This window comes from Rattus norvegicus, chromosome 4, assembly GCF_021556685.1.
Source record: "Rattus norvegicus strain SHRSP/BbbUtx chromosome 4, alternate assembly SHRSP_T2T, whole genome shotgun sequence".
Classification (NCBI taxonomy): domain Eukaryota; kingdom Metazoa; phylum Chordata; class Mammalia; order Rodentia; family Muridae; genus Rattus; species Rattus norvegicus.
In genome coordinates this window covers 18,137,088-18,256,623 of record NC_141537.1, presented here as the reverse complement: position 1 = coordinate 18,256,623, position 119,536 = coordinate 18,137,088, and the positions used below count along the sequence as shown (strand labels likewise).

General features: G+C 37.1%; 1 protein-coding gene and 1 long non-coding RNA gene across 21 annotated transcripts; one reads left to right on the top strand and one right to left on the bottom strand.

Moving 5' to 3' along the window:
* Positions 1–1,090: 1,090 nt before the first annotated feature.
* Cd36l1 (CD36 molecule like 1) lies at positions 1,091–96,570 on the bottom strand. 20 transcript variants are annotated; one of them, XM_087658572.1, is made up of 18 exons: positions 95,142–95,349; positions 94,064–94,171; positions 92,705–92,866; positions 44,930–44,983; positions 38,107–38,200; positions 37,425–37,636; positions 28,698–28,858; positions 22,404–22,551; positions 21,798–21,977; positions 20,239–20,330; positions 15,609–15,655; positions 9,620–9,689; positions 8,379–8,566; positions 7,070–7,188; positions 6,031–6,104; positions 5,470–5,524; positions 4,372–4,536; positions 1,091–2,034 (listed from the first exon to the last, which is right to left on the bottom strand). In XM_087658572.1, exons 6-17 carry the CDS (start codon positions 37,542–37,544, stop codon positions 4,372–4,374), a joined length of 1,419 nt encoding a protein of 472 aa, XP_087514698.1. In that variant the 5' UTR covers positions 37,545–37,636; positions 38,107–38,200; positions 44,930–44,983; positions 92,705–92,866; positions 94,064–94,171; positions 95,142–95,349; the 3' UTR covers positions 1,091–2,034.
* LOC147994702 (uncharacterized) lies at positions 68,118–73,766 on the top strand. Its single transcript, XR_015686329.1, has 3 exons — positions 68,118–68,589; positions 68,883–69,010; positions 70,948–73,766. It is a non-coding gene; the product is annotated as an uncharacterized LOC147994702 (long non-coding RNA).
* Positions 96,571–119,536: the final 22,966 nt, after the last annotated feature.

Below are 119,536 nucleotides of genomic sequence, written 5' to 3'. Positions count from 1 at the left end.
AGGTCAACCTGAGGTTTTTAACAGGATTTAAAAATAAATCTGAAAACTTACACATAGATGCTATGTGATTACTTTTAAAGATCTTTAAATTTTACCATTTATTTATTGAATTTGTTTCTTTGGGAGTGCTGCATGCCTTTAATCCCACCACTCAATGCAAACCTCTCATCCCAGCAATCAGGAGGCAGAGACAGGCAAATCTAGACCAGCCTGATCCACAGACCTAGAAAGCAAGTTCCAGGACCACCAGGGCAACCCTGAGAAACTCTTTCTCAAAAGCCAAAACAAAAAACCAAAACCAAAAACAGAAACAGAAACAAAAGCAAAAACAGAAAAAAAAGCAAAAACAGAAACAAAAAGCAGGGAAAAAGAAAAAGAAAAAAGAAAGGGAGAGAAAGAAAAAGTTTCTTTTAAATTTGAGGTTTACCATGACACCGTTTCCCACTCTCCTTTCTCTCCTACAACCTTCTCACACACTCCTCTGTCCCTCTTAAATTCCATGTGCATATGCGTGCCTGAGTGTATAAACATACAAGTGTCACATGCACGCAGAAGGCTGCAGAGGAGAGGCAGGCATTATAGCAACTAAACAGGAGTTATATGAGGCTGTGAGCAGACATATAGGAGCTGAGAACCAAACTCAGGTCTGCTGTAGAAACCTCAAGCACTTCTAACTATTGACCCAGCAGTTCTGCCCCAAACTGTCATGCTGTTTTTGATAAGTTTTATATCTAGACAAGAGAGTTCCTTTTCCTTTCTTTTTCTATGTATACAACACAAATGCTTGCTTTCATTTTGTCTTCTATACTAGAATCTACTAGGACTAATATTCTTTGAAATAGGTTACTCTGCTAAAGGAAGCAAAGCAATTATCACTGTGTCCTGGAAAGATGTTAGCCTTCACTCTTATGTTCTTGCTATAAAATTAAAGCCAAACCTCCATTTCCAATTGGATTAAGACAGAGAAGTCAGGTTAAATGATTCAGAATGATGTAAGACTTCAGATAAAATACTTCCACAAATAATAATAATAATAATAATAATAATAATAATAAAACATATTTTGATACAACAGTAACTGGACAAAACGTTTGAATTTAAGAACATCTTTAATGTTAGAAACCAGTTATTTCTGGGTGATTATAAAAGCAGAATATATTACCACAAATACATATTTAAAGCCAATTCTAGCTTTTGTAAGATTCTATATCATAATCCATTTATTATAAATTACATCTTTTAACACTATAACAGCTCTCTGAAGTTACATTAGTTGTGGCTGAGCAGAAAGAGAAAAACCTACTCAGTTTTCAAAAGAGCTAGGCAGCCTGGAACTTGACAACATACTTAAAATAAAGAGCTAAAATGTGCTAAAAATAGTTCATTTCATGGCGAGGAACAGAACATATAAGCTCTGTGTAAGAAAGTAAAAAGAAAAAAATATCTGTGATACCTGGCCTTGTTGTTGCCAAGGACACCAGAGAGGGAGAGGCTTAAACAATATATTAGCAATGGTTCATATGTGAATTGTTCATTTTTCATCCTTAAATCTTTAAAATGATGTAATAAATGACATATCATGTGCTGACAGTCACAAGGAACATTTGCTATAAATGAAAGGGTCACCCCAGACATGATAACAGTTTACTTCGATGAGGAACAAAGCGTTTCTTAGAATATATACATTCTTGAAATTTGCCAACAGGAAAAAAAAATCAGTAAATCAGAACCAAAAAAGATAATTAGTTCTGCAGAAATTGAAGTCCACTCAGTTGCAGATGATGGACTTAACAAAATACAAGATTTTATTAAAAATATAGGCTTAGTGACATATTAATCTTTTCGAAATATGCTGTGGCTTATTGCAATATATAAATAAATATATATCTGCAATAAGAGAGAGAGCGCGCACACCACCGTTTCTTCAACTACAGATAGGTGTGTTTTATAAAAACAAGCATGTCTTAAGTCTTCGTTTTGGAGATTGGTTTTACCAAAAATGTAGCTAGTGCATAATGTAGGCTCATCCACTACCTGTAAACAGAAGAGACATTACCAATCAGAGAGCAGTGAGATAATAAACAGGCATAATAGCCTTATATCACATATATCACACCTTACATATCATATTGTATCGAGATATGATAGTTTCAGTTATGCACCACAGTATCTCATGCTAAAGAGAGAAGTCATCTTTCAGTTTCATTATAAGGGAGATACATGTTCCTCCTCAAGAAGGACACATAGAAAGCTACATCCTTACTCCCAAGAGCTAAGCATATTGAAAGCAGGGAGGGTAGTCAATTAAATTGGCTACTGAGGACCCTCATACAATCAAGACTGCTTTCCATGAAGGGATATACATGGACAGCTTTCAACTGAGCTTACTTTAGTCTCCCCATCAGAAGTCACTTTCTCCCTAGCGTGCTACCTAATTCCATTTTGTACATCCAACCCCCCTTAAGATAGTGCACACGTTTTCTCAGAGACATAAATTTTAACACATTACAAAAAGATTGTTTCAGCAAACCTGAGTCTCATAATTGTAAGTCTAGTAGAGTTAATTTATTGCCAAGGAAGAATCTGTTTTTTGAAAGCATGGTCTTTAAGAGGTGATATTTCTGTCTTTAAAACAGTGGAATGCATGAATTAAATAGACACAGTGATGTAGCACTAAGAGCTTTTAATTCTGTTATCAATTAGTACTATATAAACCTAAGAAACCTTATATTCAAGGATCATTAAACAATGATGAAGTTATTCATCTAACTAAATAAAACAATAACTTATATAGGCACGCCTTTGTATTTGAGCAGGGATTTGATACCTTTCCAATGGATATTCTGTTTAATCTATGATATTGATATGTGTACACATGTGTTCCATTATAACACTGATGGGCTAATGAGAAATATTAAAGTATTTTAACTTTGGAGGGGACATTTTTCTCATATATTATTGAAAATAAATGTCTTTCATACAACAGATTGAGAAGTTCTCATTCTATATGCATGGGTATTTTGCCTCCATGTCTCTCTGTCCATCGTCATGTATGTGTCAATGACCATGGAGGCCAACACGTGGTACTGGAGTTAGCAGCTACCTGCTGGGAAAGGGTCATTTGGAAGAGCAATGGTGCTCATAACCAACTGCCATGTCTCTGACTCTTATTTTATGCATTACATTGTTCATATGTCTTGTTAACATTTTAAACACATGGCGCTCAAAAGAATTTTAGAGTGAAACAAATGATCCAGGACAAAACATTGAGTTGCTTCTTCCACACCATAAAGATGCTCAACTCCCATAGAATAAATACTGTTAGCTAACTTCCACATTACTTTAGAAAACATTGACATGGTTATCTTAGACTTCAACATGGACAATGTGACATTTGTTCTAATTTTATAGAATGTCTCCAGGGAATCCATACTATTTACTCCAGGTTACTGGAGAGTTATATAGCGGTGATGTGATAATTCATGTAAAATATTTAGCATTATCAGTATGTGTTTAATATCAGTTATTGGGATTAAAATCAAAATTTCTGCAAGACACAGATTATGGTTAATTTTTGGCTTAAGTAGAATACAATTTCAAACCAAGCATTTTCTCCTCATCAATTTTTCTAACAGGATTGGAGATTTATATTTCAAAGTTTATTTCCACTTAGGCTAGGGGAAGAATGCTAAGCTTCCCTTTCTGTTCATATAGAGAAACATGGATATTGATATCTAGCCACAGTGGGCATTACTATGTAAAACACCCTGTACAATTTAGCCAAGACTCTTACGTATTATCCACAATTCCATACTTTCTCTCTAAACTGAGTGACTCAGTCAATTAATTATACTATTATCTTGTAATTTTTTATTCTAATTCTCAGACAATGACTTTTAATTCATCATCAGCATGTCGTGCTATTAAGCTCTACTTGGGAATAAGAAAGGCTAGCATCTACAAGCATCCACCCAGGGTTTATGGTATTAATTTCTTTTGCCTCTGTTAATCGAAATCTATACATTGCTACATCTACATCTTGCTCTTATAAATTTCTATCTACTAAAATTTTTATAATTATAATTTTTATAAGGTTTAATTTTAATAATTTTTAAAATAAAAGAAATTAGCAAGTCTAAGTTGGGACAAAAATTATACTTGTACTCATTTCCCTGTGGTAATGATTTCAATCATCATTTGCTTCTTAATTTACTTTACAACAATAACATCAAAAATAGGGATATATTAAGGCGTTATAGCTGGCTAAACACGTGCAGAAATGTATAATATTTGTGCTTTCATGTATAATCCCTTCTTGATGAGATGAAAACATACTTTGATGAGATGATACATACTTTGATGTGCACTTACTTATTTTCCATTCTTAGATCTGCAAGCACAGTATGAAATCATAAAAGCAACAAACATCACTACTCCAACACCAAGTAAGACCATCTCAACCAGGCCCAGGAGCTTTATTTTCCCGGTCACTTGGTTTCTGAACATTTCTGCTTTCTCATCGCCGATGGTCCCAGTCTGCAACCAAGATAACCATTAATGTTATTTTGCTAAATTAATAAAACAAAATAACTTTATGCCATTCTCTCCTTTCAACATTCGCATAGGTGTCATCTACCTGTGTCAGTAAGGCAGCAAAATTCACTTCCTGTCCTAAGTTGACCTACTGCACATGCTGATGTGCGAAGTCACTCCCTTCCCACTTTGATCAGGCTGCCTAGAGCTCGGCAGTGCATGTGCATCCATTTGATCTTTCAGATTCTTTGAACTATTTCACAACTTTCCAATTGTTTCCCAGTGTCAGGGAGAAAGGGCAAAGGTCAAAGGCTGTACTTCCTTTGAAGGTTTATGCATTGCATTTTCTAATTCTGTGACTAATGAATTTAGTAGCTTACAGCAAGACAGTTTACCAGGCGATAGGATTATGAGTCTAGTCTAACCTGCCCTGATTAGGAATAATTGGTTTTTATTGTCACGGTTACACTCAATGAGTCATGAATTCTGCGCTATTACATATGTGTATGTTTCTTGCATACAAGTAAACATGTAAAAATATATGTCTGTCTGAAAAAGAAACCATAAAATTTTACAAACAGTTCTATGTAATTTAGCTTTCTTTCTAATAGATATATCAAAGTGTACAAGCATATGTACAGGCAGTGTAATTACATTATATTAGAGTACATATATATTATCTGTACTATACCTCCTTTTATTTATCTTTTATTTTTATTTTTAATGATTATTCCACTTTGCATCTTAAATGATACTCCCCCTTCCTGGTTACCCATCCACCAACCCCTCCTCCTATACTATTCTTCCCCCTCCCCTTTGCCTGTATGAGAGCGCTTGCCCACACACCCACACTCTCCCACCAACTGCTGCAGCATCATTTTAAGTAACAAAATCATTTTATGTAAAAATTATTTTAATGAATAATGAAGCACTAACCTCATTTAGCCACAGTATAGGTACAATGTAAGGTCTCTTCAGATTCTTCAGTGCTCTATAATATATATCGAAAATAATTGTGAGTATGCTTATACATAACTAAAACACACTTATATTAAATAAGCTATCGGAAATCAATTATTCGTGTATATCACTTAAATTCTCTGATTTTGTTCTAGTCAATGAATCAATTTTAATGGAGATGTCTCTCATAGTCTCAATTCACATATCTAATGTAGATTTCTAATTACATTTTATGGGATCACAGGTACATATTTTAGTCTACAAACGTACATGACGTAGAAGTTACAGTAATAGTAATTGGATATATGGTACAAAAGAAGTGCCCTCAACAGTGTCCAACTGTTAAAATATACTATGACAATAACCATCAGATCTGAATCTCCTTCAAGTAAAATATGTCTCAGATATTTAACAATTCCATAGTAGCATAAAGATGAAAAACCATAAAACATTCTTTCCATTTTTCTTCATTTACTCACAATCTTATAAGAAAGTGCTACTAATGCGTTAATAAAAAACATTGTTAGGGAAACTCACTCTATTTTTCTAGCTGGCTTGACCAGTATGTTGACCTGCAGTCGTTTTGCAAACTGTAGAGTGAATCCAGTTATCTGAAAAGAAGAAATTTAAATAACTATAAACTTCTAAAACATTCCTTTAGAATAGTCATATTTTGCCTTTTCTATTATTCAAAGAGAGTAATTTTGTATTTAAAAATGAAAGAATTCTTAATGCTGAAAAATTAGAGTATTTAAATGAATAATGTACGTAAGTGGTCATGTTCTACCTGCATTTATACTCACAATTGTATCTATATACATAATGTATGCATGTATATGTACATAAATATGGTGAGAGAATTTGTCTTAGCTAACTATAGTTTCCTTTAGATTGTGAAATAAACACAATTTTGTTCAGAAAGAAAGAACATTAGTAAAACAATACAAAAAGGCCAACGCAGTTCATGTAGTTGCTGAACTATATGTCCAAATATTTATTTCTTCAGAGCCCACATATCAGTAAAGAACAGTATTACAGACATCTGTTATTTAAGGAGAAGTGTAAGTCCATAGCTCGCAGATGCTGAGGGTCAGTTCCAGAGCATGGTTGCTTAGCAAGCATTAGACTATTCAGTACATCCATAGTCTCCTTTCAAAGGTTCAAAAAGATAATTATCAAGGTAATTTAAATGCTAATAGTAGTACTAGAGCAACTGTTATATGTTATTCTTGTTATATATTTTGTCTGAAACTTACATATAATCACAATGTGCTTTAATCTCCAATAGCAATGATTCCTTACAAAAGCAAATCCAGTTACATTAATAATAATAATAATAATAATAATAATAGACAATTACACTAACTTTTATTATTAGAATTCCTTGGTTCCAGGAAAAGCCTTATAAAGCTCCATTTGCTGAAACCAAAAATAAATTTCATGCCATTCATACATCAGAATAGGAAGAAATGAGTTTTATTCTCCTTGACAGTTTCACTGGTCTTAAGGGTATGATCCAAAGACAATTATTTTAACTTAGAAGAATATTAATTAAGTCAGTAAGATAATGACTTACGGGTTCCACATCCAAGTATGTCCTATGCTCATCTTCGTTAGGATTCAAGCCTTCGATAGGTTCTGAGACATCAGGACTTGCATGTAGGAAATGTGGAAGAGAAATGTACACAGGCTTTCCTGAAGACAATTGGAAGTACATTACTGCACAGCTCACATATGACTTAAAACATTTGTTAGAGGATAACCTTTGGTAGATTAAAATACACTCATTTCTGGAATGGTGATAGTAAGAGCATTACATGCAGTCAGTATTCTGCAAAATAACATAAACAACTGTGACATTTTATTAAACAGTCACTTGTCTGTTTCTTCACACACTAATTTCCAAAATTCTAATGTTCACTGTTGAACCCAATTGGAACATGTTCAATCATCGAGTGGTGCTACTCGTACACTGAGCATCTCAGTAGTTTGTTCTTCTTTATCATGATTATTCCACGATGAATACAAACATGACAAGGATGACTCTGAGGTCTGTGCTTTTCCCTTCTTACTGTAGGGGCACACAAACAGCTTAGTTTATTCTCTGCTTTCTAGAGGCAGGGGCACTATGATAATGGCAGATGATTAGAAAACATTGAATACTGGGAATTTTTCCTTCTCTGTAACCATTAAAACAACATAGCATAATGCCAGTATGGTTTTCCTAATAAGCCCATTTTACAGTACTAGAACACAACAGTAGCTTCAGGAAAAAGAGCAGAAAGAAAGCATGGGAAAAACACATAAAACAAAACAGAATGTGCTACCACTAAAGATTACATCCCATGAGCATTGCTTTCTTTCTTTTTAAATGTCCCATAAAAAGAGTTATGGGTTAATATTATATTAGGTGTGAAGATACGTTATTCTCATTCATCCATTTCCTTCTCTTTCCTCTACTCTTTCATTCAACTAGCAGCCTTTCTCTAAGCTTTCTTTGCACATGAATTTCAATACTAACTCTTTCTAGCTTAAGATCTCGTCCTTTCCTACTATGGTCCCTATTGTAGTTTCAAGACCACAGAGAGAAAGAGAGAGAGAGACAGAGAGGAGAGAGCGAGAGAGAGGGGGGGGGAGGGGAGAGAGAGAAGAGAGAGGGAGAGAGAAAAAGAGAGAGAGAGAGAGAGAGGAGAGATAGATTTCACTTTATATTCTGCAGGTAAGAAAATATTTGTGATATTTATCCTTCTGAATATGGCATATTTTGTACAATACAATGTTATCTAGACCTATCTAATTTTACATGTTACACATTAAAGAATAAAATCCCCAAGCGTAAGAAATACAAGTTCACACGGACTTTGATAACGAGCACATCTACACACCTTCTTTGCACTTGCCAATGTCCAGCACACCATACGACGTACAGTTATTTGAGATTACTTTTTCAGTGCAGAAACAGTGGTTGTCTGGGTTCTGGAGTGGGGAGGCAAAGGCGTTGGCTGGAAGAACAAATCTGTATACGGGGATTCCTTTAAGGTTCACTTCAGATTCAAACACAGCATAGATGGACCTACATGGGGTTTCAAGAAAAGAGCTTCATATTAGAGAAGTAGATCCTCTTCCTGAATTCTGATCCTTTTGCTTGAATCAATTTACATTCTTGCTCTAAGTTATAAAAAGTTCACACATTCCTCATAAAATTTTAAACTCTTTTTTAATTTGAAGGGAAAACCGTTGATGCTGCTTTTACATTTTAAGGCATAACATGGTTAAAAGCATAAGTTTACAATATACATCCTTTAGTTCTTAAACATCTTTCAAGGTCAAGTCTACATGTGAACTGTCATGGGGGATAAATGTCAGAGAAGGTTTGTATGCTTAAATTCTTCCATCTAACAATATTTATGTGTCTTAATCAAGTTATACATTTGTGCTCAATTTAGACGTTTTCAGCTTTCAAAAGAGCTTAAAGAAAGAACTACTTGGGGGTGGGGAGTGGGAGAAAGAACCACTCATTTGGTGGGTTATGTGCATGGTGGGCTTGGATCAGATATCTATCATTTACCCTGTGTCTACTATGAGCAATTCTTTGTGTCAGAGCTCATTCAGGATTCTCCAGCTACTCCTATGTGACAAATCAATGTCCTCAGCAATCATTCTGGCATGTCTAATCAATAAATCTATCATCTCATCTTCATGGATAAGACTGTAGATTGAAGGTAGTTGTACTCTTGGATATATACACAACCCCACCATTTCAAAAATTTTACTGTGTGGATCTTCAACATAGCTCTGTAACAAATGTGTCATTTTCTTTGGATGTCTTCAGAAAGATAAGATCCTGTTGTTTACACTTGTTTTCTGTATCTTGAAACTTTCTCAGCAGACATGATAAATACTACTCATAAATGTCAAAGAAAATGGTTTGTACTATAGTGTCGAAATCTGTAAGCTAATTTGGAAGAATCAGTAAATATAAATTCCATTTTGTCACATTTATAATTAAGAAATCAAGAGAAATATTTGTCTAGTTTTTAAAAATAGTGGACATAATTATGCTTCGCGTTTTTTTGTTTTAAGACAGGAATGGGAAAAGTCTAATATTTACGTTCTTGAAACTTACCTGCAAATGTCAGAGGAAAAGAACCTCAGTGTTCGAGACTTCTCAACAAAAGGTGGAAAGGAGGCTGCATCTGTTAAAAATCAAGCCAGTGACAAGAGTTTTATGTGATGTGAATTCTAGAAAAAATCTGTAAATCTCTTTCTAGTATAGTCAAAAGAAATAAAACATAAACTGCATACAAATTTTAAAGTTACCTAGTAGGATAATTACTTTTAGAAAATAAATAAGAGGTATATTTAATTTACTCAAGGACATACAGGTTTTCATTTTCAACATATAATCAAAGTATCTTTCATTGCTAATGTATAACATATGAACTCTTACAGATCATTTCAATCATAACAGATATTCTAGCTATTTTTATCAATACAACACAGCCTAAAGTGACTTGAGAAGAAAACTTCCATTAAAGAGCTCCGTAGATCCTATTGGCCCATGAGCATGTATGTAACGGAGTAAGATGATTTGAATAAGAATCACCACATAGATTAAATTTAAATGCTAGCCATCAGGGAGGAAGGTATTAGGTATGGCTTGTTGGAAGAAGTGGGTCACTGGGGGCTTTCAGGATTCCAAAACCCAAGCCAGATCCAGTGTCTTTCTCTTCCTGCTGCCTCCTGCACTGTCAGCCAGCAGTCATGCGCCCCTCCAAGACAACAATGGACTAAACCTCTGAAATTGCAAGAAGCCTAACTAATAAAATTTTTTTCCATAAGACTTGCCATGGTCATGCTACCTCTTTATAGCAATAGAATATTCACTAAGACAGATCTTGGTGCAAGGGAGTGGGGTGTCACTTTGACTGCATTTTGGTCAAATGTGGACTTTGGAACTTTGGACTAGAAAAGCAGGTGAATGCTTCAAGCAGAACCGTGCCAGTAGAAACACGGAAGCTGGTGCTAAAGAGGACTTGAACTATGGGACTTGACTCAAGATATTTTAAAGGAAAAGAATATTAGTAAGTGGGCATAGAGGACATTCCTGTGATATTTTTCAAAGATTATGACTGATCACTGCCATTCTCGAATATGTATATATATATATATATATATATATATATATATATATATATATATATATACACACACACACATATATATTAAGGCTAAATTGAAGAGTTTTGGCTTAAAGGCTATGGAATGGCAAAGGAGATTTTGTCACGTGGTTTGTAGTGGTAACACTATGCAGAGCTCTTCTGAAAAGGAGTGAGGAAATGCTCAAATTCAGTTTGAGGAGAAAAAGAACGCCAGAAATTGCAATGAGTTAAGTCCAGTGATCAAGGAGACTAAGAGTTTAAGGAAAAGACTGATGCTAAATGGAATAAGGGGGAGATGACCTCAGCTACAGACTCAACCAGCTTTACTTCCAACTTGTGCAAAGCATGTACAGAAAAACTCACACAGTGAAGGAAAACATCAACTACCAAATTTGAGAAAACCTAACTGAAATAGAGGGCCAAATTCTTGTCCAGCAATCAGCAGAACATGGCAGCTTCAGTCATCTCCTGGTTCTAGCTTTAGAGTTAAAGTTATAAATCTTTTGCAAATAAACAAATTTGCTGAAGTGAAGAATATACCAGGGCTGTCCCTGCATGAAGGCCTACAAAAGCATTGCATAAATCTGTGACAGTGAAGTTTGGTTTGCCTTGCTGATGCCAAGACGTTGGAGATGCCAGACCTGGGACAAAGTCCAAGGAGAACTGCAGTGTGGTGCAGAACCGGAGAGAAGTATGTTACTAGCAACAAAGCTGATAGGAGTCAGTCTGAAGTACGCTTTGACATCAGACATGGAAATGCAAAATTTGGAGTTTTCTCATCTGTTCTCAGTCTTGCTTTGGTCCACTGTTTCCTCCTTATGCTCCCCTCCCCTTTGCAATAGTAACATATTGGTGTCCCTGTTTGGAGGAAATATGTGATCTGCTATTTTATTTTGCTTTTATAGGGACTTATAAAGAGCTGTCCCTGTCCTCACCAGCTGCAGCACTTGGGAGAATGTTCCCAGCATCTTGCCGGGGCAGCATAGTAGAGCTGGCCCTGGATGTGGGAGTTGCAGGTGAGCTGGTCCCGAGGGTATGAGCACAGGAACCTGTTCTGCCTCATATCTGCTGAGATGTGGCTCAGACTAGACTTCTCTACGCCCTCATCCTTTCACCTCTATGCCAGGTGGGAGAGCTCACGCTTTGGTCATGAGAGTGGCAGAACTGGCCATGTCAGTTACCAACTGTAATGCTTGGCACAGCAAACCCTGCACCTTGCCTAGGCAGCAGGGTAGAGCGCGCCCTATTTGTGGCAGTTGCAGATGAGTCAGCCCTGTGTTGTGAGAGTAAGAGAGATGGAGGACTAACCGGCCTTGACACCTCTCAGGCTCAAATCTAGAGTTTTGAATTAGCCCACATTGGCATCTACCCTATCAACGAACTCCTGGAGTACATGAAGGTCCTCGTCCTACAGATCAAAAATCACAGGATCTCCACGACATAGGACAACAACAGGATATCCAAAATGAGTCCTAGTGAGGTTCCAGTGTTGATAGCGTATCAGAAGTCAGAGGCTTCATACCGGGCTAATGAGTATATTTGCAACGAACTTTTGCAAGGAAAGAAAGTGTGTGGAATTCAAAGGCTACATGGCAGGATACACTGTTGCACACTACAACTTCCAAAAGTCGAGGTTGCAAGGGACGGAGTGTGTGTATGAGGGACGTGGGAGATGAGTGGGACTGAGGTACATGGTGTGAAATTTACGAAGATTCAATAAAAAGCTTAAAAGGGGCAATAAAGAGAGAGATTGACTTTAATCTCAGAAGAGACATTGAAGTTTTAACTTAAACAGCATTGAGATTAGAATAGAGTATTGGGGCTTTTATAGTTGGACTTAATATACTTTTACATTTTGTGGGTGCAAGGAGAGGAATATGGTGGCTTGAATACGAATGCCCCCGTAGCCTTATAATTGAATGTTCAGTCATCAAGGAGTGGCACTGCTTAGAGGGAATTAGTAGGTGTGGCCTTGTTGGAGGAAGAGTGTCAAGGAAGTCAGGTTTCAAAACCCCTAGGTAGGTCCGTTGTCTTACACTTCTGACCTAGTATCCATCCAGATGGAGAACCCTCAGCTACTCTATAGATCCATGTCTGCTTATGTGCTATCATGCCATGATGATAATGAACTAAACCCCAGCTACTGTAAGTAAGCTCCAATTAAATACTCTCTTTTATAAGAATTGCTGTGGTCCTGGTGTCTCTTCACAGGTATAGAACACTGTCTAACTGTCTAAGACAGAGAGTGTCTTGATTATTATTCAATGGAGGAGGGCCCAGCCCACTGTGAGTACTACTATTTTCTAGGATGATGGTCCTGGGCTATATGAGAAAGATAACTAAGCAAGATCCTAAACACGAACTTGAGAGCAAGCCAGCAAACAGCATCCACACATAAAGTTTTGAAAAATAGTTCCTGCCTTTAGCGCCTGCTCTGAGTTCCTCAGTAGCAAAATAGAAAAATAAGATACATCTTTTATTCCCCATGTAGATCTAAATCAGAGTGTTGTATCACAGCAATACAATGAAACCAGAATTGCAGGTATAATTCAAGTTCCTAAAAACCACACATGGCTGGAAACTACATAAATTACTGACAGATATATGCAATGTCTATTTACTGCTATGAAATAAAAAACCCTAGTAAAGCCACTGCTAAAGTTGTGAATGTTTCCAACCCTATTATCAGCTTGGCACTTTTCTTGGCATAAACGCTTTTAGTATCCCTAGTGTATCAGCATTGTTCTAGCATTTAATATTAATCAGACTTAATAATTTTTAATTTTTTCCTTGCTAGAATTTCTCATAAATGCTTAAAATATTTTTATACTTATGATATTTTATTGCTTATTCAAATTTCAGTATAATTTTCATGGCAGACACTGAAGAAGTGAAGTTATCACAGAGAAGATAACTCTTCACTGTTCCACTAATGAATATGTCCAAAGTGAACCACCACTGGTTGTGTTTGGGTAAAATGTTCTGGTATATCATTCAACTACATGTTCATGTGTTTTTCTCATAAAGTTTTATTTTTTAACTTTTTAAATTTTATTCTTCATTCATGCTTATATGAATAAAAAATCAAGAAAGTTATAGTGCTCTAGTTACCAATGTTTGATTCTTTCATTTCGAGGACTAGATAGTTTAAAATTTCCAGACCAGTAGGCATTTGTCTACACTTGAGCATCCAGTGATTAATCAACTAAAAGGTTATATATTGCAAACACTTAAATTATTTTTGAAACATCACTGAAGATAGAGAATAATTAAATCTGCAAATTTCCACAGTCAAGAAATATAAAATAGTTATTAGTGGAGTTACAGTTTTCTTTTGTTTACACAGTCATGTATGTGTGGAGACCAGTGAGAAACTTTCTACATAGCACTATAGGTAATGTCCATCTTTAATTTTCTCTTATTGGGACCTGAAGCTTACTGGCTGGGCAGGCCAGTGAAGGAACTCTAGGTATCCACCCATCTCAGCCTACTCAACTGTAGAATTACTACTACACTTAACTATGTTCAATGTTTCCATTCATGGTTCCTAAGACCAAAACTTGGGTTCTTATACTTTTTATCATACTATTTCCTAACCAAATTATCTCCCCATTACCCAAGAGATGCTTTTCTGAAAACAAACATTCTAAATGTGTATCATTCCTTTTAGTGGATGTGCTTCAAACCACAAGAAGATGCGATTTTAAATTATGATGGACACATGTTAGCGTCTTTGTCTCACTTTCATTTGTCCCCTCCTAGTCCCATATCGAGAGTCCCTCTCACAGGGACCATCTCCTTATTACTCATCTCTCTTTCTGTTACGATTTCCTCTGGAGTGTGCCTCTAGATCCCTGGTTTCATTACTCACATTCCAGTCCTTATCACTAATAAATTCCCAAAGCTCTGTTCTCTTCAGTTCCTGAGACCAAGAACAGAGTTCTTAAGTATGAAGCATTCATCATTCATGACTGTTTAGGGACAGCATAGTACAGGAGTGTTAGGCTTATATAACAAAGTATTGAAATATTTGACAATTTATTTGGATAAGTGACCTTGGAAAACATTATTGTCACCACTCTTTCTTTTCTACTCTGTGAGAAAGAACATAAATAAACCTGCATTTCTCAATTGTGCCTGTGGAAAGGTAGCCCCAGGCTTCCTTTCTATTTAAACATTCATCATATGCATTATATCATTTTCCTATTATGTATTCCCTCACCTACTTTGTAAATATTATGTATGTGCTTCTTACTAATTAAAGGCTTTTCTTTGATTTAGATTACTTCATGGTATCTGATTACCATTGTGTTGTACAACCATAATTCATACATGGAAGAACAGTGTGTACTTTGTTTTTCATTAAGGACAATAATAACCCTTACCTAACTATATCCTAAAGCAAAGATATTGTTTCTTCGCATTCCAAATCTAATGTAGAACACATTTTTGCATATATTCTTCCTTATAGTATATATTTAACCTTGTTTTATTTTTTCCTTTTCTCCCTCATGCTGACCAACATGTCCAAAATAGGTTGCTTCTGCTCTCCAACCTTGTTGCTTCTACCTAAGCTCTGCTTCTTACTGGGGGTGGGGTGGGTAGGTTATCCTTTGTGAAATTGTATTTATTCACGTCTTCATTGTCAGTCTACTACTGAGCAACAATTGACTAATAACTATACCTCTACATTCTGACAAATCCCTAAGCGAATTACTTTACAAAGAAGAACTGTTCTTGTAATGAAACAAGGCTTATTTTCCATGGTTAATCTGAAAAATCCTATCCCGTTTAGGACATATCCTATTCCCAACCTACCCAAAAATAGACTCTGAATTATACTGACTGGTAATCATAGCCCCTCAATCTGGATTTCTTTGGCTAGAAGAGGGGTAGATTTGTGGGATAACGTGAAGTTTTTCTCACTATGTTTATTACAACAAAGATTCTTACCTGTGCCATTAATCATGTCGCAATAACTTTCCCAATAGGACAAATTCCTTAGGAATAAAAGAAAGAAGATAAACAAATACTCTCATTTCAAGAACACCATACTCATATTACTCTTTCAACTTTGAAACACTTCTTTCTTCAACACAGTACAGAACACAGGCGTTGACACTAAAGCTTTAGTAACTATTCAACCTCACTCAATCCATATTTGTTTTATCCCCTAATCTTATCACTATGAAGGAAATACTGGGCAACAGAAGAGGACAGACCATAAACATAAGCAGCTAGATGCCAAGCTCCTTAGAAAGCACTCTGACAGACATGGTTCTGGAAGAAAATATGAGAGATGTAGATCTCCAAGCAGGAATTGGTTTCCTTGAGAGAAATCAATTATGTGGAAATTTGTTCAGTGTTCATCCTGATAGAAAAAAAGGTATTAAGGACATTCCTGACATGAGCTTCCCATCACATAGAAGTGGGAGAAAAAAGAAGAATGAGAGGGGAAAGGAGAAGAAGGAGAAGAAGGAAGAAGAAGAAGAAGAAGAAGAAGAAGAAGAAGAAGAAGAAGAAGAAGAAGAAGAAGAAGAAGAAGAAGAAGAAGAAGAAGAAAAAGAAGAAGAAGAAGAAGAAGAAGAAGAAGAAGAAGAAGAAAAAGAAGAAGAAGAAGAAGAAGAAGAAGAAGAAGAAGAAGAAGAAGAAGAAGAAGAAGAAGAAGAAGAAGAAGAAGAAGAAGAAGAAGAAGGACAACAAGAAGAAGAAGAAAGCTGAGTATCAAGGCTGTGGATTCGTAGAATTCAAAATATGTAAATATTTAATGTTTACTTTTCCTCATTGTACTTTTAACATGTTTTACATTTTTCCCAGTTTTGTAATGTTAGAAACTCAGAAACCAGTATTAAAATGGGACAGAACTTATTTACCTTTTATTATCTAAATTATGCATAATTATATATGGACCAGATTAAAAATATTAGCACTAAATCTCCATGAATATATTTTAATCATTTGAGTAAGAAATAAAAAAATTCACTAGTGCCATCTATTCCTAAAAATGTCTACTAGTATATCATATACACTTGTTGATTAATCTTTTTAAAGGAAGTGGTGCTAGTTATACTTAATGAGGATACATACATCTAAATCAACTGCATGCACAATCTGACAACCTCAAAGATTCTTTTTCTTCTGATACTTATTAGTTTTCTTCCTATTTTACTGATATCAAAAATTAGTATTCTTCCAGATAAATTGTCAGGAATGGAGATACAGGAAAGTATAGATTCATGAATCTATTGTGTTCTTTGACCTTTTCAAAGGTGACATTGTATATTATGTTAATTTACCTTGAAATACTAATTTCATTTTCTATCAGTAGGAAAAGTTGGCATGACAGTAAAATTAAAAAGGTGTACGAATTCACTTTAAACACTCACCTGCTTTGACTCATTTGGAAAAGATTATTCTTTTTTTTTTTTATGTTTTTTTTTTTTTTTTATTAACTTGAGTATTTCTTATATACATTTCAAGTGTTATTCCCTTTCCCGGTTTCCGGGCAAACATCCCCCTCCCCCCTCCCCTTCCTTATGGGTGTTCCCCTCCCAACCCTCCCACCATTGCCGCCCTCCCCCCATAGACTAGTTCACTGGGGGTTCAGTCTTAGCAGGACCCAGGGCTTCCCCTTCCACTGGTGCTCTTACTAGGATATTCATTGCTACCTATGGGGTCAGAGTCCAGGGTCAGTCCATGTATAGTCTTTAGGTAGTGGCTTAGTCCCTGGAAGCTCTGGTTGCTTGGCATTGTTGTACTTTTGGGGTCTCGAGCCCCTTCAAGCTCTTCCAGTTCTTTCTCTGATTCCTTCAATAGGGGACCTATTCTCAGTTCAGTGGTTTGCTGCTGGCATTCGCCTCTGTATTTGCTGAATTCTGGCTGTGTCTCTCAGGAGCGATCTACATCCGGCTCCTGTCGGTCTGCACTTCTTTGCTTCATCCATCTAGTCCAATTGGGTGGCTGTATATGTATGGGCCAAATGTGGGACAGGCTCTGAATGGGTGTTCCTTCAGTCTCTGTTTTAATCTTTGCCTCTCCCTTCCCTGCCAAGGGTATTCTTTTTCCTCATTTAAAGAAGGAGTGAAGCATTCACATTTTGATCATCCGTCTTGAGTTTCGTTTGTTCTAGGGATCTAGGGTAATTCAAGCATTTGGGCTAATAGCCACTTATCAATGAGTGCATACCATGTATGTCTTTCTGTGATTGGGTTAGTTCACTCAGGATGATATTTTCCAGTTCCAACCATTTGCCTACGAATTTCATAAACTCGTTGTTTTTGATAGCTGAGTAGTATTCCATTGTGTAGATGTACCACATTTTCTGTATCCATTCCTCTGTTGAAGGGCATCTGGGTTCTTTCCATTTTCTGGCTATTATAAATAAGGCTGCGATGAACATAGTAGAGCACGTGTCTCTTTTATATGTTGAGGCATCTTTTGGGTATATGCCCAAGAGAGGTATAGCTGGATCCTCAGGCAGTTCAATGTCCAATTTTCTGAGGAACCTCCAGACTGATTTCCAGAATGGTTTTACCAGTCTGCAATCCCACCAACAATGGAGGAGTGTTCCTCTTTCTCCACAACCTCGCCAGCATCTGCTGTCACCTGAGTTTTTGATCTTAGCCAATCGCACTGGTGTGAGGTGAAATCTCAGGGTTGTTTTGATTTGCATTTCCCTTATGACTAAAGATGTTGAACATTTCTTTAGGTGTTTCTCAGCCATTCGGCATTCCTCAGCTGTGAATTCTTTGTTTAGCTCTGAACCCCATTTTTTAATAGGGTTATTTGTTTCCCTGCGGTCTAACTTCTTGAGTTCTTTGTATATTTTGGATATAAGGCCTCTATCTGTTGTAGGATTGGTAAAGATCTTTTCCCAATCTGTTGGTTGCCGTTTTGTCCTAACCACAGTGTCCTTTGCCTTACAGAAGCTTTGCAGTTTTATGAGATCCCATTTGTCAATTCTTGATCTTAGAGCATAAGCCATTGGTGTTTTGTTCAGGAAATTTTTTCCAGTGCCCATGTGTTCCAGATGCTTCCCTAGTTTTTCTTCTATTAGTTTGAGTGTGTCTGGTTTGATGTGGAGGTCCTTGATCCACTTCGACTTAAGCTTTGTACAGGGTGATAAGCATGGATCGATCTGCATTCTTCTACATGTTGCCCTCCAGTTGAACCAGCACCATTTGCTGAAAATGCTATCTTTTTTCCATTGGATGGTTTTGGCTCCTTTGTCAAAAATCAAGTGACCATAGGTGTGTGGGTTCATTTCTGGGTCTTCAATTCTATTCCATTGGTCTATCTGTCTGTCTCTGTACCAATACCATGCAGTTTTTATCACTATTGCTCTGTAATACTGCTTGAGTTCAGGGATAGTGATTCCCCCTGAAGTCCTTTTATTGTTGAGGATAGCTTTAGCTATCCTGGGTTTTTTGTTATTCCAGATGAATTTGCAAATTGTTCTGTCTAACTCTTTGAAGAATTGGATTGGTATTTTGATGGGGATTGCATTGAATCTGTAGATTGCTTTTGGTAAAATGGCCATTTTTACTATATTAATCCTGCCAATCCATGAGCATGGGAGATCTTTCCATCTTCTGAGGTCTTCTTCAATTTCTTTCTTCAGTGACTTGAAGTTCTTATTGTACAGATCTTTTACTTGCTTGGTTAAAGTCACACCGAGGTACTTTATATTATTTGGGTCTATTATGAAGGGTGTCGTTTCCCTAATTTCTTTCTCGGCTTGTTTCTCTTTTGTATAGAGGAAGGCAACTGATTTATTTGAGTTAATTTTATACCCAGCCACTTTGCTGAAGTTGTTTATCAGCTTTAGTAGTTCTCTGGTGGAACTTTTGGGATCACTTAAATATACTATCATATCATCTGCAAATAGTGATATTTTGACCTCTTCTTTTCCGATCTGTATCCCTTTGATCTCCTTTTGTTGTCTGATTGCTCTGGCTAGAACTTCAAGAACTATATTGAATAAGTAGGGAGAGAGTGGGCAGCCTTGTCTAGTCCCTGATTTTAGTGGGATTGCTTCAAGGGAAAAGATTATTCTAAGGTATAATTTTTTCATATGGTCATTTTAAAACGCACAATGTTTGCCTACCTCATAGACTTTTTGATGTTTCAACTCATTATCACCTAATTGTATGGATGAACTGTAGTGTTAGACATACTGCAGAGAAAAAAATTAATGCTGCATTTCTCTAAGAGAAGCTATGAAAAAGGCAAAGTTTTCATATGTTCATGCTGCCGACTGTAAATCAGGTTGGTTATGAACAAGACAGTGCCATGAGGAGTATAATGTCTGGCAAAAAAAAGTTGCTAAGATTTCCCTTTAGCCATGTCTGTTTTATAGGCTGATGCTTGTGCCTTAACTGTAATAGTAAAGTAATACTAATAGCACATTAGAATACCCTAGTCTGCCTGCCTGTCTATCTGTCTGTCTGTCTGTCTTTCACCCTCTGTATCTATTTTATTTGCTGTCTTGCTCTGGCTCTCTCTCTCTCTCTCTCTCTCTCTCTCTCTCTCTCTCACACACACACACACACACACACACACACACACACACAGAGTTCCTTACCTTTTCCCTTTATAGGTATCAATTATGGCAACCTTGCTTATGTTATCCTTTCCATTGAAAACTTTATAAACTCCATCTACAGTGTTATTGTACTGAAAAATATGAATAAAAGATTACTCATGGATCAACATTTATTTACTCTGTCATAACACGTATGACCTTACTTTCACATTTTTCAAAAAGGGGTCAGTCATTCAGCATCATTTTTTTATCATTTGTGATATATGACACAACATGAGTTTTACATTTCGAATTTAAAGTATTTTAATGTTAAAATATAAAGGTTGACCACAAATAAGTGTTATATGCTCACCCAAAATATAAGAAAATAAGTAACAAGGCTAATAGGTACCTTTCCAGCATTGCTGTGAGTTATCCAGCTGTCATGCTCTCAGGTAAGGACACACTGAGTTAAACTTAACAAAGCTTCTGCAGATTCCTAAGTATACTCTAAATTCTGAAGTCATTAGTAGTGGTTACTAACATGAACAAGATCATACAAACACAATTAAAAACATCTCTCAGCCAAAGAAGGAGCTGCAATGATTTTGTCCAAATAATAATAGACTTTAATTCCTTCAGGCTTCTCTGTCAACGTTTAACTAATATACAACGAGTAACCTGAAACATTAGCCACAAGGAACGGAAGAACCGAAGCAGCACTGCTGTCCAGTGTCCAGTATACAACGATCAAAACAGAGACATGGGTTAGCCGTGTCGTTCTTATCATGCTGGGAATCTAAAACTTAAAGCTGAGACTAAGTAGAGCAGGAATCACCAAGCTGGACTTCTCTCTTCTTCCTCTCAGCTCTCTCTGTGAGCATCCCCTTCTCTCTTTCTCTCCCTGCCCCCACCCTACTCCTTTTATCTGAAGATGTAGACTTCCCTAGCCTCAGTCCTTGGGGTCAGTGAACTTGCCTGAGTGTAGTTTCCCAATAAACCTACATTTAATATATATATATATATATACATATATATATATGTAAAGGAATTATATATATAAATTTTATAAATATAAAAGAATTATATATACATATAAATTATATATATATATATATATATATATATATATATATATATATATATATATAAAAGAATCACTAAACTGCCATTCTGTGAAGTTCACTGGCAATTCTCACTAAGAGAAGCTTGCTGAGTATCTCAAGTGAAAATTCACAGTAACTTATTCATCAAAACTTTAATATGATTAAGGCTCTAAAAATGAGGAAAGATATGATTATTATGTCTGACTTGTATACAGACATTAACCTTGATTTTTTAGGAAAATTAAAAGTAAATACAACATGCAAATTTTACATGTGAATTTTTAATTTTCTATAAGAATAAAATTTGACTAATTTTTAAGGTAAAATTAGTCAAACATATTAAGTAATTATTCACTATGAAAACTGATAACATGAAAGATTTTGACTTTAAAAATAATGATATGTTCACAGATTAACTAGTAAAGCTAATAATATGTGAAGTTATAAATGTTTCCCATTAACATTTTATTTACATACTTAAAAATATAACAAACATTTATATTTGGTACTTACAGGATAAAACACACCAACTGTGGTACTTATAGGATATGGAACCAAACTCAAGAATGGATCTTTGTAACCCCACAAGAGTTCCTTCAAACTTCGTGTTTGGAACATAGAAGACTTGGACTTTTTGATAAGGCTGTTGAGCACACCTTGAACAAATGAGTTTGTGTAGATATGTGGTGCAGCCTACAAAAAAATATCAGATTCTGAGAAATCAGTATATATATATATATATATATATATATATATATATATATATATATATATTTCTTAATTAAATGGATTATATATAAAAATTGAGTTCAATTAAAATCAAAACAAACCTTTCAAATCTGCCACACCTTGCCTAATATAAAATATAATTTGTGGCATTTTTTCTAACCCCTTATAAGATTACTTTTTATAAGAGCTAGTTTTAAATTATACTAATTAATCAATCAATTAAGTCAATTGATTATGCTGATAGGGTCATCTCTCCAGATAATAAAATAGTACAAAACAGTTTTAGTTTTTTGAAGTAGTAAAACAACTCAAGCCAAATGATGAGGATACTTCTGAGGTTAATTGTGACATGCTCCGAAATGGTCCACATAGCATCTGCTTTTCACTTACTGCCACAGCCAGATTGAGAACTGTGAAGTTGTCATTCTCTGTTCCAACAGACAGTGAAGGCTCAAAGATGGCTCCATTGGGTTGTACAAAAGAGACAGTGCTGTCCTTGGGGTCCTGAGTTATATTTTCCTTGGCTAAATAACGAACTCTGAAACAAACAGAAGTCAACGAAATGGGGGGTGTCAAAGTCTTGCATGACAAATGTCTCAATTTATTCTACAAAATCTATTTGAACCCAGAACAAATCACAATTTACACTAAGAGAATGTCATGATAAACATTAGCTATTACCACATCTCTGGCAATTGAACCAAAGGGTATTAAACCTGGAATAGGAAGTAGACTACCATGAACTGGGTTAAAATAGACACTAGGCCTTGTGCTGGTTAAAATGAAATGGGTTGGAAACTCATTTTGGTAGCCATTCCAGGTGGTGGTTGATCTAAGTAAGGGTAAGTGTACATATGAAGGACTAATCGTAGCAAGGGTAAAATACTGAAGTGCTGAGGATGTGGTTTGAGAAATGCAAGGGTTGGGGATTTAGCTCAGCGGTAGAGCGCTTGCCTAGCGAGCGCAAGGCCCTGGGTTCGGTCCCCAGCTCTGGAAAAAAAAAAAAGAATGAGAAATGCAGGTGCTTGAGTGTTGTTTAATAAACGAGAGAAAAAAGAGTAAGTGGGAATGAAAGGCACAAATTGAGATTTCAGACATACAAGGGCTATATGATTAAGTGGCAGTCTTTATCCTGAAATAAAGAAGATCAGAGAGTATGAATATATTTTTCATATTAGAAAGACCTCTCCAAGGCTCAGGCAGAGCATGTCAAATATAGAGGGGAATGCTACCAGCAAACCACTGAACTGAGAACAGGGTCCCAGTTGGAGGAGTTAGAGAAAGGATTGAAGGAGTGGAAGGGGCTTACAACCCCAGAAGAACAACAATGCCAACCAAACAGAGCTCCCAGGGATTAAACCACTACCCAAAGACTACACATGGACAGACTCATGGTTCCAGCTGCATATGTAGCAGAGGATGGCCTTGTTGGGCACCAATGGGAGGAGAAGCTTTTGGTCCTGCCAAGACTGGACCCTCCGGTGCAGGGGAATGTTGGAGGTTGGGGGGTTGAAAAGAACATGGTTGGGGAGGGGGAATACTCTTATAGAAGAAGGGGAGGGAGATGGTATAGGGGGCTTATCTCCAGGAAACTGGGAAAGGGAATAACATTTGAAATGTAAATAAAAATATCCAATGAAAAAAAAGAAGAAGAAAGACCTCTCCAAGTGTGTAGTCTATCCAACCTACCTGTTCTTGGGTACGTTCATAAAACCACCATTAGGCAACCAATAGTCATTTCTAATTTAAAGGGATCCAGATCTAACTCCATTCATCTTATATATTGATGCCTTAGTTCTAATCTCTTGGCTTTAATGCTTGTAATAGTTTTCAAGACTGTGTTAAAAGGTGATTGTTTTGTTGAAAAACATTTTGTTAGAACAAAGTAGACAATACCATGAAATAGGATAGACCTCACAGCACACTATTCTGTTGTTAGATATCAATAATAGGAACTGAATTAGAACTATAGTTGAAAAATCATGAGCTTACAAGTTTCACAGGAACTTTTGAATTCCTATCAAATACAGATTATGAGTCCCCATAAACATAATGAATTTGGACTATGTTCAGTGTTTTCTTACTTTTTGGTATGTTTTAGCCCAGGCTTGAACTAGATAGTTCAGCTGGCTGGCCTCAAACTTGCTATGGCCCCGCCATCTCCCAAGTGCTGTAATTACAAAGGTGGGTCAGCATACCTGGTTCTCACTTCTTCATGAAGTGGCTGTATTATTTAAAAAACATGCTCATGGTATAACAAACAAGAACAGTATTTAAATAGATGTTGCAAAAAGCTTTATCATAGCTAAAACTATCCTCAACAATAAAAGGACTTCAGGGGGAATCACTATCCCTAAACTCAAGCAGTATTACAGAGCAATAGTGATAAAAACTGTATGGTATTAGTACAGAGACAGACAGATAGACCAATGGAACAGAACTGAAGACCCAGAAATGAACCCACACACCTATGGTCACTTGATTTTTGACAAAGGAGCCAAAACCAACAAATGGAAAAGAGATAGCATTTTCAGCAAATGGTGCTGGTTCAACTGGAGGTTAACATGTAGAAGATTGCAGATCGATCCATGCTTATCACCCTGTACAAAGCTTAAGTCCAAGTGGATAAAGGACCTCCACATCAAACCAGATACACTCAAACTAATAGAAGAAAAACTAGGGAAGCATCTGGAACACATGGGCACTGGAAAAAATTTCCTGACCAAAACACCAATGGCTTATGCTCTAAGATCAAGAATCAACAAATGGGATCTCATAAAACTGCAAAGCTTCTGTAAGACAAAGGACACTGTGGTTAGGACAAAACGGCAACCAACAGATTGGGAAAAGATCTTTACCAATCCTACCAAAATATACAAAGAACTCAAGAAGTTAGACTGCAGGCAGACAAATAACCCTATTAAAAATGGGGTTCAGAGCTAAACAAAGAATTCACAGCTGAGGAATGTCGAATGGCTGAGAAACACCTAAAGAAATGTTCAACATCTTTAGTCATAAGGGAAATGCAAATCAAAACAACCCTGAGATTTCACCTCACACCAGTGAGAATGGCTAAGATCAAAAACTCAAGTGACAGCAGATGCTGGCAAGGATGCGGAGAAAGAGGAACACTCCTCCATTGTTGGTGGGATTGCAGATTGGTAAAACCATTCTGGAAATCAGTCCGGAGGTTCCTCAGAAAATTGGACATTGAACTGCCTGAGGATCCAGCTATACCTCTCTTGGGCATATACCCACAAGATGCCCCAACATATAAAAAAGACACTTGCTCCACTATGTTCATCACAGCCTTATTTATAATAGCCAGAAGCTGGAAAGAACCCAGATGCCTTTCAAAAGAGGAATGGATACAGAAAATGTGGTACATCTACACAATGGAATATTACTCTGCTATCAAAACCAATGACTTTACGAAATTCGTAGGCAAATGGTCAGAACTGGATAATATCATCCTGAGTGAGGTAATCCAATCACAGAAAAACACACATGGTATGCACTCATTGATAAGTGGCTATTAGCCCAAATGCTTGAATTACCCTACATGCCTAGAACAAATGAAACTCAAGACAGATGATCAAAATGTGAATGTTTCACTCCTTCTTTAAAAGGGGAACAAGAATACCTTTGACAGGGAATAGAGAGGCAAAGATTAAAACACACAGAAGGAAAACCCATTCAGAGCCTGCCCCACAGGTGGCCCATACATATACAGCCACCCAATTACACAAGATGGATGAAGCAAAGAAGGGCAGGCCGACAGGAGCCGGATGTAGATCGCTCCTGAGAGACACAGCCAGAATACAGCAAATACAGAGGCGAATGCCAGCAGCAAACCACTGAACTGAGAATAGGACCCCCGTGGAAGGAATCAAAGAAAGAACTGGAAGAGCTTGAAGGGGCTCGAGACCCCTTATGAACAACAATGCCAAGCAACTAGAGCTTCCAGGGACTAAGCCAATACCTAAAGACTATACATGGACTGACCCTGGACTCTGACCTCATAGGTAGCAATGAATATTCTAGTAAGATCACCAGTGGAAGGGGAAGCCCTTGGTCCTGCTAAGACTGAACCCCCAGTGAACGTGATTGTTGGGGGGAGGGCGGCAATTGGGGGAGGATAGGAAGGGGAACACCCATAAGGAAGGGGAGGGGGAGGGATTAGGGGGATGTTTTCCCGGAAACCGGGAAAGGGAATAACACTCGAAATGTATATAAGAAATACTCAAGTTAATAAAAAAAAATCTGAAAAAAAATAAAAAGCTTTATCATTTATTCTCCGTTGAGTAAGATACTTAAGCAACCTAACACTGAAACAACCCAAGGCACTAAATTCCTAATAATGTCGTTCTCATAAAATATCTACTTAACATTCAGGTATCATCAGTATCGATTCAAGTAAGGCTACAGCAATTTCAGAGACTTCAATGCAGGGATGACTAAGTGAAACAAAAGCTAAATAATTCTGATGCATTTTTTTTCCTAACTGGCACTTACAACATCAAACCAGTAGATGGCACTCAGTAAGAGAAAACAAAAGCAGTAAAGCATGCCTCATCTTAGGAAAGTTATTTTGAAAGAGCATAATCGCTCAATTTTTTTTATTGGATATTTTCTTTATCCACATTTCAAATGTTCTCCCCTTTCCAGGTTTCCCCTCTGGAAACTCCCTAGCCCTTCCTCCCTCCCCCTGCTTCTATGACCTTGTTCATCCACCTACTCCTCACCCACCCACCCACACACTCACTCACTCACTCCCTTTCACCTCCCAGCCCTGACATTCTCCAACAGTAGGGCGTCTAGCTTTGGAAGGGCCAAGGACCTCTCCTCCCACTGATGCCCAACAAGGTCATTTTCTGCTACATCTGCAGCTGGAGCCATGGGGCCTGCCATGTGTACTCTTTGTTTGGTGGCTTAGTCCCTGGGAGCTCTAGGGTGTCTGGGTGGTTGGTATTGTTGTTCAAATTTTAAAATAAAAAAATGGATGTCTTTGGATATATTTGTTAACAATGTCAAGAGAAATAGCCTTCTGCACATGCTTACATGATGCCTTCATTACTATTCTTGCCAAAGAAAACATAAAATTTAAAAGGTAAAATATCTAGAAGGAATTATAGTATCAGAATTATTATAGATTGAGATATAATTATGATATTAGACCATGCAATTTTATGCTTCGATCAGATCTTATAATGACAATTAATGCCTCATCTATATCATTTTAACAGTCATTGGCCAAACCAACCGGTGCTTCTGTTTTAGGGGACATATTTTCCAACATCTTCAATTTAAAATGGATTCAAGTATCATCAAAGGCATGTATATCATACTCTCACCTAACACACAGAATACCTCAATATAGTAACCTTTTTTTGAGATTTCTTAAATCTGATTCTTCTTCCTTTGTTTGAGGCAACTAGGCCAGCTAAAGAAATTCCAGTTTGATGAACTCTTGAGACTAGAAGTATACTTCATCAAGGATAGTTTGAAGTTGCCATACAAGAAGAGCTTGCTGTAAATCCTATTCCTTCCCAGCTTTCTCTGTTGCCTTAAGAAGCAAAACACACACACACACACACACACACACACACACACACACACACACACACACACACATATATATATATAATCTATCCTTTTATAGTTCTGTACAGAAATAGGTTATGTTATAGGCATAAATCCTATAGTAGAATAGTTTGTTTCAAGTGCCTTTGACTACTCTAAAAGTGGAAAAGAAGAGGGTTTATAATTTAAATATAAAAAAGTATATGTAGAAATATGACTACTAGCTCCTATCTATCTCTATATGAATGTTGACAACATTTGGTGGTATCATTTTGTGCCCCCCTCCTCTTCTTCTTCTTCCTCGTCCTCTTCCTTACTTCCTCCTCCTCCTTCTCCTTCTCCTCCTCATTCTCCTTCTCCTTCTGCTTCTTCCACTTTCTTTTTCTTCCAACAAAAGGTGCTGAATTAGTATTTCCCCTAGATGCACTTATTTCAATTTTTATTTATAACTTTATTAAATAAACTATTAAAATACTTGAAAGTATAAGAGCGTGAAACATTGTAAGCTTTAAATTGCTATTTAAATCTCAATGCATATCTGACTTCGACACTTAGCAGGGGCTGCAGCTATGCACAATCATTTCATTTCTGTGGTTCTCAACACTGAACTCATATCTGATTTCCACAAAGGAGTTTGAAATAACCAGGTAGAGTCTGTTCCATCCACTTGTTGTAGCAGTTGACGGGTGTTACGGTTGTTTCTGACCTAGAGGCCACACCAGGATAATCACAGAAGTAAGATACCTGTTTCCTTCTAAGATGTTCATCATGTATTCATAAATCTCTCAGTATGCCAACTGGACATTGGAACATGACTCAAGTGTCAAACAACCATCCATAAAGTTTTTAGTAGGGGAGCTACTTAGTAGCTTTAAACTTGCAATAAATTCTACAGCTCTTTTTGATATAATATATGGTAACATTTGGGTAGCATATATTGATAGAACCTAAATCTGTAGACTAGGATCCTTTACTTGTAGGGAAAACATTTTGATGTAAATTTTGTTGGCAAGACTAAGTACACTTCAATGCCATGGAATCCTTAGGAGGAAGAGTTCTCAGAAACAGAGTGAGACCACTACTCCTGAAGAGTCCACTCACCTGTATGTGTAAGGACCTCTCTGTTTAACCTTGATCTTGCTGCTATTCTTTGCCACTTCCTCTGGGTTTTGCACGTCAAAGATCCAAAACTGTCTGTACACAGTGGTGCCCGTTTTCACCCAGTTTTTGAAAGCAATGGTTCCTTCTTCAAGGACAACTTCCTGCAAAAAGGAAACAAATTTGGTTTGTTTCTTGTAGTCAACATGGAAACTTCTAGGACCTTGTTATGTTTAGTCAGAATAAAAGGAGCACCTTGTGAGAACTTGTGTAACTTTGTCACACACTTGAAGCAGGAATGCTGTCCACAGAAAGGGTGCTCTCTTGTTAATGTTTATGAAAAGGATCAGTGTGTAAAGGATGGAGTCATCCTTGTTGCTTTTAAAGTAACCTTTCAAGTGAACCTGTGGCAATATTCCCTTAGTCAACAAAACAGTAAGTTAAGCTACTTCTAAATGTTATCAAACCAAAGATTTTTGCCAGGTGTAATCTTCTAACTCTGAGAATCTGTGTTGGTGAGGCAAAAGATACAAACTGAGAGACAACTTGAGTGCTATTTGTAGCTTTCAACAACGACGACGACAACAGCAACAACGATGACGACAACAGCAGCAACAGCAACAACAATAACAACAACAACAACAACAACAACTACAACAACAACAACAACAAAATCCCTTTCTTTCAAAATTGGGCAATTCAAGATATTATAGGTAGTCTTTATTAAATAAAGATCATAAACCTTTGAGGAAGAATTACATAAATATGGATATTTCCTCTTTGGGATCCTGTTCTATAGAACCACTGGGAACAATGTTTGAGGATTGCAGGATTGTGTTTTTACACATAATACAACTCCTTAATCGGTCATTGCATCACTAGTTTTCAAAGAGCAAAATTAAGAAGGGAAGCGTGGTATGGTGTGTGTGTGTGTGTGTGTGTGTGTGTGTGTGTGTGTGTGTGCATGTACGCGTGTGTGCATGATACACATTAGAAACCATGTATACCAGCAGTGCTGAAAATATGAAACAAGAAAATATACAGCCTCATGACTGGAATGCCTTTTTTTAAGAAACTGCCTCCTGTTTAGGAGCTTTGGGACCAAGTGGAAAGCCACTAAACCCATTAGGGTTCATTGTCTGCAAAGTAAGAGAGTTACCATAGATGCTTGCCCAGCTTCTTTCTAGTGCTTTTACTCTCTGAACAGGAACTCTGTGTAGTCATAGTAGCTACTGCAAACAAAGAGAGCTTATAGCTTCTAATTAAGTAATTTGGGAAGAATGCCCATGTTCAAGAGTGTTTAAGGAGAAGAGGAAGAAACGTATTTCATAGAAAATTAGCCTAAGGGAGTCCATGAACACAAGAACAACCTAACCTACTTTCCTCACCTGGAAATATTAATTCACTGAATGAGTCAGGAAAGGATAGGGAGATATGACATGCTTTTTGAAGTTGAGTCTCCTTGAAAGCACATGACTGGAATAAATTGCAACTTGGCAAATACTAGCACAGTCTTAGGGAAATTTGCACTATTGGGCCTTATACCAGTCGTCTTTTGGTTCATGCTGTTACTGGTTTCCCTCACATATGCATACCCTGATCACCTGTTTAGTTGGTAGGTGTTAATTGAGTTTCCTCTCTTCGTGAAATGATACTGCTTAAAGCTGGGCATGATGGGATTAGAAAAAGCAAGGCAGAAGGTTAGGATGTCTTTGGAAATGCTTTAGCACTGTAACCCATGCACACAGGAACAAGAGCTGATCATGTGAGGTTCAGATAGCTATTGCTTTTCTATGATAATTTCCTGTAAAAAAGATATGTAGCCAAAATGCTTATTTCCACACTAGCCCAGTATCAGAGCAAAGTTACAGAACTGACTGTACCCAGCTTTATTTAGATAGTGTTTGTGAATATTAAAGCTGAAATCTGTATTGACTTATGTCACAAGACTATGGATCTACAGGTCATAAAATCTTTAAGGCCCAACTTAATAGTTATTGTTACTCAAAAAGCAAAATTATGTCAGTTCTTAGTGAAAATCAGTCAATATACTCTTAGGAGATCAGAAATGACTTCTGACCACACTTATCATTTTGTTCTTTGAACAGAGAAGCTAGTAGACGTTTAGGGTGGGGCACCTATCACTGAAAGACTGAGGTGTGCACTCTAACTTTGACAGTTGTGTGGGTGAGTACTCTTTTAGTACTCTTTTATAATGGCAAAACCTCTTTCATATAACAGTCAATTTTAATGTACTAATTAAAGCTCCCTTCTATTTTCTTCTATTGGAATAAGTGGCACAAACAATTATAAAATTTACCTCATTCACCAAAGACCACGTGAAAACTGAGAGTTTGGTTTAGCACATTCAGTCTATATTGAAACTAGATACTATATTAGAAACTAAATATTATAGATTTGCGTGAGTCTGTGCAGATTATTTAACTTAGTTATATTTTAGTTTCCTTATTGTGTAAAGATAAGACATATTGAGCCATATGAATTTAGCACATTTAAAGGTAAAATATATTCATGGCATTTTAAAAGGGTTTGTTATAACCTCATGAATTATAGCAAATAAAAATGGAATTTGAACAGTGGGAACATAGCAAATAATCAGCAAATGTTTGCTATTGGTATTTTAGAAATAGACTGTACATGTTAGAGGGGAAACTATAACTCATTTCTTCTCATATTGTTCAAAGTCTTAGTTCAAGTATTATCTGTCTGACTAACTAACTACTAACTAACTAACTAACTAACTAACTAACTAACTAAAACACACACACACAGAGTAACTCACACTATTACATGGTACTTTTTCTGTTAATCAATTTATAATTTCATCTTGTCTGCATTAAACTCTTTCTTAAAAGGTAGACTTTTGTCTCCCTCATCATACATCTGATCTATGCAGTACCAGTTCTAAGTAGAACAGTATACTCAGAAGGACAATGACTTTGGTGGGAGTGGCCAACCTTTTCCAGGTTAGATGTGAGGCTCCACTGCACAGGAGGGAATTCTCTCCTGGGACAGTAAATCTAGTCAAATGCCTATCGATGTGGAGGTTGCAGACCCTAACATCTGTGGCTGTTTTGCTAAGTGGACTTGTGCTCTTCCAACTGTGTTCTTAATATTTCACTTCCACGCTCACGGACAAGCACTGTGGAGATGCTTGCCTTTGCAGTGGATGGCGGTTACTGTAGAGACTTTAACTGAGAAAGCACTGAGAATAAGTGAATGTTTCTTGTTGGCTCAGCCTTGAACTAGGCATCTAAAAGGCCCCCTTTAAATCTCAGAGAACATCTCAAAGAAGGGCTAGAAGAAACGTAGCTGCTTGAGGAAGGCAAGGAATGTGGTGGCATGGTATGACTGGTATGGATGCTTTGCTCACAAACTCATCAAAGTTGTTCAGACCTGAATATGATGTGCAGAAAGTTGGACACAGCAGCTTCCATTAGGGATAAGAGGCAGGGTCACTGAATCCCACCTGTAAACAACACTAATTAAACTCTTCTATCCTGTCACCAATAAAGAAATCAGGTAGATGTAGTACTTGAAGAGAAAAGATGTCACCGAGAGATGATAAAGAGGATCATGAGGCGTGAATATGATCGAAATATATTCTATGCATATTGGAAAATATCACAGGGAAACTCTTTGGTATGCACAACTAATATAAACTTATAAAAGTTCTTACATTTGTGGGTTATATCTGAGAAGTGAAAGAGAATTCATATTATTGGTTACAGTTATGTTAAAAAGAACAAATGGCTTTATTACTAGGTTTAAACCCATTAAATTAGGCTATAATTATTTAAAATATGTATTAAAACATATTGAATTCTATTGGAGCATTGAAATTTAACATTTCAGAGATTCAAAAATTATCCTTTCAGGATTTATATTAGAACTTAATATGGAGGACTGTCATTCAGGTTGAGACGCGAACTATATGACAATAACCTGGCAAAGAAAAAGAAACGTACATGTGCTGAAAGCTGTTTCTAAAGCATGGATTGTGAGCCAAAATGGTGTGTGCTTGCGTGTGGTGTCCTGAGGTCTATCTCAAATATCATTCTTTGGGTTACCTCAACTCCACAGTCCTTTCTGAGGAAAAACTCCCCATCGAGTCAGAGCTCAGTTTAGGCTGTGGGTCAGAACTCCCCAGGAACCCATTTGCCTCTGTTTCTCCATTACTGAGATTTCAAATACGAGCTACCATGGCAGTCCTTAATGTGGGTTCTGGGGATAGAGCTCAGTTCTTCCCATCCCTGTCACGAGTATGGACTAACTGGGTCCTCTCCACAACTTCTAACCATTGTTTCTTTAACATTTATCAGCCAAGAAAAATTTCATTTGATCTTCCCTTAATACCTGTTTTCCTCCTAAATTACACTCTTTTTTCCCCACCTTCTTCATAAAAACCTAAACAAAAACAAAAAACTCTTCTCTCCCTTTCCTGTTTCTCTTTGCCTCCGGCACAAAGTCTTGTAGTACATATTCCTGTTCTTTTCTCTGGACATTCAACCCCTAGAAGGCAGTGGCTTGTCTAGGTTTATCTTTAATTTCCCAGCAGTGATTAAATCTATCTGAACTCTGATCTTTGAGTACAGAGTTATACTTGTGTCAAGCCACTTGCCAAATATCTATGCTTTCACTTCTTTGAATATATATTTCCATCAACAAGCCAACTGGACATCTTATGATAAAGTCCTGTGACTTTCTCCCTTCCCTGATTTAATTCCTTTATCTAAAATTCTAATGCATCCATACTTCAATAGCTTTTGCTGAAGCTTTGCCATTTCAGGCCTTTTGTGATATAGTAGACCTATAGACAATGACATTTCTAGTCCATAAAAACCATCTTTAACTCTCTTCTACAAAGATTTGTGTGAGAAATGCTTATTCTTCTATAGCTTTTGTGTCTTCATTTCATGACCACAGCCATTAAAGGGTCATACTATTCAAGGTTATATTATCTAACCTGTTATATTTACTATTGATTAATTAAGAAAAAATGATATCTTGACATTATAAAATTGATGAAATATTTCACATTTATGACAATTAGATGGACTTTTTTACATGGGAAAGTCTTAATTATACCACCGGTCTATTGATGGTACTGCTCTCTTAATGCATGTTTCCTTTCATCTTACTGAAAATAATACAGCAACAGTGTTTATCACACCACCAATTCATTATTCTTCATAGTGTTTAAAGCTTCTCAAATCCAAGTACACTCTGTACACCCCTGTTGTTTATTCTAATTTCTCTGTTAAGTTTTCTAACTTTTAATACTTTACAATACACTTTGATCATGTTTTCCTCTCCCCCAACACCAAGTCCTCTAAGATCTTACCCTTATATTCACCACCAAGTCCACCCAATTTCTTTCATTCATTCATTCATTCATTTTCTCTCTCTCAAATGAAAATCAAACACAGAAACATTAACAAAGCAAATTAGACATATAAACCAAAAAAACTAAACCAAGTCATAACAAACAAAAGGTGCGCAATAAAACATGGAGTCCATTTTGTGTAGACCAACTACTTCTTGGTCCTGATATGACCTTTCCTGTTGTGTCTATAAATCACTAAAAGTGATACTGCATTGAAGAAACCTGATTTTTCCCCAGCACATATTGATTGTATAGATTCTTGGTTAGGGGGTGGCAATTTGTGTCCTCTTCTCTTCTCTTTGTTGGCTTTTTGCCGCGTTTGAACTCGTGTAGGTCTTCTGCTTACTATCACAGTCTCTGAGAGTTCATATATACGACTGAAAACACTGCTTCCATGGAGCCAACCACATGACTTCTACAATCTTTTTATCTTTCCTCCATGTTGCTCTGTAGCCTGTCCCTCTTTATTGCATGTAGTTGTAGCCCAAAGCTTTTCTCTGACCATTAATTAATCTTATGGGCTTTTCAAATTATAAGCTTCTTCAAAATCAAAATTTCAGTGCCTTCCTGAATATTCATGACTACTCTCATTTTTTCTTCCTATGTAACATTTAATTTTTCATAATATACAAAATTTAATTCTATGCTCTCAAAGTTTTGTCCATTTTTTCCATAGGACACAAATTTTCTTAGATATTTCTTAAACTTTTTGATTTATTCATGCTACCAATTATTCATGCTACAAAACTGTGCTTTGATACAACTGATTGTCTCAAAGATTACGAAAACTAACTTGGGAAATGAGGCCAACACTCGTGAATATGACATTTGGGCACTGTTAGTTGATACTTTTTCAAACGAATGTGGGTGCCACTGGGCAGGTCAGAAACCCTTTCTCTACCGTTCATTTTGTTCTGGGTAGGTTTCCTTCATTTGTAACCACTATTTTCAAACTCTCTTTTTACGGGTTCTCATTATGAGCTCATATCAAATTATTAAAGATTTGACTCAGAATGATGCTAGCACTCACATGCTACTTAAGAAAGTTTATATGAACAAATTTTGTTGAATGAAGAAAAGATTAACTGATCAGTACCCAGCCATTGTTCTTGTTGGATATCATATTATATCCTAGAAGACTGTGACTTTGTTTTTTCTCCAAAGAATAGTTCCAGTCTATGGGTTAACAGAGACAATAATCTATGATGGTCTGGGTGGAAACCACAAGTAATAAAATAAAAAGACCTGGAGCAGTGGCAGTTCCCTTTCCCCCACCCCACCATCAACCCTGGTGAAGCAAGCCTCTTCTGATCCACCCTTTCCATTTTTTGTAATTTTATATTAATAATACTACCAAGAATGATAATCCTATCAAAAATTGAGTTAAGGATCATATATAATATGTATATATAATAGTGTGTATATTTCAAACCATTTATTGTACAATATAACATGTTTTCCATTAAAGGCAAACATTTGGAAACATGTAAGTGATGACTGTATAATTATTGAACAATGTAGTCTGTGTGTGTGTGTGTGTGTGTGTGTGTGTGTGTGTGTGTGTGTAGGAATTCTTACCTTTAATATTCTACACAGAGAGATGACAGGTAAATACTTCAGGGAGAGGGAATATTTCACTTTAAATCCTCAACACTTGTAATGAAACAAGTAAAATGACAACGTAGTAACTTTTATTTGTGAATAACTATATTTGAGGTTTTTTATATTAATTATATTAAGCCAGTGCTCCTGTGAATTCAAATACTGTTTGGTTATATCTTCTTTTTCTTGAATGATCATATTCTTTTTTTTTGTCTGCTGTGTGAGCTCATGCTTAAATTCTACCTGTCTTTAAGAGTATAGATTAAGGAATAATAACAACTACTTAACTACTTGCTCAGTTAGTATTGATTACCCAAACAATTTTTGTACCCATACTATTAAACATTTAAACATTTATTTTAGGGATTCTATCTTCTTAGGCCAGTAAAATATTTCATGCATCTAGTTTTATTTATTTACTTTTTAATGAAATAGATAGTCAGTTTGTTACCTTAAGCCTAGAGTAAGGGTACTTTATTAAAACAGTATACATAGAGAGACAATTAATAAAGTAATTCTGTTAACTGCTTTGTTGCTTCAGGAGCAAGAAGGTTTCTCCCTAATAAACTTGCCCCGATATGACTGAGTGCCAAACATACTGGCTTTATGTTACTGGGTTTTGAGGTTACATCTTGATGAAGGTGATGTAGCCAGAATTAACAAGTAGATAAGAGACTGAATGGTCTTGGCAATAACAGAAGTTTCAGTCCACATTAATACCATTAATCCATTGCTCTGGTTCTCTGCACTATAGTTACTGTCTTTCTAGTTTGTTAGAATCAAACTAACTTGGAAAGTGAGGCCAGTACTCCTGCATTTGGGTACTGTTGTTGATACTTTTTCAAATGAAAATAGGTGCCTCTGGGCAGGGCAGAAACCTTTTCTGTACCATTGACTTTGGTCTGGGTAGGTTTCTTTCATTAGTAACCACTAATTCCAAACTAATGAATTTTCTTCAGGACCACAGCAGAAAGGCTTCCCTTAATAAATCTTCAATTCACTAAAAGGTCTTTGAATTTGAAACACAGAACAATGAACCAAGGAGGGAGAGGATTTTGTACATATTCATATATTTACATCATTTCAATTTGAGTTTATGATCCAATTTATTGATGTTTGCCAAAATGTGTCCTACAGAACATTTTCCCTGAACTTTTGACAAAGTCAAATCTTGAAGTGAGTAAACAGAGACTCTTTATTAGTAATGACAATTATACCTGTTTAAATGATCAATTTTCAGAGCTCCTCATTAAATGTTAGACACTTTTTGACATGCTAACACACATAAGTATGTGCATTTTTCATGATTAACTAAAATGCAACTACTTTTATAAACATACTCTTACAAAATACTCATTTGAATATTTCTATCCAAAAGCACGTCAGTCTACTCCAAAGATGAAGAAAATTGTTTCTACTAAACTACATGATTATAACCTGCAGTTTTATCACATTTGATACATTTAAGATTAATAATATCTTCCAGTCCATATTACATTGTGCTCCTAAGAGTGTATGCGATCATTTTGCACTACATCGTAATGTTTCCCACAGGCTTACACTATCTTGTGGGGTTACAGTGACTCACAGTCACCCTCCTTACTCAAAGCATAAAGTTACCAGGCAACATAGAACAAGCAAGCATTCAGAACAATAACACAGTAACAAGAGACAAGGTAAAAGAATTAAATGGCACAAAAGATTCTCTCAATCATTTTTACCCTTTTGATTGTCTTCTCAATGAGTAGGTCTCCAACCGGCATGAGAATGCCTCCAAACACAGCCAGGACAGCACCAATAACGGCTCCAGTAATGAGCCCACAGTTCCGATCGCAGCCCATTCTCCTCCTCGTGCAGCAGAATCAAGGAAGAGCACTTGCTTCTTGCCAACTCACAGGTACAATTACAATGCTTTCTATGTGGCCTGGTTCAACTATTAGAAAGAGGTCATAAAAAAGAAGCCTGAGTATCAGAACAAAAAGATCAAAGTGCAAAGAATTCATGCAACTGATACAGAACATTTAGCCAACTAACAACAAACAAATCTTTTGGTTTGCTATGACACGCTGGTTTTCTAGGTCCTACTGGTTCTTTTTGTTCACAAAATCCCAATAGAAGCAGAAGCAACATAAAATAGAATGCTCGCTTTTTTTTAATTTTCTGTTTTATATTTTCATCCCAAGGTGATTGACATACTATAATCTTATCTAAGGAAAGCTATATAAACATCCCCATCCTAATACTCCTTACCACAGCATGCATGCTTTTTTATACCTTCACTCCCTATCTAGTTTCTCCACCCAAACAGAACCCTCAATACTCTGCCAGGAATCCTCCTGCAAAACAAGTGTGGCTGGACTGATATGCCTTGTCTACTAAGCCATGGCAGTAGTGGTAACATACCTAATTCATGCATGAACAGCAGTATCTGAGTTGTGTGAGAAATAGTTCATTGAGACTCAGAAAGTTTCAACACTTCGAATCATTTGTAAGCTACCTGTCAAGACACAAAGGCAGAGGAAATGCACATTATCACAAAATATATACTAACATTTTCTTTCATGTCATCATAGCATTAAGGAAAACTACTTGTTTTCCAACTTTTATGCTCATGTCTGACATTTTTGCCATACAGTATGGGAGACATTAAAGAAACTTTTAAAAGTATATGGTTTTTAATCTCATTATCAATGATTTTGACAAAACATAGGTTAAAGGATTTGAAGATGCACACACACACACACACACACACACACACACATATATATATATACATATATATATATGTATATATATAATGTCAATGCTCTCAAATACAGTAGTATTGCTTTGTATACTCCATGTGGGCAGTTTAATTTGTGACATCTTATTTTATGTGGCTATTGAATACATTGAAAGGAAGCAATTTACAGAACCACTGAATTCTGCTGCATCAAAACTAATAAAATCGTGTCTTCTTCATCAAGGCTTGAAGACGAAGTTGGGTTTCAGTGACAGCTTTATGATGTGTTTTGCCATTCATAGTGTGGTATACCTGTGGTTTGCACTTTGTAACAGTTTTGTTTTACATCAAAACACCTGCTGCCAAGAGGAACACAGATGTCAACAGAACCAAGAAAAGATAAGGCACACAGAGAGCACTTATAAAACACTCTGTGTACGACTATAAGCCTTTCTCAAAAATGGAGAAGCATAACAGTCCAGACCCTTTCTTGGCAACTGTACTCCCCCTGCAATCCCTGGGGCTTCCCTTTACTTAGGCCTACTCTCTTCATGCAACTGGAAGGTCTGAGGCATTTCCTGAAACAATCTTTCAGGTACCCAAAGGACTGGGGAGGAGGCTGGACTTCTTCCAGCTGTAAAGGAAGAACTCATACCTATGAGGCAGAAATCAAAGCAGAAGGATCCAGCAGCCAGCACAAATAAAAGGTTGGAGATTAAATAAACCTGACCTTTCTGCACCCTTCTTAGAGGCCATAAAGAACTACTCAGTCACTCCCTATCTTGACTTTACTAATGTTTCAAAATCGGATCTAAAGTGAAAGTGGCAACTTAATATGTGAGTAGCAGAAATGGTATTCACCCCCCCTTTTTTTGGTCATTTTCTAAGTTGTTGCCTGCGAGATCAAACTGGGAATGCACAGCAAGGCCTTCACACCCAGAGACATTTGTCCCCGACATACTTCATATCTGCCTAACACTTCTTAGAGAAGTTGAAGAGAACCTCTTTAGGAAAGTGGGGTCCATGATCTTAGAACTGGGACAGGAAATCCTGTGTGTTCTAGAAGTTTGGTAGATACAAATTAATTAGATCTAAGTCAAGGCACATACTGAGTCATTTCATTTGGGAAGTTGTTTAATGTTGATATGAACATCATTAAAATTTTTTATTTGGGGCTGGGAGATGGCACAGTGCATAAGCCCAATTGCTGCCAAGTTTGATATGTTGATTGACATTTACAAGGCAAAAATAGAGAATTAAACCCTGAAAGTTTTACACACGCTCACACACACACACACACACACACACACACACAGAGATTTTAATAAATGCTAGAAATTATTCAGTAAGGTGATTTACAATTCTGACAAGAAGAGCATAAAGTGACCTTAAAATTAGAATAATATCTCTTCTGAACTTGATATGCACCTGTGAATTGTGAGTATGCCATTTCTACATTTTTTTCTTATTGAATATTCCTATGTATGTCAGCAAAGAGTTTAGACAAGAAATGCAAAGTTTAAACAGCATCTACTGGAGCACCCAAGAAACAGAGCCTGTTCTCCATTGCCAAGAAATCAATCATGAAACATGTACATGAGAATAGCAATTAGCAGATAGAGGAGGGTATGGTTTGAGTTGTGTCTGCTTCAATTGTACATATCCTACTGATATTGAGTCAGACTTCTTAGAAAACAAGAGTATCAAGAAATATATTTAGTTAGAGTATGATGTTAAACCTTGATATAAGCATTTATCTAACATTCTTTCAACAATGTGCTGATATTTGACAGGATGGAGGAAGTTAGCTTGTCCATTGGCTCATGTTTTTAATGACTGAGTCACGATCATTCCATCATGTCATGGAAAGTGTTTGGGTGTCCCCTAAAATAGGAAAGATCCTTTTTTACTAGGTTCCACTGATTATCATTTATTTAGTCCCTTAAAATTATGAGGAAGGAGGGATTTTTAGTGTGATCTTGGCTGGTTTTTCATACATGACTAAATCTGAAGGTGTTTCATTACCCTGAGGACATAGATGCTCAGGTTAGCTCATTCTAGTCAGCAGCTTGTCCATCCAAACTTATCTTCAGAGAAATGTACAGTCTTTTTAACTCCTGTCTGTCAATTTAGCTATTAAAGATCACACAATTTGGATCTGAGAAGTTTACATTTTCTCAATAGCACAGCTGCTCATATTTTACATTGTCTATTTTCTAACGTTACATTAATTTTGCTAATATTCTATAGTGAAGATATTATTTGCAATCAAACTTTCCTGCTTAAAGTATTGAAATTTAGAAATCAAAGAGTAATCAGTACAAGAGAACTGTTTGAACTAATCTAAAAGAGGAGAGGGACTCAGATGGCATATTTTAAAATGTCACCAGCTACAAATCTGTCAGCTGCTATCTCTTATTCAGTGCATAAAATACATATAGATTCGTTTTTCAGAACTTCATAGTGACTTCTATATGGTAAGTTGTATTACTATTATTATTATTATTATTATTATTATTGTTGTTATTATTATTATTATTATTTTCCCGGTTGGCAGAAGTACTCCTATTGTGAACTTTGAAGCACAGTCTCCTTCCTTTACATGGGAAACTTAGTAGAACCCAATAGATTGGTCAAAGCCTGAGGTAGGATGAACTATAAGCAGCCTCCCAGCTAAGTAGGCCGAACAGCAGAGGAAATTCCCCGGAGGAATCTCTAATTATTCCCACGTGTGTTTCAAACTGTGTTCCCTCAGAAACTCCACCTAGAAAAGGCATGGCCCACAGGTAACGTTTGCTGACACGTGAACATCGAATATGAAAATGTCTCAGAGTCAGACTGGGGCATGGGTTCTATCTTTTCCTCCATCACCCAACAGCTAAAAATTTTTATTCTACATATAAAGCTCCTCCCACTTCTTAGCATTGGAAAACAGGCCATAGAACTCTGTTGAAATTGTTATCTTTTCATACACTATCTTCCTTACCCGAGAAAAGAGCAGCACTTACCCATGATAACCTAATGTGGAAATACAACTAGGGGTAACTTAGTGAATAAATTGAATTTACGTTAAATGTGAGTACAGGACTTTTTCAAAATAAATTGATTATGTCCTTTTCACACATTTACTCTCCACCCTGTCTATTGGTATTTACAAAGCCATGATTCTATAAAGACAATATATACATTTAAGAATAGATTCATAGTAAGGTGTAAATGTAATTTTTATTTGCCAGATGTAATTGTCATCTCAGAGGCCTAATTGAATAAGTTTACCCTTTCTAGCTCTTTCTGAATTCTGGCTGGCTGGTTTAACTCAGCTTTCCAGGCCAAAACTCTTTTCAAGACTGACTGATTCAAAATGGCTTCTCTCAGCTTGTAGCTGAATTTCTCTGCTTAGCCTCAAACTAACTCTGGCAATCTGTTCTCATCTTCCCTTTATCATTCTTTGGCTCCTTCTCTCTTCACCTACAACTTTTTTCTTTAAAACTATCCCAGTAAAAGTGACTCTGAATTCCATGAACTGAACTGCCAAGAACTTTCTACTGCAGGGCCTCTCAACTCATTGATACAATGGAACTGATTGACTTTCAGAACCCAGAGTTTCTGCAAGCCTCTGTCTCCTGAGTGCTGGGATTGAAGGCATTTACCTAAGTGCCTGGACCTAAGCTTTTTTTTTTTTTTAATGTTAAACTTGCCCTATCCCTGGCTGGTCTTGAACTCCTTGAACCCAAGAGAGCTGCTTGTCTCCTGGGATTAAAGATGTGTCTGTAATTGCAGCCAGATCACACAGATATAGGAGGAATTTGCATATGATCTCTTGCTAAAGCAGCCATGTTGCTGGATTAAAACTTCTCTATGGGAAGGTGTTCAGTTATCTGATAGTACTTGATCGTACTAGAACAAAAGGCCTAAGGCCAATGTTTATAAAATTATGTGTGGACATAGAACTCCTTGGTTTAATAGCCCGTATGAGTCAGTTTAGAGAAGGGCTAAAACATAGAAGGTAAGAATTATGATCTTGCTTTCAGCTGTGCCTCACAGCAGCTTTCAAATATCACTTCAGGATTCAAGGGCTCTGCAGAAAACTTGTAAGTATCTTGATAAGGTGACCTCCAAATTCTCATCCAATTCAAGTCATCAGAATCCTGTCTTACTCACATGTCCATTTGCATCCTAATAGATTATATGTGGGTGACATTTACAGCAAATAATAAATAAATCAATAAACAGGTATTTGTAGTGTCAATAAATCATTTCACTTAATTAAACTTATTGAATTACAATAAAAACTTGTCTTGGGGATAACCTTATGTAATTAATAGATTGTATTACACATATAATGGCCCAAATCCTTCAAAGCTAAGTCTATCTTTTAGAGGCTTAACTTGGAATTACTGTAGGTTTGAACTGATTCCTTTTGACAAATTGACTTAAACGGAACAGCAGGAAAATTTCATTAGTGAGCAACGAACTCCAAGAACATCCAATGGAAGATCCAAGAAGTATCATCTGCTTCCCTAAGCTTGAGAATCAATTTTTATAACTTCTGTAAACTGTGTCCCCAAATTGTTAACAATGAATACAGCTAGGAATTAATTGGATTCTGTCTGATTCAACCTTAGAAATTAAGTGAAACTATATATGTGAGCCATTTGTACAAATATTTATTTGAACCTAGGTAGCATTAGTATTTCTTTCTTTGCTCTAAATTCTAGTTAGAATATTACTGCAAGGTTTTCAGGGTTTAAAATCTGAAGTTAGGAAATATGTATTCCGTTGTGAATTTTTTGCAAATTATTTTTTATTCTATTTTCTCTGAGTATGACATAGATTAAGAAAGATTACAAGTGTGCAATGAAATCAAACACTATAAGTTAAATTTTGCACACAATGAGTTTGAAGCATTATGCAATATTATTTTAAGCAACTTTAATGTAGTAATGACTAATTTCATGTTGCCCAATAATGTAATTTGGAAAACTGTAGTAAATGTGGTTATATAAAAATTACATAAAAATTTTCAAGTTTCAATAATATCTGATTTGTACACATTGCATGTGTAATATTAAATTTTTGTTCAGTGGTGAGAGAGCCACTCCATCAGATCATGAACTTGAAATTTCTAGTAAACTAACTATAAAGTCTTGGATTAAATCACAAAGCAGTAAAATAATTGGTTCCTTCCGAAAATCAAAAGCAAAATAGGCAAAAAAAAAAAAGTCAAAAATGTCAAATTTAGAAAAAATAATCATAAGTTTCACTAAAGGTAAGAGCATCAACTGTGACTTTCAAAATGAATTCCAAAGTTGTGGGTACACTCTGTACAAATGCCCCCATCCACTGTTAACTCTAATGTTTTCCGCAGACTGTTACCTGTTAATCTGAATCTGGTTTATTGTTCTGGTTCAAAAATGATTTTGGTAGAAAAGTTTATTTTTTTAAAATATTGTTCATTTATATACTCTAAAAGACTCTTGGAAAATCAACTAGTAAAATTTTTTGGAGAATTTCATTTTTACTTATTGACAAAGCAATATGTCCTATAAGGTTTTCTTAGATTTTTCAAAAGAAAGTGACAGCTTAAAATTACCTATGAAAGAACTGGAAAGTCCTGGGATCCTTCTATGTTCAAAAACTTTTCAAATTTATTCAAAATAATTTATGCCATTTATAGTTACTTATAATTAGATTATTATTTTTTCTAAAATGTGTTATCTAATTTTAAATCTAAAATTATGATTTACGGAACTAACTAATATTTGAAACAATTTTTTTTTTTAATTTTCAAAGGCATTCATTTACTTTTATTTTTACATTTAAGGTGCATATCGATTTACACTAATTAAACTTATAGTCATCTTTTGAAATAATCAACTTCTTTTGGGTAATAAAATATCTTTGTTCATTAAAGAAAAGTCTTTGGTAAATGTATATGTAATACCCTCCTCACTTCTAACTGTGTAGAGAAAAATCAAGTTCACCCAAAATTGTCCATGGACATTTCAACAAGCTATTGACACAGAACAGCAGCAAATGTGTTAATAAATTTCATTAAAGACAGTGTTGCCATAAGATTTACAAATCATTTGTATACTAATCTCACTGTTTCAATACTCATTAAAAATGTTCTTAATCATATTTTAATATAAAATCATGTTTAAATAGAGAAATTTGAATAAAACTCAACTGGCCTATAAATCACTTTAAATATTAACAAATGAATGTTGGAAAATACACATGATATCAAAACTCATAAATTAAAATATCACTGGTCACTAAACACAATTTTAATACTATCCAGCAAAAATGTAGGAAGATCTGTAAAAAGCGAATATAACAATTCAAATAAAGCCTAGAGTGTGTACAAAAGCAATGGATTTACTTTTTCATTTTAACATTTTTCATAAGAAGCGTTTTAAAATATTATCATTTCCTATCACTGTAAGAGTAGAAAAACTAATATTTTTTTATGTAAAGGGGGGAAAAACCCACACAACTTACCTTTGAAAAGCTAGGAAACCATTCACCAGTTGCTCCACACATTTCAGAAGGCGGCTGTGAAGAAGAAAAGGTCCTCAATAGAAAACCCCTACCCTGTCTTCCCCACTACTTATGTGTGGGAGAGTTGAAATGAGCTTTTAAAAAAAATTCAGTGTCAGAGGCCAGTTTGTGGTTTGTTGCCAACAGAATTGAAAAAGAGAAAAGAAAAAAAAAAAACCCACACTACACTGCTAGTTAAACTCATAGGGGTCTATTTCTGGTGAAGACCCATTACCTACATCTGAAATACCCAGCAGTCTTTTTTTTTTTTTTTTTTTTTTAATTTTGGCTATGTTCCCATCCAAGTAAGTCAGAGGCCAGAGAACCAACGGAACTGATTAAGTGAGCCACCCCTTCAATGCTTTGTTTTCAAATGTAATCATTATTCCAGATGCTGGGCTGCAGCAAGGGGGAAGTAAATTAGGGAACTCGTTGATCTGTCACAATTAACTTGCAAATCTCAGATCATAAAGTGCAAAGAATAGTGCCCCCCACCTATACTACAGAGCATGAACCCAAAGACTCTCAGATTCATAATTTGGAAAACAATTGGAAACCCTGTCAATCAACAGGGATGACAAACAAACTTTACAAAAGGAAATGGCCCCATTGTTCTAAGTGGAAGTTCTTATCTATTTGTCATTTTTTTTGTTGTTAATTTAGCTGAAATTTCAGGAGGACAGTGACATGATTTAAAAAAAAAAATTAGCCTAGATATTTTGATTCAAATCGAAGCAGCAAGGACTATACAAATCTAATTACTACTGAGCTTGGCATCTCAGGTACCGCAGTAACTTCTAAACCTACAACATGAAGAATATTCTCACAAAGACACCAGGAGCAGACAGACAAAACCCTCATAAGGTGATCCTGGCCAAAAGCTGGCAGACTCACTAGAATATCGTCTCCAAGTTGCTCCTGAAGTGAAGCAACCTGAGAGTCCCAGGCAAGAATATATTTAGCTCCTAAGCTCAGAGTTACTCCAGTCCTTGGTCTTACATTGTACATGTGGGTGTGATGCTGGCCCAGCTTCCTCTCCCTTAGAGGGGTGAAAAGTAAAGAGAGAGAACATCTGAAACTCCTTCTTAGCCTTATGCTTTGCTGAGGCTTCCAAGGTGAATGGCACCAATACATCCATTTAACTATTACCAAGAGGTCATTAATCCACTCTGGTTTTATTGGGGTTTTGACTTGGATCTCAGTGGATTAAAAGACGAAACCATCTTGTTAAACCTCACTATAAACTACTGACCTTTTCATATCGAAGGAGTTACTTATAGGAAAGGAAACCATAGGCAATCCTTTTAAAACTATGAACATTTTATCTACATTGCATGACAAGACAATGGAGAATAAAGAATATCTTAATAAATATTTTGACTGAGATTTTCTACATACCTATTATGGAATTCAATCTTTTTAATATAAATGCTTTTTTCTCAGATTTAATTCTCATGCATATAAATATTAAGGCAACCATCTAGAGATAGATTTTCAACATAAGGGCAGATAAAGTAAGTCTTAAAGAGAATATTTAACAATATTGGCAAAGGCAATACAAAATGTGGAAAATATGGGCACTAACAGGAAAAGATATGTCATAAAAATGGATGTGTACGTGAACACTGCATTCACTTGGGTGATTATTAGTTAACACTCTAATGTCATCTCTATCTTATGACTTTCTCTGGAGAGTAAAATGTCACATATTCCATTGAGCAAGTCCAAACACCAAATTTACATTTGCAGAGGCCACTGATAGATTTTGCTCAGCTTCATAGCCAACAGCTCTTGCTATTTAAGACTCAAAAGACACCCAGTGGAATCAAATCCACAGCATGAATTTTCAAGAAATTGCAATTTGAGTACTAATGCAGTGCATGCTATGTTCATTTAAGAGTAAAGACTTGGGTTAGTTTCATGTGTGTGTGTATGGAGACGGAAGGTATATGCATATATTTGTAATCATGTATGTGCATCAGTATGGGTACATGTGTCCATTTACACACATTATGTGGAGGATAGAGTATAACCATAGGTGTTATTCCTATGTATGCTATCTACTTCTTTTTTTGTTGTTTTATGAGACAAGGTTTCTCATTGGCATCGGGGACTCTGTGACTATGAGAGGAAACCTGGCCATAAAGCTCCAGATATATGTCTATCTCGACTCCACAGCTCTGGGACTAGAAACATCAGGCCTGGTCTTTTCACATGGATTCTGGGATGTTCAAGTGCCTTACTGATGGAAATCTCTCACCAGGCCTAAGTTTTCATCCTTAAATATTGCTTGAAACAGTATTTTGAGCCAATGTGTTCCATGTGAAGTCCATCTAGCCCTCTAGATATCCATTCCAGCAATAAATAAATGCTATGAATGGTAGAATAGAACCATCAATGGCAATGAGTCGACTGAGGTTCAGTTCTTTTGGAAGCCTCCTTGCCATGAGAATGTGAGCAGATGTTGGTTTGAAACCTGTTCTTATTAGGTATGACTATTTAGTGTGTGACAGGAGTTATATAACCATGACTTATAGTCTGTTTTTGTTTGTGACTATAAAACTTAATGTGCCTTTTACTTTCCGTCTTTTAATCAAAAAACGATGAAAATTAAAAATGATATTAAACACTAAGTTGTGTAGCGTCCAGCACTTGACAATGCCTGAAGCTGCCCGACAGTCAGTCAGGGTTCCGTTCCTGACACTCCCATTCCTGAGCCTATAAATCTTTGTTTCTTCCTTGCTTTGTTTTCCCAAAGGTCACTTATCATGGTTGAAGAAGTCATACAACTGATTAGTGTCTATGTCCTCTTTATTTAACTGCTGATATGGTTTGTCTTTGAGGAAGGAGTTACATTCTTTTAGCTATCACTCCCCACAGTACTGAGCAGGATCATAAGCACTCTTCAATATGCAAGAAGCCTTCAAACACTGTCTACATTGACTCATACAGAGCTCTGAGTTTTAACAAGTGCATTGGTCAGGCTCTGTTTTGGACTTCATGGTAACTATTTAAATAAATTTTAACCTATTTTCTGAAGCCTATTACCCATTTTTACCTTAACTCTAATAATATTGCAAGTTTTTTCCTTCAGAGGTCCTTTATATTTTTCTCTTATTTATTAGTAGGAAAGCAGAAAATCTTTTGACATTTGAGATTTTAAAAAAATTCAACTAAAAATGTCACCCTTTTAGATGGACCTAGGCACATATGCACGAGTTGTGCTGCTGGGTCTTCATATAGCACTCCTACAGTGGCAGCAAGGGCTGTCTGTGACTACATTGCCTGTGTTAGGATTCCTTTCCCTCTACTGGGCTGCTTTATCTAGGCTCAACAGAATAAGATCAGATAGTCCTACTGCAGCTTGATATGCCAAAGCTGATTGATACCCACGGTAGCATTCCCCTTTTCGGGAAGAAAAGGGGAAAAGAGGTGGATGGAGGATGGGATGGGAGAGGGAGAGACTGAAAGGATAGGAGGGAAGGGAAGTTACTATCTGGGTGTAAATTAAACAAATAATTTAAACAACAGTAAAGAAAATGAAAATTTTACCCCTTTAAAATATTTTTTAAACTATAGAATTCAGTATTTCATTAATTAATGTTCTGTCATTTGCTTTTAGAGGTTTTGACCCAGTTACAATGTCTCTCCTGTTTTGGGATTATGAAAATAGTACCCTTTACCCAGTGTCTATGACTATTTAAAAATCTTTCATGGCAGTATTTTAGAGAGTTGATTTATGTAGTTCAACTCTTGTGAAAAGAGGAAGTGCAATAAGTTGAGTACACAAATATTGGGACATATTTAAGAGGAAGATGACAGATGCATTACGAGAGCTCATGTTTAATCCCCATACATTCACAACAGGATCTGAACCAGAGCATGACATAGTCACTGTGTCGCTGATGTTTTTCACCAGAGGAAGTGAAAGCTCACACAGTCTACATTCTCAAGCTTAATAAAACTCATATGGTGGCTATAACCTTTAAAATGTAGGTTTACCTGAAACTCGAGGTTATTGGTGATTCTCAATAACTGATGCCTGCTTAAGATACTTGACTTGTTTTCTTTGACACTTCAGCAAGTGAAAGCAACATCTTTGTATAACTTTGACTATAAATGCATATTGCGTATATAACAAAAATTCTTAATATTAAAGTAGTCATAAGCTGAGAGTATTGACACATGACTGGGCCTTTACCATCCTCTCGACATTGGACTACTTTGGATTATTTCAGTTGACCACCATGCACTCTCATTAGATTTCAGAAAACACTAAGGTCTTTGGGTATGTTTGTGAAAACAAACATCAAGTCCTTTTTCTGGGGGAAGCAATAATGAATGGCCCACCTGGATAGCACATGGTAGAAAATATTTGCCATACAAACCAAAGTCCCCGAGATTAAGCCTTGGGAGTCATGATGGAAGTTGGAAAAAGACAGCCAAAGGCTACCCTACGATCTCCACACATGAGCGACAGTACACATATGCCCACACCCCAAACAAACACAATAACAACACATTAAATAACATATGAAATCTTAAATATACTCTTTTTTCTTTTAAAAATATTTTTATTTTCTGAGAATTTAATATAATGTATTTTAGTCATATTTACCCCTCTCACTCAAACCCTTTCAGATCCGTACCCACCTCCTCTACTCAGTTAATATCTCTCTCTCTCTGTCTCTCTCTTGTATTCTTTTCAAATTAATGTTTAGAAATAATTAAGAAGAAAATTATGTGTGTACATGATAAACAATGAACAGGTAATAATTAATAATCAGATAAGATAAAAATGGCATTCTAATGTCCTATAAATTAAATCAAAACATTAATTAACAAAGTAATACTAAGGAAATCATTTATTACTTAATGTTCAGAGAATAATAAAGATTGTCCATGCAGACATAATTTACACGTGTGTATTACATGCATACTTATATAGAATATGATCATACATCTGGACTTTTCAATGTCTAGCCTGTTTATTAGAAGTATTGAATGCATGCTATAATGCGTTTGTCTCATTAAGATACAGATATAAATATGCAATAGTATAATTCCAATAAAATATTGAAAACATAAATGATGTTCCTAATATTGCTTTCAAAAGAAAATTACAAGGATCCCCTCAAAGAAGAAAGTGTATAATATTAAGGTAATTTGTAGGCTAACATCACATGACCTAAACAAATCAAAGGAATTTGTAACAGAAGCATTAAGAACACAAAATAACCTTACTTACATGCTTAATGAAAACTACAGTAGAACGTGTGCATGAATGAGAAAGAGTGAACAGAGACTGCCTCTGTATTTGGGGAGAATTCTCATGTGGGCATGGCTGGGTCAATATGCAAATCTCATGAAGCAGTGAAAAGTATTGGCAGACCCAATTCTTACGTGAAAAATTTACTAACACGACTTAACTGTGTAAGGTGAGGGAAGGGAAAGGGATTGTGTAAACTATGAAAATATACGCCAAGGAAAAGTTCATTTCAACAAATGAGGAAATTTGTTCACATGGTACAAGGGAGACCATGAGGAGAAAAGAAAAAAATATCAAGTAAAACAACCAGGAGTCAATGTACAATCAGTTGAAATAGCAGGGCATAGCATTAAGTAACAGCTAAACCAACAGCTAAGCCAGTACGTAATGAATAAAACATGAAAAGGAGTTTATTCAGTGTCTTAACTTACATGGCAAAAAGTCAAAGCATTCCCTTTTATTGAGGAAAAACAAATATTAATATTGAGGTGTTTTGTAGCAAAGCCAGGCTGTAACAGAGTTCCTGAAGTGTGTTGGGTGGGGGCGGGGGAAGCTTAAAAGCAAAGTTAATAATAAATTAAAACATTAGCAAAAAGAATAATGGTTTGACCCTTGGGTTTAGCAAAATAATATGCTTTGTGATTCAAAATAATATCACAATGTTATGCTATTCAAACAGTAATATAACTGAATCACATAATAAATGCTTTAAAACAGAAAGATGTCCATTTTTTTTGATTAAACATTAGACCTAATGATTTTGTATGAAGTATTCTTTGTGAGACTGACCAGCCTGTGCTAAAAATAAAAACAAAAGTGCATAAATAATATTTTATATTTGTTTCTTATGTTTAAAGCCCCAATAGCAGAATATAGTTTCTAAAAGAGTTAAATACATATACAAGACCCACAAGCAAGAACCACTCACTGTTCCCAAAGCATGGATGGAAACTCAATTAGACTTCCTTGTAAAGCCAAGGGAGATATATTCTAAGAAGTATCTTACCTAACAATAGCTTAATTCAAACTTTACAACATGGAAAATAATATGCCTTTGATGCTTTCTGTTGCTGTTGAATGAAGAAGTATGATCTTCCTGCCCTGACATTCAAAGAAGCACTTGGCATGAACACTGCCTCTGAGTGACACAGCCGCCTCACTCAGGCTTTATACATAAAGCAATGTGTCCAGCCTTATAGTGAAATAAAACCTCATTTCTCCAGTTTGGCTCTTGAAGATCTATTCTTGGAAAAGTCAACAAGTTATGTCTTTCAAGAAATGCTACTTCTTAAACCAAACCCCCGAGATCTTTAACAGTATGATTAGGGGACCAGAAAGTTGATTCAACAGTTCAGAGCACATGCTGCGATTGGAGAGGGTCAAGCTTTGCTTCCTAGCACCTTCATGTTAGCTCGCAACTACCTATAGCATACTTTCTTTTAACCTTCAGTTGCACTAAGCACACATGTGCTCACAGATATCCTCAAGCAAAAACAGTCAGACACGTAAATAAATAAACCTGAGAACAAACAGTGTGCTTTCAATCATCACATTAAAAGTGGAAACATCTTTTACTCCAAGAATTCCTTTTTCAGTTACAACAAAGTACGATTCAATACTTCAAACTACATAAACGTATAAATTTTATATACTGTTAATGCATAAACATATAGAATATATTGAATGAAGTCATAAAAAAACCACCAGAGCAAAATGTTTTCCTTAGATTGCTACGATTCCTTTAGATGTCCTTGTTTATTATTATTATTATTATTATTATTATTATTATTATTATTATTGCTATTTCTATTGGTGGTGGTATTTTTGAGACAGAATTTTACTGTGTAGGCTTGGCTGACCTGGAATTCACACTATACACCAGGTTAACCTTGAACTCACAGTAATTTGCCTGCCTCTACCTCTGGAATGCTGTGATTAAAACTGTGTACCATTTATTTCATGGCTTTTATGAATTCATCCCAGAAAATAGACCCCAGAGGAGTAACAGATGTCAGGCTACCAATCCGTAGTGTGTATGACACACCTATGGCTGTCGTGCTCTGAATAGCCCTAAAATAGAGGACTTTCCCATGGCCCTGTGTATGATTTCTGGTGGATGTTGTTGCTTTCTTAGATGAAAGGAGTTCCAACCTTGTGGAACAGAAGAGGAAATTATCACTTAGGAATTTCTACAATTAAGCAGTAGGTAACAGAAGTGTCATTCATCCTTCTACCGACAACATAGCAGAATCATTAATGTTTGCTTTTCATTATTGAGTGATGGCAGTGACTCAAGTATTTCACCCTGTGGGCTACAGAGAAAAAACGTCATCTTTCTGACTCTTTGCGGTCAGTTTAGGCATCACGAACCCTATCTTATTGCCAGTGTCTGCCAATTCCATTTACTGTCTTCTCTTATCCTCCTAAGGGTAACTTTTCTCTTCTGCTCCTGGTTCTAACTCAGGTAAACCACAATAGGTTGTGGTACCTTATGTATGAGGTGTGGGATGTTACTTTCAAATGACTTTACTAGTGAACAAGTTCTGTGATCTTTGCAATATGTAAGGAAAACAAAGGTCATGCCAGACTTTCAGGATACACCATTCCTTGTGTTCTGAAAGCCCACAGCCTCTTAGCTGTGGTTAACAAACCTTTCCACACAGTGTTCTATTCTATAATGCCTCCAGCTCGTGGGCGAAAGTGTAAGGCGACATGCTCTGGATATCACAGCGTACTCTGTGGTGCTCTGTAATTCTGTCTTTGTTAGCAACATAGAGCTTTGGTGTTTAGAATCAATATGCTAAGGGTATCCCATATTAGTCCAACTCTATGTCTAAGGCTGGGAGCACCATCCTCCATGTGTTATGAGCTCTAAAAATATTTCTTGGATGTGCTCCAAGACATTGCTAGGCCTGTGTTTCCTCTCATTTTCAACAACTCCTTGGGGAAAGTTTGATAATCACAGTGTTGCTGGAGGAAAGAGACTGAGAGTAAGTAAAATAATTCAAGCGAAGTAAGTCAGGACAAAACCCCAATAATCACGTTACACAAACTTATTAAAAGCTATGAAGAAAAGTACCCCAGAGGACAGATGCCATCAAAAGTTTCCAGAAAGCCCTTAGATCTCTCTTATCTTTTGCCTTTCTAAGCTGCCTTGCAGTCACTGTGTTCTTATTTATTTTTTGAGTATTTGAGATCCTGTTTTGAATAGAATTTTCTTTCAAAATGGCATCTGCTTTCAAGTACGTGAATTTGGGATTACATCCAAACCAATATATTACAATTCCGCATACATACGCATAAGTTCTTGAGTCAGAGGAAACCGTAAGCTGCTGCAGCCCTGACTCCTGTTACAGTTCTGGTCATTTTATCAGTTTAGCAGTTGTGTATGGTCTGCTGCTTCCAGTGGCAGCTCGCCACATCTTAACAGAGTGAAACGTGTCTCCACCAAAACTGCAGCTACTCTACTGCAATTCTACTGCTTTCTTTCTTGACTTCATACACGTTACTCTGTTCTTTGAAGATATGTGAGATTTTCAACTGATCAAAATTAAAATTTGAACACAAAAATTGCATTTTTGCTATTTACTAATCACTCTCTGGTTTACCTGCTATGCCATTTGGGTAAAATATAAGCACTGTGGTAATATTTTATGCATTTTGGTGCAAATTAATGATATGGAAAACCTTTATAATTATAAAATGGCTGTCCATGACTAGATTACACATGGCTTTTTCTTTAATCTATGTAAATAAAGTGAAACAATGGTGTATAATCTATGTCAGAAAAACCTAACACATGTGTTTTGAAGAATTTAATACATAAAGATGAAGCTTAATAAATACATTTGACTGAGTTAATTAATCACAGTTCAGTTACTCATGAACTTTAAAAAACACTTCAATGTTTAAGAGTTTTCTAGGTTAAAACAAAATATAGTAGTAGTATTTGTTCCAAACTAATATCTTCAGATATTTCATAAAGTAATGAGAACTTGCTGTTCTCAAAGTCATGTGTCACCGGATATCTTGCAGATATGACCTTTGACACTATATGGGAAATGAGTGTCAATTTTTTCCCTTTCAAAAATATGTATTTGCATATATGCATGTATGCATGCAGATGCTCCTTGGTGTAATAGTAAGTCAGAGGTTGAAGTTGCCTATCCTAATCAATTGCTCTCAAAATCATTTTTTTTGGAGAGTGTCTCTTATTGAACCCAGAGCTCATGAATTCTGCTTGGTGTCTGAACAGAAAGTAGAAACAACTTGTCTATCTTATTCTCTTATTCTCTAGTGTTCAGATTACAGATGTGCACTACTGAGGCTGGCTTTTGCATGAAAGCTAAGGATCTGAACCCTGGTCTTCCTGCTTGCACAGAAGAACTTTGTCAGCCTAACCACATAGACTTAAACAAACAAACAAAAACGAGTAACATAAACAACCATTTCGTTCATCGAATGTGGTCAAGAAGGGTGTTTGAAATAATGTTTTAAGGATAGAAGAAAAAAGAAAAATATTCTTATACATAATGAATTCTATAATAGACATAATTAAATGTAGTAAGATGTCATAGGACTACATTTTAAAACTCTGTGTGTCTTTTTTTTTTATTAACTTGAGTATTTCTTATATACATTTCGAGTGTTATTCCCTTTCCTGGTTTCCGGGCAAACATCCCCCTCCCCCCTCCCCTTCCTTATGGGTGAACTCTGTGTGTCTTAAGAACACTTTAGTATACTTGCCATAGAAATCATATATCCCAAGTTCAATTTCTGAGTAAAAAAGTAGAAGATTTACTAGGAATTGTTTTTTAATTTGAACAATATATATCATTGTTTAAAACCGTAAGCAAAAACACAATTTTGTCCAAATATCCACTGAATTAATATTAGATAGCCTATTACAAATATATGCACTTAAAAGAGACATGTTTATGGTGAATACTTGCCTTTTCCAGTTATCTGATATAAAAATTTACAAGGATGGTAATTTCCCAGATGTAAAATTTTTGGTTTAGTAGACATCAGTCATGCAATATAACCAATAAAACGTGTGGTTTGCTTAAACAAAAACTGAATTATATACTGAGTTATATATATATATATATAAATAATATATATATTATATATATAAATATATATATATATTTATATATATAAATAATATATATTTATACATATAAATATATATATTTATATATATATAAATAATATATATTATATATACTGAGTTATATATATATATACTGAGTTATATATATATATATAAAACAGGATATTAGCAAATATTTACGTGGATAGCTTGAATCTTTCCATTCTATAGCATATTTGGTACATAATTACAATGCACTGTAATTACACTGCACTATGAAATATGTTTTCTCTAAATATTTTAGATGATCTGTGTGTAAATTATATAAAGGAAACCTATAAAAGGCTATAAATTTATAGCTGTGAAAATGATTTTCAAGATGTAAAGTGGAAGGAAACATGGCTGCCATGTACTCATCTGAAATTTTGATGGCAGGTAGAAGGTGTCTGCTATGTTGATTGGTTCTTAGAGCTTATTAGCTGGGTGAGGGTAGTCCACGTGTTTAGTCCCAGCACTGGGGAGGTAGAGGTAGGCAAATCTCTGAGTTTATGGTCAGCCTGCTCTACAAAACAAGTTTCAGCACAACCCGAGCCACAAGAGGAAACCCTGTCATGAAAAACTAGAACAAAACAAAACAAAGCGAAGTGAATTTTATTGTAAACTGTTAACCATCTAAACATAGATAAATATAGATGGGTTCAGACTTTCAGAGGAATTGGGAGGAGTAAACTCCCTCCAAAGGGAAGCTGTAATCAGAATATATTGAATAAACTGTAAAATAATTAATTTCTTTTCTTTCTTTTTGTGTTGGTTTGTTTTGGTTTTTTGAGTTTTCAGTTTTGAAGACAGAGTTTTTTTGTGGAACCTTGGTAAAGAGAGGAACTCACTCTATAGACCAGAGTCTGGTCTTTGAACTCAGAGACTGGGTTGCCTTTGCCTCCCAAGTGCTGGGATTAATGATATGAGCCACTGCTGTGCAGCTTAGAATCTATTTTTATATAAAAAGGGAAAATACTTATGCAACACATGATTTACTTAATGAATGCTCATTAGAATCTTGAAGAGCTCTGGGTTAGTCATTCAGTGGACCATTAACTCCAGAAAACAGTCCAAAGTTCTGTGTTTACATTTGTGCTATTCCCTAAGTTGAGGCTTATTACCATCTACAGAGACACCATAGACCTGTGCTAACATACTAAGTAATTCACAGATGGTGACCATTTACAGAATCACAAATATGAAAAAAGGTATAAAAATTTAGCATCTATTTAATCATGCCATTTTCTGTGATAACCTAAGTCAAGTTGTGTTTTCTCTCAAGAGAAATATTAACAGGGTGAACACTTAAATATCAAAACAAAATGCATAAATGATAATGCCCAGGAGAAAAGAACAGCCACAGAGCCTTGTGGTGTCCTGTCTCAGGAGAGCCTCTGCTACTGATAGTGATAAACACAAAGTTGGAATTAATACAGTGATAAGCTAAGCATAGAGCTTACATAGGGAGAGCTCAAGGAAGAGCAAAGCTTCTACAACGTACAAATGTAGAGAACAGTGAAGCTACTCCTTGAATCTAATGGCAGAGCTAGCCACAAAAAGACCACAGTCCCATAGACACACTGCGGTGAGGAAGTTCACAAGCTAAAAGGACGACAGTCTCCCTGTGCCTTTGCAATGACCTCCACAATGTGCTCGCCAAAGAAATTTGAGTACTAATATAGCAGATTACGTAGCTATTAATGTAAGATATTGAGGAGAAACTACATAACAATATACATATATATGGTCTGCAAATGTGTTAGTAAAATAAAATAATAATAACAATAAATTGCACTATATTCATAGATAAATAAGTGAGTCAAATTTATAAATATAACATTTAAATAACATTTTATCTCCCATTTTCTCATATTTTTGATGAAGAATACCTAGTTATCTCTCTCATATGTATATATATATGTATACATATACAAAGAAGTATATATATATATATATATATATATATATATAGAGAGAGAGAGAGAGAGAGAGAGAGAGAGAGCAAACAGCAGACATCATAAATTTGAAATAGAACACATTTAGGAGTAAAAATCAATTTCATGTAAGTAAAATCTATTATTAATAGCTACTTTCATATTTGAGTCTGTTAACGTGCCATTTATGCTGGCTGCATAACTAGTAAAATTAGTGAGATTATAGAAGGTATTATCTAAATATTCTTACCAGAAAAATATGGAGATGTAGCAGAATGCCAGCTAAGTTTGCACTCACTGATAACTTGGGTTGCCATAGCAAGCTCATAGTCACTGAGTTTCTTAGCAACCCAAGGCTCCACAGACTGCACCAGGACTCTACTGATCTTTCATCATCTTTAGAGAACAAATATCACTGTTGTGGTACCAAATCCAGTCAAGGATTCCTTAATTATCCAGTAGAGTAGTGACCCTCACCGGTCCCCTGTGTGGATATTCTTGTAGTTTATGAAACAGTATTTGCACTGGGAATTCTTTGAATGTTTACACTGCTAAGTGCAGAAAATTAAGTTTAGAAAATGATCAATATTTCATATGAGTAAGTATTTACTCAGTAAGCTAGATGAAACACAACATCTAACTGTTCAGAAATAGTAATTTACATAATTCTAAAATTAATGAATTTATTGCCATTTAATATAAAATAGGTTTTGTAGCATTTGTACTCTGCAATACATCACTTTGGCTGTAGTTAGTATTTAAAGCTTTAGGTAAGCTGGATAATATAAAGTAGATATTATCTGAGATTGTGAAAGTATAGCTTGCCTACAATATGTAAGTACAACTTTTAGTTTCCTAAGGGAGAAAGAGAATTGGACAGATCTAGACACAAGCAAAGCTGTGATTCGGGGAACAAGAATGAACATCATCTCCTCCAATCTACAAGCACATTCAACCCTGCATTCTCACAGTGCCCACTGAGGCTAACTATCTGCCTGCTGCCCCGTGTTCTAGTTCCCGAGGCAATATTGCCAACTCTGTCATGTAACTACAGTTAAGCTGTTCAAATATTGCTATAGAGCATTGCATCACAATGTAAGTCAAAGCATAAAGATTGGCAAGTAGAAGTATGTAACTGATAAAGCAGTGCTGTCTATAATTCTGCCTAATTGCAGTACTGATTTCTGCATACCTTCTATTATCAGCAAAGCATGACCATGGAAACATCTTGGTAGTTGATTAGTGAATTGAAAAAATTTTAATTTAAGTTTAGGGTGTTAGTGTTCTTTAAGCGCCCTACTATTTCATCAATGTTTCAGTAGCTTATGTTAAATGAGTTACATGTCACGGTGATGAAATTTTTAACTTGAGGAAAAAAAAAGAAGACAAAGTTGCAAAATCATCTTACAAATAGTTCACAGAGGACTTGTTGACTTGCACCATGCCAGGAAAGCCAGCAGCAGTGACTGCCTGTGACCTCTGTTTATTATTATCGGTCACCAGAAGCAGGCAAGGACATAGTCTTCTTTCTGAAAGATTACAAAGACAAGCACTCTGCTACAAAGTCTTCCTAGGCTAAAGCCTTGGTTATAATGTTTATTATGTTTCCTTCTTAGAAAGAAAAAGATCACCTGCAATTTAACGGTCTTCTTAGGATACATGTGTAGATAGGCAGATAGGCAGAGATAGGCAGATAGACAGACAGATAAATGGGTAGGTAGATAATAGAGACCTATATATAAATATGCCCTTTTAACTCCATTAAGATATCCTTCTAATGCAACACACACATACATACACACACACATATATATATTACATGTGTATATATAATATGCATAAAATGTATTATAATTTTAGATATTTCTGCATCCTTTTTATCACTTACTAACATAAACATCACTCTCAAAATTACAGTAAAATTAGTAAAGCTGACAAAATATCTACTTTCTTTCTCAATTACAAATTTAAGCAGGATGTCTGACTACATATAATATTTCCTACTTATTCCCCTTTCTCTGACAAAAGTCCAAATTATACTCTAAACTGTGCAAGAAAGAACCAAATAATCCCATCAAAGGAACTGTTTTTAGATTTGCAGGCAAAAGTCTAGATCACCAAATTATAGTCTAGGTAATTTTCACTTACTACACAGAAGTAATCAGCTAGCCATCCGAGGAGAGAGTACAAGTCCACGAGTTTAAAGGAACCATCAAAATGCAGTTGCAAGGTTACAGAGTCACTGATCTCTCCAGCCTTTTTTGCCCCAAGTCAAATCACTGCTGCTCACCACTTAGCCCCACCTCCAAGTATCCAAGAGTGGCTGTGGAACTTTGATTGACGCTCCAGTGCAGCAGTGAAGCTTATAAACCAAAGTAAGCCTGGCATCCAGCTTTTGTTAACCTGTCCAGCTTAAACGTGAATTGCTCTTTAAGAAAGAGGAAGAAAGAAAGGAAGAAAGGAAGAAAGGAAGAAAGGAAGAAAGGAAGAAAGGAAGAAAGGAAGAAAGGAAGAAAGAAAGAAAGAAAGAAAGAAAGGAAGGAAGAAAGGAAGAAAGGAAGAAAGGAAGAAGGAAAGAAAGAGGAAGGAAGGAAGGAGGGAAGGAAGGAAGAAAAAGAAAGAAAAGAAGAAAGAAGGAAGGAAAGAAGTACTACATAATGTTTAAAAGAACAGAGGAGCAGAACCCTCTCTAGGGAAACATTCCACTTAACATACTCACAGCAATTCCCTTGACAGCATCCTGTGTCTTAGCAATACATAGGACATTATAATCATAAAATTTTAAAAAACTTTTTATTGATTCTTTGTGAGTTTCACATCATGCACCCCATTCCTCCTCATTTTACCATCCCCTCATATCTACCCTTTCCTTTTATAACCTCCCCTTCAATTACACATACACACACACACACACACACACACACACACCACCACCACCACCGCCATCACCACCACCACCGCCACCACCACCACCACCAAACAACAACAACAGCAAAGCATAGAAAACGTCTCATTGTGGAAGCTGTAGTATGCCAGGGTGGTCCCCAGTAAATCTCTTTGTCCACATGTCTTCACTTGCTAATGTTCATTGAATTGCTCTAGTTCGAGATCTCTTTCATCAGCATTGGATCTTCATCAGGACTCCTGACTATCCTGTTGTTGCCTGTGTCATAGAGATTCTGCAGCTACGGAGCAGCATGACTGCTCCGCCAGTGCATTGCCTCTGTTTACAGATAATATGGATTTGGGGGTAGGCCAATGTAGAGCTCAGGATCTAGGCCTAGATGGTATCTGAGCTTATCAGTCCACTGGCTCTCCCTTATTCTCACCACCAGGGAGAGCTCTCCTGCACTGCTCTGACCAGGCAATATTGGATACCAGATTCAACCACAAGGCTCAAGTCCTGAGACAGACAAGGGCTCAAATGAAGACACTGACCACCTACTGACTTTCAAGCAAGTGGCCTAGAACATCTCAAGCCATCTTTATTTACACAATCACAATCCTGCCTGCCTGACCAGTAACTTCACTGGTTATTTTATTTAAAAGAAATCCTAACATCAGCATTATAAAATAAACATTACAAAAATGCCTCCAATAATTTTCCTTCCTCCTTTCTCACTACTGCAGGGACACTCAACCCATCCCTGACCTGATTTTGCACTACAAAGCACAATTTCAGCAAGCCAAAAATAAATGTCTAGCCAGCCTTGTCCTGTCGACCTGAGCCCATATTCAGCTGGTAGCAGATAAAGTTATACAGTTAAGCAAGGTTAACTACAGATTAAATATTTATGGGTATAAGTCCAGTCATCAAATTGCTCCCCTATTTTATAAAACGTTTTAAAATTGCACCCAGAGACATGCTCACAGTACCAAGCAGCCTTTTCTGATATATACCTACCAATTTCTGATACCATCTTTGTAAGAATCATTTTAAGTCTCTCTTGATCAGACACAGCTTCCTCAAAACAGTTACGCAAGTAGGAACTACTGCTCTCCAGAACTGCCACAGGCTTACTTAGCATGACTGTAGCTGCTTCTCTAGGGACATGATTGCAAGTCCCAACGTACACATGATTAATGGTCACGTCTGGAGGATTGATTGACACAGAAAGAGAAGAGGAGGCTTTTACCCCTCAAAAAGAGTGTTGTGAAAAACAGAATCATCCACAGAGCTTTTAGCCTGTATGACCCTAGTCTTGCCCATGACCAACAAAGAGAGCTAAACGTTGCCATGAGCAAAGAGAGTACAGCACGAACAAGGATGACTTGTAGCACAGGCGACCTAGGTAATAATCACAGAGGCCACCAAATTTGTCACTGCTCCTCGCTGAGTGAGGAGGGTTTTCCATGGAGCTTGCTGTAATAAAGTGCCACCAGAGAAACACTCATGCGCTGTTCTCTGAAAATGATGCTACGTGCCCACCTGTGGTGGTTTGAATATGCTTGACACCATTAGAAATATGGCCTTATTCGAGTAGGTGTGAAGTAGGCGGAGTAGGTGTTGAAGGAAGTGTGTCACTATGGTGGTAGGCAGTATGACCTCCTCCTAACCACATGAGAGCCAGTCTTCTCCTGTGGCATTCAGATAAAGATATAGACCTCTCCGCCCGTCCTGCACCATGCCTGCCTGGACATTGCTAAACTCCCACCTTGGTAATACAGTAGACTCAACCTCTGAACCTGGAAGCCATCCCCAAGTCAATGTTGTCCTTGTGAGAGTTGCCTTGGTCATGGTGTCTGTTCACAGCAGTTAAACCCTACCTAAAACACCACCACCATCTCTCTCCCTTTTTAATCTTTTTTTCAGTTGAAGATATTGGACATCAATACGACAACATGGAGACTGGACTTACTTGCGAGAGAATGACTGGAAAAAGAATAACAAACATAAGAAACACAGCAACAGTGGTTCCTGGATAACAGAAAAAAACCAGAAATCCTTATTAGAAACATAAGACTGGACGGAATTGGGAAAGAAGGCCAAAGGCAGCTGTAAAGGAAGATGCAAGAGTGCTGCAATCTGCCCACAAAGCATAAATCAATTTAGTGTTATTTCGTATGCACCTATAATATGATTCTGAACTTAGTCCCAAGTATAATCTAAGCCATATAGAGCAAGGGAATAACACAAATTCACTTATATAGGCAGTGGTAAGCCTAACCTCAATATTTTGAATTTGAGTGCCCATATACAATATAGCTTCCTGTAAAACATTAATTCTATCTGAAATAACGTCACAATTCTTTCCTGTGTAAAAAGAGCAGTAAGAACATTTTTAGAATGTGTGTTAACATGTTCAGAAGTAAGGACCTGCTGAATCAAAGCTGTGGAAGAGGCAGTAACAGAAGCTATCATAAAGATCCACCTTGCAATTTCCAATATCAGGGCAGAAATAAAGCACATGGACTGAGAGAGCCACACTCCCATTCCATAAGTTCCAGGATCACCAAGTCATTGTGACAAGTTTACAGTCAAAAGAACCCAAGGACATTGTCTAACAATCAAAAAAATAATTGCCAGGAGCAAACGTCTCGAGTACAATTGGTGATAACACAATTAACACAAGAGGCATCAGGAAGGATTATTTTTCTCTAATAGTAGAACACTGAGCAAACTTTCACTCAAAATAACATAGGCTTAAAACCCAGAGTAAAAAGAAGAACTTGGCAAGGGGCATTTAAAGACAATATAATTGGTTGCAGCCAAAAGTTTATATAAATGTCTTTGGAGGACAGATGGTCAGATGGTTTAGCTAGAAAAGTTGGAAGCAATCAACTAGTGGAATACCAATAACAAATTGGAGAGAACTTTTTAAGTATATCATCTTTCCAGGAAAGCAGACATTATTGACATTTAAATAATTTCTATAATCATAGGTATGATTAGGAACAGAGCAATATATGTTGTCTGGGGATTATTAAACCATACAAGTTACTCGTTTACTAGAAAACACTCAAGATGACAACTGTGGTTAGCCACTTCTTGGATCAACCATATCCTAATTGTGGTTAAAATGATCAGCTGGCAAATTAGCTAGGTAAGGAACTGGATGGTGAATCTTTACCGATTATAAGGGGCCCCAGGAGAAATCTCATCAGAAGGAGAAACAAAGTTCGAAGTCCAGAGATATCTGTTACCATCTGCTCCTCCTTTAGGAAAATTAATCAATAAGGTTCTATAATTAAGAGAAGCACAACCATGCTGAGGAGAAAGACCTACAGTGGCAAAACAGTTGAGTAAGCCATCAGCATATCCAGTGTAATTTGGAACATCAGACATCTTATGAGTAACAAATGCATCACCATCTCCCCCGCCCACGCCCCCAGCCACAACCCCATCAGTTTTGGGTCCTTTACCACAACTATAACGTCCTCATAATCCCAAGTAACAGGATGGAGAAATGGTGGTTCAGGAACATAAATCTAGAATTGACCTTGCCCTGGCACAGAAAGGAAAAAACAAGAGGATTACCTGAATGGCAAGCAAATCAATCACAATTATAAACAAACAAAAAAAAATGTGAGGCAAATTCTTGGCTCCTGAGGCGAGGGCCTTGGTCTGACCCGAAGTGAGCAAAGCATGGTGGACACAATGGTGAAGTGAAACATAAGAAACTGAAGTGGATCAGAGCACTTAGACGCCGCGAACTTTCCCACCATTATCTCTTCCTCTGGAGTCAGTAAAAGATTGGGTGGACAGGGCTGGGTCCCCAATAGTGGGTGTTTGTGTCTCCAATTCAGCTGGGGCAGCAGTGGAATAAGGTATCTTGCCATGATGCTGTCTCATAACCAAGAACTCAAACACCATGAAGACCTCAAACGGGTATGTTAGCATTTTGGGTAAAATATCCAGACCCTTTCAAATGAAGGAAAGTGAGTCACGTCCACTTGCCGAAGGTCACTGGAGTGAAGACCCTGGGGATTTACCCCCATAGGTAGAGGATAAAAAGATGTAGAGTGAGCCAAACCATCCCTAATAATAACGTGTGCTGCTTCACAAGGAATGTGAAACTGAAGACGAAGAGCGGAAGGGCTTTGACGGTGCAGAGCGTGATCTTGATGTTCTTGCGTTGAGCAAACAGTGGGGCGAGTAGGAAGCTGAGAATGAGCACGCATGTGCTCAATTAAAAAAACGGGAAAGACTGTGAATGAACTGCGGGTTGAAACTGTAGTAAAAATAAAACTACAGAAGTCCGTGCAGCAAGAAGCAGCAGTTTCAAGGCGAGGAAATAACATACCAGGAGTCTGCACAAAGGTTAAAAGTTTGTTCTGAGAGGCAATCAAATACTGCAGGAACTGCTCTGAGCTCCACCCTCTGAGCCAAAGTCTCCTCTGTGGAGAAAGAATGTGGCTTACCATTGATGATATATGTTGCTGTGCCTTTAGAGGAGTTATCTGTAAAGACCAAGGCTTTGTGGGGAAGTAAAGGAGAAATGTGGCAAATGGGAGGGGATATAAAAGAATGTCTATGGACAAAATGCAGGAGCGGGCAAAGGAGCAAAGGATGTTTATAGATATCTGTGAAACCCAAAGCAGTGATCTGCCAATTATCAGATTCAGAAAACAATACAGTTACTTGTTCAGTAGTATAGTGTATAGTAATCTCTGAAACATCTTGACCAAATACATTCCTTGTTTCTGTTTCAGGCTTTTAATATTACAGTGACTACCAAATCAGTGTATGAGGCTATAACCTTCTTGGAAGACACAGGTAAATGAAGCCATTCCAAAGGACCCTCCTGTCATAAACAGCCAGTAGGTGTACGGTTTGTTGAAATAAAGACCAAGAGCCAGGACTTAGTGTAATCAATCCTTGTCACTTTTTGTGAGGCAATAGTTTGTTCTACTATCCTTAGGGCCTCTTGTGCTCCAGAGGTATGTGTCCTAGGATATCTTGTGTCCTAGGACATCTAGGCTCTAGATCACTCCTAAGTATATCAAACAGAGGCCTAAGTTTGGAAGTAGATAATTTCACATATGGTCTGAGCCAGTTAATATCACCCAATAGTCTCTGAAATCATTTCATGTCTGTAACTTGTCTACTCAGATCTGCAAAGACTGAGAGGTGACAAAGTCATTCTCTATCCTTCTTTATAAATAAGAATATTGAGAGTGCTTTGTTTGGAGTCTTTTGATAGTTTGTTTTGTTTTTGGTGGGAGGCCAACACTAAGTCTAAATTTATTAAGCGCTGCTGTGAGACACTGGAGCACCTCTTTTAAGAAGCATCAGCCAGGGGGTTGGGGATCTAGCTCAGAGTGCTTGCCTAGCAAACGCAAGGCCCTGGGTTCGGTCCCCAGCCCCGAAAAATAGAAAAGAAAAAAAAAAGAAGCAACAGCCAGGGTAAGAGAATAAAATATATTACCTTCAACAATAGCAGTGTTCCAGGGATTAAGGGCTCAAGATGGCCTGCCTTAAGTTGTTCCTTTACCAATTGAGAGGCTGCCAGCAATTTTTCCTGTGTAAGTAGCCATAATCGAAAGCAGCCTGTGGTAAAGCTACTGAAACTCCTCCTGCTTTGGGGGGAGTTTTAAATTTAATCTTTGGTTTCTCTGCGTTCCTGTTATCTCTCCCTAGAGGAGACCAATCTGGATTATGATAAAGAGCTGCCTCTTCCTCTAAATCAAAGGCATCTCTAATATCCAGACTTTCACCCCATTTTCCTCTTCCTCCTCTTCTTCCTCCTCTCCTCTGTTTTTTCTTTGAGAGGGTAGAGTTTAGTGAGAGGGTATAAGGAGGAAGGGACCCCTTAAAAGAACTGTTAAGGACTTCTTTTGGTAACTCTGTAAAATTCAGGAAGCGAGGAGGTATCCTCCTTAGCATGAGTCATGCAGGTACAAACAAACCCCCACAGTGTGAAAGTAGGAATAGGGACTTCTTCACCAGGCCCTGAGGTTAACTTGTACTCTCTTCCAAACATCTGAATCAAGAGTTCCCTAACAGGCAAACTGGGGGCAAAACTGTAGAACAAATTTTACGAACCCTAAAGTCCAATTAGTAGCAACTTTATTTTTGACTAATTGTTTTATGATATCTGCATAGAGAATAATGTCCTTTGATACAGGCTTTCCCATTCTATAGGACAGAGCACAACGTTTGTCAAGTTATCATGTCATTTCCTTTGATGTACGCTGTCCTATTCTGAAGGACAGGGTACCACCTTTCTCAAGTTTTTGTATTATTTCCTGTGATTAACTTTGTCCTATTATGAAGGACAGAGTACTACACTTCTCAAGTTCTTGAGTCTCTGCCTCTCCCTCAAGCCAGGGGTCCTCCTGGCAGGTATGTAGTACCCTTAGGCAGAATCCTATCTCCTTCAGTCCCAATATTTACCTACCAACTTTAGGTCCCTATTCAGCGCACCACTTGCCGGAGACCAGCTCCAGCTGCAAGGCTCAGGTCCTAAACCAGGCAAGGGGGGGTTGGCTCAAATGCAGACATTGACCACCTATTGACTTTAAAGCAAATAATCCCAAGTAACTCAATTCATTTTTATTTCTACAATGACAATCCTGCTCAACTGAGCAGTGGCATCTTTGGTTATTTTAAAAGAAATCCTAATATTAGCATTATAAAAGCTCCATTATTACAAAAGTTCCCAAGAGATGTCCTTTTTCCTTCCACACATCCACTGGGTCAATCACCCTCAAATTTATTTTGCACTACAAAACACGATTTCACCAAGCCAAAAATAAACGTCTAGCTAGGCATGTCCTGTAGACATGGGCCCATACCTAGCTAACAAATGCATTTACACAGTTATACAAGGTTTTGTGGTTACGCGTCCTATCATCAAATAGAAGCCCTCTGTCATACACTCTTTAAAGTGCAGAGACATGCTTTCTCGCTGTACCAAGAAACCCTTCCTGATATACACCCATTAATTTCTGATAGCATCTTTTTCCAAGAACCATTTTTAAGTCTCTATTGATCAGACATAGCTTCCCTGTTTTCTAAGTCTCTGTTGATCAGACATAGCTTCTCCATTTTAAGTGTCCTGATTTGCCATAGTTTCCTCATTTTAAGTCTCTGTTGATCAGATCTTATTCAGCGTGACTGTAGTTGTTTCTTTAGGAATATGATTACATGTCCCCAAAAGCCCAGGATTAATGCTTCCATCTCAGGGGTTGATAGAAGCAGAAAAAGAAGAGGGTTTTATCCCTAGAAGGAATTTTAAGAAAAACATAGTGTCTCCCCAGGGCATTCAGCCTGCATGATCCCAGCCTTGTCCACGATCAACGAAGTGAAACCTAATAGTCCTATGAGTATGGAGCATAGCAAAAGCAAGGAGAGCTAGTAGCACATGGGACAGGTAATAAGCATAGTGGTAAGGGACTTCCATGGGCCTTGAAACAGTAGAGTCCCAAGAGTGAAACACTCGTACATTCTTCCCTGTTGGTGCTGTACGGCCACCACCATGGCCACCCAATACTGCCATCTGTGGGGTCAGCTGTCCTGCTCTCATGTCCTCAGGGCAACTCACCTACACCCATGCTGAAGAGTCACTTCCACTGACCTACCCAGGCTAGCAGGACTGGGCTTACTACCTCAACCACTTCACACTGTGGGGAGCTAAGACAGCTCCCTGCTCTCCCAAGCTCAAAGCTGGCTCACCCATACCTTCACTATCATGGCTCTTCTGTGTTGTTGCTCAGGTTAGGGCTATGACCCTCTCTTCCAAATGGTACAGCTTGTGATGGGGCAGAACTAGGTCTCTTATCACCCCAGGGCCAGCTCTCCCCACATCTGCAGCTGGTGAAGAGGGAGGGGAAGGAGTGGGCATAAGCCCTGTACCCATGCCACCTCACAGGAGAAGAGTAGATACTGGCCAGGAACTTTCTTGTGTCCTTGCCCTCTTCCTACAGCCAGGGTCAGCACCATAGTGCTCCCAGACAAGGTGCAGGGGCCACTTTCCCGAGTGCTGCAGCAGGGGAGAAACAAGGACAGCTTACCTGTTCTCATGACCTCTTAGACTTAGGGCCAGTTTTTCCGATTGCCACAGGTGGTGAGGGGTGATGGGGTAGAAGGGCATCACCCCAGCACACACACCATCTCATGACAGACAAGTAGCAGGGCCAGCCCTTTTTTGTACTATGAGGTCAGGTCGCCCACACTCATGCCCTCAGGCTGGTTTACTCACACTGCTGCTACCAGGTCCAGCTTCACTGCAATGACTGGGCAAGGTACAGGTCTTACTCTGCTCTACAAAGGGCTGCCAACAGTGAGAGACAGGGGCAGCTCTACAGAACACTTCAGGCTCTGACCTCACCATGGCCCCAGGTATCAGAGCTGGCCATTCATAATGGGCCACTCCTCTCCTCTCCACCCTCAAACCTCTGGCTCTATCTCTCAACTGCTCCATTCTTCTTCTCTTTCCTCTGAACACCACATACATTGTGGTGGCTCATGCTGCATGCTGGGCCCTGGGTGACATGCTGTACGGCTCGGTGGCAAGTGGGTGTCTATGGGCCACCTGTGCCTTGTGCTAGAGGACAGGTCTTTGCATTGCCTGAAAGTCTCTGTTTTCCTCCTGCTGTGTATCATTGCTGGATTTGATTTTTTATGGATTCTAGAAATAAGACAACATTGACCACCAAGCCAACCATTAACCTAGGATGAACAAAGGACTGCCACTTCTCTACCTCTGACTGATATAAAAACAATACCACCAACGAGGAGTCTCCTTGCTCATTGTCAAGAGGTATGTATAGTCATTATACTTATCTCAAGAAAGACATGTGCTCTTGTAATTTGAAGTGAAGAACACTGCGTCTTGGGGTTTCACTGCTGTGAGGAGACACCATGACCATGACCATGGCAACTCTTAGAAAAAAGAACATTTAATCAGGGCTGGCTTCCAGTTTCAGAGGTTGAGTCCATTATCATCATGGAGGAAAGCATGGCAGCATCCAGTCAGACGGTGTGATGGCATAACAGAGAGTTCTATATCTTGATCAAGAAGCAACAGAAGAAAACTCTCTTCCACATGGGATGGAGTTTAAGCAAATTATACATATATATAATACACTTTCTCCAATAAGACCACACCCACTCCAATAAGGCCACACCTCCTAATAGTGCTACTCCTCGTGGGTCAGGGATTCAAATATAAGTCTCTGGGAGCCAAAGCTGTTCAAAACACCATGATTACCTTCAAGGATAGTATTAATTGTGAGGACAGCACTGAGCACTGCAGAAAGACCAGCAAAACAACCAAGCTCAGACTTAAAACACTTTTGATCTTCTTTTGTCACATATGCCACTAAAGTTGATAATATTTGGTAAATCTAATTCTCATATATATATATATATGTGTGTGTGTGTGTGTGTGTGTGTGTGTGTTATACATCAAATAATATACATTCATATATAAATTTAAAACATAAAGATACTCCAAAGGTCATTATATATAATATGCTAACTATGCTAAGTAGGACATTCATGTATTATTATTTAGTATTATTTAATATTAGCATAATATGCTAATGTGCTAAATAAGACCAAGTATTCATGATTCTTCTTCTTAATCTCTTAAGGATATAAATCTCTAAGGATCAATATTAGTAACATCCTTCCTTGTGAGTTCATTTACTTTGTGAGCCCTTTGTGCTTAGAACATTGCCCCATAGAGGAAGAAAGCAAACACCTTCTGCCAATCGTTCTGTAATAAGTATCACTACAGTTCTCCATCAGGCACTGAAGAGGCCAATCTGATCTCATGAACGATACATTATGCTTAGCTTAGAGCATTTAGTCGAGAGCTGGCTAACTAGCACTTAATACTTCATATGGTATGGACCATGAGATTTTTACTGAAGTAATGAAGGATTTTAAAGCATATCAAGTGAAAAGAAATAGTAAAAAAATTCTACCCTCACACCTCAGGGGTTAAAAAAAAGCATAATTCTCAAAAGCCTGGTTGGCGCTCTACATGCATACGGTCTAGTTGTTGATTTTATTGCAGTCATGACTGTCTGGGTTCAGAAGGCCAGTTACCTTCAGTTAGCACTTTAAGCAAATGCCTTGGATGAACGGCCCTTTATTGAATCTGCTAACACAGCCAAGCTGATGTACTGATGATGGCTTCTGGTAAAGCTCACTTTGCTTAGAAAGTTTCCAACAGCTCATTTTTAAGACACACATTTTATGTTTAGGAGACGTTGCAGCAGGTTTGCTGGAGATTGGGGGCCAAGATGATGCTCTAGAAATTGTGTTCTTGCTAAGCAAGCATTAAGTGTTGGACTTGACCCATAGCACAGCATAAATTGGGCATGGTGATGAATGTCTGCAGTTCTAGCACAATCAGTGGAGGGGGAAGCAAGGCGAACAGAATCAGAAGCTCAAGTATGGAGTATGGGCAATCTCTCTCTCTCTCTCTCTCTCTCTCTCTCTCTCTCTCTCACACACACACACACACACACACACACACACACACATACACACACACACACCACCGCCACCACTACCAACAACAACAACCAACCAGTGGCAAAATAGAGAACCTGAACCACTAAAGAATTTGAGGTGTCTTAATTGTCAAAGATCTCCATTTGTATGGACATGAGTGCTTGATCCTCTAGTTCATACCCCTTCTCATCTACTCTCCTTGTGATGCATTTCATGGCTCTTATATTACAGGAGGTGAACAAGCTGTAGGAAATCATCATCTGATCCTGGTCATTTGACAAAGGAGGCTCCAGAGGTCCAAGAATCAGGAAACCCTTGGAAATCACTTAATGACCTAACAGCCCACAGTGCATGCTGCCTTGCTCCTGTGGTGGCATATCTTCCTCTTGTGTTCTCTTTCACCATCTTGTCTCTAAGTTTTTGTCCCAAGCTTTGATAAAAAATTGCTCTCACTTTCTGTCATTTATCATTGGGTTTTGATGACACAGATACACCTAATTCACACCTCTGGGATTATTTACACTGTTTTAGTATTTTTATGCATTGTCAATTGTACTGTGTTGCTAGAAGGACGCCAATTAGCTTACAATTTCTCATTTCAGTGGGCTTTGATATTTTTAATTGAAAACTTCTTTTAAATATTCGAAACTAACCTGCTTCAGTTGATAGTAGTATAGGGTTATACTAACTGGGTGTTTTAGGACAATTCTCATTATTATCGTGGACAAATGACAACAACTTGTCTTTTGTCATTACTTTGGTTTCCTTACTTGTAAGGAACTAGTCTTTCTTGGTTATTTCTATTTCCTGGTGCAGGGTATCTAAACGTAAACAAACTGTTTAATAGAGATAAGTCTAAACTAAAGAAAAAATGTCATGAAGTACACAAGGCAGACGGTAGTAAAACGTAAGAAGAGTAGCAGTCACCAAGGGGGAGTGTTTAGGAAAGAGAACATGGCACAGAGGATCTTGTCTCCTTTCTCGGATGAGTCAGGAGTCACCCAGTTGTCACCTGCCAGTGCAGAGGAGGAATGGAGAGGGAGGACATTTCTCCATTCCCTAGAGAGATTTAGAAACTTCTTAAAGAAGTTTCCAAGAAGGAGCATTTGTTTTTGTGACTTCAGCGTAAATGAGAAGCCAGCCACTCAATTCAGCCACGGCCAGAAATAACATGTGTATTTCACAAGAGAATTTAAAAGGAAATAGTATCAAGTTCTTAAACATGCTAAATATTTGCAAAAATATCTTGTCTTAAAATTTATAATTAAGGTTAAAAAGCAAACACACTGAAAGCATTTAAAAGACTTTTATTTCGATACTTGGTATATTGACAATTTAAAGAGAACCCATTTGAATATAGAAAAAGAGGGAATATATATTGTATTGTTATAGAAATGTAGCAACTTGAATTTGAAATGATTGATAAGGCCAAAATTAAAGAGTCATATAAATAACTGGAAGCACTTTAATTTTTAAAACTAAATTTTTTAAACTAAAAGTATCTATAGGAAAGTGTATATAGCAGCTTTCTTAGGTAATACAATGTTTAAAAAGTTCTTAGTATATTTTTATCTGATTTACTGAAGATAAAACCATACTCCCTTACAGTTAATGACAAACGCACGGAAAACTGTCACTCATGATTAGGCCTAAGGAAACAATAAACAAAAAACAGAAGATGGATGAATAATAAATAAGACAGAAAATTGGTATTACATTTTTATTAAAAGCCATTAAATCCCAGCAAGAAAATTCTGTAAATATTTAAAATTACAAATGAAAAAATGTCGAAATAAAACTTTATTTTCCTGTTTTCACCTACTCCATTCTTATTTGTGGAGAGCCTATATTCTAAGTCTGTTCAATCATAGTTTCCTAAAAGTTGTAACATAAACTCCTATGGATTTTTTTGTCCTTTTCTATTAATAACTTTTTAAGTTCCCAAGAGTTTAGCCATTTCAAAATTACCCAGACACACCATATGGACATGAGGCTCTTCTGGTACCAGACATTCATAATCTCTAGTAACCTTCCCAGAAATCAGGCCAGCATGGGCAGTGTGAGGACAAGAACACTTTTCCATGTGGAAACTACTCCCTGGCCTTTGTCCCCAGTTTGTCCTGGAGGCTCTCCTATTTCTCAACCCAATTAGGCAATAAGAAAGAGCAGGTGGCTTACTCAGTCATGTAAGGGATACTGATCACCCCAACACAAAGACTGAGCTCATTTACCTTGCGTTTAGTTGACTTTATGAGTAAACTTTGAAAAGGACAATTAGGGAAATATCAATGTGAATAAAATAATAACTTCCACATAAATGCTGTCTTATAGCCTTCCTTTCCAGAATCTAAGTAAATTTAAGGCTATTGTCATGTTTTAAAAGTCTGTGCACACAGTCAGAATCTGATCGGAAGGAGGATGGCACGATTGTGTAGTGAACTGACTGACATTTCAACTAATTGCATCAGTCTTACACCTCTATGCCTAACTTGCAGAGTTGTAATCATCTTTTCAGAGGTATCTTTGATAAGAGACTGACGTTGTGATATATTATACTAATAGTTAGCCAAGAGAGTGCTTTCCACATGTTAGAGAGAATTCCAGAAACAGCTACATCATATAAAGTAATCTTGCAATCAGTGCTTGAATGTAGTACTATTTTCCCAATCATTTAAGTAGCAAAAGTGATACTTGAAGGTTGGGAAACTTACAAAAGTTTTAGTGGAGTTGAATGACACCAGAAATGCTTGCTGCTCAGTTCTGACCCTTTTTCTCTACATCACACTGTTACCAAATACTGTCAACACGAAACAATGTATAAAGACATAGAAAGGTGGTCTAAGGCCCTTATATGACTCAGGAAACAGTGTTATATATGAGAGAATACAGTAACCTTACTTAAAGTAGGAAAATAAAATTCTGTCTAAACTGGTCATTTTTGCATGACTTCATACATTTTCAAACTTTTGTATTTGTACTTTCCAAAGCATTAAAATGCTCTAAAGAAAATGATTGCTATGTTCTAAGATTTTGAAATAAAATGGAAATTCAAAAAAAGAATTAGTTACATGTTTGCATTACTCAGAGAAACAGAATGTTCCTCCTCACAAGTGCAATGTGAAACAGTGAGTTTGCTTAGACCAAAGGAGAGCTGAAATGGATGCAGGAAGTGTCCTCATTGTCATTAGCAGGACAGAGCTGTCACAAAGAATGTTTGTGAAGACAAATGTCATTTAAACAAAATGCAATTTCAGAGCATAAGCTCAGGTCTGCAAAAAGATTAACTTATATTCTACATTTAATTTTACCTCACACCTCCATTCTGTGTCATCCAGGGTAATTTCTATTATCATTGATAAGCCACTTTAACATATTGACAGGCCTAGTCATTTTATCTTTAAAACTCAAGCTGAATTTTTCCTAGTAGATATTTATGTTTTTATAGGTAGGACGATAGGATGTGCCTTTTTTGAATTCAGTGCTATGGTATCCCTTTATCCTCATGATAGGTACTTTGTAGATGGCAATCATCTTTTCCTTGATTAAAATCACACAATCCAGGGCATTGAACAAAAATGTAGGATCAGGAAGTTCTATGATTTGGCATCTAGCCGGAATGCCTGCACTCTTTAGTTAGTCAATGATGCTTCAATATTTCATACTGACTGAGAAGTACTTCTGCTTTGAGATTCCCACAGTCACCCACTAGATGAAAACTGTGGGCATTTCATCTTCAGATGAGATTACAATGGCCTTCCCTTTCTTAAAACTGAATAATATCATAAGATCAGTTCCTTAGCTCCACCAAATCCCCTCCCCAATTTTCTGATTCACATGTATTCAATCCAAATAGAGATTGAAGAGAGTAGAAGAGTCAAACCTTTAAATCAATACCATACTGTGGTGGTCTGAGTATACTTGGTCCAGGGAGTGGCACTATTACGAAATGTGGCATTGTTGGAGTAAGTGTGGCCTTTTGGTAGCAAGTGTGTCACTGAGCGTGGGTTTTTAGATTCTAGTCATAGCTGTCTGGAAGTCAGTCTTCTCCTATCGGCCTTCAGGTGAAAATGTAGAATTCTCAGCTCCTCCTGCACCAGGACTGCCTGGATTCTACCATGTCCCCACCTTGAAGACAATGGAATGAACCTCTGAACCTGTAATCCAGGTCCCATTAAATGTTGTCCTTATAAGAGTTATCTTGGTCATGGTGTCTTTTTGCAGCAGTAAAACGCTAGTTAAGATATGTGCAATAACATATTTAAAATGGTAGGAAACAGATATGTGATTTGAAAGTTAGCTGAGAAAGAGAGAGAGAGAGAGAGAGAGAGAGAGAGAGAGAGAAACAAGCACTGTAATAATCTGTTCAAGAAGATTAGTTGAACCTAAGTAGAAGGAAGTAGAATTACGAGTAAATAAAGTTTAGTGCTGAAATAAGACCTTATGTAATTTATTAGCATAGCAATAAATAGCATAGCAATCCCAACGGATTGGACAGGGCAGGTGAAATTTTGAAGCCTTGTTTGAATTCAAAGCGCACAGCCATGGGTACAGGGAAACAGACAATCAGTTTACATATGTGGGTAAAGGAAAATAAAAGAGATCAATCAGTGGACATAAGAATGTGTGGATACAATCCAGTATAAAGCAAGTATTGAAAAAAATCAGGATTGAAAGTTGGGACAAGCCTTCTGATTAACATGGCACACTTAATGTAGCATTTATTTTCATCTTTGCCTGAAATTCTCACGAAGATACAATAAAATTCAAAGAAAGGTGAACACACATGCTTGCCGAAGAGTTAGATGATAAGGAATAAAAACTGAGACAACACTTAGAAAGAAGATGAAGGAATGATTAGCTCAAAAAAAAAAATCTAAAAGTATCATATTTAAAGCCCTTCACACCTCAGGCAGAAAGCCTATCAGAAGTCAAAAGAATGTGTCAAAGTATCTTAGGGAAGACAATGAACTAGCAAAAAGGGAAGCCAGGGAGATCAGTGTCTAAGTCAGTAATCTTTAGGAAGAGCCTTAAACTCTAGACCTCTCAAACCATCAACATGGCCTGTCTATTCTCCATGTGCAACTTGCAAAACACCCAAGGTTTCTTTTTTGAGCCAGACACTGACATAAGAACAAGAGGCTAAGCTTTATACTGTTGTGGATGAAATTGTGTCTAAAAGAAATATTTTTAAAATGAAATATTGTTTGATTAATACCTTCAGAAAACAAAGCATAAAACAAATAGTACAGTCAATAAACTGGGAAAATAGGAAACTATGACATCATAAGAGATGCAAATAAGGTTAGGGATTGTGTAATCAATCCAGCACAGATCAAATGAAATTGGCTTTAATCTCAGCACTTAGGAAACAGAAGCAGGGCAATTTCTGTTAGTTCTAGGTCAGGCTGGTCTAGAGAGCAAGATGGAGGTTCCAGGATAGCCAGGGCTACACAGAGAAACTCTGCCTTGGAAAACCCAAAAATAAAAGAAACAAAAACCAAATGCAACAACATCTCCCACTCAAGAAAAAATAGAAAAGAAAAAAGCATATCCAAAAGGAAAGAAAGAAAAAGAGAGAACCAAAACTTTAACCAAATACACACACACACACACACACACACACACACACACACACACACACACACACACACACACACACATCTCTGGCATCCAGTTTTCTCTTTGTCCACTACATTTAAGCACAAATCCTCTACTAAAGAGGTTGATAAACTGTTACTCTGAGAAAACCCATTTCCCCTCTCCCAACAGGTGTAAGTAACAGTTCGGTTGTTAACCTCTACCATAGCAGCTACGTTTTCACTCAGTCAGTCATTAATTCCTTCACTCATTCACAAAACAAAATACAATAAGATAAAAAGCTATCACATCAAAGACAAATGCACAGAAGGAAAAGAGCCCAAGAAAAGGCACAAGAATCAGGGACCTGCTCATTTGCACACCCAAGAATTCCATAAAAATACTAAACTGGAAACCATGATATATATGCAGAGGACCTGGTGCGGACCTGTGCAGAGAGCTTTAGTCGTTGTGAGTTCCTGTGAGCTTTACTCATGTTGACTTAGAGTGTCTTGTACTCCTGGCTTCCTCTGTTCCCTCTGACTCTTAAACTTTTTCAGTGTCCTATTCTGTGGTTTTTCTTGAGAACTGAGGAGAGGGGTTTGATGAAGACGTCCCATTTAGGTCTGAGTGTTTCAAGATCTCTCACTTTCAATAATGTCAGGAGTTAGGTATTTGTGTTTATCCCCAATGTCAACAGGAGGAAACTTCTCTGCTGATAGTTGAACAAGGCTGTGGTCTAACTGTAGCAATTTATCATGAGAAGTCATTTTATCACTACATTTTGTTTTCCTTTTGTAGACCAGTATTATTTGATTTTACCCTAGCTCCCTGGGCCATCTTGACCCAGGTGTCAAGCGGTGTCAGTTATGGATTCATCTCAAAGAATGGGCCTTATGTCAAATCAGATATTGGTTGTTTAATGCACAAGCTTTGTGCCACCACTGCCTTAGCATATCTTGTAGGCAGGACACCGTTGTAGATAAAGCATTTTTCCGTTGAGAATTTGAACAGTAGGTCTTGAACCAACAACACTGAAATATCAAACATGAAGACTCTATGTAGGAAACTACTTGATATTTATAGTTTATAGAGTTGTGCAATTGTTGTCTTCAATAATGGGGACTTATTATCAACTGCTAAAGAGGAATGTATTAATTTTTGGAAAATGTTATATCTGCATAGTATTCTGCATTTACATAATCTCTGCTCAACATTCCTCCATCCTTGTTCCTCCCATGGCCACTCCCACTCTCAACTCCATGAACTTTCTACCTAATTTTGATTGTTTTACTCCCCCACACACAATATATATATATATATATATATATATGTATGTATGTATCAATGTGTGTGTAAGTTTGTGTGTAAATGCTTTTTTGCTGAATCTGTTTAGTCTTGCTCGTATGCATATGACTTTTCAATAAAAATCACTCATTTGATAAACATATTTTGACACAAGATTATATGTGAATTGAGAAGCAGATGATAACTCCTAACCAGTCCTTTTAGTTCCAGCCGCCTCTAATCCTCATCACCACTCTGATGATTTTCCCATGGCTTCTCCATTTTTCTGAAGAAACTCTCTGGAAATCAACCTTCCTAGTATAAATCTGTATTTTATATTTTATGGAACAGAGTGAGTCCATCTGCTATTTGTTGTCTATCTCTTGACAATTTCCCTCACATTCAGCTTCTTCTTTCTTCTTGAGAGACTACTATTGTTTCTTCCACTGTGGATTTAACCGTTCTGTGCACTGTGATAGTTTTGGTCTGGGCTCTTCTTAGCCTTACCACTGTTGAACTTGGAATGGAAAAGACAGGCTTATTTCTGCTTTGATCGAAACCCAATAGCATAGAAATATAGGTGTCCAGTAGCTGGGGCTACTGCTTGACGGTCACGGAAGGCACTGTACTGCTTGCATTCATTCAATATAAAATTCACATTTAGTAACTTGCCTGAAGGCCAAGAATGAATAAAATAGCCATGTAATATTAGCTAACATTAACTCTTTCAATAATGTTATAATATAAAACTTCCTGGGAATATATTTAAAACATTAATTTTTCTACACTTCAGCAGATTAAGTGTCTGACAAATGAATTTGCTAAGTAATGTCTATTATATGGATAAAAGTCACCCACACACATTGTTACACAAACATTGCTTTCTCCTTAAGAAAGATTATAAAACACTGTTCTTGCTGGTGGCTATAAAGTCAATGTGATTACGTAAAAAGATCTCTTATGAAAACTATGTCTAAATTCCTTTTACAGCCTGTTTTCAAGCTCAGCTAATTTTCTCTAGTGACACAAGTAAGTATAATTGTATCCATTAAAGAATAAGATTTTCTAAAGAACAAAGACAATATGAAGTGATAAAGCTTGAAAGGGTAAAGATTTTACCCATATCCTTTACAAAACTAAAAGTTGAAGAGAAGAAAATGTGGGGTTCATTGCTCTCATATGAGTATCAACACATAAACAGCTTTATGGTATAATCAATTTAGGATACTAGAAGGAATGACAGAGATGTGTCCCTCCTTGTGCTGGCAACCCTTGTGTGATTTTACAAGCTACCGGCAAGAACAATATTTTATTTATTTTTTCCATCTTTATTAACTTGAGTATTTCTTATTTACATTTCGATTGTTATTTCCCTTCCCCATTTCTGGGCCAACATCCCCCATACCCCCCCCTCCCCTTCTGTATGGGTGTTCCCCTCCCCATCCTTCCCCCATTACCACCCTCCCCCCAACAATCACGTTCACTGGGGGTTCAGTCTTGGCAGGACCAAGGGCTTCCCTTCCACTGGTGTTCTTACTAGGCTATTCATTGCTACCTATGAGGTTGGAGCCCAGGGTCAGTCTTTGGGTAGTGGTTTAGTCCCTGGAAGCTCTGGTTGGTTGGCATTGTTGTTCATATGAAGTCTCAAGTCCCTTCAAGCTCTTCCAGTCCTTTCTAAGATTCCTTCAACGAGGGTCCCATTCTCAGTTCAGTGGTTTGCTGCTGGCATTCGCCTATGTATTTGCTGTATTCTGGCTGTGTCTTTCAGGAGAGATTTACATCCGGTTCTTGTCGGCCTGCACTTCTTTGCTTCAACCATCTTGTCTAATTGGGTGGTTGTATATGTATGGGCCACATGAGGGGCAGGTTCTGAATGGGTGTTCCTTCTGCCTCTGTTCTAAACTTTGCCTCCCTATTCCCTCCCAAGGGTATTCTTGTTCCCCTTTTAAAGAAGGAGTGAAGCATTCACATTTTGGTCATCCTTCTTGAGTTTCATGTAGAACAATATTTTATAATCTTCCTTACAGAAAAAGCAAAGTTTGTGTGAGTCACTTTTATCCATATTAGGCATTAATTGGCAAAATCATTTATAAGACACTTAAAGCTGCTAAGATTAAAAAAATTCATTTTCTAGGTTCCCATTCCTAATTATATATTTCTAAAATTAATGTACAATACTGAATTTTTTCTAGAATTTATATTATTGTTTGCAAATATTTTATCTATTATTTTTCTTTAGTTCTAATGACCCTTAAACAACTCATCAGTATTATAAAAAACACATTTAAAATACCATTATATTCTATTAGAAAATATATATTATTAAAGTTAGATATTAGTTATATGTTATGCATAATATTTTTTTGAGGTGCTCATAATTTCTGCATTTATTTTTGTTTAGAAATGGACCAGATATTTTGGCAAATTGTTCACTAATTCCCAGTTACTAACTTTATAAATTTATATAATTTCCCCTTTTAAAAATGTCTTTGTTACCATTTCTGCCTCTAAAGGGATAGAAACTCCATAGGAAGGCCAACAGAGTCAACTAACCTGGACACTTGTGGCTCTCTGAAACTGAACGGCCAACCAAAGAGCATGCGTGGGCTGAACATAGTTCTCCCTGCACGTAGGTAGCAGATATGCAGCTTGGTCTTCATTTGGGTCCCAAACACTGTAGCCTGTGTGGGTAATATGTTCTTCTAGCTGGGTTCTTCTAGGGTTGCCTTGTCTGGCCTCAGTAGGAGAAGATGTGCCTAATCTCACAGGATTTGATATGCCAGGTGTGGGTATACCCAGGGGTACCCCTACCCTCTTAGAGAAGAAGGATGGGAGATGGGGGAAGGATTGTGGGAAGGGGTGACTGGAGGGGGGCAGTGAATGGGATATAAAGTGAATAAGTAAAAAAATGAATAAATAAATTGTCTTTGTCAATACCATTTAAAGAAAAATTAGTGTTGATAGGTCACCTTCACAAGCATAGGGGACATCATAGAAATGGATCCAGAATGAATGTAAGAGCTAGTCTAAAAGAAGAATGCTGTCAAGGGTCAAAGACATGAAAAAAACTTTGTACATGTAAACTCAGAGAGGCAGGTAACTGACCAACACCAGGAAGGGGATTAGGTTCCTTAGATGGTAACCATTGTTGGTTGTGCATCCCCAAATAGGGGACTCCCATTCCCATGTACTAATCGGTGATGCTAATTGGTTGAAGTGTGTTATTAGTTAAACATTAAGTAAGGAGAGAGATGTATTGAAATTCTCCAACTATTTTAGCTGGAATTTCTCTGTTTGCTATAACAAATGCTGCCATCAAATATTTTATATTGCATTTTTTATTATTTTATTGTATGTTTTATTATTTCAATTTTTATGAGTATTTTGTGTGAATATACATAGTTTAAGGGAATGTATGATGGATGCAAGATAAAAAACATGAGATATACATACACACACATAGTTTCTAAGGAATAGGGATAAGTTTTAAAATAAAGATCAATGTAATTGTATATAAAATAATATAAACAAAGATTGATTAATTTGGGTCACAATAAAGCAAATAACCACAGCACTAAAATGTTGTTCACGTAGCATCTAGGACGACTGCCTCATTTTATTTAGGAAATAGAAGTATAATATTAGAAGTTGCTTTTTTTCTTTATGTTTTATACAAAGCTACCGATTTTTATTTATTATTTGTTATTCCTTTATTTATTCACTTTATATCCCACTCACTGACCCCCTCCCAGTTACCTGCTCCCACCATCCTTCTCCTCATCACCTCCTCCTCCTCTGAGCAGGTTGTGGCCCTTCTGAGTATCCCACCATCCTGGTACTTCAAATCTCTGTGAGGCTAGACACATCATCTCCCACTGAGGCCAGACAAGGCAGCCCAGCTAGAAGAATATGTCCCATAGACAGGTAACAGCTTTTGGGATAGCCCCCATTCCAGTTGTTAAGGACCCACATGAAGACAAAACTGCACATGTGGTACATATGTGTGGGGAGGGCTAAATCCAGCCCATGCATGTTCTTTGGTTGGTGGTTCAGTCTCTGAGAGCCCAAGGGTCCAGGTTAGTTGACTCTGTTGGTCCTCAAGTGGAGCTCCCATACCCCTAGAGACCACAATCCTTCCTCCTGTGCTAGAAGTTACAGAGAGTTAAAGATCATGCTTCCTGGTTCTGTAATGAGAGCAACAAGAAGCCACCATCACAGGGTCTAACTAATGTCTGATTTCTTCTGTCTTCTGACTACACTCATTGTTGACCCACAATTTATAAGGGATTTTCCTACACACAAGCAATCAAGCGATCCTACAAAAGACAGTTTACTATCCCCTAGTCTAGTTCAGTCTGACACAATTGAAAGTGAAGAAAATATCAAATAAATCTGGATTTAATTTTGGGCAGTTGATTTAAGTGATTAAAAAGTCACCAGTTCTGGTTTATATTATTGCTGGATTGTTATAGCTAACCAGTGTCTTATTCTTCCACTGGCTTTTCTGGTGCTGACACTTGCACACCAGTCATGGTGACAATGGTTTCATAAGTTGCATCTAACATCTTGTGGGGTGCTCTTGTCCATTAGAAATGACTGATGCCCTGCTTGGGTCTGAGAAAGTACAATATGGACAGGTGTCTAATGGTTGGAACTCCAACCATTAGAGTACTTTAGAGCTTCCATTTTCTGAGTAAGTTTCCCGTGAAAGCTATGAAGTTTGATCATATGCACAGAGACACCCTACATTATTTTTCCTTGCCTTCTTGAACAATCTTGGTGCTTTGTCTTACAAACACCTCTAAACACTTCTTTATGGAAATGGAGAGTTCTTTTTCTATGACTACTTGGTGAATAAACCCCCTTTCACGTACTTAGCATTTCAGTGAGTGATGCATTAAGAGATGGGCAGAATCCTAACTTTGGGACCACTACCTACATGGAGATGGTCCCATACTCTTTATAATGAAAGCTCCATCTTCAAGACACACATCCTTCTAAGCTTTACATGCTACGCTTTACATACCAGTTCACAGCCATGGGAACCTTTTCTTGCTATGTTTTTCACTTACCGGTTATAAACTGGATTAACAGTGTGAATTTGATTAATTTGCTAGACTAGATGAGAGAACTCAGAGAAATGCTCACCACAGTGGCTAGCTTATAAGGAAGGATATAACACATGGCATGAATGAAGAAACCCAGAGATGGAAATATATAAGAAGACTTTCCATGTCGTGCTATTTTTAGGTCACTTCCCAAGTGCAATTGTATAGAGACTCCTCAAATACATTGACTTATGCTTTGTGGAGACATTTGGATGGACCTAACTGCGTGAATATATGCTGAAGAGAATGCTAACAGACCAATAAAACACAGGCTCTGGTACAAATTCTCCTGGAAGACAAACGCAGCATCTCCTGGAAAGGAGGAGAGTCTTATCACCTACTGTCAGTTAGACAAGGGCAGAGAAGTTTTTAAGGCCAACATGGGCACAGAAAAGTGAGGCAAGATTATAATTCTTGTGCCTTATCTTGATGCAGAGGAGTTCTAGTTTATATGGTGTGTGTTAGAGGCAGAGTTATCAATGAAGACAACATACACAAATGAAAATGCTTATATCTAAATGTCTTAATTTAGTCACGAAGATTAAAATTCCTTTTCTCATGAAGAAAGTTTCAAATTTCCCATATCTTGGTTTCCCAAACCTTAAACACAGGATACTCACACGTTCATTTTCAAAGGAGATGCTGAAGTTAGAGAATTTATTTGAGGTCATGAAACGATTGTGCTGAAGAAATACCTTTGACTTCAAAGACAGCCCATACCACATATATGCAAGCTATATCTTTGAAAATAGCCATTGGGGAAACATCATAAATTTTTATAAAGCAATTTTGTAAAGCTTTTAGAGAGAGAATTATAAAAAGGAAAGAAAATGTTCAATTTCACATTAAGAAGAAAGAAATCTCTGAAGAAACAGGCAGCAGAATTCAGAGAAAAGAAAACAGTCTTTAAAAGATTCTGGGTTTGATGAGAGCAGATAAGACTATAAAGTAATGAATTTGTCTCAATTCATGAGCACACATTTTCTAGTAACACTAAAGGAAGAAAAGACATTAGGGGCGGAATGTGTAGTTTCAAAAGCAGGAAGGGAGTGACACATTTGGAAAACTGACAAGAAGGAGCAAAATGAGTGCTGACCAGAACTCTGTGTGCCTTGTGCAATATTCTAAGGAGTTTGAACTTTATGCTGAAAGCAGAATAGCACTATTAAGTAATTCTAAGTAAAGAAACCCAACAGGATACGAGTTTGTAATTTTAAAGGGGATATGAAAAAGAGAAGATAGGGAAGATTATTCACCCAGAAGGATTAATGCAATAACCCCAAAACCACATTAGGTCCTGAACTGAAACATGTAGGTAGTTTTAAAGAGTACATTGGGCTTAGTCGAGACAGAGTATGGATTCCCTGGGAACATGCTCCATGTTCATCCTGACAGCAGAGAGAGCTGTAAAATCAAGAGGCACACTTCCAGCCCCCTTATCATATGTATGAGACATGCTTTTCCTAACTACTTCTGAGGACACTTTGAGACATAACATCCAGGATAGAGAAATAAAGAGGCAGTGGGAACTGGATAAGCAATGAAGCAACAGTCTCAGGAAAAGCAGATAAAACACTGACGGTCAAAACAAATGGAGGTTTTAGCACTAACCAGCTCTGCTTGGAATGACAGACAGTATAGAGCTAACATGCAGCCGTGGTAATAAAAGGTGACTAAAATTTCAGCTAGTGTTATGACATGAACAGTACCCCAATTCTTCCATTTTCTCAGTTTGGGTAGGAGGCTCAATCCAGGGATAGATTTTGCTAAAAAGAAAAGGTTAACTTCTGCGTGTTGCAGAACAGGGGCAGTAGCTTAGTATCTCAAATATAACTTAAGACCAAGGGGATTGAATGGGAGATAGTTAAGGTAAGAGTCAGTAGAAAAAGTGAAGAGACAGAGTCCCTGTCCAAGGCCAGAGACCATTAAAGAGGGGAAATGCATCTTTTCCTTTACATCATCTGGGGTCTAGAAATAGATTCAAACCTTCTCCAACTTCCCAAAGGCGAAGAAGCAAATGATATTACATAAACTCCTAGCTTCAGAGCAAATGTTTAGACCATCTTATTAGACAAAGGGTATACGATACATAAATATATCATGATTATTCAAACATATAGGATGAAATAGGAAGAGATATAGGAGAATGAAAGCAAACCAAGTGCTACAGAAGGAGATTCTCCAAGAAATGTCCAGGTCATTCCCGTTGAAAACCGCTATAATGATTGAAGAAAGTGACTGTTAAGACACTGGCAAATGAAGAGCAGACAAAAGCAAGGAAAGTTACGTAGTTATTTGAAAGTACTTAAGGTATTTAAAAGCTCAACCATAGAGCTAATTCCACAATGGAAATTATTATTTTTTTTCCTAGTTCAAGTAACTCTCAATTATAAAACAAGGCATACAGAATAAACTTTGATACCAGGAAAATTTGCATATTTTATCATAGTAACATTACAGACAGTAATATTAACCAATGGATATGTATAAATAATAAATATATGTAAATCCGGTGCTGAAGAAAAAGAACTCCAAGAGTAGTATGTTATTTTCCCAAATCGCTAATACAACTTTATGCTTATTTGTGATAAAGATTTTATACTAACGAAATGTCAACTCAATAATCAACACATGATTCCTTAGTATTAGAACAATCAGAGTAAAGCATGAAAAGGGCAATTATGGGCTGTGTTAGATATAAATAAACCCATGGCCTGAGCATCTTGAACATTTAAAACTATTTGGTCTATACATGGTATGCCAAAAAACACCAACAAAACACATGCACACAAGGGCTCACACACACCCATATCCCCCAACGCACACACATATGAAACTCTAGAAGTCACCAGTTTGTATTTATATAATTATGTAAATGTGTGACACAATAAAAATCAAACAAAAAGAAAACATATATTTGAGAGAGAGTTAGAGGCAGTAGGATAGCTTAGAGAGAGAAAAGATAAGGGACACTAAGGGAGAAGAAAGGGAAGGATGTAAATACATTTTACTTTTTTAAAGTCATAATAAGCAGGTAATATTGTAAGATCATAATACCAGTATTGTAATCAGTAAATAGCTATTTTAGGTTTTATGAAATAGAGTCATATGCTTGACTTGAAAGCAGCACTTGGACTACCACCCAGTCAGAGGGTAAAACTTGAAAGGAAAGAATGAACATTTTATTTGTTTAAATGTTATCATCAAGAAAATAAAGGGCAAACTATGAAGTTCAAATAAAATAGATTTTGATAGAATACAATAAATATAGAAGTAGGGAGCAAAATATGGTTTCTTCTGTAGCTTTTTAATTATACTGTTAACCACTGTGTGTGTCTTAAAGTTATATAGTGGCTGATCATCTCTCATGCTTCTTAACCACCACACTCATAGCAAAACAGTGACTTTCCCATTGAAATACCCAGTGTGTTTTGTCTATCTTATGGGCGAGGGAGGAAATTAGGAAAGGAACTTTGTTGGAATCTTATTCTAAACTTGTAGAAATTGTGTTATACGTACAGATTTCATAAAGTAAGTTTGCAGAGTGTTAGGAAAAACAGCCAATTTGTTGGAGCTGATCAAGGCCTATCAGTAGACATGGTCTGGCATTCACAACTAGACTTTCATGTTCTTTAGATAATAACTCTCTGAGAGCATAATGGATAAATACTAAAGGAAGTCCTCTACAATCATGTGTGAACACAGGGAAATTTTGAGCGTCTAAGCCACAGAAACCACACTGTGTAGCAACTGCTTCCTTATCAATTACAGCTTTAGCATCATTCTAGCCTCCCATCTGACTAGAAAAGATTAACACAAACATAAATTGCCTTATCTCACCTTCTACTTCAGCTGCCCAGCTTTATATTCCTTCCCAAATCTACCAACCACAATTAAATTCTATCAATTTTTTTTTTAATTTCAGAGCTTCTGTTATTTGAATGTTAATGGAACCCAAAAGTTCATGTGCTGTAAACATTGTCAGTGTTCCAGTCTGGACATCTGAGAGGTGGCTGAGACATGAGGGCCCTAAATTCATGAATGGATTAACCCATTCATGCATTCATAATTCAAAGGGATATTGTGAAGGGATAGAAACTTTAGAAGAGAGAATTAGTAAGAAGCAGGGAACTGGTTTCCCCTTCTCCCTTTTCCATGCCTCTTTCTCTCCATATTTGCTCTAACAAATTAACTTTTTTTTTCAAATTCACTTTACATCCTGATCCAGAACTTCATTCCTCCTCTCTTCCCAGTCCCATGCGCTTACAAATTCCTCCCCTTCCTCACCCCTTTGAGTACCACCCCATGGTGCGCTTCTATAATGCTCTGCCTCACTACCATTGCAGAAATAATGGAAACATTTTACACCATCATTTCCCCTTTAACTTGATATGCTCTGGTTGTTTGTTTGTTTGTTTGTTTTTGTTTTACAGTGATAGAAAACATCACTCGACACAACCTCTCACTGGGTCACCCTCACTGCCACATGCTATATCTTACCTCCTTGTAACAGCTAAACAAGTTGATCCACAGATGTTTTCTGATAGCAAAGACAGGGGCAGTGATAGGTGTGCTTCACTCCAAATGCTCTGATATGCGTGAGAATTCTCAAGAAATCTAAATGCACCTTCTAAGAAGGAAAACCATGGGCTAAGAGGAAGAGTAGTATTAAGAAGTCATTGGGAGCTGACCAGGAGGTCACCGGGAGAGAGAGGTTACCTACCAGGGACCATGTAGCACCTTAGAACTTTATCAGAGTTGTGTTTCCAAAGAAGGCCAAGAACTGTTCATCTATATCAGCAAGATAACACTCAGGAGAGAAATCCTGGCCACAACATTACAATATTCTGTTATTCATAGAAATGTCCATCAGGAGAGTATAATATGGTTTGAGAAGAAAATATCCTTCCAGCTCACCGCAAGCAAACTCATAATAATGAATTTTGAATAGCATTTAAAGATGAAATAGACAGACTCCACAGTTAGAAAAAAATAAAATCTTAAAACGACCTATGTGGCAATAAACACAGGCACAACTTTCTGTTTCTTAAAGCAACAGGTACAATAACTGTTACATTATAATTATAATGAAGATTTTAAAGCTGGCATCGTGAGTGCTGAGTTCAGTACTCCAATGTTCAGTGGTTTTTGAGAAATAGTATACTCAGCCTAACCCAGTTTAATCCACTGTTAAATCAAGCTGTGTATTCTCACTGCCCTGTGTCCTATATTTGTTTTCCAATTCCTAATAGCGTGGAAACATTTAAAATTAACTCAGACTCAGCGTGGCTCTCCCTGTGTGATGCATGTCCTTCCCTAATCTTATCTTGCCCTCAACCCTTTGCCTACATAGCAAGCACCTGCTGACGAGTCATGCCTGCAACTGAAACCATGTTCCAATATATCTCTCCTCACTGACAGATTAACACCAAGCACACAGACAAATACCATTTCAAAATCATCAGATCTTTTATCTTTTTTAATTAATATTTTTATTTACTCTGACGATTTCATAGACACATGCAATGTATCCTTATTATGCACAGCCATAATTCCCAAGAGACACTCATCAATCTGTCTCCCCCACTTTAAAATGCCCCATGTTTTAAATTATTCTCTTTTTAATTAATAAATTTATTTTTATTGGATATTTTATGTATTTACATTTCAAATGTTATCCTATTTTCCCCTCTCCCATCCTTCCTCCCCCTCCCTCTGCTTCTATGAAGATGCTCCCATTTCCACCTATCTACTCCCACCTCAACACCCTGTCATTCCCCTATACTGGGGAAATGAGCCTTCATAGGACCAAGGGCTTTTCCTCCTATTGATGACAGACGATGCTACCCTCTGCTACATATGAGGCTAGAGCTATGGGTCCCACCTTGTGTACTCTTTGGTTGGTGGTTTAGTCCCTGGGAGCTTTGGGAGGTGTGGTTGGTTGATTCTGAGGCTCTTATCTTGCCTTTGAAGGTAGTTCTTGTTCAAATCAGCAGCATATGTGTGAACTTGACACTCCTGTCGTTGCTTGGAATATGCTTTTTATTTTCCTTTTCTAAAATAATATCGTTTATTATTTATCATTTTATGAGTATGAGGGTTTTGCCTGTATATATGCCTAAACAATATGTAAGTGTGTGGTGCTCAAACAGGCTAGACTAAGGCACTGGATCCCCTGAAATTATAGTAGCAGACAGTTGTGAGCAGCCATGTAGATGCTGGCAATTAATCCCTGGTCCTCTGGAAGTGCAACAAGGACTCTAAACCGGTAACTCATCTCTCCAGTCCCTGAATTATTACTTTTTAAAGATACAATCTCCTTCTGATCTTTACACTCAAACTCCATGACAATCTGCCTGTCTCAGCCTTCCCAGTGCTGTGATTATGGAAATTAGACACCTCATTCAGAGAATTCCAGATGCAAGTAAGCACAAGCCTGGGATCTTCCCCAAGTAGACCACGGGTAACTTGAAGAGTATTTGAAGGGTATACCCCTACACCATTGATTGAACTAGAATGTGACTGTATAGAGAATGAATTCCAGAGAGAAATGAGGGAGGTGTTGTGGAACAATTGGTGGAGGGAGCCTGACATGGAGGGCTATGGAAAGCAAGTCCAGGGTGGAGTGGGGTGTGGTAGAAGACAAAGGATTTTTCAAAGAGAAGAATAGAAAACATACATCAAGAGACTGTACAATAGGAGAAGCATGACTTTGGTAAGGTTTATTATGATGTATGAGTTTTAGAAGTTCAAACCACCAAGAAAATGGGCATCAAAGACAACTTGGGCTACGTAACAGCATCCAGGATTGCAAATTTCCTTCAGTGAAGAGGTTTCATTCTATGATATTTAAGTCAAAGACTAGAACAGCCATTGAACAGAAACAGTTGGAGGTAAGGCCAGAGCGAGCTGCTAAAGAATCTAGGAAGGAAGGAAGGCTTCAGAAATATGAACAAGTCACGGAACACCAAGACAGTGAAATTTGTAGCTGGGCCATGACAAGCCATTAGCTGGTTGGGGGAACTCTCCCAGGCTTGAGACTGAGCAACAAGATTAAAGGAGGTACCCGTGACACTGAGGAAAAGTTAGGAGAAAACTCTGAGTTAATACTGACTGAGTTTAAAGGGAACACATGTTTTATACATGCAGAGTCCTGGCTTAGTCTTTCAATCTCTCTGTTTAATCATTTAAAATAGTCTGGATCACCAACCAGGCAGCATACACCAGTTGAGATGAGGTCTCCAACACATATACAGCAGAGGACTCCCAGGTCTGGGCTCAGTCAGAGAAGATGTACCCAACCCTCAAGAGACTGGAAGACCCAGGAAATTTAGACGTCTGATGGGGGATGGGTGAAGTGGGGACATCCTCATGAAGACAGGGGTGGTAGCAGGGAGGAGGTATGGGATGTGGAATAGTCAGAGATTAGACTGGGAGGAGAGTAAAATCTAGACTAAAAAAGTAAATAAATAAGTAAGTAAATAAATAAATAAATAATAAAATCATTAATGTTTATAAGTATACATGAAGAAATCAGTGATACATCTGAAATATGCAATTGTCAGGTAAAGTTTTAATTGAATTTATGATAGGTTTGTTTTTAACACTTTGAAATAAAAAGGCTTACATAAAATAGCATTAATATTTGGTACTTTTAAATCAATGTAAAAATTGTACTTAGGTTGTTAGATCAATTAATACATGAAAGTCAATATATATATCTACACTAACTCACTAATTTTCTAGAATTACCCTATAACATTTATTGTCCAGATTTATAATACAGAAGCAGATTCACAAAGGTGTTTACTAACTTGCCCAAATTCACAGACCCCAAGGACTTTGGAAGGTCTCAGATTATGTTTATATAAAATGTTAATAAAAAGGGGGTACTTTAATCAATCATTTATAATGATTTTCATTAAATACTTATCATTTGCATAATCATTATCAGACTCCATTGTGACTATCCAAAGTGAGTAAATAAGCATATTTTATCTATTTATTTACAATATAAGAATTTACAGAGTATATTTTATATGCAGATGTTTTTCTGATGCCTAGGACAGATTAGGTACAAGGTATACAGATTTAGGGGGCTATTTCTCATCTGTTTTTAATGGAAGCATTGTCACCATGAAATTGGAGAATGGCAAGCATGTATATTGAAAGAACATACAGTTTTAAGTTGACCTGCAGCATGCCAGCAGCATCTGAAACTCAAACACTAGACATAGAGATACCTGAGTAGAACATTTAGAAAGTGGTTAGAGCTTAAGATGCAGATCAAACAATGATCTTGAATAAGTTCCCTTAGGAGATGAGTTAGTGTGAAGAGATAGGCCCAGATAATGTGAAAACTGGAAAGGGGATGACAATCTCCCCACAGTGAGCACTTAAAATGTCTATTAGTCCTAGTTCATTGCAAAAGTCAGTAGACATTGATTTATAACTGTGTGCAGAATCATTCCTACTACCACTATTTGATGAATTTGTAGGAAAGCAAAATGTAAGCATTACAGAAGAGTTGGAAGTAGATTTCTATCTCTAAGTCTTATAAAACAAACCAAGATTTGTTTCTGCACCATGGAAATAACAACTAAGCCTTCTCTTTCAATGAAAGACCATTCAGATTGGTTGAATTGCTTTTGTTTACTCTACAGAACTTCTGCTTCAGAAATGCTCCCTGTTACTATGTACAGAAACTGTGCATGGGAGATTTGAGAAGACAAAATTCATCGTGGACACTCAAAAGGAATATTAATGGTTTAGGGAAGAAAATAGGATGATTATGGTCAAGTATTTTATTTTTACCCTCCAGTACAAAGATTTTCTTTTGCCTTGCTTATCCTTCGGCTTCCTGGTGTTGGTTGATAAAACAATGTTTCCAACAACACCGTCATAAGCTGCAAGGCAAGGATGCTATACACAAAAGCATAGAAGACAGAAGGAATAAACTTAGTGTTGTCTTCCAGTGGAGTTACAAGGAAACCAAGAAAGAAAATAAGAAATAGACGGTAGTTGGGGATCTTTCACTAGTCAGCCACAGCTACTGCACCCAGAAAAAATGTTGAAGAGAATGTGGCCAAGCCAGAAAGACCATTGATTATACAAACGGTGGTCACTTATAAAATAAAAGCAAGAAAAGTCACAACCAGACATGAGAAAAAGCAGTGAATTCCCAAGAATATCTTTTGATAGACAGTAGGAAAGAGTGATTTCAGTGTTTTCATTGATTTTAACTTTAGAAAGGTACAGATAACAAAAGGAGTCTATAGAAAACTGACCACAGAAGAAAATTGTCTATGTCTTACATGCAAGGGGAGAAAAAGGACCCAGACATTGCTGGCCTAATGAATGAACTTGTGGACAGAACCAATGGAGAATGTTCAGTAACTATGAGTTGCCAATAACAAGCACATAAAATTTGTAGAGCATTTTTCTAGTAAATCGTGAGCTAATTTTGATTGGATGCAAAAATGAAAATAAATGAATAAATGTCTATAAAATCAGAAAGACAGAGAGAGAGAGAGAGAGAGAGAGAGAGAGAGAGAGAGAGAGAGAGAGAGAGCCAGCGAGCAAGCACCTATGACCAAGGGTACTGAGATAAGTAATTCTCTAATGACAACTAACTCCATATTTTATTCAACAATATTTCACAGATCTCTGTACTTTATGGATAGCGTACATATATACTTTTCAAAGACTATGAAACATGAGATCGAAGAACCTCATTCTTAAATTATTCAAACAATTAATTTATTCTAACCAGTCATGGTCCTCAGCGAACATTTCAGATTCGAAAAACTTTACTTACAGTTTGAAATGAGAAAGAATCTATTTAGTGGGTGCTGCTTCCTGAAATACTGCTGATTCCAGCAAGTGAGGCTGCAAAGGCCTTAATGAGACTATGATTTCAGCCAGAAGCACCTATTCTGAAAAACACTGTACATCTCAGAATGCGTGTGCACACAAGTCTCATGACACAGAACACAGACTTAGTCAACACTGCTTACCTTCCATTGTCCAATGAAGTCCTCTAGCATTGTAAAAGGAAGCCACACATTTGATCAGGATGGGGAGCAAACGACTCTGCCCCCATCCTCATTTATGCTGCTCTCTTAAGGACCTCTATTGCTTGTTTGAATCCTTATTCTGTCAGCGGCTTATTCCAATGTCTATAGGAACAGTACAGGAAAACTGTGCAGATGCTTTCTATGTCTTCATTATTAATGTTTTGGTTTTGTTTATCAGTTACATCAGAAGGTCTTAGTCTATATTAGCAAAGCTGAGGATTTATGAAAAGATACTGCTCAGTTATAAGGGGCTGAGAGAATCTAGCAATAGTCTACGTTGCCTAGAAAAGACACCATACAACTCATTTAGTGAATAGGTAAGTCTAAAAGACAGTAATCCAATCCTGCTACTTTATGCTTCACTCTCAAAAATCGCATCTTAGAAAGAAGGGTTTACTCACTTGATGTTCAAGGTTCTAAATCATGGAACTACTGTATCAAAAGCTGATTTTATTACATCATTTCTCAGCTTCTCAGAACCAGAGGAAGCAGGTGCCCTTTAGGATGGCATTGACTGCAGCCCAAATAGATAAGCACAAACTTTCCAGAAAGGACAAAACTGGTATCTAAGTGAATTGTAGACAAATTGAAACTATCTTAATGAAATCACATTTTAAACATGATAGGATGATTATTAGTCTATTTTGTGGCGATGGCAGTTTTCTTTTGTCTAGACAGAGACTCATTCTGTATTCCAGGATATGTGACCTGTTAGATTGGTTGCCTCAGCCTACAGATCAGTGAGTTTATGGGAGGGCAAAGAACATGTCCTCTGTGCCTTAGTATTCTATGCCCCAAAATTTTGAATTTACTACAAAAATTAGAAAGTATAAAATTCATACTTGAACTTTTCGAAGACAATAAATAAGAATAATAAAAAATGCCGAAAGTTGTCCTCATCACACTTTTAAACCTTAGAAGCACTGAAGGGCAAAGCAGTGTACTTCTAGAAGGTCATGCCCTGGTCCTTGGTGAGTGCAGCCAAGTTGTCTCATATGTCCCTTCCATTGCCAGTTTTTTGTCATTTCTTCATTCATATGGTAGTGCTTCTGTGACAAAGGTCTCTGGGCACATCACATATTTAACCATTTACAAAGCACCTAACTTAAATGCTATCTCATTTTGCACGTGGTCTATTTGTAAAGGACACAAACTAGAGTTCACCCTATTCTGCTCTTTTAGGAAAAGCTTATGGGAGCTGAGGTATAACTCACTTGGTAGAGCAGATTACTTAGCATGTGTGCATGAATCCCAGGTTTTGATGTGCACCATCTCATAAAGGGAATTGTGAGCCCATACCTGAAATCGCAGCAATTGGGAGGCAGGGAAAGGGAATTAGCAGTTCCATGTCCTCCAACTACATAATGAGTAGTAGCCATAATCAGCCAGCCTGGCATATATGAGACTCTGTCTCAAAACAAACAACAAATATATGCTAGAATCCATAGGAGACTGTTAGCCCCTCATACATGCCTCCAGTTTCTTAGCTACTTCCTGTCTTTCTACACAAAACAAATGATTTATTACTCTTCACTGAACTTACAATTCCTTCTACATTCCTGTGTCCTTAGAGTTTTAGACCATTTCCTGTTTTTCACTAACTGTTCATAAGAGAAAGAATTTCAAGGACTAAACAGTTCGTTACCCAGTTGTAAAAAGTAATGCACACCACAGTTTCCCTGCAAACAATACTATCATAAAGAATCACAGTAACTCACAAACACGTTTCTCTCCGTTTACAGAAAGTTGTGGTCCTTAATGCCCTTTCCCTTTTGTTCAAAATTGATTATTTTCTGACATAATGCATCCTGATTATGGTTTCTACATCCACTACTCTTTCCTACTCCCCCCCTCCTTCCCAAACCCACTCCCTTTCTGTCTCTTTAGAAAACAAGCAGGATTCTAAGAGATAATAATATAATATCATAATTCACATAGTACAAAAGATAAAACAAAAAGTAACACATTGGAATTGGACAGAACAAACCAACAGACGGAAAGAGTCAAAGAGAGGCCACCAGAAACAGAGGCCAACGCATTCACGTTGTCAGGAACCTCATACAAATGCTAATGTAGAAGCCATAGAAGACATGATTTATATATAAAGGAACTAGTGCAGACCCTCGATTTACAGAAATTCTTAATTTTAAATTCTGTAACTTTTCCTATTCAACAGAAATAACTATGAAGATAAATTTATAGACACTAGTAATGATTAAATTTTTAAGTATTCGTCTTGATGAAGAGTTGCCTCCAGAAGCACAAGGAACCTCAGTCACTGCTGTCACTTGCTGAATTGCCAGCCCCACACTTCCCTGTGGCCCTAACTTTACAGCACTTGAAATAGCCTCTCCCACCCCCAACAAGAACAAACAACCTTTGGAGACCTGGAGCATGTCATTCTGTTTTTCTTCCCAGGAGAAGTTGTTTTGCTATCCTCCAGTGCTTGATTTCTTTTCTAAACTATCAGATCAGTCCACTGTAAAGCTGGTGTTCCCCTTTCCTGAAAGCTCCAGTTTCATATAATTAGTGCTTCTGGAGTACATCACTTAGAGAGATTTCTCGCTCCCCCCTGACAGGCTCACAGGAGTCTCACAGATCCACAAATCCACTTGTATTGTTTGGCTTCACCTGAGAAGAAGGCAGGTGGCTTGTTTGTCTCCATGTGATCCAGATTCCCTCCAACCAGTGAGGGACACAGATATATACCCTTTTATAATAATCAGCCAGCAGTAAGCAATCATGGCACACAACCGTTCTCCAGAGACAAAAAGCCAGTGACCTTTTCCCAGTCAAGAAACGTATCTAATTCAGACCCAAGGTTTGCAAAATAGAGTTGAGAGTCAGAATGATCTGCCATTTTTACACTAGCAGCTATTCAATCCATAAGTAAGAACACTTTTGAGTTCACTTCATGGAAAGTTGCTACTTTAGAATTGCTTATATGGCTGTCCATGAAACACACCTGCAGAAAAATATCTGCTATATAATCAAACCTGCCTTCCACTGACCCACAAAAGACATATCTGGGGGACAACGGTCAATGTAAGTTATGTGATCATCAATGATTAATGTCTTTCCCATTCTTTCTAGAAGCTAACTAGCTAAGAGTACAAGTTGTTCTTTTTTATTAATGCACTAAGTCAGGAGTGACCCAAAGCCAGAAAACACTTTCAGAGCTTGTAAACAAAGTCTATATATACCTTTCTCTGATTTTTAAGAACGATTTTTTGTAACCTTCAAGAAAATATGCAAAGTCTAATTCGTGGTTTTAGAGTAATATACCCAAAATATTAATGTTCTAGAAGGCCTAAAACATAAACACATTACAATAAGATATGAAATAGGATTTAGTCATGAAACATAAAATTTGAAAATATAAAATACATAAAATTCAAGGACAAATGTGTTTCCACAAATTCTCAAAGAAAAAAAATGAAATTCCCAAAAGAAATCTTAGAGAACAAATTAGAAGACTTGGCAATGTAAAAATTAGGACTCAAAATAAACTGTCCCTATGTCCTTAACTGCAAGCAAATAAACTTCTTAAGAGAAGTATTGCACATTAATTATTATACCAGACAGCACAAACCTCAGAAAGTTCACACAATTAATTCATAGATAACAGGATATCAACTACAAAGACACAGACAGCTACGCTCCTAAATAAAAATTCTGCTCACCAAGTTCTAGAAGAACTTGCTTGTTGCCCAGTCACAGGACCGTAAGATTGGCTTCAGAGAGACTGTTGAAGGAGACACAGAAAGTAAACATACCATTTCCACAGCGGAGCAGCTGAGAATTCTGGGAGGAGGCCACGGGGTCTCAACCATTCATTTATCTTCTCGGTTATCCTGACATCTGACAGCCATTGACATCCTGAGCATTCCAACACTTCAGACCCACGCCTACTAGGAGATAAATATAGGTCTCTGCTACCTGAGCCAAATGAAATGAAAGCTGACATGAAAAAAAAAAATCACCTTCGTTTTGTACCTCAGTTGAGGAAAACAAAACCCTTAATCCTCTTCCTGCTGAAACCCTGTTATGTTCCTTAAGAAAGAGTTGCGGTGCTTATGCAATAGAGAAATTCAAAATGATCTGAGAATAATAGTCAGTCTGCTTCTCTTCTGATTATCCTTCCTTTGATAGAGATAGTCTTGGGTTTTTTTCTTGATCAAGTGTAAAAGCAGCATAACAGTTCAATTCACTTTCGTCAACAAAAAGGGTTTTGCTCCAGCCACTTGGAGAAGCTATTACACACCAGTCCCTAAAATGTGAATGTTTACACTGTAAGCTTAGTATGTTTTCCCCTGTTTTCAGTCAGTTTGGTCATTCTTTTTTAACTCAATTAATGAGGCAGAATGTGCCACTCATGGCTGTGGTGGTTACTTTTGAATTACTGTTATTTAATAATCTTTTGAATGTTTGTTTTCAGCAGTTGGGTTTAGTATTTCTGGTAGGTACACGAATTAAAGCCTGAACTTCAATCCGAATAAAATCTGTGATTAAAGTTAAACTCTGGTGAAGTAAGGGTAGGTATTCTATCAATACATCACTAGCTTGGTAAATAATCCATGTACTGGGAATTTCTCCACAGGTAAACACACTAATCAGAGAGGCCAAGAAAGCGTAAGACATTCAGACAGAAACACTGCTCTGATTCTTTTTAGATGGTATATTTTCATTTAACAATTCCGTTTTAGAAAGGTCTAGAGGGGCACTCAGTAGAAAGAGAGCACATAGAGTTCCATGTTTTATACGAAACTCTGCTGTAACCAATAGTACTTACCATCCGCTTGGTCAAATCATTACAAACAATACTCTCACACTATTTTAGCTGCAGTTCCCATGTGCAGAGACATCCACCTCCTTAGCATTTCTCTGTGTGTGAGGGACAATCAATTTTTGTTTCCTTATCCCAAACGAGCCTTTCGATCAACTTATTGGTTATAAGGCCATTCTACAGTAAAGAAAATTAACTTAGAATTATAAATATGGACAGTACTAAGAAAGGACTTCACATGCATGTCTAAACCATGCAGCTTTGACTGGACCGGAGTTGCAGGTTCTCCATCAATTTCACCTGCTTTGGTATCTTTTTAATCTATTTATTTTTGTGTAAGCAAACTTAGGGAAAGCATAGAAATCCGCCCCCCACCCCTAAAGAATTGCTCAGAAACCAGCAAAGCTCCAGAAGCATTGTGTCTGAGCAAACACAAAAAAGACAAGCATTCATCTCCAGCTGTAGAGAGGTCTTTGCCATCCCCTATATTTGTGTGTCAAGTTCCTCCAGACAACTTGTTTAAGACTCACACTTAAACCTAGTGGAGTATTTCTGGGTAGCAGCACCCCAAAAGCAATCTGAGTTCTAATAGGTGTCAGACTGGAAGGGTAGGCAAGCGAAAGTTATTTCAGCAGCTGGCTTTCTTTCTCAATACCAAGAAGGTCTTTTTATGTGAGCTTTGAAGCATATATATTCCAGAATATAAAGGAAGAAGACTCATTATCATAGAAAACACGTTTCTGGGCCTACCACTTAGACTAAAAACTCCTCAACTTTCTATTCTCATTTTATTTGAAGGAAATGGTTGGAAATACTCTATGCAACCTATCGGTAATTACAGAACACCTTGGGCATTCCAAGCATCTTGAGCTCAAAGTGTGGACTGTGCTCTGTAAATTAAAATAGAAACATTGACTGTTCACTCTAAGAATGATAAGCGAGTACTATTTGCTCACCGTTTGTTCTGTATAAGTTTCTGATGACTGGATATTTGAGAGCCAGATATTGATAGCATGGGTTGAACTTCCAAGTACTGAGGGTCTATGTAGTATTACTGGATAAGACCACTGATCCCATGTGCTCAGGACACCACCAGAAATATTTTTTTGTTTAATGTGTTAGCTTCAAAACAACACTTCACCACGGAATATGAATGTGTAACCTCAACTTAACCTGTTGATTGCTTTTGTAGTGTTTACAAACCTAGAACTTTGAACAAGTCAATGCCAAAAGCACTCCTGGAGGCTTTGTGGTTCAGTGAATAGTTTAACCTCTAGCTGTTGAGATAAGAGTCCTCACAGGACAATATCAAATATTATTCATTTCTGTTTGAAAAAGCTTACTACAAGGAATCGAGTAAATCCACCTGGACCTTGACAACATTCCTCTGATGTGGAAATTGTAGCATTATTCCTATCTGTCCTGTGATCTAGGGGTCGTTCTCTCTTATATGTCTTCCTCTCCCACTTGGCAAGCATTAATTATTAATGAAATTTACTTAGTCATGAATCAATATATCAGGCTGGATACGTTTCGAGCACATAAAGTGATAACACGGTCATTTTCAAAATCATTTCAGACGAGCAAAAAATTCGAACTACAAATATCCTCCTTTGTATTCCCTTGTCCATTGTTTGAGAGTTCACAGTGAACTGTTTGGAATCCTTGGCTTAGTAGCGTAACAGGGAAGGAACAGCTTGTAGCCTTCTAGGGAAAAATTGGCATCAACTCCTTGACGCACTAGAAAACAATGTGTAATTGTCACCGAGATATTGAAACATTAACCTTGCTCACTTGTGTTTCAGAAAAACATTTTTGAGAAACACCCTTGGATAACTATCAGCTTGTACACAGGATCAGAAAGATGGCTAATTTATGAGCAAACATGCCAGCAAATCACTACTGGAATTTTCTGTATGCTTGTATTATGACTTAGCATTGAATAAATGGTGCCACTCAAAGCCATCCTTCCTAAAAAACATTTCTTAAATCAGAACTGTGGCAAATGTTTCATATTAGATTTCTCTGCTTAAGTTCTTCACAAATCTGCCATTCATGTAATTTCCTTTTTCTAAACATCAGCTCGAAGCAAAGGTTTTGTTGTGACCCTCTCTCCCTAATTCCTTTTCTGGGGGAGGAAAGTCATAATTTTGTAATAGCACACTATAACTCACAAGGCCTCAAAACTTATGCAAACAGGGTTTGCTTCAAACTCATAGAAACTCTCCTGTCTCAGGCTTGCAAGTGCTGTAATTAAGAATAAATGTGTGCCACACAACTGACTTTAAAGATTAGATCTCTCGGGCACTGGATCACCAACCAAGCAGCATGCACCAGCTGAGATGAGTTCTCCAACACATGTACAGCAGAGGACTCCCAGGTCTGGGTTCATTCAGAGAAGATGCACCTAACCCTCAAGAGACTGGAAGCCCCAGGGAGTTTGGAGGTCTGGCAGGGTGGGTGAAGTGGGGACATCCTAGTGGACGTGGGTGTGTGGGAGGAGGTATGGGATATGGAACAGTAGGAGGGTGAGCCAGGAAGGGAATAAAACCTGGAGTGTAAAAATAAAAAAAAAATAAATTTCAAAAAAAAGAAGAAATGTGTGCCATAAAAATTACTTAAAAGTTTTATTCATGGAAAATTAAAAGAGACCTTAGCTTCACTACATGGCAGAATGTCTGGAAGGATCCATGTTAACTAGTGGATTTAGTCATCCCACAAAACATATGTATGGTAAGGAACACATTGTCTATGATTAACATGTACAACTTGTGCTTAAATTTAAAACTTACGGTATTATGTTTGTAAAGTATCAGATGTAGAAGAAATCGCTTCCTGTTTTCTCACTCTTAAGAATGAAGATTAGAGGAAATCCATACCATTAAGGTCAACTTCTACTAAGATCTCCAGTATTTTCCCAAAGCTTAAAATTGTCAATAACCTCATATCACATTTAATGCCACCTTCTATCCTCATCTGCACTGATTACAAAAACCTCATCAACAATTAACATAACACATCAGAGCCAAAAGACACACTGCTTTTTTTTCATCAGGTGGCCATTTATTCTTTGACACAGTAGGAGGCTATATTAACATCGTGTACATGCGAACATCTTCCATTATATAATAAGTGTCATAGACTGTGCCTCTATTTTATTATTAAGTGGATGTACAGCTACATGTGAATATTTGCAATCATGTACATGGGAAGGAAATGAACTGAGGTATAAAAGTAAAGAGGTCTTAGTGACCAAACAGTTAGGAAAGTGTTTAAAAACAAGGGCCAGCAACTGTAGTGAACCATGGAGGGTAAGGAGCACGACAGACTCAAACAACTAAAAGCACAAAGGAGACTCTGGATGAGAGAAGAGGAAAGAGTGAGAATAGATGGTACAGGATTCTGTAAGGATTATCTCTACACTAGGAACAAGAAGAAGCTTTGACATATTCTAGAACTCTGAAGGGCCCTGAGAAATGCATAATAAAATCTCAATTCCATTGATAAAGTCTATAAGAGCAAAGCTGGTGGATACGGGGGGCGCGGTGTAGGGATGTAGAAATGGGTGGAAAGAAGCCAGAAGAGCAACCTTTGCTGGATAAGAGGAGGAACTTGTCCAAAGTCGATCCAGAAGCAAAAGGGAACACATGTGGATTTCTTTGAAAATGTAATTTGAAGTTTAAGTAGGTTTTCAATTATGGACTGTTAGGAGGGAAATGATGAGGTTAATTTAAGAAGTCTTATGTGCAGTCGTAGAAGTAGCTTTCCTTGGGTAACCACCAGGATGCATGGAGCTAGAGTGGCAGGCACAGACTGAGTGTTGAAATTGAATGAGAATAAGTGGGAGAGCAAGTTATTGTGGGATTGGGTTTGATGGAGATGGCAGTGAACAGTGGTGTTGAAATATGGAGAGTATCAGTGCTTTCTGATTTCCAAGCACTGACCGAACCAATACCACATAAAGAATATTTGAACAAAAACTGAATCTATACTGGAAATAGACATTTTCTTGTCATTATCTCAAGTAATTAAAAAAATTATATTTTATTTATATTAGTGTATGTATTATAAGTAATCTAGAGATAATTTGGCATATATGTGAGAATGTGTGTTGCCTATAGGCAAGTGTTTCTTAACTCTGGTTCTGGATTGTGGAATCCTTACTCAACCAGCCAAAAAAAAAAAAAGAAAGAAAGAAAGAAAAAATCCTCTAGGAATACTGAGGAGGTGTGAATAACTGTTTAGTTTTGTTCTCACACAAAGATTCCACAAGGTATAAAGAAAAAAAAAAAAAAAACAACTAACGGGCACCTTTAAAGATAGTTCCAACAAGATAACTCTTGCAGACCAAGAAGTGAAGAAACCCATTATTTGAAAAACAACCAAGAATGATTTAAAGAAATGTTGCAAGAGCTTTATACACATGTGGGTATGTGTATAGAGCTTGTAGTCTAATGGAAACTTAAGTCCCACTAGACCAAGGGCAGAGAATATTCACAGGACACAAGGTCCCTTTTCCAGCAGAACAAAACAACAGGCTGCTAGCCAATTATGGTAGCAGCCAAGCAGATGTCCCACTGGTTTTTAAATCAAACACGGAGCCTGTGCTTGTTACAGTGACTGCTTGCATGCTGTAGGCACTTTCTGTTTATCAAATTGTTTTTGATGTGTTCAGGTAATTTATCAGCAATAATAATCATCATTAACCACACTTCTGCTGTATTTGCTTGGTAAGCAATAATACATAGCACAACCACCTTTTCTTTTAGAGCAACACAGAGAGGTGAAGTAGGACAGATGTGAGCTCCACAGTAGATATCTAGAACTGACATATCTAGCTGTGAGAGTGTGTTCCATATATTGTTCTTCTGCTTCTTATAAAGTACAGATTCCTGAGTTTTAGCTGTCCTTGCTCAGACTCTTGTTGGGGTTATTTTGTTCTACGAGTATTCTAAATGTAGATATTCATCAATGTCTAGATGTACACTTTCATTTTTCCTACATTTTTCTTCTTTAATATTCTCTCTTTTCTCTCTCAGCTATTTGTGTTTCCAAAATGATCCAAAATTTATTTCTTGATCTACAAAGTCTATTTTAACTATAAAAATGGTCATTGAGAATTTTTATACACTGGTATTTATATGCATTTTTGTTTGTTTTTAAGATTTATTTATTTTATATATATATGAGTGCACTATTGTTCTCTTCAGACACAACAGAAGAAGGCATCAGATCACATTACAGATGGTTGTGAGCCACCATGTGGTTGCTGGGAATTGAACTCAAGACCTCTGGAAAAAGTCAGTGTTCTTAACCCCTGAGCCTCTCTCCAGCCCTATTGTATGTTATTTAACATCTTATGAAAATATAAATATGTATCATTTTAAAAATTGAGAAAAACAAACAAACCAATACAATCTAATCCTTGAGGAGCAATGAGCTTTAAGCCAACTGGGCTACACTCCCAAAAATATTATAAAAATAAAACAAACAAAAAAGTTAGGTGGCTGATTTTATTTACTCCATATTTATTGTGGCATATTTGGAGTAAATGCTGCATAGGCCAGTTAGAACCATCAGCCATTCTGATGGGATGTCCTTGGAAATTAACCTGCTCTCAAGAGCACAAACGATATCAAATTAAGTGCAAATGTGGAGAAAGGGGACATATTTACTGCTGTGGATGAAAGTATAAACTAGCATAGACACTATAGAGATCAGAATATTATATGAGGTTCCCCAAAACCTAAAAATGAATTCACCACTATCTAATTCTTCTAGTCCCGTGCATATTACTAGAGGCCCCATATCTTACTATAGTGATACCTGCTTACCTATGTTGATTGCTCCTCTGTTCACACATCTATGCCCCAAATGCAAGGGCTTCTACATTTGTAAAAGAAACATTACTAAAGCATAAAATATACATCAAGCCCCACATATAAGTAGTGGAAAACCTCAACAACCCACTCTTACCAATTGGTAGGTCATTGAGACAGAAATTAAGACGAGAAATAACAAAACTAATAGAAGTTATGATTCCAAAGGACCCATCAAATGTCTGTAGAACATTTTATCCAAACACAAAAAAAATACACTTTCTTTTCAACAGCACCTCACAAAACCTTTTCTAAAATAGACTATAAATTTGGTCACAAAGTAAACCTCAACAGATACAAGAATATTGATGTATCCCTAAGTGTCTTATCAGATAACCATGGATTAAGACTAGACTTCAAAATCAACAGAAACAAAAGAAAAAAATACATACTTGTGGAAACTGAACAACTCTCTACTCAATGGTCACTGGGTAAGGAAAGAAATAAAGAAATTAAAGACCTTATAATATTCAGTTAAAATGAGGACATGGCATATGCAAACTCATGGGACACTATGAAAGCAGTGCTAAGGGGAAAGCTCATAGCACTAAGTGTTCTCATAAAGAAGTTGGAGAGTTCCCAGACTAATGTATGAAAACTATATTTGAAGGCTCTAGAAAAAGAAGAGGAGGAGGAGGCAGCAAACACATTCAAGAAGAGTAGACAGCAGGAAATAATCATACTCAGGGCTGAAATCAACCAGTTAGAAACAAAGAGAACAATACAAAGAATCAAGGAAACCAAGAACTGGTTCTTTGGGAAAATCAATATGATATCCAAATCCTTAGCCAAACTAACTAAAACACAGAGAGAGAGAGAGAGAGAGAGAGAGAGAGAGAGAGAGAGAGAGAGAGAGAGAGAGAGAAGGGGAGCGAGGGAGGGAGGAGGAAGGGTGGGAGGGAGAGAGAGAATCTAAATTAACAAAATCAGAAATTAAAAGAGATACAAAACAATGGACAGTTGAGAAAATTTAAAGAATCATTTGATCTTACTTCAAAAACCTGTACTCCTGAAAATTGGAAAATCTAAGTTAAAAGGATGAATTTCTAGACAGACACCAATTACCAAAGATAAGTCAAGATCATACAAACTGTCTGAATATCTCTATAACCACTAAGGAAATAGAAGCAATCATTAAAATCTCCTAATACAATAACAATAACAATTAAAAAAACAAAAACAGAAACAAGAACAAAAAATCCCAGAGACAGAGGGTTTAGTTTCAGAATTCTACCAGACTTTCAAAGACAAGCTAATTCCAATAATCCTCAAACTATTGTACTAAATAGAAACAAAAGAACACTGCATTTTTCTGAGGTCACAGTCACCCTGATACCCAAATCATACAAATATTCAACGAAGAAAAAGAATTTCAGACCAATTTCCCTTATAAACATTGATGCAAAAATACACAATAAAGTACTAGCAAACTGAACCCAAGAACATACCAGAAATATCCAACAAGTCACAGTAATTGTTATAGCATTTCTCACTCTTTAAGTATTTTTGTTATCTAGATTTTTTAATTTTCTAGCTAAATGTGTGTCAAAATTCAATCATGATTGGAAAAAGTACCATATCTAATCATTATCCCTTTACAACTTATTCCTGATATAATGGGTTCTGCAACATACTATCAGTGCTGTAGTAAGCCACCTGCTAATGTCCACATGGCTTGAGAGCAATTTACTCTACACTTGGCATAAGACATTTCTACGATGTGCGTTCTATGGAATGTATATTGTATATAATATATCACATGTAGTTATATACTAAATATTACTGTCGCCCTGTAGTTTTCTTAAGTAGAACACAAGCATTAATGGATTTAGCACCAAACTTTCCATGCCTTCTGTATTTATGTTATGATTGTTAACATGTTATTTTTTGTGAGACTCCTAAGCATGGGAGGGAAGGTGTCTCTGACCCTTTCCCCTACTTTTGGGATCCTTTGCCTCCTACTGAGTCACCTCTTCCAGTTGCTATGAGGGTTTGTGCCTCCTCTTATTGTATTGTATACTGCCATGTTTGGTTGAGATCCCTGGGGTAAAAGGACTGCTCTTTTCTGAAGAGAAACAGTAGAGGTGTGGATCTGGGAGAAAAGGGGGTGGGAAGTGTGAAGAACGGAGGAAGGGGGAAACTGTGGCCAGACTGTGATATATTGAAGAAGAATTAGAAAGAAAAAAAACATTGAAGAAGAATTAGAAAGAAAAAAAAAATCAGTGAAAGCATTCCCTCTCGGATGTCTTCTTGAATTTCATAATCCAACAAAAGCCTCTTTGCCAATCATTTTACCAAAATATGGTCTCAGTTTTCTTTCAGATTTACATGCTTCTTTTGTAAGATTTAGCATACATATTTATTATCATTGGAAGAGTGAAGAGTTAAGTATTTATTTAACTTAACCTATAGTCAATTATGTCATTGAATAATTGTTTGTTTGTTTGTTTGTTTGTTTGTTGAAGACAGGGTCTCTCCTAGTGGCTCTGGCTATTCTGGTACTATCTATATAATCCAGGTTGTCCTGTCACCCTGTAGTTTTCTTAAGTAGAACACAAGCATTAATGGATTTAGCACCAAACTTTCCAGAGGTCTGCCTTGCTTTGCATCCTGAGTTCTGAGATTAATGATGTGTGCCACTGTAGTCTGCTTAAACAATTTCTTACATATTGAATTTAATATGAGTCATCATTTTTAAAAAGAATCCTGGTATCTCAGATGTGGTTTTCAAAGTGGATTTCACTTTTATGATACTTATATCAAAAATGTACTTAAGCAGTAGTATAGAGCACAAAAGTAGTGAAGAATTAAACAAATAACAAAAGAAAAAGAAAGAAAAGCCAAAGAAACAGGTTTACCTCAATTTCTTAGATAAGGCCTGTTGATTCATTTGTGGCCTTTCTTGTTTGGGGAAGCCAGAACCACAAGGGAACTTGCTATATTTTAAGTCTTTTACAAATAAAAGGGCAGTCCTTCTGGAGATTTTAAGCCTTCTTACTCAGGAACTCAGAGAGAGGCGGATTAGGTAAACCTTTATCTTAAAATGAGTTCATGACACTCTAAGAGTTCAGTATAAAAGAATACCCTCAAAGGCTCGAAATGGATAACCCCTCACTTGTAGATAACCCCTGCCTTGATTCTGCCACTTTAAATGTTCACTTCATGTTGTTCATGTTTTGATGGCTTTGTGGAATATTCCAGATGTCATTCTGCCTTTGGCCTCTTTCTGGGAGCTCGCACCTCTGAAAACTTCCTCTTAGGATTGCTTCCTAATTTGCTCCATATCTTCATCCGATATCTCAGCTCAAACATCATTCCGCCAGGAGCCACTACATACCATAGCAATCTCACATCACCCGGCTCACTTGATGTCTAGCACTATGCACGGTAGAATGCACCTGAAATCCTAGTTCTTTGGGTTACAGAAGGAGGATCAGAAGTTCAGGTTCATCCTTAGTTACATAGTGAGTTGGAGGGTAGTCTGGAGTACATCAGGTCTGGTCGAAAAACAGCAATGAACACACAACACACCAAAAAATATGCATATGTGTTTGTGTCTATGTGTGTGTTACACATATACACACGTGAAAAGCATGTCTCCTCCATGGGTGAAAGTAATGGCAAACATCAATGAAGCGATTAATTCTGGACAAATAAAGTGTTCACACAGTGAGACTGAAAAATGAACCAACTTCCAGGATTTTAGTGTGAATTCTTCTATTTGAAAACATGCCTTCCTCTCCAACATTCCAGATAGATGGCAGCCACATTGGTATCACGTGCAAGCTGAAGCTGCACTCAGTAGATCCTGAATGAACTCAAGATCCCTGCATAATGAGTAGCACACAGCTAAGCATGTCAGCAATGTTACTGCACTGAGTCCGTGACTAAGTAATTACCTCATTAGAATGTTATTCTCCAAATCTTATAACTTGTATATGATGGAATTACTATCCGAACGAAGTGTTTTGGGTTTTGCCAACAATTTTTCATAAAATAAATCTCGATACTGAGTTTTCTTATGTTGCAGAATATTTGGTTGTGCTGTGAATTCTGGAATTTTACTATAAAAACCCATTTCTAGTTCTGGTGTGGCTCAGCCTGAGCACGCAACTTCAATCCCTCTGGCTAGAATACAGACATACCTTTAGAATACACCTTTAATCCCAAAGACAGGGAAGTTACTTTGTAGAAGAAACTATCCACGTCTGAATGTGGTGTCTAATTGAGAGGCAAAGTAAAAAGTCAGAGAAAGAGTTGTCAGAATAGGATCTGCCCAAATATCACAAGAGCAGAAAGAGACACTATATAAGAGAGCAGTGCAGAGGGGTTGGGAGAGACAGGGACAGAGACAGAGAGACAAAGAGAAGGAGGAAGAAGATGAGAAGGAGGAAGAGGAGGAGGAGAAGGAGGAAGAAGATGAGGAGAAAGAGAAGGAGGAAGAGGAAAAGGAAAAGGAAAAGGAGGAGGAGGAGGAGGAGGAGGAGGAGGAGGAGGAGGAGGAGGAGGAGGAGGAGGAGGTCTTGCCAGGAGAGTTTTACAGAGACAGGGTGAAAACAGAGTGAGACAGAGACTGAGAAGGAACTAGAAGATTAGAACACATTGCTAGAGTTAGTTTAAGGCCAAGCAAAGCAGTTAGTCAGAGACCAAGAGAGAAGCCAGATTGAATTATCAGCTGGAAGAGGAATTTGAGCTAGAACACTCAAGTTGAACCAGCCAGCAAGAGATAAGAAAGAACTAGAAAGGGGTGAGTTTATTCAGCAGCAAGTCTCAGAGACTGAAAACATTCTATACATAGATATGATTATACAGAGGCTAGAAGCTTCTAGGACTAGACCTAGGCTAACAGATAGAGACAGTAGTCCTCAGAGATGACAATAACTGCATTATCAAATAAAAGTTACTCGAACACTCCTACTACATATATTTATATATTCATCTTGATGTTTTTGTATTTCTGTGTCCAAATGAGTGTATTACACAAGTCTTATGACTGTACATGGAGGCCAGAAGAGGATATTAGCTTGCCTGCAGCTGGAGTTTTGGGCAGTCGTGGGCTACATGATGTAGGCGTTAGGAACATAGCTGCTGAACCAACAGGTAGTCTTAGTTGTCAAGCCATCTTTCCAGCTTCCTATGCGATGGGTTTTGAATCTGGTTATTTATAAAAGTATATGTGTGCAGTAGAGTTCTGAGTGAATATAAAACGTTAATTTAATTTTCAGCATTTGGTTGTTTTATATATGAACTAACATTTCTAACCATCTCTTTTATTCATTGTTCATTTTTTTTTTTAGAATTACAAGCAAACCCTCTAGGGTTTAAAGATCATCTTGAAGGGGGTAGGGAGATAGATCAGTGAGTAAGAGCACTTGCTACAGGAGCGTGAGGACCTGAGTTCGGATTGCCAGCATCAACGTACAAGCCTGGTGAGACTCTGTGGGCCAGTAACCCACTGTGAAGTGGGTGGAGACAGGAGGATGGCTGGAACTTGCTGGCCAGCTGGTCTATCTGATAAACTGCAAGTTCTGGGTTTAAGTGTAGACAAACCCAGTGACTAGAATGGAGAGCATGGGACATTTAATGTCCTCCTCCAGTCTCGACAGCCGTGCACATAGGAGCAGGTACATGTATCCATGCATACACACCACATATATACACTCATTTACAGATATACACACACACCACATAGATAAATAATGTAAATAAGTGGTTTCATCTTTATCATTGTGAAATATGCCTAAGTAATATATACCATGTATTTAAGGATAGTCATAACAGAATTGAATTTGAATTTTTGATCTAACAATGAAATTTTACTTTTAAATAATTAGACAATAAAATATCAGAAGTATTTTTGTTAGTGTGTACAGTAAAATTTTAATCATCATAATTCATTACTACAAGCTTATTGAAAAAATAAACTAGAATTTAACTTTTTACATTACCTGTAAGCAAGTATGTCTTTAATTATTTGCTATTTACTTTTTAATGTTTCATGCTTAAATATATTATATTTTTTATTGTGAATTAGGAAAACTTGTTGAAGTCCGTGAAATATAAAATGCATTACTAGTTCCACTTATCTATGGTGTTTGGATCAATAAATGAAAATGTCATCAGTAGTTAGTTTTGGATTATTGGATTTGAACTGCTAAATATGACTTTTCGTACTATTTTAGGATGTTGTTCAATTGAACACATAGTTCAAATCAGACACCTATGGTGCTGTTGCCAGTTTATAAATGCAAATCACTACAGCAATAAAGGCTGGAAATGTTCCCTGTCTACCTGAGCTCTTCAACAGCTTTTTGCTTCCCAGCGTTTTAAATCTACAGCACATAAGAACATTTAAATAAGAATGCTGATCATCTAAAATCAATTCATGTTGAAAGCTCTCCTGATGGAGTGCTGCTCATTTGACAGTCACTATGGAGATCCCAAGACTGTGCTTTGTTCAATAGAAAATGATATTCCAAATTGATTATTTAACAAAAATTGAAGCGGATTTACTCAGAACTTTACCACCATTGACCGCTGGACATTGAAAATAATTAGTGGAGGAAAGTTTCTGCCAAGTAATTTGTACATGACACATAAAGTCGCAAGTTATCTGAGATGTGTATAAAAATTTGATTAGAAATGTCTAAGAGAAATTGATTAATGTACAATAAAATGACTGCTATGCACAGTTTAAAAAATAAACAGTATTTGACCCTCCCCCCCCCCTTTTTAAAGCAATATGCTTCTTTGAAAAGCTGGGCATAAAAGACTTGATAGCCTAGAACACAGAGGTCATGCACAGAGTCAGAGAGATTTAATTGGTCAGAAAAGTTGCTGAAAGCATAGGAGACTAAACAGATTATTATTTGAACATAGGTCAAAGGTCAAGAAACTAGATGAACATACCCATTGCACAGAAGTGTGAACATAACATTTTAGTGATGCTTGATAAGCACCTAAGTACTATTTAAATGCACAGATCAAACTTACATCAAAAGGAAAAGAAAGAAATCACAAAACAGTAATAGCTTCAGGTAACTAAGGAGGACTGAGAGTGAGAGGAAATAGTCTTCCCAGCAAGGAGCACAATTAGTTATGCAGTGGCCAAATGTACGATCCTGAGAACATGAGTACAAGTAATGTTTTACTGACTGAGCAGGTTAGACTTAGGAATATTTCTATGTGCACACATGTGTGTATGTGTACATGTAGCAACAACTTTTAAAAGAGGCCATGAATTTGAAAGACAGCAAGAAGTAATAAACGGAAGGGTTTGGAGGGAGGAAAGAGAAGGGAAAAAGATGTGACTATATTATAATTTCAAAAATTAACAAAAAAATCGCTAATAATGTTGCCAGGGATATTGTTTTTCTCTTTCAATGGTTTATAGTGAAACTGCTAACTATACAATCATATTAAGCCTTACATGTGAGCAGTCATAATTTAAAAGATAATTGTTAGGTTTTATTTTGAATTTTAAAATAAACCATATAAATATTTTCAATTGAAACTGGAACATTTTTTCCATGGAATTATTTTAGATTGTGCTTACGGTCAAGAGTTCTTTCTATTTTTTTCTTAGCCTCATCTGGTATAACCATATACTGTGTCTGATTTTTTTCCCTTGTTTTTTCCACACTTAGAGTTTCCTTCCTTCTCCTTGAGACAAGGAAGAGGCAAGTCTCCAGCTCAAGGTTTCAACACTATAATGTCCCTCAAAGTAGACATTGATTGATTTGAAACATGAGAAGAAGAAAAGGAAACACATAAGTATCTGTCAGTTATTCTAAAGGAAACATCTGGTCCTTCACGTAAGTGATATGAAATTTAAGCTAATAATGGCTATGCTATACAAATGAGTGGATTCAGCAGTAAGGATTTCAAGGACTGACTTTTTTCCATTTTATTTTTCTTGAATATGCTTTGTATTTGAATTTTAAATGTTATCCCCTTTTCTTCCTCTCCCAGTACCCCCTCCCGTGCCCCTGCTTCTATGAGGATGCTCCCACTCCTACCCACCCACTCCCACCTCAATGCCCTGGCATTCCCCTACATTGGGGAAACAAACCTTCAAAGGACCAAGGCCTTTTCCTCCTATTGATGCTGTACAATGACACCCTCTGCTACATATGTTGCAGGATCAAGATTTCTCAGAAATTGCTCCAAGGAGACTCCAAACTCACAATATTTTATTTTTTCATATAAAAACTGAAGTGCATAGAGAATACAAGGGGTGAAGTGTGTGTGTGTGTGTGTGTGTGTGTGTGTGTGTGTGTGTGTGTGTGTGTGCTTAAAGGGATCACAGAAGCACAGAAGCAGTCAGCCTTGCTTGGCTCTCCCCATTGCCAGGAACTATCTTTCTTTCTGTAAAGTTCAGGTCCGTGTCATCTGAATTTTTTTCTCACAAAAAACATTTAAAGGTCATTTGTTTTGATCTTGTATCATTTTTTTTCAGAAGTGAAGCCTGTAACACTAATGCTTATTAGTTTTTCACTGTGTGAACCTAAAGTCCTGGGTTAGTGATTAGGTTCATCAGTACCTTCAATAGTAAAGGGAATATGAGGTCCACAGACAGCAATTAGCAGACATGCTAAAACAGAGGTTGGACACTAAGTCAGAACTTGGGCTGTAATTGCAACAAACAAAGTTAAGAGAAATTGAGGAGAAAAAAAACTTATGTTGGTTGGGTTTTGTTTGTTTGTTTTTTGGATTTCTTTTTTTGCAGACATGTTAATTCACCATTCATAACCCCCTAAGTGGCTAAGTGGGTTTATGAAGTTGTTTGATATTGATTATATTGTTCAAGTATCCAGGACATCGTTGTTTTAAAAATCCAAGTCCAGAAACAAATCTTTAATGGTAGCCCAAATGAAAACTTAATTTATTGCTCATGAAATATTAACTTTTAACCTGATCTTAGTTATGTACTGGAGACTTTTCAATGAATTTGATAAACCAGTTTGTAACAATTATCAAAGAGTTATAACTATCTAATTAGATGGATTATTCTCATGATCTACGAGGAAGGCAATCAAAAGACAGGTATGTGACAATGAGGTATGCTGTCGTTCAACACAGTATAAGGTCAGTTTGAGAGTAGCAAGCTCTCCATTTTCCTTTTGAAATAACAAGTCAATTGACTACCTTGTGAAAGCATCCTTTGTTCTGAAGCAGGCATCATTTGTAGGCTTACTGCCTCTGCAAACCTAGGCCTTGTCCTAGAAGCTTCTAGACTCCATACAATCTAATCTAGGCCTAGAATGTTTTCAGCCTCTGAGATTTACTGCTGAATAAGCTCACTCTTTCTGAATCCTGTCTGAATGGTTTAACTCAGCTGTTCTAGCTCAAACTCCTCTCCAAGGAGAATCATTGAATCTGGCTTCTCTTGGCTTCTCCTGAATTGCTCCACTTGGCCTCAAACTAACTCCAGCAATCCGTTCTAATATTCTGGTTCCTTCTCATTCTCTGGCTCATTCTGTCTTCACCTGTGTCTAGCTTGTTCTCTCTTCAGCCTGTCTCTGTAAAACTCTTCCAGTGAAACTGCCTGCTTCTTTCGCTGCACTACTCTCTTTCATAGCTTCTCTTCTCTTTTCTCCTGACATTGGGCAATTCCTATTCTGTCAGATCTTTCTCTTGATTTATCACTTTGTCTGCCACTCAATTCGACAGCCCTTTCAAACACGGGTGCTTCCTTCTATAAACTAATTTCATTGTTTGGGTTTAAAGTTGTGTACAAAGAGTGTGTTTATATGCCAACCACAGAGAGTGAAGGCATAAGCTAGGCTGATCTTCAAATTCGCAATAAATAACACACTCTTGGGTTTCACATGTGATCGAACATCCTGGAACACTAAGTTCCAACATATTGCCCTCTCTATTGTTTTCTGTATCTTCCTCTCCACAATGAGCATTCCAACTCTTAGATACACAAAACCTTGAAGAAAATCCTGTTTTCAAGATTGAGAGCATGATTGAAAGAATGAGCAGAATGGCCCAAGAAGGACTGACGACTACCCCATGGAGATCTTGTAAGTGAGGAGGGAACACATTTCCTCCCTAAAGAAATTCATCGTAAAAAAAAAAACAAAAAAAACAAAACAAGCTCATATCCTACATTCTTCAGCATCCAGATGGCTTTTCTACATGCCACTCCCAAGGTTTCTTTTCCATTACTGACACTTGTGCAAAGCAGATAGTGCTTTTCAGAAAACAGAATTCAATCAATATCATTTTAAAAGATAAAATTATTAATCTTTGGGATTTTGTATCAGGAGCAAGTAGAAGACACTGGTATCTAACTTTTCCTTCCTATAAAGATTTTCTAACCATGATTGTATACGACAATAGAGTACACAGATTACTCATGCTTTGCCAAAAATATGGGTGAAAACCCTTGAAATTGGTCTTGAAGGTAATCAGACATCCATATGTCTAAATTCAGAATATCTTTAATAATAGGCAAATTTTCTGTTTTTAAAATATAAGTGATATCTCATGTTCCATGAAAGACAATTTAAAGACTGTTATCAATTCTCTCCAATTATTTAAATAAATGCTGCGATAAATATTAGAGAGCACACAACTACAATTCTAGGGCCAGTACAGGAGGCCGCAATGTGATTCACCTATCCCAGCCCCTGTTGTGTGTCCTCAATTCATGTGCTTGTTCTGTTCTATGACTGACATATAATTGCTATTCTTTCCATGTAAAGCAAGTATCTGAACAACATTTCATATCATCTCTCTGTGCTTTATCTTTAGACTATAAGTCTTTATAACACTATAGTTGTCAAAGGCTATCGTCTCTTCTGCTTCTGTGCCAATGTGGCTATCTTCCCTTCCCCTTAACTCCACCCTCTTCCTTTTGATCCTCTTGTTTACTTGTCCCTTGCCAAAGTATCTCATCACCTGACGGAGACCCTTATGCAATCTGCTGGCATACTTCCTACCTTCCTAACATCTTGGGCAACATGATTGGGACATAAATTTTTATAGGACTCTGATTGGGTTTATTTAAAATTATGGAGCAATTTATCCAATGACCAGGGCAAACTGTAAGAGATACTTAGGGACAAAGGGAACAGACTAAAAAATTTTAAAATGTAGATTAATACTGAAGTAACTGCAGTGAAGGAGGACAAATAGGGAGACTATGTGACAATGTCTTATCTGTATTTTGTGATGATGGAAACATATGTATAGTCAATGAAGCATAGTGGAGGAATCCGGGTGCCCTGGAGGCTTGTTTTCACCTTGGGGAACAAAATCAGCCTCTTTACTTCTCTTACCAACTGATAAAGAGAGCAAAGGAAAGGTAGATGTGGATTTTGGTATAAAGTTCATACTACACTGCAGTGTTTCATGTCCTCATATACTGTTGAGCCATTAAATAAAACCAGTTAACATGTGGAATATTTTGTATACCAGTTTTTCCAGAGAGAACTGGGGCTTACAATTTTTTCTGTGTGCTGATATATATCATGATTTTTCACCTTCCCCAAATCTTCATAGACCTTCCCCACCCACCGACCTACCCACCTACCTACCTACCTACCTACCTACCTACCTACCTACCCAACATTATGTTCTTTCTCTCACTTTCAGAAAGCACACAAAATGAAAAATCAAGAGAAATTAGACAAATTTGTACCAATGTTTAATGATGAGAATGTATAAAATTTCACTTATATTATGTTTGGCCACACAATAGATTACTCTGGATTACTGAACTGTTCACACTGTACCCAACATCCCACCATCTATTTCCACATCCTGGTAGCAGTCACAACACAGGAAATCATACAGTATTTGTTTGCCCTTCCTAGGATAATTTTGCTTAGAATAATATCCTCCAAGATTATTCATCATGCCACAAATGGAAATATCTTTTTCATAATTAAGTTCTGTCAAAACTATTGCCAGGAAATGCTGCAAAGTGTCATAGCCAAGCTTAGGCACTTAGGTTTTCTGTCTTTTATTTTTTAAGTTTTAATATTTTTATTGGATATTTTCTTTATTTACATATCAAATGTTATCCCCCTTCCTGGTTTCCCCTCTGGAAACCCCTTTTTACATTTCCCCCTACTTACATGATGAGGGTGCTCCCCTGCCCACCCACCCACTCCCTTCCACCTCACTATCCTGGAATTCCCCTACACTGGGGCATCTAGCCTTCACAGGACGAAGGGCCTCTCCTCCCATTGATGCCAGACAAGGCCATCCTCTGCTACAAATGTGGATGGAGTCATAGGTCCATCCCTGTGTTCTCTTTGGATGCTGGTTTAGTCCCTGGGAGCTCTGGTGGGGAGTCTGGTTGGTTGATATTGTTGTTCTTCCTATAGCGTTGCAAACCCCTTCAGCTCCTTCAGTCCTTTCTCTAATTTCTCCATTGGAGACCCCATTCTCAGTTCAATGGTTGGCTGCAAGCATCCATCTATGTGTTTGTCAGGCTCTGGCAGAGCCTCTCAGGAGACAGCTATTTTTTTTAACTTAAATAGAATTATATCAATTTTCTTCTCCCTTTACCTGCCACAACCCCTTCGGCTCCCCATGTTCCCTATATCAAGCTATGTTACAATAATAATTGAAGTGAAAATATAAATATCTGCTCATTGATTTGAAAGTAAAGCCATTTACTGCAGCCAAACAGCAATCCATTCTCCTGGAATCCCACTGTCTTAGAGTCACCTTACTTATTTTAAAAGCTCTTGTGGCTTTGTTTAACATTCCCTCTTTTAATAAAATATAATTTTGGCATTCACTTACTAATTATCATAGGTAAAAAAAATAACCAGAATCCTAAAGAATATTTTAAGATTTAATTTATTTGGAGAAAAACTTATTTTTATTTCATTATTCAAACTCTGTTCAAAGAGAGCACTGAGTTGACAATCAAAACAAAGCAAGGAGTAAAAGGGCTCTGTGTAGCGAGATGGGAAGGTGATATATGAGAGCATAGAAGCCTAAAGAGCTGGAGGTACATGAAGAAGCAAGTATGCTAAAGGTACAATGTGGTCCTTACTTCACAGCTAAGTCTTCTTAAGTCCCCTACTGTGCAAAGACTAACACTGCCCTTCACTATAAAAGGGGCTACTGGTCCTCTCCCGCCCCTCTTTCTGTCTCCCTCCCTCTTTCTGTCTCTCTGTCTGTATCTCTCTCTGTCTTTTCTCTGTCTTCCTCTGTGTCTCTGTCTGTTTCTGTCTGCCTCTCTCTGTCTCTGTCTCTGTCTCTGTCTCTCTCTCTTTCTCTCTCTCTGTGTCTCTACTCCCTCAACTTCCTTCCCATGCCCTAAATCAAGTGTATTCTGTACTACACTGTCCTGTGGCTTGAACCTCAGAGGGAAGGGATGCCTCAGCATGGACCTACAGAGGCACCCCCTTCCTCCACATCATATCGCACCTCCACCAATCTTGCCCCTGCCTTCTTTTTCTTTTTTTAATGAAACACAACAAAAAAGTATTTCTTAGGTGTACATTTGAAACCTTTGTGGTTAAGGGTGAGGGGAGTCCCAATCCCAGGGCACAGGAGAGGAATCCTACCCTATGAAATAGGTAGCAAGTGGGAACTTAGGCTATTGATTGGTGGGTATACTGATCTGGATAGAATTTAGTTGATCCATGAGAGGTAGATCTGAGTGGATTTTCTGTAGTTATAAAAGAGATAATTTTGTTGGCCTCAAGTGATCAAATATTATTTTAACTGAAATTACTAATTAGAGTTCTTTTAGTCTTTAAAATACTGTAATTAGAAAGTCAATTAGTGTTAAAACTAGAATTTTAAAGATGGTTAACTAAGAGATACGAATGCAACTAACTACTAATTATAAAACAATTCTAAGTACTTTACAATATCTTTCAACAGTTACAATGTATCTTCTAAAAGTATCTCTGGGTATCTATACACACTACTGCATTAAAATTAGGAAACAACAATGTAAGGCCCCACAGAGTCTCAGCAATTATTCAATTGCATGAAAAAAATCACAGCTTGTTTCCAGATAAAGAATCATAGATGATCATTTGGTTAAATGACCAATATCATTGTTTATAATAGAAGTACAACTTATTTAACACATTAACTATTTGTCATGGGATATAAGAGAATCATATATTTCTGGCCCTCAAGAACTTTACAATCTGATGATAAAAAAATGTGGTATGAAGAAAGATTAATAGTAAAGTAAGATTGCATGACAAATCAGGGGTAGAAATACATTTTTGGAGGACTGAGGATGAGAACATTATAGTTTGGGGGAATGCAGGAGGGTGACTTTTCAGAAGCAAACCTTGAATTGTGTGTGACAGCAGTAGTAGCATGAAGTTGAGGGACTAAACAGTCTATATACCTCGAACCATTGTTTGGGACATGGGATAGGAGAATAGCCAGCACACCTCCATTTGGACCTGCAGTATTAGAGCTATTAACCTAGGATCTCATTGTAAAGCTATCCCCACTGGTCCTCACTATAAGGCACCTTAAAGGACATCAATAGCACCCTAACTTAAAACTGATAAATACTAATTTTTGGAATGATGATAACCTGGAATGATTCAACCAAATGTCAAAACTTATCCATAAGCACCAGAAGCATGTGTTTGTTAAAATTTCAGAAAGTTCAAAAAAGCATATATCAGAAGAATGAAGTGAATGTGTGTTTTCAAAGTGGTTTAAACTTACCTTCTGATTTTTTTCCCTTGTTTTCAAGAATGAACTAGCAGAGGAGGAAGAGAGAGGAGAGAGAGGGGGAGAAGCCATGGCAGGTGACGTTAAGATTGTTATTAATGTTCTTAAGAGATGGATGGTATTGAGCTTTGTGTGTTTAGGTCGGCAATTATATCTTATCAACTGGGTCAAAGGTTATTGTGTTGTGTGGTCTTTCATGTGTAGATTTAAGTGTAATGGAGTGTGGGGCAGCTGGTCTGGGCCACCACAGAGTTGGGATGTGTTTCTGGCATGGAAATCTTCTTTGGGTAATAGATAGGTAGAAAAATTGCTGACTGCTTAGAGAGAGGCCTTTGGCAGTGTGATATGGGATGGAGCAAAGTGGGTGAGACACTTTGCTGACTGAGACTTAAGATATCTGAGACTTAAGATATCTTGGGGCACTGCGTTGTAGACCTAGTGAGGATAAAAACAACAATACTTTTTTTTATTTTTTATATTTTTACAACAACTGATGGCAAACCAATGTGATGGGCAAGAATCCACTAGTAATCCTATGAATTGAGAGAAAGTTTTATTTTCTATGTAGGAGGAGGCCAGTCCCATGTTAAGTCATATGATATCTCAAGCTAGGGAATTTAACAAAGAAAGAGCAAAGTAGCCTGGGCTGGTAGGCTGTAGGTCCCCTGCTGTGATATAAGTAATGGCAGATCAGAGAGATAGAGATTAAAAGCTGCTTTTTAAAGAAAGTTGTTTAGAAAGTCTTTCAGGATACTCATATTCCTTCTAACGTGGGCTTCACAGGAATTTTGGGTTGAAATTCTAGTTAGACAAGCTACTTCTTAGTGACAGGTATTATTAAAAGGTGATTAAGTTTGTTTTTAGAAAGAAGAGAGTAAAGAGATTACCTGAATCAGGTGGGGATTTTCATCCACTGATCAGAACTTAGATAGGGAAAAATTAGTCACTAACTCCAATTAGAGAGTTGCGATAATGTCTGTAACACCAGGTGGAGTGAATGCAGACATATATTATAGAAGGTATTAAGGTTAAATAAAAATCTGTGGCTCCAGGTAGAGAGCTTAACAGACTGAGATATTTTGGGCTAATGTCCTGGTTTACTTATTGATATTAGAATTGATAGAAGGTGTTTAGTTTATGAATTACCCCACTAAAGGCCATATGGCTCGTTGATGCCAGCTAGTAAGGGTTTGTGGTTACTTTTGATATTTACCACAACAGGAAATTGTGGTAAAAACAGATTCTCTTAATGTGGGCTCCACGGGAATTTTGGGTTCATTTCCTGATATCATAGAGTACAAAAGCCTATCAGGCTCATTGTTTAGCTTACTTCCTTTTTTAAAAAATTGTTTAATCTTCAAAATGGGTGTGACTTTGAGTTTTGTGGTTATATTATTACTCTGGGAGAGAGTGCAAGATACA

Excerpts from the sequence above, each read along its gene's own strand:
- Cd36l1 (XM_087658562.1), bottom strand. The coding sequence starts at position 37,544 with ATGGGCTGCGATCGGAACTGTGGGCTCATTACTGGAGCCGTTATTGGT. Across the intron at positions 21,978-22,403 it reads TTCTCAATCTGGCTGTGGCA|GCTGCACCACATATCTACAC; the intron begins GTAAGTGAAAAG and ends ATTTTTTTGTAG. Across the intron at positions 20,331-21,797 it reads CAGTTGGTGTGTTTTATCCT|TACAATAACACTGTAGATGG; the intron begins GTAAGTACCAAA and ends CATATTTTTCAG.